General features: G+C 38.2%; 2 protein-coding genes across 2 annotated transcripts in view; one reads left to right on the top strand and one right to left on the bottom strand.

Annotated features, from left to right (window-relative positions):
* Window positions 1-12126, top strand: part of SAR1B (secretion associated Ras related GTPase 1B) — an 18315-nt gene extending 6189 nt beyond the window's left edge. Inside the window, exons 2-7 of the mRNA XM_053462602.1 lie at window positions 2762-2837; window positions 3209-3328; window positions 3922-3987; window positions 6541-6644; window positions 10110-10241; window positions 11876-12126. Coding sequence (XP_053318577.1) covers window positions 2780-2837; window positions 3209-3328; window positions 3922-3987; window positions 6541-6644; window positions 10110-10241; window positions 11876-11992 — 597 coding nt within the window. The 5' untranslated portion in view covers window positions 2762-2779 and the 3' untranslated portion in view covers window positions 11993-12126. The remainder of the gene's footprint in view (window positions 1-2761; window positions 2838-3208; window positions 3329-3921; window positions 3988-6540; window positions 6645-10109; window positions 10242-11875) is intronic.
* An 18682-nt stretch (window positions 12127-30808) lies between these two features.
* On the bottom strand, window positions 30809-139397 carry JADE2 (jade family PHD finger 2). The gene is made up of 12 exons (XM_053461831.1): window positions 139036-139397; window positions 124796-124853; window positions 123963-124048; window positions 117998-118155; window positions 75119-75288; window positions 69902-70113; window positions 63196-63363; window positions 60465-60581; window positions 48891-49364; window positions 40294-40411; window positions 35467-35595; window positions 30809-31700 (listed from the first exon to the last, which is right to left on the bottom strand). The coding sequence occupies exons 2-12, from the start codon at window positions 124851-124853 to the stop codon at window positions 30826-30828; spliced, it is 2565 nt and encodes an 854-aa protein (XP_053317806.1). The 5' UTR covers window positions 139036-139397; the 3' UTR covers window positions 30809-30825.
* Between the last annotated feature and the right edge of the window lie 4782 nt (window positions 139398-144179).

Raw genomic sequence — 144179 nt, 5'->3', positions numbered from 1 at the left:
ATAAAAATGGTGAAAAATTTAAAGAAAATCTTTAAAAAATCTGCTAAATAGGTTCTAATATTTGTTCTGTGTTTAGAAATACTAATTTTTATGTTTTTTTGCAAGTTATATGGTATATTGCTGTTTCATAACCATTTTTTTCTAATCTATACCGTGTGTAGGAAAAATACACACAAAAAAATACTACTGCAAAGGCTGGTGGTAAAATCTGTGCATGGAAAGAGTTAAAATACTAGCATTTGAAATACCCTGGGATGTCTAGTATTCAAAAATATATGGTTTGATGGAATAAATCACATTGGCCGGCTTCAAAGATGTTCCAAGTAGCACATGTGGGCAGAAGTACCAGAAATGGTTTTGAAATAGCAAAACGCTACTTGTAATTATTGCCCCATAACGTGCAAAAAATATATAACAACTTTGGGCATTTCTAAACTCAGGACAAATCTATTTTGCAGTGTTTTTCATTAGCTTTTATAGATGAGTAAAATATTTTTCAACTAAAAGTCAGAAAAAGTCCCTTTTTTCATATTTTATACTTTTTTTTTTATAAATGATATGATACAATCAAAATAATGACAACTAAAGAATGCTGATAGAAAGGTGTCAGAACACACAGTGCATCACAGTTTGCTACGAATGGGGTTGCATAGCTGCAGACCAGTCAGGTTGCCCACGCTGACCCCTGTACATTGTTGTAAGCGCCTACAATGGGCATAAGAACTGAATCACGGAGCAATGGAAGAAGGTGGCCTGGTCTGATGAATCACGTTTTCTTTTACATCGTGTGGATGGCAAGAAGACGACAAACTGTCTGAGGCAGTGTGATGCTTTGAGTAATGTTCTGCTGGGAAACCTTGGGTCCTGACATTCATGTGGATGTTACTTTGACATGTACCACCTACCTAAGCATTGTTACAGACCATGTACACCCTTTCATGGACATAATATTCCTTAATGGCATTGTCCTCTTTTAGCAGCATAACGTTCCCTCTCACAAAGCAAAATGGTTCATGATTGGTTTGAGGAACACAACAAGTTCAAGGTGTTCTTGGCCTCCAAATTCCCCAAATCTAAATCCAATTGAGCATCTGTGGGATGTGCTGTACAAACAAGCCCAATCCGTGGAGGTCCTACCTTGCAACTTACAGGACTTAAAGAATCTACTGCTAACGTCTTGGTGCCAGATACTGCAGCACACCTTCAGAGGTCTAGTGCCTCGACGGTTCAGGGTTGTTTTGGCTGCAAAAGGGGGACCTATACAATATTAGGCAGGTGGTCATAATGTTATGGCTGATCTGTGTGTACTTTTTATTGCTTTTCTGTTTGAATGACATGATAAGAATAAAGATTCCCCAAGCTTACACATTCTCAAGAATCCATCTACCTTATTCCCATCTATATATAATTGGAAGATAGGCCGAGAAGAAGACCTAGCAACGATGGGGAAAATGCTTTCATTCTAAAGTGAAGAGAAAGAAAAGGTGCTGCTTTCCCAGGTCTCTGGGGCGCTTCCCTCTTTCTGCGAGCTTGTTCACTCCATGCTACTATTAGGCTTGGTTTCCATTTGGGTTTTTTTTGCTAAAAACGCCTATAAAAACGCCAATAGCGCCACCTGGCGTTTTTTTGTGAAAAACGGCTGCAGCCGGATGTTAGCTGTAATTCAATAGGAAATCGCAAAATGCCATTTCCACTTGGCGTTTTTCTGTTTGGCGTTTTTTCAGTCCTCTTTGGCGTTTTTCTGCTTTTTTGGGCTCTGTGGCAGTTTTTCAAAACTGCAGCATGTTGACACTCTGGCGTTTTTTGCAAGAAATCTTGGCTTTTTTTCTCCAATAGAAGTCTATGGGAGAGAAAAAACGCCATGAAAAAGCCATGTGGGTTTATTGCCTTGGCGTTTTTTATGGCTTTTTTTCCACAGTTACAATGCAGAGGATGGACCCAGTATCTGTGTGTCCTACGAGAAATAGGCTGAAAACAAACAGTTTCACACAAAACAAAGTCCTGGACTGGTTCATATTGAATTTTACACCATTTGGAACAAACATGCCATTACAAACAAACATACGCGACCGGATCCTGTGTGCCAAAAGCAACAGCAAACAATTTGCACCATCATTTGGGGCCAATCTTCCCAGAGGAGCAGACATTCGAAATAAAGCATGCCTTACAAACCACAGAAAAGAGACAAAAGGGTCTACCAAGTAAATGACATCAGGAGAGGGCACATACTTGCCATTTATCCTAATCCCTTTTAGCTGGGTGAAACTTCTAACTTGTAAAGGCTGGAAAAACTGCCTAAGGTCAAAAAAAGCAATTTCCACAGAAAGGCTAAAACGCCAGAAAAAACTGCAGAAAAAACGCCAAAACGCAGGTAAATGCAGCGGCAGTTTTCTTGGCAGTTTTCCTGGCGTTTTTCATCAAGAAAAAAACGCCGGACAAAAACCCAAGTGGAAACCTAGCCTAAGACAATTTAAGGCTGTCCGGGACTAGCCATCTAGCTATGCTCCTGTACATTTAGCTCCACGTGCTCATGAAGCCAGGAAGCCTACCCTGGGAAGTTCTGTGTCATGCTAATTGCTTTGTGATAGGTTGTTGCCATAGAAATTGAAAAAGGTTTTTTTTTAAAAGATCCAGGGTTTTTAAGCAAATAAGCCTTTAGAGTAAAGAGGAAAATTACATATCTGCTAACATGCTAGATAGCCAATTTAATATTTTGTCTATGTGAAACAGCACCTTCAACTAGATTTTGTTTTTATTTTAGGTTTCCTAAGACCTGGAAATGTCTTTCTTATTTAGTTGGATCTATGATGGTCTCAGCAGTGTGCTTAGATTTTTAGGTAAGGCTACACTAAAGAATGTGCCAAATTATGTTTTTTTTACATTTTTTTCAAGAACAGTCCACAAAACTTTGGAATGTAAATATATTATAATGTGTATGTTTCATTTAACTCTTTAGAGGCTGAAGTTTGAGCAGTGCATGATTGCTGATTTGGGGAATAATTGCTTATTTAGGGAGAAATGGAAGAGGTTTGTGAATAGGATGGGTTATAGGTGACGCTTGGGTAATGTTAATTAACTAACAGCTTGGAATGAACTCCTTAGGATTTTATTATTATTAGTAGTAAATATTCATGTCAGTGCCTTGTTATCTTCCTCAAATACAACACATGACATGATTAGGAACAGACTCCTATTTTATTTCTTTTAGGTTTATCCAATAAAACAGGAAAATTAGTATTTTTAGGATTGGACAATGCTGGAAAGACAACATTGCTGCAAATGCTTAAAGGTGGTCGAATGGGGCAGTATGTCCCTACAATGCATGCAAGTAAGTATGACCTCTTATATCTGTCCAGAGTGCATATGATTTTTATAACTCACTGATTGAAATTTACTTTAGGTAGCGTTTATATACATTGACATAGACATTAATGGCTGTGTGTTTGATTTATTTCGGGGGGACAGTACATTTACACTGTTATACAGGCTGTACACTCACTACTTTACATTGTAGCAGAGTGTCATTTCTTCAGTGTTGTCACATGAAAAGATATAATAAAATATTTACAAAAATGTGAGAGGTGTACTCGCTTCTGTGTAATACTGTGTGTGTATATATATATATGTATGTGTGAGGGAGAGTTTCAGTATGCATTGATATATGTATATATGAAGTAGCAGATATAACAAGACTGTTATTATTTTGGGATCTCCCTGAACATTCCCTCTTTACTCAATTCCAGAATCCTCCCAACTCTTCTCCGGCACCCCTTTTCCCTTTATTTCTTTTCTATGTCAGACAGTTTTATTGATATAGATACATTTTTTTATGTCTCCTGCAAAAAAATAAATATATATATGTCTGGACAATGACAAATTGTGACTACTTAATTTCATGTTATATATTTCTTACCAATATAGCTTCAGAAGAATTAACTATTGCCGGGATGACTTTTACTACATTTGATCTAGGTGGTCATTCTCAAGGTGAGCGTCAAAACCCCATGGCAATAAAGGGAAAATGTTACATTTAGTTAAGCTAAACTTTTAAACATATCTGTTGAAACTACTTCGATTTTAGTTTGCCACTAAGTATAATTGTTTTTGGAGTTCTGTGGTTTAAAAAATAAAGGAATGCTTTACCTCTTAGAAACTGATGTTTCATACAAAGAATACAAGCACAATTTACAAAAGGAAAGGAGAACGTTAAGGGGGAGGAATAAACATGTAATTTCTCATTTATATTGTTTATGTAATCTGTAAAGAACAATGCATAATTTATTTAGTGTACTAAAGTACCAAAAGTTAGGATTTTGTGGCATCTATTAGATGTATGGTACAATAATGTATAATATAACTATTTATCCAGTGCATATTTTGATAATGTTGTTGATCCAGAATTCCTAGTAAAATGCTCATATTAGATGATGCTCATATTCCTGGAACACATCATTTGTATATGAAGTTATTGTTGTTCTCTACATTCTTTTTATATAACCCAAAAAGGGTAGTTTTCCTGCTGTTTTCCCATCTTACAAGCAGTTATTTGGTAATATCACATTCTCATGTGGGTTTATGTTGAAATTAATAGAGCTACCGGTATCTATTCCCAATGTAAGCAATATGCATTATCACTTCTAATATTTAAAAAACAAAGTAAAGTAGGAACAAGAAGGGGAGTTTATTTTATTTGGAATCTCAAAATCAGGCACATGGAACGCAGTGTTTTTGTGAAGGCGTAGATACTACACAATATGTCAGGGTCAATGGTTTTGGCTTTCTGATTAAAAAAATGTTATTGAAAAATGTTTCACTGAAGCTCTACAATAGCACTCTCATTTTTGTATAGCTATTGGGAAACAAACCACCTAATTAAAGTATGTTTTATTACACTGCTCAGTTACACCATGAATATTGTATGGAAGAATAAGTTACATTCCATGCATCCCAACATTTCTAGTGTCCAAATGGAATGAATTTTAGGAGATGTGGCTGGAGGCATGACAAGGGTGTCGGGCTTTACCAGGACTTTTTAGGAGACTTTAAGATGTTCTAGCTATTAAGTATATTAGATAAAGTAATCTGTTTATACAAATCAATTTATATATGAATTCATTTGGGTTATATAGTTACTCTCATATCCAGTACAGCAAATGTTATAAACTGGAGATTAAGGGAGATTAAAGTAGATAAGAGAAACATACATTTTGGGGACACTTAGGAGTGATGTTTAACTACATGAAATTCCAAATATTATGGATGCCATTATTATTTTAGTGAAAGCTGTTCAACATATTTGACATTAATGCATTTCAACCAAAGCGTACAGCCTTAAAAGATCACTAGTTTGTAAAATCCCTTCGCAATTGAAGTTTTTTTCATGCAAAACCCAGACATTGGATATATTGACCTAACCATTTTGTGGCGTTCACATAAGTATATTGTTTAATTATACCTCTCAACCTCTGGCTAAAAGTAGATAGAGTTGTAATTGAACAAAAGGTAGGTGAAAGCATTTAACTCTGCCTGAGGCTAGATTTCCATTTGGTTTTTTTTTTGCTAAAAACGCCTATAAAAACGCCAATAGCGCCACCTGGCGTTTTTTTTGTGAAAAACGCAGCAGCCAGATGTTAGCTGTAATTCAATAGGAAATCGCAAAATGCCATTTCCACTTGGCGTTTTTCTGTTTGGCGTTTTTTCAGTCCTCTTTGGCGTTTTTCTGCTTTTTTGGGCTCTGTGGCAGTTTTTCAAAATCGCAGCATGTTCACACTCTGGCGTTTTTTGCAAGAAATCTTGGCGTTTTTCCTCCAATAGAAGTCTATGGGAGAGAAAAAACGCCATGAAAAAGCCATGTGGGTTTATTGCCTTGGCGTTTTTTATGGCGTGTTTTCCACAGTTACAATGCAGAGGATGGACCCAGTATCTGTGTGTCCTACGAGAAATAGGCGGAAAACAAACAGTTTCACACAAAACAAAGTCCTGGACTGGTTCATATTGAATTTTACACCATTTGGAACAAACATGCCATTACAAACAAACATACGCGACCGGATCCTGCGTGCCAAAAGCAACAGCAAACAATTTGCACCATCATTTGGGGCCAATCTTCCCAGAGGAGCAGACATTCGGAATAAAGCATGCCTTACAAACCACAGAAAATAGACAAAAGGGTCTACCAAGTAAATGACATCAGGAGAGGGCAGATACTTGCCATTTATCCTAATCCCTTTTAGCTGGGTGAAACTTCTAACTTGTAAAGGCTGGAAAAACTGCCTAAGGTCAAAAAAAGCAATTTCCACAGAAAGGCTAAAACGCCAGAAAAAACTGCAGAAAAAACGCCAAAACGCAGGTAAATGCAGCAGCAGTTTTCTTGGCAGTTTTCCTGGCGTTTTTCATCAAGAAAAAAACGCCGGACAAAAACCCAAGTGGAAACCTAGCCTTATAGAACACTACTTCTAGACCTTTCTATTTAGAGAAAATACTATATTTCCTAGTTGGCATTAATTTCATGAAGATAATTATTTTATGTGTTCACTACAGCTCGTAGAGTGTGGAAAAACTACTACCCTGTTGTTAATGGTATAGTGTTTCTCATTGACTGTACGGACCAAGAGAGACTTTATGAGTCAAAATCCGAACTTGACGTAAGTAAATAGATGGAAATTTTGAGACTAGTCACTGAACTGCTAAAATTGGATATACTTTGTGAATGTCGTGTAACTAAAAGTAAACCATTCTAGGATCACACATCTGTGAATGTAAATATTTTAACTTGATTGTAACCCAGATTTAGTGACTAAAGTGGTTTGTTTTCAGTTTACCTTCTAAATTCATTGTGGATGACATCACGGCATAAAAAGATACCCTTGTATACGCTGATATTTTTGACATGATGTAACTATGATCAGTAATAGTTTCACCCAAACAAAAGATAAATGTAAGGTATGTTTTATGAGGATGAGCTGCTAGAGCTAAAGATTGTTTATAACAAATATCAAACTGGTGTCTCACCCTTAAAAACATCATACAGCAGCAAAACGGCAGCTGTTACATATAGAAAATAATGAAGGTACTTTTATTGTAATACTTCAAAAACATCTTTCGGTTATTCTGCATTTTACAGTTCTATGATGGGTTTGAAAACTAAAAAGGATATATACATATGTAAAACATACCCTATGGGTATACTACTGAAAACTCCCTATTTTTAGGATTTGCACAATTAATTTTCCGTGTTAAGATAATGCTCCCTTTACTGTATGTTGATTGGCTCATTGATGTTTATTGGTTCTTGTTGTCACATTTTGTTTTCATTTAGTGTCCCTGAATTAAAATAGTGCCTTACTTAGTATCGTATTGGCTCGAATATAGGCCGCACCCTAAAAGTTAGGTGCTTTTTTAAAGAAAAAAATTTCTGCCCCCCCAAGATATGCTGCCACTCTGCCCCAAGATGTGCCCCCCCCGAGATATGCTGCCACTCTATCCCCCCCGAGATATGCTGCCACTCTACCCCCCCGAGATATGCTGCCACTCTACTCCCAAGATGTGCCCCCCCTGAGATATGCTGCCACTCAACACCCCCCCCCCTGAGATATGCTGCCATTCTGTCTACAAGATGCCCCCTGCCAGACTTACCGGTGCAGACTCCACGGGGTCTTGCGGGTCCGGCGGGGGACATCTACGCATAAAGCGTATTCAACTTCCGGTGCCGGCACTTCCACCGTGGGAAGTATTAACAGGTATTAAGTATTGAACAAGCAGCTTTTCTCAGTTAAATGCCACTTGGATTTCATTGAAAGGATCAATAATCCCTGAACAATAAAAATGTTTGGGCAATCGAGAGCTTATCATATCACAGTTAGGAAAATAAGTGACATAAAAATAAAGGCTGAAAAGAAAGTTTGTGAACCTTGTGGACCATCGCATCTATTTGCATGTGACAATTCTAAAACAAGATCTCTAAACATCAGACAGCAAATTAACCTACAGCAAATTTACATAGTAAAAATAACCACAATTCCTTGTTTTAAGTTAGCGTACCAGACATCCGAATTAGATAATGGATGCCAGAATCTTTCCTTGCAACCCAGATAGCTTAAAGGAGATTAAAGGATGTCTAGTTTGATTTAACATAAATTATGTTCTTCCTTTAAAATAAATTATGTTCCTATAGGCTTATTGTGCCTTGTAAAGTGTTTCTATGTAAAGCACTCTGTGGAACCACTTGGCTCTGCCTATTTCATGTTGATGGAACCAGGAGCGCATGCACCCGGCCCGGATCTTGTTTGAGACACCCCCCACACTTTAAAATGGAAAGACACCCACATGTTGGCAACAATATTTATTTCAAAAATGTGTAAACTATGTCAACTGGAAAAAAACGAGGAATCTGAAAAAATAGATAATTAACGTATGAACACGTTAAATACGTTTAAGTGAATAACATTTACTGAACAGATCTGGCACAGCATAAACCCCATCACTGTATACTAAGCCAGGCATTGACGTGGTAGGCCTCTGCACCTGAAACAGTCTGTGCCACTGCTGCCCCTGAAACAGGCAGTCTGCCTTTGCCACCTCTGCCCCTTAAGCCTGCCTGTGCCACACATAATCATCAAAACCTAAGAGGGTGGTAGATAAGTGGAACAGTCTGCTAGCAGAAGTCGTAGAGGCTAAGACTCAGATCTAAGAGTAGTCCAAGGACCGATTAAGGTCTGAGTCTATAAAACAGAAGTAGTATCCCATTACCAGTAAAAGTGTTCATTTATAAATATACAGCTGAATAGCTGATCCAATCAGTTACGTATGATGTTAAGAACAATATGTACAGAGAAGCTTATCCCTGGAGGAAGAGGACTTCTTCAGCTGATTGTTTATATTTCATAAGAGAAGCTTATTTACTTCCCATTAACATAGTGTACTTTCCATTTAACCTTTTTTTGGTGATAGAATGCTCAATGCTGGCTGTAAGGAGCAGTTAATTTTTTTGCTCACAAAAATGCTCTCCAGTTGAAAACTTTGCATATGTGGGACCGCAGTGGATTTCGTGGATACAGTGTTTCTTTAACGTTTGCTTGTTCTATAATTGTCCTACGCAGCTATCTGTCTCATGTGTGGAGCTTTCACACACATTTATTGCCTTATTTAAATATGAGTTAGGGTCAAGACTTTATCATGTATTATTGTGCATTCATACACCACTCCAAATGGAAATGATAGATAGAAAGTATATTCTGATGTTAAATAGTGATTGTGATTATAGCAATGTACAGATGACAAGTGTACTGTGTACGAGGATCTCCTTTCCCTTCTATTATCTTTATTGTATAACACCAGAATCCCTTTAAATATAAGGAAAATCCAAAGATACTTATATTCTGAAGGGTCTCCTGTCATCAATTGGACTACTAGCCTTGCATAGCAGCAGCACAATGGTTTACTGTTAAATAGCACCATCTGTTGACAATTTAATAGTAACACTGGGGACTGTTTATAAAGAGCAATTCAATCAATGGTCAGGGGAGAAACCAATTAAATGCTCTTTAAAACTAACCCTCAAAATATATAAAAGAGTTCAGAGATGTCCGTAAAGTCAACCTATTTGAAACCTTTTTTTGTGCCTGGTCTGCCAATAGTGGACAAGACACTACCAAAGTTATCTACTTTTAACTACTCAGATAGTAAGTATGTGTATGTACCTTTATTTGTATATGGAGTACTTTGCTGAGCCAATATTTAGTACTTAAGTATGTCCTTGAATTAAACAAACAAATAGAATCGTGCTGCCACGTAGCTATATTGATAATATTTTCTTAACCCCTTAATGACAAAGCCCGTACATGTATGGGCTCAAAATGGATTGTTTTCAATGGGTTTAGGGACCGCCCATTGTCCTTAAGGGGTTGATGGCCAGACCTGTACGAATTAGAAAAGCGATGTAGTTAGTAATAATGGTGAATTATGTTAAAATACGTGCAGACTGGTACTTTCTATCATTATAAAAATAAGTCATTTCCACTGGTTCATTGACAATAGCTTTGATGTAGTGTCTCTAGAATGTTTTGTAAATGTTCGCAAACATGTATTCATTCTTATTGTTACATTTTCAGGCATTGTTGACTGATGAAAGCATCGCCAGTCTTCCGATTCTGCTTCTAGGTAACAAGATTGACAGACCTGAAGCAATCAGCGAAGATAAGCTTCTGCACACCTTTGGAATCTATGGGCTAACAACAGGGAAGGTACAAAAACAAATGTTTGATTCTTTTAGACTTAAAAAAAAATAAGAATCATCACTTTTACAGACACACAACAGGGCTTCCCTTTTTTATTTTTAAACACACTTAAAATATTACTATTAAAGTAAACCTGTCTTTTACACTAATATGCAAAGCATAAAAAGTTGCCTGTATGTTATTAAAAGTTATTTGTCATAAAAGATTTCCTGGGTAAAACGATGCTCTCAACATGCATGTGGCCACCCCTGTCTGATGCAGGAGACGAGAAATACTGAAAATTATCACAGTATGATTGAGGGTGGCTGAAATCTTATAAATCTCTAAAAAGATACTAATAGATATTTAAGTTCTGTTGATGTCAAGTTTACTTTTGATGACAGGTCATCCCATTTTTACAGCATCTGTTCCCAGTTTGTAAGGGCAAGGAGGGATTGTTTGGGTGGTGATATTGTGACAAAGTAAATGTTAAACATGCAACAATGTAATCATTTCCCATGTTTTATGCATATTTTATAGCAAACAGAAATAAGCAATTTAAATGTTCATAATGAAATACCGGTAATGATTTGCTCATATCCCTTTTCAAGCAAAAATGTTAAGATTACTATTTACTACAGTATATCTGTATGATACTCAGGTGGTTGATAAAGAACAATCATGCCTGATCGTTGTTTTAGTACAGTTTGAAGAACCTTTCGTCTAATAAAATCTTTTTTTTTTTTAATGAGAATTCTTTTATGAATCCTTTATTGTTCATACTCCCCAAGTGTCCCTTTCCTGGGACCCAAATTCCCCGAGCCATGTTTCTTCTTTGAAGTTCCATTTTTGGTACCTGTTTGGTGGCTATGAGTATATCATGGTGCTCTTCAGCCCTAAATGTCACCAAAAGAAGAAACATCAGAAATGTTTACATAGACAACGTCCTGCATATTAATAATACATTGTTTTTCTAAATGCCTCATTGCATTAAATAGTTTTCAACAGGATATAAACACTTAACCATTAGGCGTTACTCACAGCCTCCAAAAGAAAGATGTCTCTGTTTGCCCACATAAAATGTTAAGAGGACGGTTGGTGAGTGCCAAAGTATGCAAAAGTATTGTGGCCTTCTGCCTAATGCCAGAAGAGAGCTACTGAATTTGGCATTAGAGGTTTACAATGAAGCACTGCTTGGATTGAAGGGGGGGGCGAATTAAACAAATGTCTGCCCTTGCTTTTTTCCTGTGAAAAAAATCTTATTTTTATCCCTCACTGTCTGTGCGATCTTACACGTAACCACTCATGTTTAACCCCTTTAGGACAATGGGTGGTCCCTAAACCCATTGAAAATAATGCATTTTGAGCCCATACGGGCTTTGTCATTAAGGGGTTAAGTCCATTAATTTGTCTGAAATTACACATTATCACGTACCCATCTGATGGATGATTTGGCCACTCATTATACTTCGACGTGTAGTAAAGGGGGCTGATGTGAATCTATAGTATGCAACGTCCAGCGAGCAACTACATGTCTGTGATTTTAACAGATGCTAGCCTTAATGTGCTATAGCAGATTTTTATTCCTAGTTCTGTCCTGACCATTTTTTCTATACATGTGCTTTGTAAAATCAAACTGTAAACTTTTTTTTTCTTTATAGGGGAAAGTGCCTTTAAAACAGCTCAACTCCAGACCCCTTGAAGTATTCATGTGCAGTATATTGAAGAGACAAGGCTACGGGGAAGGTTTCCGTTGGTTATCCCAGTATATTAATTAGTGCTGCTTTGTCCTGTGACATGTGTATTTTTAATTTCATCTCTTTTTTCCCTATTTCCATTTTATAACTTAAAGTTTTGTATGATCAAAATGACAATCCAATTTTTAATGATAAAGTAAATGCTTTACACAGCACATTTTCTTGTCTGTCATACCTACCCTGAGTTGCTACATCTTGTTCTTTTTAAAAAAAACCCACACATTTGAGGGCAATTTAAAGCATAACTCCCACCATATTTTTAAAATCCTTTTGTTAGTGTTTATTTACGTGTTTCACATAAAGTACTCACCTACCTAGGGCTACCTTCAGAAAACTTGTGGCCCAGTACAGATTTAAAGCCTGGGCCCTCATGCCTCTCCCATCAACCCAACCATTGCCTCTCCTATGTTCTACCCATTGCCTCTCCCATGTTCCACTCATAACCCCACCTTATGATCTTCCCATATGTACACTTGATGAGAGCAAGGGCAAGCTTAGGGTTAGTGGCCCCTTCGTGCTGTATTTATGTCCCCCTCATAACTAACAAGCATACATACTAACACACAGATTTACTCTAACACCATACACACACATTCTGTCTCCTTCTTTCTATCTCCCAGGCCTTACTAACCCTAGACTTACCCCTGACACTATGCCATATGCTGACACATTCACTCATGATAATAACACATGCAGATATCCACACACACATGTTAACACCAAACACTAACACACACACTAAAACCATACACTTACACACTCTAACACCATGCAATGACACACAAATGCTAACATCATATGCTCACAAACACTAACACCTTACATGCCAACAACATGAACTAATACACACACACTATACTCACATGCACACTCATAGTAATGTTATAGAATAACATACACATGCCTCCCAACATTTCAAAATTTGAAAGAGAGGTTTTAAATCTCGCGGAACTCACCAAGCAATTGTCGTGCTTGCATCGTCACTTAAAACACACTTCGTTTTTGTCAACAGTCATTAAAAATAACCAATACATTGAATTGAATTCCCATGAGGCTCAGCCAGACATATTACTTCCATGATGCTGGCTGAGCATCATGGGAAGTGCAGCAAAAGTAAAGTTGCAGATGCTAGCTGTGAACTAAAATTCCCATAATTCTCAGCCAGCTAGGTATTCACCATAATGCTGGCTGAGCATCATAGGAAGAGTAGTCCACAACAGTAGAGATTTATTTAAATTAAAAAAGGCTAATGTTAGCCTCCCTCTGAGGACCCTTACACACTGCCTTTACACACACCTGCTCATAAACACACATATACACAAACACTGCCCTTACACACACCTGTCCATAAACACACACATACACATACACTGCCATTACACAAACATATATACATGTACACTGCCCTTACACACACACATATACACTGCCCTTACACACACACACACACACACACACACACACACACACACACACACACACACACACACACACATACATATATACACTGCCCTTATGCGCACACATATGCACGTACACTGGCCTTAGACACACATATACAAGTACACTGCCCTTACACTCTTTCTCCCCATCTGTTACCTCTTCCTCCAGCCTCCTTCCTGTATCCTGCATCCTGTGGTGGGAGTGCGAGGTCTGTCACTTCAGACCTCGCTTTACTGCACCCTCATCACTACACGCCGGCTATTGCTGCAGAGCGCAGGGATGGCGCATAGTGATGAGGGAGCAGTAAAGTGACAGACCTCGCACTCCCTAATGTTGAGTCGACTAGAGGGAGATTGTGTTCTCCCAACTAGTTTGCAGGCTGCAGCTGCTGATCGGGTAGCTGTGTGCCCCCCCTGCAGCTGCACCTGAGGTGAGAACAGCTCTCGCCTTACCCTACCTCTGCGGGACAGAGACCCAAAATTGGGACTGTCCTGCCTAAATCGGACTGTTGGGGGGCATGTAATCATGATGTCCCATGCTGTCATAATAGGTTTTCAGGTATGTGTTTTCATGATGACATGGAACGTCATCAAGGTTTTAAAGGGGTTAAGTGTGCATTTGAGAGTGTCTGAGATGGTCAGGGTGGCTGAAGCTGATTTGTGTGATGGGAGCATTTACTGATAAATTGGCTGCTGAGTCATTTTTAATTTAGTTTAGATTGGGCTGTCTTGTCATGCTAATGAGAATCGGGCCCCTGCTAGACCACTGGTGCAGGCCAGGCTGTGAGGGGTCACTTAAAAATTACTTTACTGATAAATTGGCTGCTGAGTCATTTTTAAAGTAATTGTTAAGTGACCCCTCACAGCCTGGCCTGCACCTGTGGTCTAGCAGGGGCCCGATCCTCATTAGCATGACAAGACAGCCCAATCTAAACTAATTTATAGACCCAAATAGAGGGCATCAGGGGTGGTAGAGAAACCACTAAACTCTTGTTGAAGGTGGAATACACATTTAAGCTGTCCTTCTTTGTGATGTGATTATTGCAAACAAAAGGTCTCCAAAAGTTACTTTCAATTAAGCCAAACAAGTTTGACCCTCAAATGCATCCTGAAAATTGATTACTTTATCTTTTATGGTAAAAATAAAATTTATATTTGCCTGATAAGAAATAGCTAGGGTTAGATTTAATGTTGATGCATTAGCTTAGCAAAGGCATGTGCCTATACTAAGACAGTTGAGCATGTGAAAAGGCATGTCAAATTAATTTATGTTTGGGGTGGTCATTCGGTGAACTAGCAATGTTAATTTAGCATCTATACCTAAGCTATATAATTCAAACACATGCAATAAAAGAAGATTTTGAGGCTTTGTGGATTCAGCAAACGTACCACCAAAGAGGATTTTTATGTCACCATATTGATTTTATTATTGAATTCATTATATTTTTATATAGCAAGTTCTGACAGTAACAGCAATGAATACATTTTAAATCTCAAAAAGCTAAGAAAAATATATTATTAAATTGAAGGTATGCAGTGGATGCAGTGTATACCTTACCCCTCTGCTTAACTGCTGTCACACATAAATCCATAAAAGATAATTAGTATCACGCAATTGATTGTGTGCTCTCACAGTATCATTTTATTATAGTATAGCATCAACCACATTCACAAACATTTTGGGGCTATAACCTCCTTCTCGATATTATGGAAAAAAGAGGGCAAAGGGACCCTCAAATCAAGCTAAGTACAAAATATATTCACCAGGACAGTTAGAGGAACCACTACTTTCACATTCTGTTATGTTACAGATCACAAACAAAAAGACATGCAACAAGTCACTGGGATTCAGTTAAATGACTTAAATGCAATAAAATAAAAATTTGTGGAAAGACTGAACTCGGACTTTCTTCACCTTCACTATTTTAAGTCAATGTTTAAAATGGGCATAAATGCAAGTTTCCCTTGATTTGAGCTTCTGTGTAATTTAAAGGAAAGAGGGGGGGGGATGAGACAATGCATGGAAGTTGGAAGCTGCAAGAAATGCAAGTTTAAGCAAGGATTCAATATCCAGAAAAATAAGCGTCCATTCAAGAAAATATGCATAATAAACCATTTTCGATCATGGCCTCTCTTTGCTTCCTTTCCTTTATTTCTGGGAACCTTTAGGGATGACCCTATATACACCAATTCACAGAACTGATCAAATATTAATCATTTTTTAAGATTTCATGACAGTGTTAATTTCTGGGGCACAGAAGAGATTGGAAGGCAAATGCTTAATCTGTGAGTGCTCATTAACTGAGAATGAAATTAAGGTTCAAAGTACACGTTCACTCACACATTATCATATATGAACATATGTATAAGTTCAGCTGTGTGTGTATATTTATGCAATGCAATGAATAGTCTATAAAGATGTAATAATTTGTGGTTGATTCATTTGCATATTTCATTTGCATACTGCATACATTTACTTAGTAGATTGCGGAAAGAATTCCAGTGCGTGCAACAGGTGCTTTCATGTGGAAACAGCTGTTGTACCAAGGAATTAACCTGTAATTGTTGAATGATTAAGTACCATGATGTGGTAAACTACCTTGTTCAATGCATGTTTTGTGAAACACAATTTTAACATGGGATTGCCCAAAGTTTTAGAATTTTTTTAAATTGCTCAATTTCATATGTATGCAATACATATTGAATATTTAATATGAAATTATTCATCAAAAAAAGATATACAGCATTTCCTTCATTAATTCTTGAGAATATGTATCATTGCCCTTTCAATGTACAATTTCCTGTTTTCCGAAAATAGCAATAGCAACTACCTTCTACATATATTATCATATCGTTTTTTTTAGACAAAAAAGAGAAAAACTTTTCGTCCTGATTGTTCCTCTAAAACAGTATTGCATGTAAGAATGGTATTATTTATCACTGACTGATTTAACTAACTGATGAAAGAAAATGGAGGATGGAAAATAGTCATCTGAAAAAAGAATATTATGTTTATTGCTTGAAGCACATCGTACTATAAAACAGAGTGTGCAAGCAACAGATTCAATATACTCACTTAACCACCTATTGCAAACTGTAATTGCACTGTGAATACTGAACTACACTCATAAGAGCACAAAGGCATGAATTTGAATACTGATATACTACAGGTGTAGGGTTGACTTTCTAGCATAATCTATTTTTATGTTGTGGGAGCACAAAATCAAATTCAAGTGAATGAGTACTTGCGAATGAATGTGTAAATAAGTGATTATGTGTGAATGAGTATCTGTGAACGAATGCATGAGTATCTGTGAATGAGGGAATGAATGAGTATGTATGTGATAGCATGGATGTATAAGTGGGGAGCAAAGATGGCATAGTCAGGCTGTTTGGGGCAACGATCACACAGGGAGGCTGTTTGGGGCGACAGTGGCACAGGGAGACCATTTGGGGGCAACAATGGCACAGGGAGGCTGTTTGGGGACAAAGATGGCAAGTCCCATGCACCCAATCTGTCCTGTGGATGCAATCTGGGTCCTGGCACAAGTCCTATGTATGCAATCTGGGTTCCAGGGCTGGCCTTTGAGGTATGCAACCCGGTGATCTACACTCACTGGCCAATTTATTAGGTACACCTTGCTAGTACTGGGTTGGACCCCCTTTTGCCTTCAGAACTGCCTTTGTTCTTCTACAAGGTGCTGGAAACATCCCTCAGAGATTTTGGTTCATATGGACATGATGGCATCAGGTAGTTGCTGCAGATTTGTCGGCTGTGCATCCATGATGTGAATCTCCCGTTCTACCACATCCCAAAGCTGCTCTATTGGATTCAGATCTGTGACTTTGGAGGCCGTTGGAGTACAGTGAACTCATTGTCATGTATAAGAAACCAGTTTGAGATGATTTGGGCTTTTTGACATGGTGCATTATCCTGCTGGAAGTAGCCATCAGAAGATGGGTACACTGTGGTTATAAAGGGATGGACATGGTCAGTAAAAATACTCAGGTAGGCTGCCGTGTTTAAACGATGCCCAATTGGTACTAAGGGGCCCAAAGTGCCAAGAAAATGTCCCGCACACCATTACACCACCAGCCCGAACTGTTGATACAAGGCAGGAAGGATCCATGCTTTCATGCTGTTTATGCCAAAGTCTGACCCTGCCATCTGAATGATGCAGCTGGAATGGAGACTCATCAGACCAGGCAATGTTCTTCCACTCTTCCATTGTCCAATTTTGGTGAGCCTGTGTGAATTGTAGCCTCAGTTTCCTGTTCTTAGCAGACAGGAGTGGCACCCGGTGTGGTCTTCTGCTGCTGTAGCCCGTCTGCTTCAAGGTTCGACGTGTTGTGCATTCAAAGATAGTATTCTGCATACCTTGGTTGTAACAAGTGGTTATTTGAGTTATCTACCATTCTGCCATCTCGAAGCAGCCTGCCCATTCTCCTCTGACCTCTGACATCAACAAGGCATTTTCGTCCACACAACTGCCGCTCACTGGATAACCTAGAGATGGTTGTGCGTGAAAATCCCAGTAGATCAGCAGTTTTTGAAACACTCAGGTGTGTGTGTGAAATGTGACACTTGCATAAATTATAACAACATGCGTACCCGCAGATCCTCCTTAGTACTCCTCACAGTACTATTAAAACAAGAGTAATGGATACAGGTACAGCGCAGGGTAAAACGATGTGAAAATATCGTATCCAGGACAATCTAAAATGCAGTCCTTTCCAATGATCTGTGTAAAAGAAATAATACCATGGCACTGTATAGTGAGTAAAATGGATGAAGATAAAGAGGCTGATTTTATTTTCATATCATCACTTACCAGTGGATTCCTCGTGGATTGCCTTTGCTTTTATGCTGTTGCAGCTCACTTTGTGAGCCATCACTTCTTGTAAGTTGCTCCAATAAATAGGGGCCACACTTTTTTACTCGCTATACTGTGCCATGGTATTATTTCTTTTACACAGATCATTGGAAAGGACTGCATTTTAGATTGTCCTCGATATGATATTTTCACATCGTTTTACTCTGCGCTTCCCTACCTGTATCCATTACTTATGAAATGCTCAGACCAGCCCGCCTTGCATCAATAACCATGCCACGTCACTTAAATCCCATTTCTTTCCCATTCTGATGCTGTTTAAACTTCAGCAAGTTGTCTTAACCACGTCTACATGCCTAAATGCATTGAGTTGCTGCCATGTGATTGGCTGGTTAGCTATTTGTGTTTACAAGCAATTGAACAGGTGTACCTAATAAAGTAGCCAGAGAGTGTATATCAGCAATTGAGGGTTTCCATGCATTGTTTATTTGATCTATACCTTCATTGCCGAGTTTTCACTTGACCCATATCTGCAAGGCTGGGTTTGTGTGTTATTTGTTAATACCTGCATATACAGGGTTTATATGTCTTATTCAGTTGACCTATACCTGCAATGCTGTGTTTCCATGTGTTTATTTGATCTATACCTGAACTGCATGAGGGAGGAAAAGAGAGGTGTGGTATTGTGAAAGAGGGGACAAAGGGACTGTGGGTGTGATCCCTGCCAGAGGGCTTCCAACCATGCTCCTGCCGTGTGCCCTGCCAGAGGGCTTCCAGCTGTGCTCCTGCCAGTGCGATTCCAGTTCCCGCCAACCCGGCCACTGAGAGCTTATTCCAAGAATGATGGACATGATGTGACATTTCAACCCTCTCCCTCATGGAGGCTGGGCCATCCAGACATACTCCGAAGTGACCCATTTAGCAGGGGTGAACTGGGAGCCCAGTTCCCCAATAACACTAGGTCTGATCTTCCCAGTGTGTCACCCTAGGCCTAGTTGGTATAGGCTAGAATATATTATACTCTTCAGGTTCCTGGGTCAACAGCATTCCCTGCCTTGTCTATTGTAAGTGGTTGTGTCATATTCTACAGTGTACAAGTTGTTCAATTCACCTAGGCAAGTAAGGCCAGTGACATACAGAGGACAATGCAAGTATTGGTGAATGTTTCTCATTATCCCATTAAACGTAACAATATTGCTGCCACTCAGTGCAGACTATTATGTCCGGAGAGCATACTTGGGAGACACCATGAAATGTTGTTTTCATTTTATAAGACCATAACAATTTTTGAGGAAGATATTAAAAATATGCTTCAATTATTTTTATTGGTTCATGTTTTTTTTATGTAGAGCACTGTCATCTCATGCTCTTTTAAAAATATCACCCTTCTGCTAGATTTCATGGCAGAGCCAAGTTAAATGGAATCAATTTCATACCAGACGCCAAAGTTACTGCAGCCAACACTGATTGTGATGTTATTAATGATAAACTCTGCATTTCCAAATCATTGTCACATTAGTGCGAGACACATTAAACTCATGGAGCCATGGACAGTGGAGCCAATTTAAGCTGCAATCAACCTCGCTACATGAGAAAGTGTATATTTATACACAAAGAGAAAACCATACATTTCCTTTGGCAAGAACTAACTGCCAAGTTTGTTAGAATACGTACATGAAGCAGAAACTGCTCCCATTATTTTATGCTGACTATATTTTTCTTTTTCAAGAGAAAACACCTTTTCCTGTTGTGTGGAACACTTGAAATAGAACAATGATCATTTCATCACATACAAAGCCGTACATGCTACCTTGTCCACATTCTATCTTCAGACATGAAAGCCCTTAGCTTGGTGTCAGCTAGTTTACCTGATCAGCCTAACATTATATTGTGTAGTGTGAGTTACTGCAGAACACTGACTGTACTGTTTTATAAAAATACACCATTAACATTAATTGCAAATAATTTTGTCTTTGTAGTATTACAGTTTTTGTAATTAACTGCAAATGTTCAATTAAAAATGTTAATCTTAGGATCTGAAATGTTGAAGATCCAAGTTGCTAGTCTTTCTGATTTAGTACAAAACATTTCCTTCAACGTTCTTTGTCTGCAAAAATACTGCTGCTGATTTCCTTGGGGGATTTGAAAGTCTCTGTAATTTCCTGTCTTCCATGAATAATATTTCAGATGTAAAATTATTACTTTGCTTTTCCACTGATTTTATAAAATAACATTTTGTTATGGGGAAATGATATCCAAAACAGAAGTCCAATAGAGATTTATAGATGGAAGTAGAATATGTAGTGTCTCAGTTTATTAAGTAATGATTTAAACTATTGAATGCCAGATGGGTGAACACAATTATCTATTACTCCCTTGGCTTACAATACACTGAAACTCAGCTCTTACTGTCCTGTAGGTGATTTCAGCTTCTCCTCAGTGCCAAAGTTTCCATGTGAGCAGCGAAAATGATGAATGCCTCGCCTGCCAGCGAAAGTGATGTTTAGAGGCTCGTATATAGGTATACTGATCAAAAGTATGTGGGCACCTGACTGTCACACCTATATGAGCTTTTCGGGCATGCTTTTCCAAAACATGGGCATTAATATGGAGTTGCCCCCCGGCCCTTTGAGGCTATAACAGCCTCCACTCCTCCACAGAAGCGTGTCTGTGGAAATTTGTGCCCATTTAGCCAAAAGAGCATTTGTAAGGTCACTGGCTGATTGGCCTGGCTCGCATTCAGTCTTCCAATTCATTCCAAATGTGTTTGTATGCTGTAGCACCGACATTACTTGAACTAAGGGAACTTACTAAATCTGAAAAACAACCCCAGACCTTAATCCTTTCTCCACCAAATTGTACGGTAGACAATCTGCATTCCGGTAGGGAGTGTTCTCTTGACACCCACCATAGACCAGCCACACTTAAAAGTAGCGCGGGAGAGGGACTAGGAAAGATGAGCTAAAGGAATATGGGAGGGTGTTAATGTGCTATGTTGTACGGAGAAAGGCGGATAGGCCGGGGGAGAGCATTCCAGAGTATAGGGGCAGCCCTTGAGAAATCTTGTAAGCATGCATGAGCACTGGAGATCAAAGGAGAGGATAGAAGGAGATCCTTGGAAGAGAGGAGAGACCAGTTAGGAGTGTATTTAGAGATGAGTGAGGAGATGTAGGAAGTAGAACTGCTGTGAAGGGCTTTGAAAATAAGAGTAAGGATTTTGAAATGAATCCTGAAGCGCACAGGTAGCCAGTGAAGAGACTGACAGAGGGGAGAGGTATTAGTGAAGCGATGGGAGAGGACGATAAGTCTGGCAGCAGCATTCATGGTGGATTGCAGAGGGGTGAGGCGGTTAAGAGGGAGACCAGCTAAGACAGAGTTACAATAATCAAGGCGGGCGATAATAAGGGCATGGACGAGAGCCTTAGTGGCATCCTGTGTTAGGAAGGGACGGATGCGGGCAATGTTTTTAAGATGGAGATGGCAGACTGAATGTGGGGGGTGAACGACAGGTTGGAATCGAGGGTCACACCAAGACAACGGGCATGAGGAGACGGGGAGATGATAGCACCATTAACATTGAGGGAAACTGATGGGGGAATCTTTGCGTTGGAGGGAAGATGAGTAGTTCGGTTTTGGAGAGATTGGGTTTCAGGAAACATGCAGACATCCAGGTAGAGACAGAGGCGAGACAGTTAGTTACATGATCTAAGAAGGAGAGACATCAGGAGAGGATAGATAGATCTGGGTGTCATCAGCATACAGGTGGTAGTGAAAGCCAAAGGATGCGATCAGTTTGCCAAGTGAGGATGTTTAGAGAGAGAATAGAAGGGGCCCTGGAACTGAACCTTGAGGTACCCCCACTGAGAGGGGGAGGAAAAATGTTACTGGAGACAGAGACGCTGAAGGTATGATCAGAGAGGTAGGATGTGAACCAGGAGAGAGCAGTGTCACAGAGACCAAGAGCATGTAGAGTTTGAAGGAGAAGAGGGTGGTCCACAATGTCAAAAGCAGCAGAGAGGCCCAGTAGGATTAGCATGGAGTAGTGGCACTTGGATTTGGCAGTTAGAAGGTCATTAGTAACTTTACTATGGGCGGTCTCAGTAGAGTGTCGAGGGCAAAAAACAGATTGAAGAGGGTCAAGTTGGGAGTTGGAGTCAAGAAACGTAGTTAATTGCGTATAAACAATTCTTTCAAGAAGCTTAGAGGCGAGAGGAAGTAGAGAGATGGGACGGTAATTGGACAGACCAGTCGGGTGAAGGGAGGGCTCAAGGGAGTATGTGGTTGGACAAGAGGAAAGAAGAAGAGAACGTACCTCCTCTTCAGTGACAGCAGAGAATTGATGTAATGTAGTGAAGGGAGCAGAGGTCAGTTTGTAGGAGGGCGTGTAGTCAGAGGCAGGGTGAGGGCACGGCGGTGACTGTACAGATATGTCATATCTGATAGTATAGATTTTAGTATTGAAGTATGTGGCAAAGTCAGAGGAATTAAGGTTAGTGGAAGGGGTAGTAGGGACAGGTCGAAGGAGGGAATTGAAAGTGCTAAAGAGTTGTTTAGGGGTATGAGATAGGGAGATGAAGGATGTGAAGTAGGTTTCTTTAGCAAGGTTGAGAGCAGAGTAATACATAAATTTGTAGTGCAGAAAGTCAGCCATGGAATGAGACTTTCGCCAACTACGCTCAGCAGTGCGGGAACGTTGTAAGTGCCGGGTTACAGTAATGTGCCGGGGTTGGAAATGTGAGCGTCGTGAAGAGCGAGTAGTAACTAGGGCTACATCCTCAAGAGCAGAGGTGAAAGTGGATTTATAGGGAGAGGTAGCGTTGTTAGGGCATAGCATGTTAGAGATAGGAGAGAGGAGAGGGAGTAAATTGGCTGCGAACTTCTGAAGGTTCATAGAGCTGAGATCTCTGGTTAGGCGAGGCTAGGGTGCAGAGGGGGGAAAGGAGAATTAGAGAAGTTGTTGAGAGAGCACATGCTAGAAATAATAAGGTCCAAGGTGTGAGCATGATCATGAGTAAGGGAGTTAATATGTTGTGTGAGATCAAATTAGGAGGTAATAGAAAGCCATGGGACTTAATGGGGAGTCAACTGGGATGTTGAAGTCCCCAAGGATAACAGAGGGAATATCAGAAGATGTTAGCCGGGCCAGGGGGACAGTAATGCGTAAGGATATGGGATTAAATAGTCGGATAGCATGGACTTCAAAAGAGGAGAAAGAGAGTGATGGAGCAGAGGGAATAGGTTGAAAAGTACAAGTTGGGGAGAGTAGGAAGCCTACCTCTGACTCCACCCCCCTCCCATCTACTAAAGGAAAAAGGAGGGGTACCAAGTAAAGGGGAGGGACTATTACTAACCACCCCTATATAAACCCAGCAACTTCACACAGGGCTTACTTGTTAAACTGTACACCTGTTTGTTACCTGCTGCCTTGTTTTGGAGATTACTTGGATTGTGACCCCAATACTGCCTGTTTGCTGCCTGTCTCAACCCCTGGACTGTGACCCCGATATTGAATGTGTGCCACCTGCCTCGATCCTTGGACCGTGACAATGACTATTCTCTCTCTGGATTTGCCCCTTGTGTACTGTTGCTGGACTTTCTTCCCGTTTCCTGCGCTACACTCCACATCCTGACCTGACAATACTATAGAATTTAACCTACTGCTTCTGTTGGCAGCCATATCATCAATAAACACTAGTGACCAAGTTCCATTGTCATCCATACATGCACATGCCATAGCACTGTCTCCACCAGGTTACTTTGTGGAGGTAAATACAGGTAAATACCACGAGGTACAAACCACTGGTAAGCCTCAAGAACACTCTTAACCATACTCATCTCCGCCCATCATTCTGGCATAAACTGATCTTAGTTTCATATGTCCAAAGAACCTGTCCCTCTTATTATTGACCAGTCATTTGTACCTTGTGGTAAACCCCTTTGTATTTACCTTCATGAAGTATTTGGTTAATTGCAGACCTTGAGAATGATACACCTACCACTGGCCGAGAGTCATGGGAGCTGGAGTATTAACTAACCATAGCTGCAATACGTTTGAAAAAAAATTACCTTGTGTCTCTTGCACTTCCTATGGACACCCACAGCTAAATACCATTGTATGTACTTTTCTTAAAGAGCTAACAAAACTTTTTTTTTAAAATAACTTTTACCATACTTTGTCTGCCTGAATAATAAAAGTACTAAAATGGGTAAAACTAGAAGTTCTACAGAAAAGGTTAGAAAGAGTTAAAAATATATATATATATTGAGGTGGTTGGGAGAAGTGGCTTAAAAAATAAGAAAGTTAGAGATTTGCTCAGTGAGTAGAAAAAGATACAATTTTAATACCGGTATTAAAATTGTCACCTGAGAGATACGTATTGACATTTTTGTTTGCCTAATTTTGAGAAACCTGGATTGGTCCAAACCCAAACTATATATAGTCAAATATAACATTTCCGGAATTCTTCTGATCGTACTCATTATGAGACCTGTGTGCTAATTATGAGCCCTGACATTTTCAATTCACAATGACTTTTGAGACCTTCATCCTGCACTTAACTAAAGGATATCCTTTTCATGTGGCACTTCACATAGGGGCTGCTCGCCCATTCCTGCCCTAAAGTAATTTTTTAAAAAATGTTTGCGTTGCATAGGTTAGAACAGTTAACAAAAAAGGCAAAGCAAACATGAAACATATGTGTGATCAGACTGTATATAGATATAATCAATTCAGCTACAAAGTGGTTACTCAAGCATCATACAGGTCAGTCCTGTGGAGAATCCATCCTGTGTGTTCTGAATACATACAATCATATGAATAGAATTCTTCATTTGTGGGCAAATTACAGAAGACTTTAATGGAAAAAAAAGATCCAGTGAAGAGATAAAAGAAAATTAATATTATGTTCAGATGTAATTAAGTTATGCTTCCCCACAACAAGCTTTTAGTTTTCATGCTAAGTTCACTTGAAGCTAATATATGTATATGATTTTTGACTGCTCAGACAATGAAGAAAATATTTTCCATGTGCTATAAAACATATATTTTCTGATAGAATTTATGAGACCTAAGATCCACAGTACATTTTTGATTCTACCAGTTGAAGTCGATTGTCTGTTAACATCGAATAAGATACCATCCTTCTCATAAAGCTTCACAGTGCATCTTTTTCTTTGATGGCCCAATAAAAAGGATCATCGTCAATTAGAGACTACATGTTCTCTTGGGTCAATATGACAATATCTGTCTTCTCATGATCTTAACCGTGATAAATAATAAAGCATAACTATGAATAATAGCATAAACCAAGACAATAAATTTTACAGGTATGAGCTTGAGTTTGGTTTTAACGTCCAGTAATTATTTGCATTTTTTTTTAAATACAGACTACAGAATACAGGTGTACACATAAAACACTGCTTTATTAACTGTATTTGCAATCACTTTGAGAAACGTAAATATTTGCTTCATAAGCAATGGGCTGTGGTCCCATGTGTCTCAAAGCAAACAATGAACTCTAAACGAGATGAAAACAACAGCAGACAGAACTATCCAAGCAACAAAAAATGCATGCATATACAATAACACTGAAACAATTTCTTTCTCTATATATATATTATATTGCTGTAAGGATCGCCTAACATGGAAAATGTACAAAAAGGAGAAATAGGTCTTTGCATTAATGAAAAATACATTTTTTTAGTCTACAAAGGAATTTCTAATACAAGAAAATAAATATTGCAACATAAGCCAAAAATAATTTATAATTGCTCTTTCAATATATATTTCAATATTTCTCTTTATATTAACAAATGGCACATCACTTTTTTTTTTCTTAAAAAACAAAGGCAGGAGTGTTTCCTCCTGCGACATTCATATTGATTTCTGCATCTGATGTGAATTTTTTCTTTCTTGCTGAATGGAGAAAAGTAGGTGGAATTTCAATTAAAGAACAACCAGAGACCATATACTGTGGAAATACAAACGCCTACAACTATGTAAGAGCCCCCTAGAGATTCGGTAATAATTGTGATTTATGATGAGGTCACAAACCTAACATGTAGAGTGGATAGAAATCCAGATCACAGTATAGCTATCATCCCATACTATTTAGTTGAAGTGGTTTCAGGAAACAAACGATCTTTCCTGGAACAACATAGACCTTCGATTTCTTGCTGATGCCATCTAGCCGGCCTAAGCTGAATCAGGAGCAGGTAATTATTGTATCAGACAAAACTAAATTCAACTAGTGTCTGGTGGACTTCTATTTTGATCAACTGTGGTGAAACTGTTTAAGGAGACGTATCATGTAAAGTAGGGTTTCTTCTCATTGGCGAAAGACAAATTATATGTAATAAAACTATACGGACTCGGATTACAACAAAGTATAATACAAGTATAATACAAAGTATAATACATTCTGGGTGGAACCAAATGTTTACTTACATATTTTTGAAACGTGATCTTACAGAGATCTACAAAAGGGGACGGAAGATCCCTCTGTCAAGTGATCAGGCAGCTGAATTGGCCAGTTACAATGGAGATATTTATTAGACCTTCTCAACTGGCCTGTTTATACTATGACAAAAACTGTGCAGAGTTGGCACAGACTCCATAGCATGCCTCATGAGTAGAGCGCTGGGATATGATGCCATGTCCTAGCACTCAGTAGTATGGACGGTGGATGCTGAGGTAGGTGTGTGGGGGGGGGGTGCTGCCCTGGGACAGGCCTAGTGCAGAGATGCAAATAAATACACCAATACCATTTAACACACATAGGATTTCTATAAAATGTATATCCCCAGCAACAGATAAATCAGCAATTGGAGAAAAATGTAAACAAGCAGACGCAAAAAACGTCAACTTTTGTACCATAAAACTAGAGTAAAATTCTAGCTACAAAATCCGCTAGCATACTACAGTATTAAAACTATGTTAACGGGAGATTTCCCCAGCAACCAAACCATCAGAATTACATTAATACTTAATTACTACATTATTCCCAATGTCTAGTATACTCCCTACTAAACAAGTAGGGAGATGTTTCTATGTAATACCTACAGTTTAGATCCTGGTTGTTCTTTAACAAACTCTTTGTTTCCTGTGTTGATTAAGCAATTGACAGTAAAGCAGGCAATGAAGCTGTGGATTGTGGGTAATCTGTATTATTATTTCAACTGAAGCACACAGAAAGCAAGAACAATAAAAATGCAGCATATTATTGATATGGAACCTATTACTAGTAATCGTATCTAACCTCTACCAAGCGTGTTAAGTTGAACTAGTCCTATTAACTGTATTTAACACCTTTGAACATCAGCAGATTCTGCAAGCTAACACCAACCAACTGAATTGTTTGGTTCAATTGCTTTCTTGAAATGAAGTCAGTCTTTAAATGACTGAATATCACACCTGTTTTATTCCCTTCTTACTTAAAAATGTAGTAGAAAATCTACAATGTCATAACAGGCATAAAACCAGTTTTGCTTGAGCATCAGTTTCTTGTTTTTGTTTTTTGTATTGTTTAATAAGATGTAACTGTAAGAATGAAATATTATACACATGTACAATTGTGACCTCTCCAAAATGGCTGGTAATGACTGTTCCCAAACTTATTTAAGAAAGCCTCCACTGGTTCATTGAAATAAAAACAGCAGGGGGCACAGTCACTACAGACATTTCCACTGAAATAATGGGATTCTCATTGCTGGGTTCTGTGAGCTCACTTGGTTTTAGATATCTATTATGTGTGTGATCTTCAAATTTATGCTACTGTCCAGTTTATTGTTTTTACTTCTTAAGTTGTAAAAGTATTCTTTGGCATCCATTTAAATGTGTTTTGTCTGTCTGATATATTTGCGGCATGTGTGTGTGTTTTTTTTGTGGAAAGGTAGTGTGGAATGCAGAAGGGTCCAGTATTTGAAGAAAAAAATATATATATTTTTTTGTTGTTTGAGTATATCTTACCTTTGGTTTCCCTGAGCTCACATTGAGGTCATGCTATTTGATAAAAACATTCAATATAACAGTGACCTTTTTAAAGAGAGGATGAAAGATACAATTGCAAACACCATACTTACTTCATTAATTGGTTGTCTGCACAAAAACAACTGTTTAAGGCTTGAAAGGGACTTTTAAACTGTGATGTTGTAGCCATTATTTGCCTATTGTCCTCGTCGTTTCACATTTTTGCAATGTCCATGTGAAAACAAAATTCCTGGTGACCATATTGAAACTAATTGCTGCTGAGCCACATCTAAATGGACCTTTACAGCAGCACGTAGTTCATGCGTCTACATCCCTCCAGAGAAAAGCACATACTGTACTGGCCAGAATATACACTCTCCATATATAAGTCATGCATTTAAATCTGAATACACAGTAAGTACGGTAAAGTTCGCATTATAAACCACGTGCTACCTTTACTGTATATAAATCTGGGAAAAGGTGAGACTTATATGCAGGCCAATATAGCATTTTTCTTTCAAACTTTAAGTCAAACATTAAAAACAATTATACAATAGATAACAGTAGGGGGTCATCTTAACACTTTAGAACACAGGTTGGCTACACAAAACTTTTGACTTAAGTCTTTTACAGATCTTTGAAAAATGTAAGTGCAAACGAGATAAAGACCTGAGACATATACATCTATACATTTGAAGCGAATACAGATATATCAAGGAACAATGTTTGAAGCTGGTAGTTGGTATGAGCCCTATGAAATGAGTAAGGGGTATCTCACTTTTAATGACAAAAGGCTAAAATTGTTAGATACAATTTAAATGGTTCATAAAGTTGGAAGCGCTGCAGTAGCTTAATTTGTTTTTATACAAAGTTAACATTGTACTTTAGCACAATGGGGTCCATTATTTCAAAATTACCAGAGTTTGATAACAAGCAGCTACATTAATATTGTGTAACAAATACAGAGTGAACAACACTTAACATCTATACTGTGAGAGAGAGCAGCTGTCAATTGCTCTGTCATCCCAACAAATGAGGGGTTAACTGTCTCTGCATCAGGGGAGTCCCCCGGTTCCTTGGAGTGAATAGGAAGCGCTAGAACAAGTAACATTTTATGGAATTAGTTAACAATGCCACAGGTTCTGTACAGTGCAGGCCTACTCAGCATCAGGCCCTATGTGGAGAGTTTATGCCCAAACTCACCGTCTGAAAATGTGAGAGGAACCCAAGCTGCCATATTGTAATCAGCAGATTAATTGCAAGATCCTTGCATAACTTACATAAGAGTACCCAATGCACTACCGCAATGATGCTATTATTGTTATTATTATGAACAAACCCTGGGTCCACACTCTCTTTGGAACTGGAAATTCTGTACTTCTATAGGTCTATCGTTCCAAAACTGTTTTTTGAAACCTTGACAATGTGTATCCTATTCCTACACAGAGTGCATTAACAATCGTTTCCTGATTTAGGGAACCCATAGATAACACTGGGTGAGATTATACAGGACTGGTTGTGGTCTCTTACCCTAATGTTTATTGTTTGTGTTATCAATAAAGGATAAATACACATTTACCGTACAATATGGTGTCTACCAACAGTACAGAATCTCACCCTACGTTTCTCTGACAATGCATGGGTGGCTTAAAATGTTTTAGTAGAAAAAAGTCCTATAATTTCCCATCTCAGCCTAGTTTGTCCACCTGAGCAAATAATTCCAACTATTCCAGCTATTAGTGGGTTAAGCTTGGATGAATATCCCAATGGCCATATTCATGAAAAGGAGAGCCTTATCTGGCTAATATAGTGCTGCTACCTATACCTCTATGTATGAGCAATATTCAGCCCTGGACGGAAGATGAAAAGATGACAAAATCAGGTGCACGTTCCTTCACCTATAAGTGCTTTCTTCAAATAAGCTTTTTGTGCTTTATACATTTTTTTTCTTTTGTTTGCTTATTCTACTACTAAAAGTTGTCTTCCTTCCTCTTCTGTAGGTGTCTTTAAACACTACAATTGACTTGTGTCCCTGTTTCCATAATATAATGCCCATTAAACTGAAGAGAATATCCTCAAAGGCTAAAACCCTCATCATATGTGACACCCTGCTATGGAACAGTAAGTCCCTTAATGCACAAGTTTGCATTTGTTGGAAAATGCATGTCAACTACAAAGGGGCAACCAGAGTACAATCAACTAGGTTTGTGGGGTATGTGTATACATACACACACACACACACACACACACTAACAACCACCCCTACATCTCTAAATATATATATGTATGTATGTATGTATGTATGTACCTTGGCCAGGCACATTCTTATGATATTTAGGTGCCAGGGAGGCATAAGCTCAATAAGTACAGTTTTAGATGCCATAACTACCTGATTTGTGTGAATTATCCAGCCCTGATGTGTACTAATTTATAATTTATGAATGTATATATACAAAAACACACACACACACATATATACATACATGTCAGTGTGTGTGTGTAAATGTATATACTGTATATCCTACACAGCTTACAAATAAAAACAGATTAAAGCTGGAAATGGCATATCATCTTAGGCCTCAAAATATCATCATAATTTCTTTTTCTGGAGAATTAGGATGCCAAAATGCTCATTCTGACAATGTCGTCATTTGATGAATCAAACTTGTTAAGATGCACTCTTCTTTGAGTCGAATCCTCTTCTGAGTCGGTCATCTCTGCATCTGAATAATAGCCATCGGTCTCATTGTCCAAATGTGATTTTAACTTAGGTGCTTCACTGACTTGAGGCTCGTTGGCCATCTCTTTATTTTCACAGTGGACATCCTTGCTCTTAACCCCAGCTTTAGATAACCTCAATCTCATAGTTGTTGTTGCACAACCAAGTGAATCAGGCACTTTAACAGGAGAATTACACTCAGGCTGAGAATATTTTAGTGTCTTTTTTTCACTACCTGCTGGATTCCGCTCTGCTAACCTATGGGATCCATCTGCTTTCTCTGTACGTGTATGTAAAGTCTTTTTTGAGGTTTTCTTTTCACCTTGTACTTTTCGGCAAACTGGTACCTTTGACAATCCTTTACCTATTTTATTAGCTTTGGAGTTCTGGTTGAGAGGCTTTTCACTTTCATCTGAGAAATATTTAAGGTTTTCCCAGTGAACCAGCTCTTCATGGTCCCCCTTTAGTACAGAGCATTGACTATTTTTTGGGAGCTTTTTTTTACCATTCATCTTTGTTTTGCTTCTAACTTTCTTCACAGTCTCATTCTGTTTAAAAGGAGATTTCAGGGAGTTATCGACCATTAAGCTTAATAAGGCTTTTTCATCTTGTAGGAGCTCTTCAGAAAGAAGGCCTGGAGTGTCATCTTCATGGTGACCGTTGTTTAAGGACCACTGACTCATTGCCATGTTCTCAGTAGTTATTTGAACTGATTGAGCCAACCAGCTGCTAAAAAATGTTCCATCTATGGGGAAAGATGTTGATAAACCTGCAAAGACAAAGATACAACATGTAGTTGAATAAAGATGACATAAAACTCATTATTAACAAATTGTAACAAAGAAAAGAGAATTTCATTGTCATTCAAACTGTATATACATCATACATTTTCCATTACTGATGAGCTTGCACAAATCATACACTATTTTGTTCAGGAGAAGGAGGGCCTTCTTTTAAAGTCATAGAAATACATAACACATAATAATTATTCGTGATAATAGATTAAACAACCCTACAAAAGTTTTTTGCAATTTTGCTTACATTTTCTTCTTTATTATAAGTGCAATAGTTGAATGCTGAGCCAATTTATGTTCAGCAATATATCTCCTGATTGTAGTCATACCCTACATACATATTTTATATGTTCCAGGGGGCCATATCTATGCTTTATATATGTGATCAGCAGGCAGAGTTCCATAGTCCTGCATTGTAGATTGCAATGATTGCGATCAGCCAGCAGGAGGAGCAATGGACAAGCTCAGGCCTAAAGTAAATGTCTGGTGGGTGTCAGCAGTGACACCTACCAGAAGGTAATGCCTGATCACATGATGGGCATTCCTTGAATAAGGGAGTACCAACGCTGGCTGGATGCTGGCTTCTGCTGACAAGAAAGCGTCCAGACTGTCGACAATGTCAGGAAGTAACTGTACTTACTAATAGGCTTCTTGCCATAGCTAAGAATAAAATTACACCAGATCAAAAAACACCTTCTTTCCCTTGCAAATTACATTACTACTAAAATATACAGGTATCAGGCAGACATTGTTTTATAACATACAAAATATTGAGGAACAGGCTTCCTTTGTGAGTTTAATTCAACAAAATACACCATTTGTAAATAATCAATCCGGGGATTAACAGATTGGATTTGGCTTTATGCCTTACTCCTTTAAAGGATTGCAATATTATGTGCGCAGTGTACCATGTTTACCTTTCAAAAATTATTATTCATTTGGTATCAGTGGTGACTTAACAGAGGGTAATATCCAACTTTCACATTGTGCTAGGCAAGTTGCATTTTTTTTAGTAAGCAGGCACTAGGTAGTCCTTACCTACAATGACCAACTGTGTTCAGAGAATGTGTAAGAACTGAGTAAGAGTGTAATATGTACAAATGTGTGTGGATTGCTTCTGTATAAAATATAACTTCATATATTGCATTGTAGTGGCAGACATGTGCTCTGTGCACTAGGTGACCTATAAAGAGAATTGTAGTGAACATGTTGAAATAAATAAATAACTGTAGAGGATCTTGTCATTCACATGTATGTGCATGATCAGACCATGTCAACCTTCTCAGAACAGCCTGATTATTTCTGAAGATTTAATCTGTATAGAGATGACCTTTCTACAGTACTTGGCATTGGCTTTAAACATTCATTTTCAAGTCTTATCTGTGTTTTTCTTTACACATAAATATGGTGATAGCAAAACGTAGGTTATGAAAAACAATTACTGCCGTTAGCTATGGGTGCTAATGGAGCTATTGTTATTCTTTCTAGAATTCATAAACAAGCAGTGTACAGATGTCTGACAGCTTGACATTTTCTTGAAATCAAATGGGATAAGTACATTTGACAATAGTTAAACCATGAAAAGAATGCTTGTCTTATATTTAACGCAAATATCTAGAGAGGCGTCTGAAGAGTCACATATTTTCTAAAAGATAAGTACAAGTGAAATGGGCTATCCTAGAATAAAACTAAAGAAGAAAATTAGACCAATTTAGCAGCCAATAAGGATAAAATATAATTAATAATTAAGCATTTTTTTTCTAAAGGTTTCATCATATTTTATACTTTTTAATGGTAAATGATATCATACAATCAAAACAATGACATCTAAAGAAAGCCCTTCTTGTTCTAAAAAAACCCAATATATAACTTGTGGGTTCATTAAACGAGAAAGAAGAAAATTACTGCTAAACATGAGCACCACAGAAATGTTAAAACAGCCTTTGTCACGAAGGGTACAAAAACTAAAATTAGCCATTGTCACGAAGGGGTTAATATTGTGTAGGTTCCCCTTTTGCCGCCAAATCAGCCCTGACCCATTGAGGCATGGACTCCACTAATATATCCCACCCACTGAAACCCCCATGATAACAAGATTACGAGTGTTATTCACTTCACCTGTCAATGGTCATAATGTTATGGCTAATCGGTGTATATATGAATGTCCCTAATGTTTATATGAGTGTGTCAGTGTTTTTATAAACTTCTAACAATAGAAGGACAAAAAAAGTAGTGTAGTAGAAAAGTAGATTTGTGAAGGAGACTGACAACAACAAAATGGATAACATAAAACAATGAAAAGTAAATCATGTGCAATTTTTGTCTCAGTGGTATATTTACCTTTAGGGCCATCCTAGGCCCAACCTAGGGCAGTGCCCCAAGTCCCCTCCACCTGCGTGGTCGCCATCTCCGGTACAATGAAAGGCACTATGTGCCTTTAATAAACGGAGTGCTGGGATATGACGTCATATCCTGTTGTACTTTATCATAAAGGCATGCAGTTCCTTTTAATAAAGTCTATGGAGGCCGTGCCGGCTCAGCACATGGCCATAGGGTAAATAGGCTGTTGGAGAGATGAAAGATCTTTCTTGTAACTGTCCCACTGCGTGGCAGGACACCAGGGGGCTTGGTAACCCTTCACTGCCAAGCTTGAAAGGTGTCTAGAAAAATATTGTTTTATATTTATCACAACAATAACATGATTTAAAAATAACATAACAACAATGAAAGCTTTGTGTCAGGGAGCTATGTAATGCATATATTATGCTGTGGATTTGCAGAGTTCAAAACCCCACAACTTCACTATGTGTTATGAAGGATCAGCCCTGGTGAGTTTCTCCTGCAGGAAGTTCAGAACTTATCCTGGACAAGTCCACTCTCCTGAGTTCAGTGCTTGCGCTTTGGTTTTCTTTTCAAGAGGTAATAATCTAAAAGTAGATGGTCTGAGGCTTAGATGTAATGTATGGAAGGTTTACTTTCCAGAGAGGGTAGGTAACTTTAATAACCTCCCAGCAGAAGTGGTAGAGGTTAACAGCAAATTCATTTTTAACATGCATGGGAAATGCATATGGTTAAGCGCTTAAACTCCCTAACATAACTATGCATTATTAAGGGCCAAACGGAGTGGGTGTTCCTTGACAAGAGGAGCTAAACATACATTATCGATGTAACTTACTTTAATCTACTCATTTACTATGCGTTATGCAGGGCCAGTGGAGCTCTTCTTGGAGAAGCCATTCACTGGGCATGACCTCTTATAATGCATAAGGAAGTCTGGGAGTTAAACTGCTGCACTCTTCTGCAATTTGTATGTGTAATGTAAGGCCAACTTACCAGGATTGACCTTTCTTAATGAATAAAATAGGGGAAGAGGTGAAACCTTCTCCATCTATGCCTCATAAACTCCTTATAGTTTTGCTAAGACACGATTCACTAATTGTGGATGGTTGCCAGGGATAAACATGCTTCTTACAGTAGAGATACATAAATGGATTGTCTAGAAAATATTGCTATTAAAATAGTTGACAGCACAATTCATTAAAACAATAAATGTGTTTTGTTATGGCTTACAATATATTCATCCTACACAATATTTCTGAAAGGGCCAAGGGGTGCTTAAAAGGTTACTACATCATTTTTGTAAATTGGTGGCTTTCGGAATTTGAAACATGTATGCCATTGTACTCCATTTCTATGTCGGTGGCATTGACTATTGCATGTTGACCCTGCAGTTTGTCTTACCTAATTGTCCCAGAACAGAACCATTCCCTGTTTTCATTTCGTCCTTCTTCTCAGGGCTGCTCTTTCTGCTATCTCTACCTTTTCTTTTAGGGTCAGTCTTTTTACCCTTTGTCTTCTTCTTGGATTTTTCTGTTGGAAAAAAAAAACATAAAATAATAAAAGAAGGCTTATAGATATGGGTAGTCCATAATTTTACAACATTTTTATAACAGCACATTTACCGAACTGCAAGAACATACACTTATACTGTTACATATAATGGTACGTTGATTGATGTTAAAATTATTTAACAAAAATGTATTGGACAATGTCAAATCCCTGTCAAAATGGTTGAGTTACAGTGTGAGAAGCTGTCCAATGCTTCTTCAAATATACCTAATTTCAGTACTAGTAACTATTGGTATAATGCAGAAGATAATGAAAAGAACACGCAACATGCAAGCATTGAAGCCAAGCAGTTGACTTTTCTTGGAATCAGTTTATTTTTCTGGGTAAGTCATTGGCCCGCATTAAGTATACTGCAGATATGACTTCTTCTTGCCAATGAAACGACAAATTTGACTTTGCATTAATGTGAATGTTAAGAAAATGATGCTTCAGCTTCAACTGAAAAGTTGATGACATACTTGCAATAGTATCTTTTATCTGGGACAATTTATTATTGATCAGTTTAGCTAATTAAAACAAAACAAGCAATGATATACAGTACATATATATATATATATATATATATATATATATATATATATAATAAAGAAATACTACTTTTTCACATCACACATTATCCAAACACTAGTTTTTCCATTTAAACATCTCTATATTAAAAGGTCATGAGTCTCAACACTAGAACACATTAATAAATAACAAAGATAAATCTTGCTTTAAAAACATTGCAAGGACAATTTGTGACAGCTGGCACACATATATCCACACTTCTCATTTTTTGTTTTTATTCTTCAACCTTAGTCACACTTCAAGCTCAATAAACTAGTAGGAGAGTCATTCATCTTGGCTAAATGTACTGTAAATAATTAGCCATTTCAAAAATTAGCTTTAAAAAAATGCATACAGAATTCCCAACCAAGATTTACGAAAACAAAATATTAAATGTTGAAGCATATAATGTAGCATATAAATTCACAATTTCTTTCCATGGGGAATGGTGGCTGAAATAACTTTACATTCCAAGGATCCTTATAATAGCCCATTGTATTTATCAAGTAGCGTGGTCAATATATATATATTTTTTTTCATGGTATTTTTGAATACACAATCACTTGATAAGTTAATTAGCAATGGAAAAATCAAAATAATTTAAAAAATATTTCAAACCCTTTTACAAATAACACAAATTACTGCCTGTACTACTCTATGAATTACAGGTATCCAGCTGCTTTGTGTCACTCAATTTCTGTTGTTCTTAGATTAACATTATTTCCAGTCCTTATGTATTCAGTATCAGCCACCATATTTGGCACTTGGTCCATATTACATTTATTATGATTACCAAACAGTAGAATGTAAGGTTTGGGAAGTGGCAGATCCTTGTAATCCTTAGTAGCAACCTACATCTTGTTTTTCCTTTTCATCTACATTACATGTTAGTGCAACAATGGGTCTATTTCTGAGAAAGAAAGGAAAAAATGCTTCCAAGTTGCAGGTCTTCCAGCAAAAAAACCAAGGATAGTAAACAGAGATTTTGACAGATGGGATAACTCAAAGTAATATTTTGTCTGGTCTCTCTAAACCAGACTGTCTGCTGAGGAAACCAAAACATGTGACCATCTAGGAATCTCTTCCAAACCCACAAACACTACTGCCCGGACATACAACAAGCCAGTGAGATGTGCCTTTGGAAAAACTGAATTTCTAGTTCAAATGCTGCCATCAACAAGGGGAAGGAGAGAAATTTATGAAATGTGAAACCCTTTTCACCTGAAAGAAGGGATTTTATCATCTTAGGTGGGGCCTAAGTGACAAGGAGCTCTCTCTCAGTAAATTGAAACAACAGGTTAACTTTCTTGATACTGGCATAAGCAGCACAGATAGACAACTGCTAGATGTTTGCTAGTGGGCCAGATGCAGCTTTCAGAACATAGAAATATAAACTTGGCATCGGATATCTATAATTACCAGCTAAAGAAGAGGAGAAGATGTAAGAATGCAGAAATGAGGTCTAAGAAATAGCATGCAACCACAGAATATATTATTGGTTATAAAGTATCAGGGTGGTAGATGTGGGATCAGACACAAGTGTTCGGTTCTCCAGTTCTCAGAGTAACGGTGCTCCTCCAGGAAGAACCATATCACCAGCCATGACACAACACACTGAGTCAGGATGCTCACACATTCAACAATGCAGAATACACAACAGAGGGGAAGGGATTAAGGAAGCAACATTTAAACATAGACTAGAAGGTTCTTCCACCTGAATACACACAGAAATGGAAACAAGAGGGTGAAGATAGCAAATATTACAATTTAACCCCTGCAGTAATCCTCTTAAAATGGGGATCCAACATATGTTACAGATATTAACTGAAATCATACAAATGAGATTTGCTAATTCCGATCTTCAGAATTTAGAACATTCAACAGGGCTGCCTGCATATCATGCAGAACATGATAGCGTTTTAAGGGACACATTTGTATATATTTATGAAAGTTCCCAGTGTATTGTATGTTTTTTTTTTTTTTTTTTTATTTGTTTGGGAAGAATGTACCAGTACATTTCTCAGTTTCATTGTATGATGTATGTAAATCAAACAAAGCATGTTTGCCTACTTCACTTACAGTATATGAACAAAAGTACTGGGACACCTGACCATTAGACCAACAGGTAATTTTATGACATTGGATTCTAAATACATAGACATTACTATGTAGTTGGCCTCTTCTTCGCAGCTATAACAGCTTCCACTCTTCTGGGAAAGCTTTCCAAAGATATTTGGAGTGTTTCTGTTGGAATTTTTGCCCATTCATCCTGTACAGCATTTGTGAGGTCGGGCACTGATGTTGGATGAGACAGCCTGGCTCACAATCTCCGTTCCAGTTTATCCCAAAGGTGTTCACTGGGGTTGAGGTCAGGGCTCTGTACGGGCCAGTCAGGTTTTTGTACACCAAACCCATGCAACCATGTCTTTATGGACTTTGCTTTGTGCACTGGGGCACAGTCATGGTGGGATAGAAAATGGCCTTCCTCAAACTCTTGCCACAATGTTGGAAGCATAGCATTGTCCAAATGTCTTGGTATGTTGAAGGATTAAGATTTCCCTTCACTGTAAGTAAGTGGCCTAGCCCAACCCCTGAAAAACAGCCCAATACCATTATCCCTGCTCCACCAAACTTTAGAGTTAAAACAATATAATCTGGCAGGTAACATTCTCCTGGCATCCTCCAAACACAAACTCGCTCATTAGACTGCCAAAAAGTGTTTCCACTGGCGTCCAGAGTTCAGTGGCATCGTGCTTTACACCACTTGATCCAATGCTTGCCATTGTACTTGGTGATGTAAAGATTGCATGCAGCTGCTGGGCCATGGAAACCCATTCCACGAAGCTCACGCAACATAGTTTTTATGTTGATATTAACGCCAATGGAAGTTTGGAACTCGTCAGGTATGGAATCAGTTGCTACTGTTCCTAAACGCTTCCACTTTCCAATAATAGCACTTACAGTTGCCTGTGGAATATCTAGTAGGACAAACAAACTGACTTATTGCAAAGGTGGCATCCTATCACAGTACCACAGTCGAATTCACTAGCTCTTCAGAATGACCCTTTTTTTTTTTTTTTTTTTACAGACTGCATGGCTAGGTGCTTGATTTTATCTGGCAATGGGTCTGATTTAAACACCTAAATTCAATTATTAAGAGGTACGTCCCAATACTTTCCATATAGTGTATTTTGGAATAATTTCTGAAACAAAATTCTAAATGATTCTATTCATTCTTTTGGTATGGAAACCTGGGGGTATTTTGTAAACAAAAATACCTTTAGGAAAGGATACTATTAAATTAACTATACAACTGACATTTTTTAAACTGACTGGGGGACATTCAAAGATCTTGGCGGAGTTTATTTTTATTGTCAGTAGTGTATTCTGGTCAGGCTCACTGTATTACCATTATTTAAGACTGATTAAAGAAAGGAGATCACTTGTCTTCCCCAAGCGGCCCACTACAACTAACAGCCCTGGGTTAGTCCAAGGGCAGCGCCATAGCCAAAGAGAGTCATAAACGGAGACATGAGCCATACTTTTTTTTTTTTGGTGAAAAAGGTGCAGACACATAGCAGGCTAGCATAGAGTGTCATGTACTAGCATAGAGTGTCATTTTTATGGGTATTTATTGTGTTTTTATTATTTTTATTTATTTAGTGGTATAATACGATTACACGCATACATTACCTTTATCATACAATGAAAAACTAGTTAAAAAGTGTAAAGAATTTAATTGATATAAAATATTCTCACTCCTTAGTTTATCATTACAAGTAAAGAAGGAAACTCTGAGGTCTTGAAGCTTATATAACTCTTTAAATGCTCTGTGAATGCAGGTATCACACACACCTTAACTCTTCTCTCAATGTGATTCAGGAACCAACATTTTTGTGTTCATATTCTTTGGTGAATCATTTACACAAAACTTTAATATATGTTACTGGCCAAAGGAAATAAATAAACCAAATAACAGGAAAAAATTGATTTCTTCTTGCTTATGGCAGTAATACAACATTCAATCAACAGTAGGCCTTTTAATAAGTTTGGTAAGTTAAAACAAACAAAAATGTTCTGCATTATTAAATAGTATTGGCTCGAGTTCCTTACCGTTATGAAGATCCTTCTCAATGAGCTTCATTTGTAGATGAAATATTTGCTCCTCAAGTTTGCAAATGGAGTGTTTCATTTTTTCCCGCTTGGTCACCATATAACACAGGTTTCTTACCTGTTAATGCAATTATCAACATAATTGTTTAGGAAAATTTACCAAAGATAAGCATTTTTGAACATCCCAGGTTTATAAATCAATAAATGTGTTTACAGAAAAAAAACCCGATATATTATAGCTATATATAATATAACAGAAACAAAAAAATACATCCATAATATGATACTCGCAGCTAGGGCTCTGATTATTCAGTATTTCTATTGATTCAAGGCTGCACTACTTTTGAAAGTGGTAATCTATTATTATTATTAGTGGAGAAAAGTATAAAAAAATAAACTAAATACATGACAGAAAAAATTGCATAAAGAAGAGATGTCAGGCGAGTTCAACAACCTGGTATCACTATCCATTATCAAGTGCAAAGTGAGCATCTCCAGCAAGAAAGAGTTGAGTAATGTACAGGTAACATGTGCAATCTCTTCACCTCCACTTGATTTAACTAGGCCTAATGTAATTACATTACAAGGAAGCACAGGATAAAAAAGCCAAAACCAAAAAAGCAAGGCTCTGCATTTTACTAGAAATTTCAGAACATGACAAATTTAAACTCCTAGGTTAATGAAATAAAGCCCCAATATATTTGATCTCTTTCACCCTGATTTCCCCTTCAACATTTCTGGGAGGCAGGCCCGGCCCAAAACTTAATGCCACCTGGGGCGAAATTTAAAATGCCGCCCCCCCGGCCGACGCTGGGGGGGCGTCATTTTAAACTTCGCCGGCGCCATTGTCTACCCTCCCTATTATCTACCCTATCCCCCCCCCTTTGTACTTACCTTTAAACAGTCCTGCGGCGAGTCTCCCTGCTCTGCCACGGTGCCGGCTTGTAATGCTGAGTGCCAGAAACTGACGTCACTTCCGGCGCTCAGCATTACAAGCCGGCACCGAGACCGAGCTAGAGGGCTCGCAGAGGAGAGAGAGGGGCGCCGAGCGGGTAAGCGAAAACCACTCGGTGCCCCTCTCTCTCCTCCACTTTAAACAAAAAAGCGAGATGAAAAGTACTTTTAATGGAGGAAGTGGTTATTTCACAGAGGAAGTTGTAGGTTGATTGAGCAAATATGATAAACATAAGGTACTGTGATTCAGTTGCTAGTGTAATTAAGGCATACATGTGATTGACAATGGATGCAATATGTTTGGGGTAATATGACAGAGGGAAATGTGAAGAGGATAATGTAATGGAAGATAGTATAAGACCAAAATATACAAAAAATGGGGTAAGGTACTTATAGCACCAAAGGGAGCAGGTGAAGGGTAGTGTGTGCTTGTAGTGTGCAGATATCCAAGTGAGAAAAAAAGGACACAGTGCTCAGGTAATACAGTAGAAAACTACTTTGCCCTCTTAAGGACTGAGGACGTAGGGATGTACGTCAGCAAAATACTGGTCCTTAAGGACCAAGAACGTATCCCTACGTCATGGGGTTTTGACACCGGCAGGGTTAAATCCTTGCTGGTAACCAGAGATCTGGCAGCCCCCTGACAGTTGGGGCCAAAATGTGTGGCCTCGAGCTTTCAGATCGAATGTAATGGCGCTCTAATAGGGTACCGTTACATTCGAAAAGGATTTAAATGCCTGAACCTCCGTTTGAGCACTTCCTTGCTGCAACATAATCGCCGGGGAAACCTTGTGATGCGGCAGGGAATCTATATATAGAGACCTTGATCGGTCCCCTGCCACTGTAAGTCAGTATGCATGCAGGTATGTTGAGCTGTCACAGTGCTGCACACAGCGATCAGAGGGCTCTCCATAGGATTTCCCAGACTGGTGTAGAGGGGAACAACACAGGGGAACCCTGTTAGAATATTCTTTGTCTTGAATATCTAAACTTCTCCAGCGATCAAACAGCAACCAAGACCACAGCTTCTATGTCTTATTAATCAGATTTATTCGATAACAAATTATCAATTCATACAGTACCGATGCTGGAACAAATGGTGATAAAAGGTACTGTAGGCTCAATATTCTTGGTGAGATGAAGGTGAGAGCGTAGAAAGAGCGTAGAAAGAGAGCTTGCCCTTGTAATCATGCCTATTTATACTCTTTTACATTTGGTTAGGGTATACGTTAAGGAATCCTATTGGAACAGTCATATGATACACCGGCATTCCACAGAAGACCCTCTAAGCTACGTCACTTAATTGATACCATATGTTCCTAGCACTCAAGTTGCATTGAGGCCTAAAATGTGCAGAACAAAATAAAAGTATAAAAATGATTTCTTACAAACCCTAAAGGTAAACCCGACCGATTGCTGTGCTGGGAACCATAACAAGTAGAGTGACGAAAAAATGATTTGATCCCCTGCTGATTTTGTACATTTGCCCACTGATAAAGGCATGATCAGTCTATAATTTTAATGATAGGTTTATTTGAAAAGTGAGAGACAGAATAACAACAAAAATCCACAATGACGCATTTCAAATAAGTTATAAATTAATTTGCATTTTACAAAACCAGCAGGGGATCAAATAATTTCTTCCTTTACTGTATTGTCAGCAGTGATATCACAGGAAATCCCCTGTGCTCATAGAGATCCGTGGAGTCATAAAGACTCCAAAGTGGATCTAAAAAACATTGATCAATAGAGATAGAGAACAAATAAAATGCAATAAAAACAGTAAAAAATTAAAAATATGAAAATAAATTGTTTACATAAATCAATTAAAAAATAGAAATATAAAAAAATCACTGATGGCTGTTTTAAGGAAAAAAAGAACATGGTGTAATTTGAATTGGAGCAGCTAAACTAATTTGGGAGAGATTATTGAAAATAGTGGGTTTTTTTCTGAAGTCAATTATTTTCTGGGCAAGAATTGTGGTATTTTCACACTTTCCATGCACTAATAATACCACTAGCCTTTCTCAAAGTTTGTGGTAGTATTTTTGCATAATAAATTATTACCACTAGTAGTAGAATAAGTGCATGGAAAGTCTTAAGATATCGCCATTAGAAATACCCTTGGGTGTTTAGTTTTTGAAAATATATGGTTTGATCTGGTAAATTGAATTGGCTGGCTTTAAAGATGTCCCAAAAAGGAAATGTGGGCAGGATGACTAGATGTCAAAATTCCAAGTTGAAATACTAGATTGTGCATGTCCCAAATGTGGCCTTTAAGCCCCCAAACAGCCCAACAAATACATGCATTGGTGGTATCACTGCACAACATTGGGGTGTTGTTTTGAAATTACATATACCAGGAACTGTAAATTTATACCTGAAGTACAATTTGTGTAAAAACCTCTCCCCACAAAAAAACTAAAATAAATCCCTACTGGAAATTTTTACAAAGGGTTGTGGTAAAATGAGTGCATGGAAAGAGTTAAAATACCAGCATTTGAATTATTCTGGGGTGTCTAGTTTTTAGAAATATATGAGGGTAAATTAAATTGGTTGCCTTCAAAGATGTCCCAAATAGGACACATGGGCAGAATGAGCAGATTTGAAAAAAAAATCAAATACCAAACCGCAACTTGTATAAATTGCAGAAAAAAATGAAGTCATAAAAACATTGGATGTTCCTAAAATCAGGACAACTGTAGAATCTACTTAGTAGGTTTTTTTCATTAGTGTTTATAGATGAGTAAAAGTTTTCAAATAAAAGTAAGAAAAAAGTGTTTTTTTCACCATATTTTATTATTTCTCTTACAGTAAATTTTATATGATCAAAACAATGCCATCTAAAGAAAGCCCTTCTTGCCCCCCAACAATTTATAATTTATGTGGGTACACTAAAAGAGAGAGAAAATTACAGCTAAACACGAGCCCCACAAAAATGTTAAAACAGCCTCGGTCACAAAGAGTACAAAGAAATAAATCAGCCTGGTCCTTAAGAGGTTAATACATATATTGACAGCGCTCCCAAAAAACACTTTAATTTCAGAGCAAGCATCCAACCAGGGGCTGTATACTTTGAGCTTGGTTGCTCCAAAACATTATTTTTTTAAGGGTCTGCTGTCAAGATAGGCATTAAAGTTGTTTTTCCACTGCAATACCTTTGCACTTTGTCTTTTTTATGACATGGAAGATAGGGTAATAGGGTGAAGGTATAGGAATCATTATTGAGTGCACTCTAGGTATTTCTGTTACACCACTGATTAAATGTGACTGTCCCCATCTTGCTAATTTTGCCATAATTGCTGTTCCTTAATCTGTCCTATTAATGAGTATTTACTTTTCCTGAAAGACGCTGGTGCAGGAGCTCCAGAGCAAAACTGCTGTCAGCAAATGTGGAAATAAAACACTGCTCAAAGCTCCATTAGAGGCAACGCTGCTGGGAGGAAATCTTAAATAACATATATTGGCATAACAATAAATAAGGAGATTATCAGGTTTAATTTGTATTTTGTCATCTGATAAAGAACTTGCAACATTATCTAACAGTCAAAAGCACTTGGCATCATTTTTCCCCTTCTTCAGTTTTACAACTTAGCAAGTGCTTAAGCTACAAGTCTTCTCGAGACATTGCATCTAGTGACCCCTTGTATACCGTATTTTCTAATGTTTTCTACTGAAACCATAGGGTCCCCTCATGCTTTTAGTTCCAACTGAAATTTGTGTAGGATGAAGATTTTCCCAGGGGTCCTTTAAGAAAATAAATGCTTATGGATTTCCACATGAACACTATTCAGTTTTGAATGTGAATAGTAAATTATACCCTAAAAAATATAAAAATGAGAAAGCCTTATAGCTGCCAAGCTGTAATTGAAGAGACTGAATGTTCGGCCCAGATAATTATTGTTCATTCAGATGTGGGGAATAAAAACTAGTAATCCCCAGGATCTGTTAACAATGAATCATTTTTACACAACTGATAAAGTAAAAGCATTTACAGGGCTATTTGTGCATAGTTACAAGAGGCTTATGACTAATTCAGTACACATCAGGGAGGCAGCTCACACACACACACACACATATATGTATGCGCATGTGTATACGGTATATCATATTCTTTGTAAAAAGGTGTGACAATCAAAGTTCAATACTTTTTATTTGTCAACCAACACTTGGGTTTGGATAAATCACTTAACTCACATCAACTCAACTATTGCAAAGTTTAAAAAAAAAAACTTAGAACAAAAAAACACAAGCAACTTGATTTATTACCAAGTTGAAGGAGGCAATGCGACCTTTGAGAACCCTCACTCTTGCCTAGTTTACTTACATAAGAATGGTGTTTAAAATATTTTAAAAAAATGCATCCTTACCTCCATTTGGTGCCCAGTGGGATGAAGGGGTTAAATTAAAATAAACCCTTGGAGTCAATTCAGTAATGTTAATCCCCATACCCTGCATAAATTAATGTCTACCACCAAAGTGTGTGTATATATCTCTCGCTATTGGATTGAGATCTGGTGACTGTGGAGGCCATTGGAGTATAGTGAACTGTACAGTGAACCAGTTGGAGATGATGTGAGCTTTGCAGGAAGTAGCCATCAGAAGATGGGTACATTGTGGTCATAAAGGGATGGACATGGTCAGCAACAATACACTTAAGACTGTCATGTTTAAACGATGCTCAACTGGTACTAAGGGGCCCAAAGTGTGCCAAGAAAATCACCCCCACACCATTACACCACCACCACCAGCCTGGACCATTGATACATGGCAGGATTGTTCCATGTTTTAACGTTGTTTACACCAAAGTCTGACCTTGCCATCTGAATATCGCAGCTGGAATCTAGAGTCATCGGACCAGGCCTCAGTTTCCTGTTCTTAGCTGACAGGAGTGGCACCCGGTGTGGTCTGCTGCAACCCAGCTGCTTCAAGGTCCGACGTGTTGTGCCTTCAGAGATGGTATTCTGCATACCTTCGTTGTAACAAGTGGTTATTTGAGTTACTGTTGCCTTTCTGTCATCTCGAACTAGTAGGCCCATTCTCCTCTGACCTCTGACATCAACAAGGCATTTTCGTCCACACAACTGCCGTTGACTGGATATTCTCTCTTTTTCGGACAATTCTCTGTAAACCCTAGAGAGGGTTGTGCGTGAAAATCCTAGTAGATCAGCAGTTTCTGAAATACTCAGACCAGGCCGTCTGGCACCAACAACCATGCCCTGCTCAAAGTCACTTAAATCTCCTTTCTTCCCAATTATGATAAACGGTTTCAACTTCAGCAAGTTGTCTTGAACACGTCTACATGCATTGTAGTTGCTGCCATTTGATTGGCTGATTAGCTACTTGTGTTAACAAACAATTGAACAGGTGTACCTACTAAAGTGGCCAGTGAGTGTATATATATCTATATATATATGTGTGTATATCTATATATATCTATATATATATCTATCTACACACACACACTCACTGGTCACTGTATTAAGTACACCTTGTTAGTTCTTCCATTCTTCGTGGCATATTTTCTACAAGGTGCTAGAAACATTCAACTGGTACTAAGGGGCCCAAAGTGTGCCAAGAATGACCCCCACACCATTACACCAACACCACCAGCCTGAGCCGTTGATACAAGGCAGGATGGATCCACTATTTTGTTGTTGTTTACACCAAAGTCTGACCCTGCCTTCTGAATGTCGCAGCTGGAATCGAGACTCATTAGATTAGGCAACGTTCTTCCACTCTTTAATTGGCCAATTTTGGTGAGCCTGTACGAATTGTAGCCTGTTTCATGTTTTTAGGTAACAGGAGTAGCACCCGGTGTGGTCTTCTGCTGTTGTAGACGGTATTCTGCATACCTTGGTTGTAACAAGTGGTTATTTGAGTTACTGTTGCCATTCTGTCATCGTGAACCAGTGTGCCCATTCTCCTCAACAAGGCTTTTTGGTCCACACAACTGCCGCTGACTGGATATTTTCTCTTTTTCAGACCATTCTCTGTAAAACCTAGTGATGGTTGTGATGAAAATCCGAGTAGATCAGCAGTTTCTGAAATACTCAGACCAGCCCATCTGGCACCAACAAGCATTCAAAGTCACTGAAATCCCCTTTCTTCCCCATTATGATGCTTGGTTTGAACTTCAGCAAGTTGTCTTGACTATGTCTGCATGCCAAAATGCATTGAATCGCTGCCATGTGATTGGCTGATTGGCTATTTGTGTTAACAAGCAATTGAACAGGTGTACCTATATATATATATATGCTTAAAACCTACTATTTGTGTGCTATCTTGTGTTGCCATCTGAGTGTTACTTACCTTTAACTTTAAAGACAACACCACCAAGCTGTTAAACCAAACTAATTTTGCTTGTAAACACAATTTGACTGGGTGTATGGACACTTTAAAAGTTCTAGCTCTGCAGTACAACTTGTGTGTGTGGACTGGCTCGCTGTATTGTAGTCCCTCATTATATCTATGTAATGGAACTAGGCAGTTTTTTTGGGGTGTTGAAGAGTATGTTGGTCTACTTGAATTCATCTGTGTGGTTAATTTTCTTTATAAACAGCTATCATTGGTAAAACATTATCACTACGTCAAATGTGCCTCTCGTGATACATCATTATTTTCTTTTACTTAACATGATATGATATAAACGCATCTCAAATAAAAAAGCAGTAAACTTGTATGACAACACGCAGAGTAAAGACAAAAAGGCTTACTAGTCTGCATCCTTTCCTCTCTGCTGTTAAACAATAGCCTTTTATTATACTTATTCACAACAATATGACTGATACTAAACAACTCATGTTAATTATTTTGTCTGGATAGCTTAGTTTTCTGTATCTGTAGGCTATTCAACACTCAACTTTTTCTAGGATATGTTTTATTATATCCTAAGTACTTTCAGTACAGATTTCTATTAACTTTATAGTTCCACACAAGAAGTCTTATAGTTATGGTTCTAGATGTAAAGTTTGTAAACTTCTGTTGCTATTTACTTCTTTGAAATCAAATAACACTCTCTTAGAAAAAAAACAACAAGAACCAATAATGGGCATTTTTCACCCTTTTTTACTCAACAGCCATATATGTGTTATATGTAGTTGCCTGTTCTGTATTGCTTCTTGCCAGGGTCGCCATCAGAAATTTTGAGGCCCCTTACAGAACAAATGGTCTGCCACCCCACCCCAAATGACCCCATCTGTGCTTTCTATGTTTTATATTGCTATGTAATATAAAACATATGAAAAGAAAACATTGCAATGTATCATATGTCTGCCCCTTAAACAGTGGTTACCAACCCAGTCATCTAGCCACAATAATAGGGCAGGATTTAGTAATTACCACATTCTGTTCCAGTACAGAGATTTATAAAACCTGAAGAGACTTGAGACAACCATGGAAATAAACTGCTGAGTAAGTTTAAGTGACCTTAGAGTGGAAATACAGTTTTCACAGTTACAGGTAAGGAAGTTGTGTTACAGAAATGTGTTGGGAAAACTGGATTAGTAAACAGAATATAAAACGTTTTTAATTGGTCTTCTGTGACTAAACCACAGTACCTATGTCTATATGTGTATGTGTATGTGTATATGTATACGATCATGGAGGTCACATACAATACAACAAATGTTTAATCCACTTACTCTTTCCAAATCCTGCCTGAGGTGTGTGAAGAGCTTTAATCTTCTGTAAAGCACATCTTGCTCTTGTTGTGCCAAGTTGTCCACTTCATCTGTTTTAGGAGTTAGAAGAGGCTTGTTGAAGTTCGCCTTTCTTTTTAACTTCCAGTATTGGAAAACAAAGTCAACCAAATTCTGGTTCACATAAAGATTTTCTGCCACATCTTCTGGCTTCACTAGTTCATAAAAGTTTTCTTCTAACTGCATAAGTTTGTGCTTCCTCAAGGTGACCTTTTCCAGATCCAGCTTCGTTTGGTCAGCTTCTTTGTCAGACAAGGATGGTCGTTGGCTTTCTGTCTTTGTGCTGCTACTGCTATGCTCCAAACAAAAGGACTTAAACTTCACTTCATCATTCTCTGCTAAAGTCGTGTGCATTTCCAGGTGGCGGTCAAATGCGCAGGTAACGTGAAAAGCGGTAATGCAGGATGGCTTGGAACACTAAAAATTACAAACAAGCAAAACGGTTGGAATCACTTCAACAAAATACATATAACTAGGGACACTTAGACATATATAATTTTAAAAAAATACTGTAAAGTACTGGTAGCAAGTCTTTATGGGATGACAGGTTCAGGAGAATATGTAACTGTTGCATATTACTTGACTGAATTTTGTATTATTAGTATAGTTATGTATTATTTTTCCTCAAAAATATATGACTAAATGCACTAAATGCAGGGCAATTGTGACCTCTGACCCTCAGTACCTCCACATGTCTCTGTGTTAGGGCGTTCCACACTTCATCTTAATGTTGTCCACCCAATGTAAGTATGTAAAAAAACAAATACTGTATATACACATATCATCTTAGGGTACATAAGATGTATAGCTTATTTTAATAATAAATGAAAGGAACAGCTGCTACTCTTAAAGCAAACGCTCATGGTTTGCTTTATCTCATGTGCACCTCAACGTGATTCTACAATAAATTTACAAAAGGTACATGATTGTCCTTTGACAAGTAGCTATTGTTATAATAAATGTATAATGCAAGGAGATAAAAAAAAGTCTGAGTAGCACTTCACTCAGAAATGCTGCCTTTTCACCTACCTGGGATTGAAAAAAATCATCAACCCACAGGGAAGTTGAGAGGAGACTTCATTTTTTTCTAGGGGCCCGTGAAGCAACGCATGTTTACGTTACTCAGACTACTGCTATTTCATTGGAGCTTTATTGGGAAACGGTGCTTGGTTTTCCACTGCCAGAACGCCAAGGTAGTGTGCATTCTTGAAGATGATTTGGAGATTAAATGCGGCAGTACTCGGTCCACGCTAACATGGACCCCTTTTAGACTGGCTGGAGAGCTAGTGTTAGCAAAGGGAGGTCAGTCTAGACTCCATGTGTTGAACATATGGACGGTAGGAGATTTTAAATTATCAGTTAAACACAGCATTAAAAGTTGGGACATTACATTTGTAAATATATCAGTGCCTTATTCCCTGAAAATAATATGTCTAGTGTCTGTTTCATCAAACAGTCTGCAATGAAAATAAAGCTGATTAATTACTTGTTAAATTATTATGTAAAACCAATAAATACATGAACAAATGTGGAAAGAATTTTGTTATTCCATTCGCAACCAAGTCCACACAGCAATTTTATGTTATAGGACATGGTGTATGCCTGACTCTCTTGATTCCTGGAATTTAATTAGAAACTAGGAAGATTCAATGTGTTTCACATAATCGGACTATGATTAATCAGTCTCACAAGTCAGATAGGTACGATTCTAATGGAGATGTGAACTTGCCTTTAATTTCGTGGGGGGGGGGGGGTCAGGTCAGCCAAAGGTCTCACACAATACAGATGTAACACATATTAGATTGCTTGCATACCATGCCAGGCTGTCTAGAAGGGATTCAAATAACACTTTATACACCATTGTGTAGCAGCACCTGAAAATTATAATGCACCTTACAAGTATACTTATTAACATTCCTCGGCATTGCTCCCAGCTCGTGCACAAATAACTTTAATTCAACTCCATCTATATAATTTAAGTATATATAAAGTGTTATGACTACAATGGGGCAAGAGAGTCACATAATTTGTGATCAAAAAATTACAGAAGAAGAAGTGAGCATCCAGCATACACCTTTTAGAAGTCAGAATTTCATAACATAAGCGGTATTTAGGGAACATACAGAACAGCAGGAGTATATAAAAGAACATTAGGGAGCCACGTGAACTCTAAAGGCTCCATCTGGCACAGCTGTTGCACTGAAGAACATTTACCTGTATTATTCCACTTGCAAAGTTTATTTCTTAACAAACCCATTTCCATTGCAAACAATCTGAAACCTTGTCAAGTGTCATGATACTTAATATCATATAAAGGACAAACAAATACAAGTACTCTCCAATCATCATATGTACTTTAATAAATATTCTAGCTATGTGTTACCTTTCTTTTATATCCAAATACGTAAAGGAGCTGTTCATCAAAATCATGTGTCATTTGGCTTTTTTTTAATTTATTTTTTATTTTTTACTTGCCTTGCAGTAGATGCAGTCCTTTGAATGCATTTTCTGCTCAGCACTGAACATATGGCAGGCACTGACCCTGAGCCAGCTTCAGCCTTACAACATTATCAGGGATCTAACAAGACACGCTGTGTGCATGTGTAGATAGCCTATGTATTTAAGGGCAAGTCTATGTGTGTGTATGGGCAGGCATGTATAAAGGCAAGTGTATATGTGTGTGTAGCTTGACAATCCGTCTATGATTCATTCTAACACATTTTTAATCTGTGGGAATTATTTTGTTTTGTTTTTAAAAGATAATGTACTTCACCGAGTCCACTGTAAAAATGTCTGCCAGGAATCATGTCAGTGCCCATCCCTGAAGAGCTACACAAAGGCCAGTGGTGCCATCTCATTAAATATATGGTGAAGAAATGAGGGAAAGTTAGTTAAAACTGTGGAATCAACAACTCTCCTGCCAACTCTCCCTTTTCTGATAAATTTACATCCCATTCACCATTTAAGTAGTCCTTTCTCTGAACTCTCTTCAGAATATCTTCACGCACCTGGGTACTCTCCGCGTGAAGCGATGGGCCTCTGGGATCCTCTCCTTGTTCTTAGGGGCAGGGAAGTGGTGTTTAGCCACACCCACTCCACACCCAACACTCCTCCCACTCCCAAGCATTTTAATGCTACCTTGGACTAGCCCTACTCTCGGTCCATGGCTACTAGGCTAGCATGTTTTCAGCTACATTCATCACTCTTGATCACACTACCATACACTCCATGCTCAGCCAAGCATATCACACTTTCATCACAAACACCACTATCAGCCACACAGACACCAGTATAATTCACACAGAGCACACTACCACACTGGTATCTAAGCAGAGGTTACGGGACAAGTCATTATATCTAGTCTAATGTTTGTGTAGTATATTTTTTAAAAATATATATAATTAGATACTATGTTTTAATATACAAATTACTGTTTTGATACAGCGATCGATTTGATTAGAAAAATGTTGCATTTTTGATGCGTGATTCGGCCAAAAAGTGAGATTTGCAGGATCCTAGTTGAAACTTTTTGTGGAAACTGCAAAATAGCAGATCTGTTTTTTTCCAGCTGTAGCAGCACCTTTTAAGGGATCAAGTACTATGCTGTAAACACACAGTTAAAACAAAGGCTTTATACAAATGTATCATATTTGTAAACGGAAACAACAGGAACAGGCTGATTTTTTGTCAAATCGGTCCTAGCACTTTAAGGCTAGCAGCCAATAAATGATATGTGTGCTGCTGCCTGTTGTACATACATGGCTTGACACCAAACTCATCCACTTTCTTGTGGCTGCACACTAAAGGATGAGCTTGGCGATACCATCACCGCTAAGGCATTCAACTGCCCAGTGTACCCAATGGCTGAGTAAGCCAGTTAAGCATTGAGGCATGTTTACAGAAACCATCAAGGGGTTAAAGTAAGCTCTAAGAAAGATCTAAGTTTAAGAAATATTTGAAAACTTTCTAAATCCCAATTTCATGTGAAATCTCTACATTCTTTAGAGCAGTAACAAATTGTCCTGCCTGTGAGGATCTCTTCAGCGATTAGCCTAACATCTCAGCCCCTGCTTAATTAAGATTAAACGATCTTTTTGCACTGAAAGCAAATCAGTCATTACATTTACAAAGGAAGCTTAGAGACTAAACACAACTGGCGTAGTGAGCAGTTTTGCAATGTAACATAAAATTTTATAAATGAAAACGGCATATGGGATTCAATTACATGCAGCTGGAACCCTTGGTCATCATTTAAATAGTTTGTGGTAAAAATAAACTGCACAGCCTATGATAATGAATATATAAAATAAAACATCTTTCATAAAAATCAGACATTTCAAGCTGCTAAAAGGTAGGAGCAGGGTCATAATAAGTTATTTTGGGGGTGTTGCATCTTCGAGATGACATTGTACACAATTGTAAGTATTTCTGCAGATTACAAAACAATACGTTGATAATAGAGTTCAATAGACATGCGGAACATCTGGTGTTTACTGAAAATGACAACTATCACTTGACAGCCAATATTTCACAGAACGCATAATCTCTGGCACCCACATTTTTTTACCTAGAGGCAGGTCTTGAACCTAGACTTCCTGTAGGTTTTTGCCAAAAGACCCAATAACGTAACACCACAGATGTTCCAGTTTATACTTAAAACTGGAAATCAACCGCAATCATTTGGGGAATTTTATTTAAATTATTTATATTTTTTCAAAATGATGACACTTATTTTGGAGAAGAACAATCGTGTTACTATATTTTGCATTGGTTTTGTAGATCCCAGACTGCCCTAGGCACTAGTGGGCCAAACTTAATTGGAACTACATAATTTAAAAAGCACACTCTTTGTAGAGGTCTGACATCAGTAATATTGCGCTGCTATTTCACTTTCCGCTCTCTGTTTTCCTTTTTTACATAATTTCAAAGAGCCAGTAAGAAAATTGGAAGAATGAACATTTGTTGTACTTCACTTGTTAACCCTTTGATTTTCTTTTTACAAGAACACTAACAGAGGCAGCCACAGATCTCATGAACCTAAATGAATGTTAGTTCAAGAAGATACTTTGTATTGATTTTTTACAGTTTACAAATAAAAATCCATTTTACAATGTTTTCACTTTTGGGCAGAAAGTGGTCTGTCGCAAATTACGGACTAGGTTTTCTTATCTTGAGATCTCAAACCACTTTTGTTAAGGGAAAAGTCAAGCTGATTAATAAAAGTTTTTGATTAGCAGAAGACTAGAGTTGCCAACTCCGCCAAGCTTGTGGTTGTGACATGCATAAACACTGCCTAGTACTGTGTACTAGAGGACTGCACTGGGAGGCGGGTCCCGCGGGTCCCGCCAAAAAACTTGCGGGCGCGGGCGGTCTTGCTGGGGCTGCGGGCGGGAGCGGGCGGTCAGGCACTGTACCTGCGGGTCCCGGTAATCCTGCGCAGTCCCGCAAGGCTGCCTTCTTGCTGCTCCCTCACAGTGTTTCCTAGCTTGCTCCGCCCAGGAACAAAACGGAGTCACGTGATATGACGTCACTTCCTGTGACTCCGCCTTGTTCCTGGGCGGAGCAAGAGAAGAGACGCCGTGAGGGAACAACTCGAGGGCAGCCCCGCGGGACTGCGCGGGAAATCAGGTAAGGAGGCGGGCATGATTGGCCACAAATGTGGCGGGAGCGGGCGGGATTGGCCACAAATGTGGCGGGAGCAGGCGGGAGCGGAACACCCACATTGCGGGAGCGGGATTAAAATCCGCGGGAGCGGGCGGGATTAAAAAAGTAGTCCCGCGCAGGGCTCTACTGTGTACAGCCTTCAAGATTGTGTATGTAATAACAACAAATTATGGTGGCTCACACAAGATCCTAGGTGCGATTATCTGACAAATGAATGGTCGGCATGTGAAATGTCCAAACAAAAATGGCAGCCAGAAATGAGCAACCCGACAACCAACAGGATCTCAAGTCATTACTGTCTATAGAAGCCATATATTAAGAATGTTACCTCTCTTTTAGGTGCGAAAGGCAGCATTCGTGTGTACACATTACTATTACCAACTACTCGTATCACTATATGCGTAGGGACCATAAATGGATGGTGTCCATATCACTATAGCCAGGCAAGCACAATATGCGTGCTTTTGTTCTGTACCTACAGTGCCAACAAGACAGGATTCTGTGACAAGTGTTGGGACTAAAGGTAAGCAGGCGATAGAGCTTTAATAGCATAGTTCCAATATTCCTCTGTAGGAAGATGAATATTAACTTACTATGTTCCCATAGAGAGAAGAGCAGCACAACTAGAAAGAAGGGGGACCACCAGAGCCACTAGTAAGATTTTTTATTTCACAAAAATATAGTGCAGATAAAATGAGAAAATCACGGAATATTCCCACATATAGGTTGCTGTGAAAGCTAACCCTTTTGTGATATCAAGATGCTAATCTGCCATAGGTTATTGTGTGTTTCTCAAAACGATACATAATTGGAAATTGTTTGGAGGTTAAACATAACTGGGAAAGCAGGGATAAGATTGTATGCAGTAATACAAACAGCAGAGCTCATTATTTTTGAAAAGAAAATGCGTTAATGTGTCAGAGCACCTGGACAAGGGAAGGAAATTCAATGCGTTCTATGACGCAGGTAAAAACAGAGGGATAATTGGTGCACGTGTATTTTTAGCTGAAGCATTCAGCTGTTTTTTCCACTGTCCACTATTGTTGAAGTGCAGACTGGGTTTATTTTCATAGCAACATGAAGCTATTCTCTACCGATTCCGTTTTAAACACTTCCAGATGTTACAAAAGACGTATATATCACTAACTACACTGAGGCTGTGTATTTGTATTCAACAAAATTACCATACTTGGCTTTTCATCAACAAATCTCAGTTGAGAAAAACTTGTGGCTCCAATGCAGCTTATGTTATCAATACGGCAAGCGAATGTTAGTGTGACTTATGAGAAGCATGTACAGCTGGGATCCTTTTAAACTAAAGGAAAGCCAGCACAATATTGGCTGCACAACTACACTATTCTACAGGGAACCCTTTATAAGATTAAAATCCTGTCTCGTTGTTAAAATCCTGTCTCGTTGTAAATGTTTGGCCATTTACTGCATTTAGATACAGGACCTCTCACGTATACTAAAGAAGATCATATTCCATGATATCCTTTTTAATGATTTTTTTTTAATATTGGCGTATACCTAGCCTTGATGGTAGATAAAACTGGTGATTACTAACCACCATGGTTAGAAGCAGAAGTGCATTGGTATGTGTAAACTCTTAAGTGGTCCTTTCAGTGTTTTAATTATGATGTCATGGATGGTCAGTCATAGTGGACAGTATTAATGAAGAATGGTTACTACAGTGATCCGAGCCACGGTAAACAGGGAAATAATTATCTTATTAGTCGGCAGACATTATGAGAATGTGCAAGGAAATGGCATGCTCGGATGTCATCTTTACTTTATAGATTTCTAAATCTAAAATAACTTAACTGTCCTACGTCATTCTTCAAATAGTATATGTATTGAATAGTTAAATAGAGTATGTTAAATTGAGGATAATACAAAAATTTACAGTCTTCTACAATAAAAGAAATGTGCTTTGTGTGTTATTTTTCTGTATCCAAATAAAATAAAGTCTGACTCAGATGCTTGTATCTTTGTTCTTTTGTATTTTTCCATTTTTGCTTTCAGGAAATTATACATTTATTATAGTTGTAATTAAGCTGTTAAAATGTTTGTACAAGGATGTGAGTGATTTAATGTAGTGGAACAGAACATATTCAAGATTGATGGGAATGTTTCTCAGATGTATTGTATCTGCAAGCAGTTATTTAATATACTTTACATATTAAAGTGAATTATCAGATTTACCCAATCATTAATATAAATATTCAATGTGCAAGTTGCAAATGTGCAATGTATGGGATGCAATGTTTTGTATGAAGAACAACTGATTTGGTGATTACACCCCATTAGTGTTAATACTATAAATTATTCAACACATACACATATAGTGTATCCCATTTGTAAATTATGTGAATTTGTAGCAAGATTTTTGCATTTTTCCTAACCTTCAAGTGGCATTTTTAATGTAATTTCTGAAAATGTGTGTAATTTTTTACAATGTTCATCCTAAAATAGCTACAAAAACAGTAATGGTCTATTTGATTCATTCTTAACTGGAAAAGACTTTATTGTGGTCAGGTTCTAACTTCTCATTGTCTCTGCCTCCTTAGTCCAATAAATACATCATCAAGTCTAAAAAAAAAAAAAAAAAAAAGTTTTGAAAAACAATGCCCTAAAAATACTCACTGTAAATGAGTTAATATCTCAGTTCCCAGAAAATAATGGAAAAAAGAAACATGGAAAGGCTTTGACATGACTGCGCTAACTTTAAACAAATATATAGACCAAAATAATATAAAAATTAAATATGCATTTACTTCCCAGAATAAATAATAAAGGTTTCCTTATTTGCTATTTATCATGCCATTTAAAGTACAATTAATTATTGCCTGTAAATTAGTGTTACCATGAACTGATGCTCCAGTACTTTGTCCATCTAACAATTAAGTGTTTAATCTTTTAGTTTTACTTTTAAATGATCAACCAAACAGAAAACAGTTGAAGGAAAAGTAGGAGAATGAATCCTAATTTCAATATTTTCTTATTGTACCTTTGAGACAGCTACATGTCCAATGCTTTCTTTCAGATTTTAAAGAATATACAATAAATAAGTATAACATGAGTTATGATGAGGTGAGGCACAGAAAAAAGCTGTGTCTACTCAAGCAGTCAAAATGAATATGCTATTACATGCCCTGAGCAGCTGATCTACAGCCGATCCCCTGCATTACCATGCATGCGATCGCTTCCAGAGCAAGTCAATGCACGGTTAGCGTCTGATGGTAAAGCCAATGTTTGTAATTGAAGTTTTGCGTGGACATAATATTAAGTACAACCTACTTCAAAACACATCGTCTTTTGGTGGGGCTGAATGGGACACTAGCCTGTGAACATTTTTTATCTATCCTGACCTTTTATGACAATTTAGATTGTTTAATTTATTTGCTTAAACGGCTAATTTTTTTTTAATCATCAATCATTATCTTTCGTCATTCCCAATTCCTTAATTAAAAACTGGAAAGAGAAGGAAACCAAAAAGTGCAATTATTTATTTTTCAATAAATATTATGTATTTTTACATCATAACAATTGTCTACTAGGTGATACAGTACACGGGAGATCATAAGGTGATAAGACTGCATGTAGTCTCCCAGTCAGGAGTAGCCAGCATCTCTGGCCTCACATGTCATGAGGTTAAACGGGTTTAAAAAGCGAACAAACATATATATATATATATATATATATATATATATATATATATATATATATATATATATATATATAAGATATGGTACTGGCTCCCGATTTAAAAGAAGTAAAGAAGTGGTCAAAGATTGCCTCCTAAGCTCAAACCATGTTGCTGAAATGCCTTGATATCGAGGCATTTAGCAACAACGAAAACCCACCTCAGGACACACTACTGACTGCTCCGGAGGGTGGCCAAAAGCGACATAGCGATAGATTTTGCCTCTCACAAGATGGTGGCACCCACTAAAAAAATAAACGAGTAAGGGTCTGTCCAGACCTTCCTGAGTGATTAGTAAAATAAATTTAAAGAAAAAGAAGTAAAATTGACTTCAAAGAGGTACTGTCTTGTTAGAAGAGATCCCTGAAGTAAAGAAAAAATATCAATAAGGAATTTAAAAATAAAAATGTAGTGCCCTACACCTTTCACTTCTCCCACTGTTAATACAAATCAAAAACCTTCCCTAACCCCAACTCACAGTACTTACAGTGCATAGTAACTCTAAACTAGAAACTCTAGTTCTTGAAAAAACAATATATAAATTGTGTGACTACACTAAACATAAAAAAGATAGTCAGGCTTGGACGAAAATTTTGTCCCACATATAGTAAAAATGACAAATAAGCTTTGGCTACTAGGGTCGGAAATCCCCCCACCATGAAGTCAATATACGTATAATTATCAAAAGAATGAGGCTCAACTGAAGTTAAATTAGAATTTACTTACTTCCTGTATTTAAGGGAGATTGTGATGCTTGTGGTGAATTTTAATAAAGAATTTGGACTCCTGTAAAACCAATAATGAAGCGCTTCAGCAAAGTGATCTTATAGAGACTTACCATAGACTACATGATTTCAGATGGTTGTAAAACATGTATTTATCAAGGAAATCCAGATTTATGATAATTACAGTATTGGCAAAACCAACATTTTTTTTTTAAAGGATCAGGAGTATGATACAGAGCCTGTAATACATATTTGTGTTTGGCAGCAAATCTAAAATCCATACTAAACACAGCTTCCACAAAAGAACAGACCTCTGCAGAAACTCTGTGAGACCACGGTGACCAGAGTACAACCACGTGAGGGATATGAATTTGTAAACTAATGTACACAGAAATAATTATGAAATGCCTCCAATACCTGTCAATGTAGCATTAGACTTGGCACAGCTCTATAGATGAGCTTTATGCTGTAAACAATCTTTAGCACTAGAGGCTCACAAGCAGTCTGTTGAATACTTGATAAAGAACAGAAGTGCGTTGCAAATGTCTGCTTGGCTTGGAGTAGGTAGAATTTCATTGATTGATTGTTATAAAAAAAAACATCAAAAAATGCCTGGCTATGGTCTTATGGAGGCAGACATGATGTCGGATGTGGAAAACATAAAACTGAAAATCTAAAAATGTAACATAATAGAATTTTCATTCCTGGATTTGATAACAAGGTTAATATTTAACGAAATAAAAACGTATGAATTACTTCATAAGTACGTTAAAACTCTTTGTCCTAAAACTCCTTGCTACAGGACTGCAGGAAAATAGTCAAAATTTTACCTAGCAATCACAAACATTTCAAGATATTGTGGGGAAGGAGAAATAGTACTGGAAATAAAGGTAGTTTACAGTATATATATATTGGCAATTCTAGAAACTAAAAGCAGACGTAGCAGTCAATATGATTATGTAAAAAACTTCTCATGTGAACATTCTGGACTTTTGAGTTTTAATGGGATGAGCCAACGTTATGTATTTCCACCTTTGCCCCCCTCCCCTCATGTTTTTCTTATTAACATAACACTTTGTACAAAGGTTTATTCGGACGTAACAGAAAAGTTTGCACTGCCGGTCAGCTTTTCAATTTTAGCTATCTCGTAAGACACATCAACCTGTAGCTCACAACTCGCCAGCTGAATACACTTAAATGTCACCTGTCGCATACCAGGGTTTGTTTGTTTAACTACAAACCAACTACTAGATTTTGCTCAAGGACACAATAGGAAAAAGGCTACAGAGTACGTTCATTAAGACAGTTTACTTGTAATGGGGAAAAATGGCAATGTGACCTGTACTATTACAATGTGTAGCTCATGCGTGTCAAATTGGATGTTGCAGTTGAAGGATGTTTATTAGCAGATAAATTACATACCTGAATACAAGTACCAGTGCATTCCTTACACAAACTGCAGGACAAAGCCCATCTGCTTGGTGGAATATGTGAAATCTTTGTGATAGGTTCCATCTTTTCTGGGCAACCAATACTAACCTAAACAAGTAGGTAAAATAAAAAAATTAATATACAACAATGAACACATTAGTCAGAAAATGGATTCCTAAATAAATGTATATTTTCATGTAATTGAAGATTGATTTTTTTACTTTCCCAGGTTCTCCACTGTTATCAGGGCCGTCTTTAACGCATTGCAGAAGGAGTAGCTGCCCTGGGCCCAGTCATTCCAGGGAGCCCATAACAGCTGCTCCTTGCGCCCATGGCAACCATGACCGGGCTGGCCACTCTAGGCCCGCCAAGTATGAATGAGTATTTGTCAGTGAGTGAATGAACGAGTATTTGTGAATAGTATCTCTGAATGTTGTGAATGAATATTTGTAAATAATGATCTTTGAATGGAGCGAAAAAAGGAGTATATGCGTGATAGCATGCGTGTGTAATTGGGGGGCAAAGATGACGGAGGCTGTGTGTGGCAAAGTTGGCACGGACATGCTGTTTGAGGAAAAAGAAAGCATGTCATATACGTCCAATCTGGGTCCTGGTCAGGTCTGGGTGATGGGACAAGTCCTATGTACGAAATCTGGGTGTCAGGGCTGGTGTTCGGGCTGTGTGACCTGTGATCTATGTCTTGTAATGTAATTTAGTGCTTTCATGCATTATTTATCTATACCTTCAGTGCTGAGTTTTACTGGGCTGGGTTTATGTGTTATTTAATTACGCTATACCTGCAAACACAAGGTTTGTATGTCTTATTCAGTTGATCTGTACCTCCAATTCTTTGTTTCCATGTGTTTGTTTGATCTATACCTGGACTAAATGAGAGAGGAAAAGAGAGGGGGGGCAAGGGGGTAATAATGGGGGAGGGTGCACATAGGGTACCTGAACACCTAAAGTCAGCACTGATCATGACTCTCATTCCATTTCAGGTCACTCACCGGTCCCGCGACGTGCGGCTTGAGTCACATTCGGGTCAGTAGGAGGGAAGACTGCACTGACTCTGACAGTCTTCTCCTAATCTGTTTTGTGGGTTTTTTTTGGTGTTGGACTGGAGAGCATGATTGGAGGGTGGTGGTGGGGAGCCCAAGCAAATGCTTGCCCAGGGTCCAAACAAAATAATAATATATGCAGAATGGCTGATCATATATGAAATAGTTTGGTAGAATTTCAGAAAAGACACTTTTATGTCCTATTTACCAAACTGACAATGAAGTTTATTTGCAAAGCCATGATTTGTGTGTTAATGAAGAATCTTACCCGACTGCAGTAACCATGCATAATAAAGTAGCACCTACCTTTAAGAAGTAGGGAGTTAGTTATTTATAAGGTGTTAGCTACCATGCATCATACAGTCCTGAGCTGACTCCTTTGTATTCTTATATTAATGATATCTGTACACCGTAATTTGTGTTTATTCACTTGGCATATCACAATTAAAATCCATGCTTTAATACAGGTGACTTAATCGGGAATATTTTTTACTTCCTGAAAGTAAACATAGAATTTAATGCCAGATAACAATTTAGCCCAGGTCATATTTTCATGACGACCATTTTGTTGTCATAATTACCGAGTTACTGCGTGTCAACTACAACTCCTTTGAGCCCTGGAATTATCACAACTGCTGTGAATAAGAGCTGTGAAAGCACTACCAGCAGAATTTAGGTAAAAGATATATCTCACAATATGAAATCCTTAATACACGATTCAAAAGAGACAGGATGGATATTTTGAAACTGAAGTGCATTTGACACAGTAGAATTTTCTGTGCTGGATTTCTTTATTGCTTATCATATCATGATCTGTTTGGTGTGTGTGCTGTGATTAGGCAAATGCCGCAGCAGCTGTTATTCATTAGAATTAATCTATCATTAAAAATGTTAGAATCCTATTTACATTTAAATACAGCCTTAATTAGTGTTATGTAGCTTTATGTCTCTTATTATTGGCAGTGTATGGAAGCATTTTTGGCAGCTGTAGTTTTATAGTTATCAAATCTAAGTGATATACTTTACAATTGTTACCTACAACCTCCTATGCAATAGTCCAGCTAAAAGGATAACATTTTCACAGGAATCAGAAAAGTTAACATGTTCAGAGTTTTTTCACAGTGACAAGGTTTATGTAGCTACATTTAGCTAATATACCACAGAGGTTAGACTGAGGCTTTCCAAGTTCTCAAAACAGGCTTTGCGAACAGGGCACTGCTTTAATTTGTCTACAATAAAATGTATGAAGTAATTATGTGCAAGTAGTTTGGAGCATCTGTGTGATGGGCCATTACATATTATACTGAAAGGAAGACAAAAGGGTACAATAATATTTTGAAAACAATTAAAAAGCTTTGCTTTAAAGCTTGTTACTGTACAGCAATACAATAAACTTAGTAATGAATATATATAAGTTGCTATAAAAATTGAAACTCAACAGATTGTGAGAAAATATTTGCACATAGGTTTGGTTGAAAGAGAGAATTTAGAGGCTTGCTGTTAATTAAAAATCCCAGTAAACAAACCTCCTCCTTTCCTTTTTATGACAGTAACTTTGGGAACAAAAAAAGAGAACGCTTAATTAACCCAACAGGAAGAGTTGGCTCTTTATAAGCGCACGTTCGTTTTCTACCTCCATCAAAACGCATTGAATGATATCTTACTTCAGGTATCCATAAGGCACAGCTAACATGGACCCACTTCGTCCCACTTCTTGTAGGTTTTAGTGCTCCCCCTCTCTTAGGACAAAGCAAGCATTTTGCCTGAGCTCCAAGTGCACAAGATCGACAAAGCCAACTTCCAGTGGGGACCTTCAGGATACCATAGCAAGCCTGCAATTACAACAAAATAATAATTGTTGCAAGACCACACAGAATTTACCATAAGGGGAATAACCCATAAAAAATAAATGAAACGCATCAAAGTAAAAGACATCATTAAAAGACAAACTGAAAAATACATTTAAATATGGGAAAATTAGTAAAAGCTAATAACCCATCCATTCATCATCAGGATTAAAAAGCCATATAGTAATTTTGTTCCTGTATTAAAACCTTAGCAGTCAGTTAACCAAATAATTAACAATCTCTCTCAAAAACAAACAAAACAACAAATTGCATGATCACTAATTTTAAACTCCCGTTGCACAATGTGAATGACTTGTTTCAAACTGCAGGCTAAATAATAAATAATAAAAGTTATGTTTGATTGTTCTTTAAACACAAACACTGAAATCACAATGGGGAAAAAAAACATTTCTGCATCAAATTTCAATCCAGAAATGGTCTTAATAGCACAGCAAGCTATATACCACATGTTAACACAATACATGTTTATTATTAAAGTTATTTAACTCTCAGTTCTGGAAATGCTAATTTGGAGAGATGTTTATTTATTTCTATTTCTATATTGACTGTAAATTGAGATAGGAACATAGCTCTTTATTTCCCCTCTAGAATTCTATTGCCAACAAAAGAACTGAAAAAGTAATTAAAGTTATGGCACTGTATTCTAAGTTATATTGTTCAAGAACTGCTAATGTATTAATATGCACTTTTAAGAGTCAGAAGTGGACCATTCTTTTTGGATAGAGATGGCTCCTGTAAGCTTAGAGAACCTCAGACGGAACTGAGCCCCCGGACCTAGGTAAACTGGCCTTTTCCTTTTATACTCTTATAGAAAATTCTGCAAAACTTACTTGAAATCAGGAAGGTTTGTTTAATCTTCTTTTTAACACTCATTAACAAAATGACACCCATTTTAATACTTTTTTTTTTTTTTTTTTTTACAATATATATGGCTTGACAGTACTGAAAAATGATGCATATGACAACTGAATCAAATGTTCCAGTAATGTATGTTTTATATCTTTACTTCCATTATAAGAAGCTGAGCTTGGTATTAGAACTAATCCCAAGAGAAGACTTTTGCAGCCTAGTTGGGCGCCAGCATGTCTCCTGTTTGACATTCTTCCCAGCAGGTAGTCCGTAAGAGCAGCAGATGACACTGCGGGACCATCTGCCACACGTGAGTCATCTCCTGGGTACCAGCTTTTTAATGTGCCAGATTAATTAATTAAACTTAATGCACACACTTTATAAGGGATTTTCCGCCATACATAATTTAAATGATATACTTAAAGTATTTGTAGCATATATTGAATAGAATATATATTGACATTTACCAAACGCTGGTTAAAAATGATATATAAAATATCTTGGAAGACTATCATATCTTTTTTGCTTGAAAAAGTAGTACAATGAAATCTTGTTTGAGATGATATTTTGTTTTAAAACACAAACTCAAAATCAATTATTAGCGTATTAAGAAAAAAATAAATATGTTGTATTTATTTTCTGTGTTCTGGAAGCTCCCAGTTTACACAGATGAAGCAAACTGCCTTAATGAGGGGATAATTATCTCACTATTGGCTTTCATGGGATTCATTAAATCTGCTGTGCATTAAAATAAGATATACAGAAAAAAAATTCAGTGTACCACTGGTAATTTAGTAATATGACACGCTGGTCTTCATGCAGCTAAATCATTTTCAATGTAACAGTGTTCATTGAAAGTGCTATTAAACAGTGTTTCAGCAATAGCATGCTCCCATCATTAGTATATATATTTTATAGGTATATGCGGCACTTAAACATTCCAGGAATGGTTCCTCAATTGGGCCACGCACAACATATGGTATTATGGCATTATTTTTTCTAGAAAAAGTGGGAAAATAAGGTATATGCTAAAAATTAAATATACACTGACATACAAATCAAACAAAACAATCTCTATGAATAAATAAAATAAGACTTGACTATTTACTACACGTGGAACTCGTACTGTATTTTATGCACTTTGCCTTTTACTTATATAATAAAATATATAAAATATAGACCATGTTATAAATAAACGGTATTATGACTTAATCTAGTAACGTCAGTTTCATAGATGATTCCAAATTATATTAGTGAACATTTTATTAGGGTTTCCAAATGGGGACACAAATGTGTTAACCCATCCCCCCCCGTGCCAGAAAGCCCTGAAACGCATAGAAGGGTTAATTAGTTGGACGTTTTAAGGATGCCAACAAAGTATCAACAGTTTTTTTTATAATCTCAGGCGGTTGGTTTTTAGTTAATTTTAGCATGGAATTAAGCTTTTCTACTACTTAACTTAACGTTTCATAAATTGTTAAAACAAAAAGAATAAAGAATCCAAGTGGAAATAATAGGCAGTGGAGGATAATTTATGGGTGAATATAACATTGGTTTATAGGATTACACTATTAAGTCTTATGATTCCCATGGATTTGCCAAAAATATTTGGCATCATGATAAATGAAGAGAGCACCCACTGTTACTCTGCTAATCCAAGAGTATTTTGACAAGGTAAAAATGGTGATGACAAGGCTATATTTATATTCCATGTATTTCGAGGCAAATGCCATTCATACCCAGTAGTTTTGAAACTCACTCAGTGGTTATGTCTGCTAGATTCTATAATTTGAGGTTGTTAATGCATTTAAATAGAAGACAAGAAATTAACAAATTGTAAGGTTACATCACATACGGTTTTATTATCAAAACTCTATGTTTAGTAATGAGAGTATCATAGGTGGAACTAAGATGGTAGATAGTATGTCAAGATTTCAAACATCTTTCATGCCTGGATGGAGCGCCACTACTTGTCAGTGGTCTAAAGGTCCTGAATTTGCCTTGTTAGCTCATCTGCAAGTATTAAGAACAAGCCCAAAACTATTTGTTAGTTAAGGAGAGCTCCACAAGGTAAGCTAGTTTATTATGGAAAGTCAAACTTGATACAGTGCAGTATGATGTTATCTATAAAACAAATGGGATCCACATTTAAATTTAGTATTAAAAACAGAATAACTGAGTAAGGGGGTTTTGTTTACAGTAGTTAGTATTACTGATGTAAAAGAATAAGTGCCTTCATTTCCTTACTGTTTCCAGAAAGTGAGCTCAAGTCTTTATTGAACATGGCTAACTGGTACTAATTGCACTGCAGGTCCTACTACTTTTTTGATCTTATATAGGGCAGTATGGCAATATTTATTTTTGGCACTGGTTAGGCCTAACCCTTAATATATACACTCTTGGACCCCCTTTTGCCTTCAGAACTGACTTAATTCTTCGTGGCATACTTTCTACAAGGTGCTAGAAACATTCCCCAGAGATGTGCCAAGAAAATGTTCCCCACACCATGCTTTCATGTTGTTTAATCCAAAGTCTGACCCTGCTATCTGAATGTCGCAGCTGGAATTCAGACTCATAAGACCAGGCAACGTTCTTCCAGTCTTCCATTGTCCAATTTTGGTGAGCCTGTACGAATTGTAGCCTTAGTTTCCTGCTCTTAGTTGACGGGAGTGGTACCCGGTGTGGTCTTCTGCTGCTGTAGCCCATCTGCTTCAAGGTTCGATGTGTTGTGCGTTCAGAGATGGTATTCTGTATACCTTGGTTGTAATGAGTGGTTATTTGAGTTACTGTTGCCTTTCTGTCATCTTGAACCAGTCTGCCCATTCTCCGTTGTCCTCAACAAGGCATTTTCGTCCACAACTGCCACTGACTGGATATTTTCAGACCATTCTCTGTAAACCCTAGAGATGGTTGTGCGTGAAAATCCCAGTAGATCAGCAATTTATGAACTACTAAGACCAGTCCGTCTGGCATCAACAACCATGCAACGTTCAAAGTCACTGAAATCCCCTTTCTTCCCCATTCTGATGCTCGGTTTGAACTTCAGCTAGTTGTCTTAACCACATCTACATGCTTAAAAGCATTGAGTTACTACCATGTGCTTGGCTGATTAGCTATTTGTGTTGACAAGCAATTGAACAGGTGTACGTAATAAAGCAGCCAGTGAATGTGTATTATTATACATATATATGCCATATATTTTTTTACGGTATATATAGAGTTGGTGCTTGCTTTATTTGTCCCATACTCTAAGTAATCAAACAATCAAAAAGTCTGCAGCACATAAGGTTTCAAAGCCAAATCATAATGTAAATTAAGAAACAGAACGATGGACAAGAAAGACTACACGATAATAATCAATTGGACGCAATTGTGTGATTCTATTTGACCTTTGTTTTTCTGTAACTCTGCTTCAGTTTTGTATTTATTTCAAGTGTTTTGAACTACAGAGAATAATCATCCTTCCTGTGTATAGGCTAGTCATTAAATAAAGCTGCAATCACTTTCATTCCTTCTCAAACTGCCACCTTCAGTCTCAGCGCAAAACCTCTTTTCTTGGCACTTGTCTGCACTATTAAGTGCCTCATTGAAATGATAAAAATATTACAATGCTCATTTTGTCTCCTTCGTTACTATTGCTACCAACTGCATAGTGAAATACAGCATTAATCATTTTATGGTAAACAATATTTTGGTTATAGCCTATTTTATTCAACAGTGTTAAATTAGGTGTTATTGACTACAAGGTGTAACATCTCAGAACCGTTGTTATGCGATATCAACAAATTGAAAATTCACCGGCTCTAGGGTACTTCTGAGCACAAGACCATGCACATGTGGTGTGCAGGTGGCTTAAGTTGACCAGTCATCACCAGATGACAGATCTGCTATCAACAGATTAATATATACTAAGATAGCATGGTTATTTATAGAAATCAGGGACAGGACACCTTAAGGTCCGTACCCCTTTATGAACTTTGGTTACACTATGTATGATGCAAATGGTGTACACTGCAAAACTAAAAAGAATTGGGTACTACAAACAGATATTGTCCATCTGATTTCAATGAATGCAAATAATTGTATACTTTTTAGATGTACATATCCCTAGGAGAGCAGAAAATACACAGGACAGGAATGCCGTCTGCTGTGTTATTGTTATCTGGGAAGCAGAAAACAATACTTTGCAGTTGGTGAAAAGCTGATCCATTATTCCCGTAATCATCTTGAACTTGATTTAACTTTGGATTCAGCAGACTTATCATTGTTATTTACCCACACTTCAGCATTCAGCTGTGAATAATTAGCATGAAATAGTGAACAGCCTCTAATGGGGCATTGTCATCCTATCATGATTTGTATGTTATTGCAATTTGTGTGTCAAAACGTAGCACAATATAATATGAATATACGGCATGTGTTAACATTTTGACACTGGTTGAATGGCTGCGTCACAACAACCCTATTTCTGATGCAAGCTGTAACAAATGAAGCTTCTGTACTGGTATAAAAACAATTACATGATAGAAAATGTTAAATATAAGCTAGATGGGCTTTTGTCAAATAAGGTCCAATACAATGAACAAGACCGCAGGTAATTAGAAGGGCCAAACATTAAGTTGAATAAAGATAAATCATATTTTAAGTAGTCCTCGTATATTTTATTGAGCTGTATTCATTTTAAGGCAATTGGAGTGTTAATTCTACTAAAGAACTTTTATATCTTAAAAAACCCAAACTAAATAATGCAGTTATATGTGTCTGTCAAGGTTTGACATGGGTCTTTATTATTCTTCAGCAAGATCCTGCCATAAATGTTATCTGGAATCCTAACCAGACCCAACATAAAATCAGTGGGGTAGGAAGAGCATCCAAGCAGGGTATCTTCAAAGGATGCCTGCTGTCCTGTCCTGGGTACCATAAAATCTTACAGGGAGCGGGCACTGGGGTCACATATTGACACAATATGACATGTTGAAAATATCAGGAGGGAGTCTGCTGATAGATTTTACAACCCAGTTTATTAGGAGTGTCGTAAAGTATCTGGGCTACACACTCCCCTCCCCATGTGACACTAAATGGGCGGTCTTCCAGAGACAAAGGAAGAAGATTCCTATAAGAATGTGAATCTGAGAATAAGAAGAATTTACATTATTAAACATCTTTGACAAGGGACTTGAAACATCTGGAGATTCCTCTTTGACCATTTTCGTCAGATTAAACATAAATCAATCAGTTCTGTCTTTGTGCTCTAATTTTGAACTCATAGCTTTCTGAGACAGCCGGAGTTAATCACATTACCGATTTTCTACTTTGTGACTTTTTTGACTATACTGAGTTTTTGTAAACCCGTGCTAACCCTCATTATACCCTCCACATAGGCATGTTGCATGACAACAGATTTCAAATGTGTCAGATAATTAAATTTCAAATGTGTTATGATAGTAGTTTTCTTCTTTTGTATTTTTCTATCACCCTTTCCCGTTATATCCACACAACAGAACGTCCTGCAATAACTAGCTGAATCGCCTAAATCCGAACCATTCTCATTGTGCTTATTTATATAAAATTAGTTTCTATGATTTCTCAACTCTTTAACGTAAATTGTCTTGAGAGAGATAGGGTTCATTCAAAGAATACTTGGTGTATTTACCTGGTGTACACAGACGTTACACTTGTCACAAAAAACCATTTCATTTCCATCCTCCCCTTCTGGTGACCGACAAACGTCACAAACAACATCTTCATCATATTCAATACCCAAACCTTCTTCAGTTTCAATGGCAATGTTCATGTTCTCAAAGCAGACCATTTCTAATTCTTCAAGCACCTTCTCAAAAGTGAGCTCATCCAGAAGCGGCATATCTATAAGAGAAATTAACAAAAGGAAACCATTAAAAATGATAAGGTGATTTGACTTACTGGGAGATTTTTTTTCACATTTAAAAATTCTGTAATATAAGATGAGAAGTCTGTTAACAAACATATGTTCAAGAGAACTAATAGGAATGCCACACCTGAGCATCACCAGAGCTCTAGAGCTACAGAGCACCACCACCTTCTTGGTACAGTTTTTGTGCCAATTTTGGTTGCTTGAAGCATCCAACCACTGGCAGAAAATCATTCCCACTAATTTCTTTGAAAGCACTTTTTGTGCATTTGCATGGGGTGCTTCTCGTTTGACCCCCTGGAACCGTTAGTCATTATATGGTGCGTACGCACTTTCAAGCAGTAGAAGTGTTTGGCCAAAGACATCTCCTACAAGCCAAAGAGCTGACAGGAGGGTGAAGATGGAAATCGAATAGGGGTGAATCTCAATGCATTTGCAAGAGGAAAAAATGTTAATTCAAATGAGACACTGCTGTGGCATGGCATAGGCATAAAACTATCATGGCACATGGTTGCTGTTAGAATAATAATGGCCAATAAGTATACAAAAAATAAAGAATTCAGAGCATACCCCGCAAATACCATTTAAAAACACATTCTGTTTTCATATTTCTAGCACTGAAATAAATAAATAGATAAAAAGAAACAAGTTGCCTGTATTCAAATAACAAGGGTGCATGATGAGTTTATTTTACATTTGAAGTGAAAATCTTTTTAATGAAAATGATGAGAATTCAACCACAAATGGGCAGTGGTTTATGAATTCCATGTGTGAATACATTTTTATGTAAATATTACTTTGGCTTGATTAACGATCTTTAGTGATTCTTTGACAGTTGCACACAGATATTTACATATTTTATGACATTTTCTAGACTTACAGAAAATCACAAATGTACATTATGTAGTATAGTTAGCATGTTAATTGTTGAAATATGATTATTTTGTGTGATGAATTTAATTGCTGGGGCTTGGTACTATTGAGTGTGTATTTCTGAAATCTCCAGGACTACCCTGGAGGCTCTGAGTTTTCTCCTGATTTTTGATCCTCTGTGGCAATCTTCTGATCTTAATATTGGACATTTAATTCTCCATACTACCCAACTGTTCCCACCACTTTCTCTTTCCAGCTGTGGCTGGCACCATCTCTACTCGCAGCTTGGCCAATAGAAACAGGGGGTCCAAGGAGTATACCTTTAAAAGTTTCCTAAACTGCAACAATGCCATATACAATAGCCCCATACTATCTAATGGCCCCACATGTAATCTGGTATTAAGGAAAATAGTACACTTGTGTCTTATCACTAAGCCTGTATTAAATCTTCATCATGGGACACAGACAAAGCAATCATAAATAGGCGAACCATTAAAGAATATTTATACGAGACAACCATACTGATGTTGTATTTTCATAGGCCACTTATAAAATGTAATTATCTGACCAATGTCTTGTGGAAATCTGTTAAAGTTGGAGGTAACTGTTCATATTAAAGCTTCAATCAAATGAAAACATAACATTTTGTATGTTTTAGTGTTTGGATGTCAGTTTAGATAACTGGTAATAGTCAACCTCACAGCTGTACTAAATTGATGAATCCCTGGTGCCAAAAAGGTTGGCAGATGAAAAGGAAGGAAAAAGACTGAGTCATTTCATACATACAAATGTATAGAGGAAGAGGTTCTACTTCAGCTGTGTAAAGTAAAAACAAAAAAAAATCTATTGGGCCTGACAGGAATACACCTAAAGTTATTAAAATGCCCATGCACAAGAGAGGTAGTAGGGAGAAGCTGAACAAGTCTTACACCAGTAGTGGGACAATTTATGGAAACTCTATTAAAGTATAAGATTGTTCAGCATCTAAAGTCACACGAGTTTTAAGATCAAAAACAACATGAGTTTAATTCAGTGAGATAATGCCAAACAAATCTTATTATTTTGAATGGGTGACTAAAATAATACAAGCAGGTGGTGTAGCAGACACTGCTTTTTCGAGATTTCACGAGATTTCTAGTTTCAGGAGTTTGGATCCCAATATTGTTAAATGGATCAGGCAGCGGCTGAGTGACGTAATGAAGTATATTTAGAGCAAGGTCTTGTTACCAGTAGGGTACCTTATGGATCTGTACTTGGACCCATCCTCTAATATTTTTAAATAGTGATATTGCAGGTCTTGATGGTAAGGTAATGACACAAAGATTTGTAACAGGGTTGATGTTTCTGGAGGGAGAAACCAAATAACAAGTGTGGATAAGTGCAAGATATTGCAACTAGAGCATAAAAAGGTCAGAGTATAGAATATTTTATACAGTCCTAACCTCAACATCTGAGGAAAGGGATCTAGGGGTAATTATTTCTGAGGATTTAAAGGTAGGCAGACAATGCAGTAGAGCAGCAGGTAATGCTAGCAGAATGCTTGGTTGTATATCAAGAGGTATTAGCGGTAGAAAGAGGTAAGTGCTCATGCCGTCGTACAGAGCACTGGTGAGACCTCACTTGGAGTATTGTGTACAGTACTGGAGTATCTCCAGAAGGATATAGATATGTTGGAGAAAGTTCAGAGAAGGGCTACTAAAATGAAACTTACCAGGAAAGATTAAAGATGCTTAACATGTATAGCTTTTAAGAAAGACGTGACAGCGGGATATGATAAAAACATTTAAATACATAAAGGTAATCAACACGATAAAGGAGGAGACTATATTTAAAAGAAGAAAAAAATCATGGCAAGACAGTTTAAAATTAGAGCGGCAAACGTTTAAAAGTAACATCAGGAAATATCAGGGTAGTGCAGGGATCAACAAATTCAGGAGCCATTTTTTGTCTACCCCAATCATGGTTATATTTACCCCCTGGTCTGCAGTTAAGGATATTTATCATTTCTTCAGTGCTGCACCACTTTTTACGGTATTGCAGTTAACCCCTTCATAACAAGTTGCATGTTACACCATAAAGAATCAAGCTTGTATGTTTAACCATTATTCTTACACTTACACACACTAACACCTTACTGTAACACACATATACTAACATGCTACACTCATGTACACACATGCTGACACAATACACTAATACACACATTATATACTGACATATACAGTCGTGGCCAAAAGTTTTGAGAATGACACAAGTACTGGTCTTCACAAAGTTTGCTGCTTCAGTGTTCTTCGATATTTTTGTCAGATGTTACTATGGTATACTGAAGTATGATTACAAGCATTTCATAAGTGTCAAAGGCTTTTATTGGCAATTACATCAAGCTTATGCAAAGAGTCAATATTTGCAGTGTTGACCCCTCTTTTTCAAGACCTCTGCAATCCGCTGATTGCAATCCGCTGTCACTTGACTTCTGGACCACATCCTGACTGATGGCAGCCCATTCTTGCATAATCAATGATGGAGTTTGTCAGAATGTGTGGGTTTTTGTTTGTCCACCGCCTCTTGAGGATTGACCGCAAGTTCTTAATTGGATTAAGGTCTGGGGAGTTTCCCGGCCATAGACCCAAATTTTTTTCCCCGAGGCACTTAGTTATCACTTTTGCCTTACGGCAAGGTGCTCCATCATGCTGGAAAAGGCATTGTTGGTCACCAAACTATTCTTCGATGGTTGGAAGAAGTTGCTTTTCAAGGATGTGTTGGTACCCATCTTGAGACCAGGCCATCCTCCAAAAGTCTTTGCCTCACTGTGCGTGCAGATGCACTCACACCTGCCTGCTGCCATTCCTCAGCAACCTCTACACTGGTGGCGCCTGATGCCGCAGCAGAATCAGCATTAGGAGATGGTTCTGGCGCTTGCCGGACTTTCTTGGGTGCCCTGACGCATTCTTCACCACGATTGAACCTCTCTCCTTGAAGTTCTCGATTATCCAATAAATGGTTGATTTAGGTGCAATCTTACTAGCAACAATATCCTTGCCTGTGAAGCCCTTTTTATGCAAAGCAATGATGACAGCATGTGCTTCCTTGCAGGTAACCATAGTTAACAGAGGAAGAACAATGATGTCATGCACCACCATCCTTTTAAAGCTTCCAGTCTGTTATTCTAACTCTTCTAACTGTTATCAGCATAACAAAGTGATCCCCAGCCTTGTCAACGTCAACAATCTCACCTGTGTTAACAAGAGAATCACATGACATGATGTCAGCTGGTCCTTTTGGGGCAGGGCTGAAATGCAGTGGAAATGTTTTTGTGGGATTAAGTTCATTTTCATGGCAAAGAGGGACTTTGCCACGACTGTACACTCATGCTAATGCCATACTGTAACATACTGTAACATAGCATGGCACCACAATCATATACATGCACACACACTGGCTAATAATATACATATATAAAATGACATGCTAACACTATGGGTACATACATAGTGAATATAGCACTACAATACACTGGACTCCAGCACTATACATATACACACATACACACTGATACTACAGTATATACATACTCACAGCCTGACTCCAGCACTATACAAATACACACTCACTAACACTACAATATACAAACACACAGACTCCACCACTATACATTTACCCACATACACACACTGACTCCAGCACTATACATATACACATGTACAAAATGATACTACAGTATACACACTTACAGACTGACTCCAGCACTTTACACATACACACAGACTGACACTACAGTATACACATACATAGGCTACTCCACCCCCTCACCTTGTAGAGATCTGCCACGCTGCTGCATATCTTCTGCCAGTGTGAATTTGGCACCCTATGCTTTGCTTTGGGGTGCCGTGAAGGGCCCAGCAGGGTCATGTAATGCACGTTATGTGACACTGCTGGGTGCCTCATGCACCCTCATCATTGGATCCGAGCAGGAGAGTATATGGTGCTGGATTCACAATGGTAACTCTGGTGAGTTTTTACCCCCTTGTACCGCAAACCCTGTCTTTTAGTCAAATGGTTAATGAACAAGACACAAAAGATAGGTGTGACTATATCTTATTTACCCACCCATTTCTTTGAACTCCAGATTAACAAGTTCCAACCAGCAGGTATCAATCTCATCCAGGTCATATCGGCAGGTTGCCTGTGCAGTAGTGTGGAAGCCTCCTGGACATTCAGTACCAGATAATGAGCAATCTGACATCAGCAAGGGAGAATCTTCAAAGACACGAGAAAACCTGAGCAAGAAACAAATGGAATGTTTGAAAGGTTTCAAATACATGTCTTTATAGCTGCATAGGGCAGAATACAGACTTAGAATGAATTTATAACATAAGGATTACAAGTTGTAGGATTTTATGAATTAAATGAGATTCATGCGCCGTAATCGAAAACATAAACTTTCACTTAAAACAGTGATAACATATGTACTTTCTTCTTAGTTAATATGTGTCACTCCATGACACATACCAAGTATTCTGTTTTTGGGGAACTGTACTGCTTTTGCAGGCAATGGGGATCATGGAACAAATGCAAAGATTCTCTCAGCTGCCCTGACCATCACAAGGAGGTGTTCCAGCATGGACCTCTGCCACATCCCCCATGTGGCCGCTTTGCAGTCCTGTGAGGTGGCTCACTGGGTAAGATGGATGGGTCGCCACACCTCTAACACCACCCACTCATGATCTGGCCTCACCCTTTCTCACCTCTAGCCACTCCTAACAAAGGTGTCCTGATTTAGGCATCTAAAATGTTCTAGGGTATGTCATAATATATGATTTGAAATAATATGTCCTGCATTGTTTTAAGATTGCAAAGTTCACCCTATAATGTTAAAAGACAACAAGAGCCGGGTGGGCTCTGCATAATGTATAGTTAAGTAGGTGAGGAGACTCTGATTTAACTATCTGTTATACAAGGCCTATTAAGCTTTTCTTACATCACAATTGCACTGTGGTTGAATCCACAGGAGTTGACATCACAACTCTTCTGCAAACTTCCCTGCCAACTCTTCCTTTAGTGAATAGACCCAAATAACAGGGTGGAGACCTATTGTAAGAGGTTAAATTAAGAAATTATGACAAATAAATATAGGTAGAAAAAATAAATGTTCACAAGTACAACACCTTTTCTGCCCTCCTGGGGCACCCAATTTTGCAATTATTCAAGGGTGATGTGTTTGTAGACCAAAAAGGTCATTGGCCTGTTTTTTTTTTTTTTTTTTTTTAATTAAACTAATTATTTATTCTTCATTAGGCATAAATTATGGATTTTGCATGCCTAATGGAAGAGTTGTTTTTTTTCTTAGTACCTTTTGTGACCAAGGCTGTTTTAACATTTTTGCAGTGCTCATGTCTAGCTGTAATTTCCTTGTTTTTCCTTTAGTGTACCCACGTTATATATTGTTTTTTCAAGACAAGAACACCTTTCTTTAGATACCATTATGTTGATATTATCTAATTTACAAATAAGGAAATTATAAAATATGGTGAAAAGGTTTCTGACTTTTATTTGAAAAATATTTTATTCATCTATAAAGACTAATGACAATATGTGTTCAGTAATACCTCCTGAGCACAGTGATACCACCCATGCATAGGTTTGTCGGGTTGTTTGGGGGCTAAAGGGCCACATTTGGGAGGTGTCCATTTAGTGCCCCCTTTTTTTTATTTTGACATCTGGTTAGTTTACACTCATGTCCTATGCAGGACACCTTTAAACCTGGCCAATTCAGTTTAACCCCAACAACCCATACATTTTTGTAAACTAGATTCATGCCAGGATTTTTTGGAAGATAGAGTGCTCATAATTGTTTTTTTAATATATATTTTTTTACTTTTTTTGTTGTTGAAACTGGATGGTTCCCCTGATATCACTGGAGAAACCTTTTTTACATGCTTTCACATTAATATTTGATTTTTTAAATATATTTCACTAATCACATTGTGACTGAGTTGCACTATTGAATGCAGTACATGAGTCTGGAGAGACCCTCTTGGGAACTTATTTTTTAAGGGCCACCTCTCCATCTTATGAGAGGCAAAATCGCTTGCTACATCGCTTGTCACCGCTCCAGGAGCGGTCATAGTGGATCCTGGGGTGGGTTTTCAGTATCGCTGAATAATTAGGCAGAACCACATATATTGGTTGCACAGTGCAGATTGTTGAGATATACATGATACCCTTGCACTTGGTGCGGTTCAATCAGAAGATCTAGCAATAATAGATCACTACTATCTCACTGGCATCACCAGTAAACAGCTTGATGCCCCTCACAGCCTAAGAGTTATGTGTTTTAACTCTAAGCCTGGCCAGGCCCAGAGCAGTACTTTTGTTAACAGGTGATGTAAGAATTAGATTATATTCTTTACAATACCAGATACCTAATGTTTTTTTTAACCTAAAGTAATTAATTCACCATAAAATACCAACTCTAGCAATTATATATGGCTGGCAATAAATCCTTTAGCAAGCAATAGATATTTAGAACATAAGTGAAAGCACAGACAACATGACAACACTGCTGAATGTCCAGAAGGATGACATAACACAACTTTTAAAAAATTAATGAATCTGCTAATGAGAAATTTTAAATTAAGTAATGAAAATGCATCTATTTTTAATAAGCATCTCTATAAAAATTAATATAATTATTAATAATGACCTTTTTTAATTTAATTGTGCAGTTTTAAAAATAAGTTTGCTCCAGCATAAACAGGAGCTAGATCTGTCAAGAAGTCCTTGACATACGTTCACCCTAAATAAGGATAATCATTTGTAGATATTAAAATCCAAAGATACTTATTAGCTTGAGGACAAGATCTTTAATACAGTTGTGACAACTAAACACAGACTGACTCTTTCATACATGATTTATGATGACATGAGTGAGCATGCCAATCACCGTGTATTTATATTTATATAACTAAAACCTGTGTTTTGTGAAAACTTTCAGTGTAATTGGCTCTACGGATATCAAATAATAAATGTTATTATTGGTTACAAGCTTAATGTTTACCAAATTGCATAAACAACTTTCATCTAAGTGGGAGAACGACTTAATATGGGTAAAGATTTGAATTACGTGACAATTTTAATAAGGTTCCACTGTCTGGTGTTAATATGTGGTGTAACAAACAAATAATTTATAATTCTGACATGGAAACCCACTTTCAGTGATTTGTCACATTTCCAAATCATTCATTTTTAAGTTCCATAAACTTAATAAACCTTATTTAACAGTGTTTCAAAAGAAAAAAAATATTTATATGTATTAGTAACTAATCCTTTGTGCGTACCATGAAACATCCATTTTAACCTCCTGTTCTTAAAGTTGTAATAGTTAACCTTCATCCTATTAGGTTATTTTTTTCCATTCATTTCACATTTTGCTGCTTCACTGTTGGAAGCTGGCTAGGAAATCATGATAGGGATAAAGCAACAACTATTTTAAAAGTATTTTTACGGATAGAAAAAAACCATAAATTCTCGCCCTTCCATCAGGTCTTCGACCGACCAGCTCCTCATAGAGACGGAGCTCAGAGCCTTACGGGACAAAGGGGCAATTCAACGGGCTACCGACCCCGAGGGGTTTCTCAGTTCCATTTTCCTGGTACGCAAACGCACCGGGGACTTCCGTCCCGTGATCAATCTCCGGGCTCTCAACGCCTTTGTAGTTTATCGCCACTTCAAGATGGAGGGTATCCATCTCCTACGAGACCTTATGTCAGAAGGCGATTGGTTCACCAGGCTGGACCTTACGGACGCATACCTCTCCGTCCCGATACACAAAGTTCACAGGCGTTTCCTCCAGTTTCGATGGGGCAGTCAGGTATGGCAGTTCAAGGCTCTTCCCTTCGGCCTCAGTTCAGCCCCATGGTGCTTTACAAAGCTCCTGAAGCCGGTCATGGCTTTCTTTTGCTCCAGGGGTATCCGGTGTATAGTATACCTGGACGACATCCTTCTGTTTTCAGGTTGCAGGGAGACTCTGCTTACCCAGACGGACTTTGTAGTCCGTACTCTTCACGATCTCGGTTTTCTCGTCAATACCCTCAAGTCCGAACTCGTCCCGAGCCAGCGCATCCTATTCCTAGGCTTCGAGATAGATTCTCGGGCGGCTATGCTCCGACTTCCGAAAACCAAGATAGCTTCCATTCGGAAGGAAATTCGGTCTCTTCTTCGCCAAGACTCTTGCTCCCTCCGTCTCCTGGCTCGGGTAGTGGGTCTCCTCTCGTCCTCTATTCAGGCGATCTTCCCCGCTCCACTACACTATCGGGCTCTCCAACGCCTCAAGGCTCACCATTTAAGGAAGACACCTTCTTACGACCAGGTGGTCCAGCTGACTCTGGAGGTCCGTCAAGAACTTCTCTGGTGGCTACGCCACATGGAAGCTTGGAACGGTCGAGCGATCTTCGGCTCTCGACCGGATTTTATTGTCGAGTCCGACGCCAGTCTTCTAGGTTGGGGCGCAGCCTCCGCCTCGGAGGCGACCGGAGGTCGTTGGTCTCCGGAGGAACGCTCCCTCCACATCAACTTCTGGAGTTGATTGCGGGTTCCTTCGCTATCAGGAGTCTAGCCAAAGACCGTTCGGATTGTTGTCTCCTGCTGCGGATGGACAATTTCTCAGCGGTTCGATATATCAACCGCTTGGGGGGCACTCGGTCGAAGCAACTCACGGATGTTACAAAGGACATCTTCGAATTCTGCCTAGCTCGCAACATCACCCTGCAGGCGGAATACCTTCCGGGAGTCGAGAATCTGCTGGCGGACTCGTACTCCAGGCACTGGCAGGACGCGAGCGACTGGAGGCTCCACGGTCAAGTTTTCCGAGATCTCCAACGTCGGAGAGGCCCGTTTCACCTGGACTTATTTGCGCCCAGGACGAATCGCCAGACGGAGCATTTCTACAGCTGGCTTCCAGATCCGGAGGCGCTGGATGCCTTCATGCAAGAATGGCCGACCTCGGGTGCGTACGCGTTTCCCCCCTTCGCCCTCATTTCGAGGCTCATCCATCATTTGCGTCGCGGCGGAGGCTCCTTAGTCCTAGTGACGCCTCTTTGGCATGCACAACCATGGTTCCCGGCCCTGCTGCAGTTGTCTGTCCGGGATCCTCTGGCTCTTCCATCCTTCCCCTCCCTTCTGTCGGGCCCAGAGGGTCAGATCCACCCTCCTATCCAGGACGGTCATCTCCTCCTGGTGGCGTGGACGATTTCGGGCGACCCTTCCCTAGCTCGGGTCTATCGAAGGAGGCTCACTCCCTACTGCGCGACTCTTGGGCTCCAGTTACCCGAAAGTCGTACCGGGAAGCTTGGCGAAGCTGGGCTTCTTGGTGTTTGGGACGGCAGGTGGATCCCTATTCAGCCCCTCTAGAGTACGTGCTTAACTTCTTAGCTGAGTTATTTTCCTTGGGCAAATCGTACCGTACCGTTAACGTTTTCCGCTCAGCCATTTCCTGTGGTCATGTGGGGGTTTCAGGCGAGCCGGTGGGTAGGGCTCCCCTGGTCTGCCGCCTTCTTCGCGGTATTCGGTTGTCCAGGCCTCCGGCTCCTCGCTATAACTCTCTGTGGGATGTTGCTTTGGTGCTGGATTTTCTTAGATCCTGGCCGGACAACGATTCTCTTTCTCTCCGTCAATTATCGGCGAAACTCTCATTCCTCTTATGTCTTCTCTCCTTTCGTAGAGTTTCCGACGTTCAGGCTCTCGATACGCACGCCGTTTCGTTCTCCCCGGAGGGACTGGTGTTCCAGATTCACAGGAGGACTAAAACTTTTTCCTCGTCCATCTCCTATCCTTATTTCCTTGACGATCCTAAGATCTGTGTGGCCAGATGTGTTCGATCGTATTTGTCTCGTTCTTCTCTTGTGCGTCCTCCTTCGGTGTCTCAGCTCCTAATTTCTTATGTTAAGCCGTTCAAGGCTGTCTCTTCCCCTATGCTGGCTCGCTGGGTGCGCTGGCTTCTCTCTTTAGCGGGGGTAGATGCTTGTTTTGGGGCGCATTCGGTCCGGGGGGCGGCGGCGTCTTGCGCCTTTAGGTCCGAAGCTGCCTTGGCTGACATTCTCAAGGCAGCAGATTGGTCCCAGGCTTCCACTTTTAGGGAATTTTACTTTCGCCCGGTTCAGTCCGCGGCATCGGCATTACTTTCTGGCGTTAAAAATGCAAAATAGGAAGCCTCCTGTCTTGCCTTAAAATTGGAAATTATTCTAGCCTAGGTGCACGAATAATTATAATTTTAATAAAGACAGGAGGCGAGTATTTTCCCTCCTGGCCCTTCCCATGTGGGGTAAGTTTATAGATGTTATTACTATTCTCTGCTATTTTATGTGCTCCGACTATTGTTTTATGCGGGTTTACCTGTTTTCCTGTGTTTCTGCGGCATTTTACATGTCTGGTAGACTCTGGTCCTGTTATGGTTTTTCTCTTTGTTTCAGCGTGAGGCCCTCGCGGCCAGTTCGTGACTCGACTATCCGTTTGAGCTCTGTTGGCTGATTTCGGCACGACTCTACTGGTTCCTGGTGTATTCTGGTTCCGGTTCCAGTTTTCCGTTTGGAGTTTTATCCGGTTGTTCGCTGTCGTTTGGTTGGAGGACGTTTCTTCAGTCCGGTTCACAGCGACGAAAGAGGAAGAGGAGGATGGTTTAGGGGTTTATATACCTCTGTTGTACTGTGTTTCTATTGGTTATTTCCACTTATCTTGTTAACTCTTTCTTTGCTGCTACTGTGAGAGTAAAGGAAGATATGCAAAATACTCGCCTCCTGTCTTTATTAAAATTATAATTATTCGTGCACCTAGGCTAGAATAATTTCCAATTGTTGCTCAAAAACAAAGAAATTGCAAGAGCTGAAGACTAAACATAAAAGCTTGGTAGTTGCTGATGCAGCTACTTTGGTTAAAGCTGTCTGTACTAGAGACATGACATGACCCTCCCTTAGCACGACCCTCCCTTTTTTCATTCTTCTACATTTTTTTAGAAGGAAAGACAGAGACTCCAACCTATTCAATCTAACAATGTTATAACTCAGTGTAGTGGGCGTAGCTTGCATTATCCATTCTTAGTTATTCACATCACAGACGTTATTTCATAAATACATATTAATGATATGAAGCATCTCCCTTTAGATAACCCACTCCCCTAATTGTGGCATACATTATTACAGGGCTTGACAAATTTGTTGTGAATCTAGGCGCCAGGTAAAAAAGTTAGGAGCCAGGATTTTTTTTAAAACTAACAGTTGGTCAGGAGTGATCTGATCATCATCAGCCCACTTACTAAACTCACAGCGTTTGACCTGGAAGCACCCTGGGCTTTCAGGTCAGTGCTGTTTTTTTTTTGTTTGTTTGTTTTTTTAACTCTTTCGATGCTGATGTTCCATTGGAGCACAGCATTGACTGATATTTAGTCCCCACAAGCTTGTGGGGACAAATGTTAACCCCTGCAATGCCACAAATGTGTCATACACAATTGTGGCATTGAAGGGGTTAATGCTGCACTGTCGCTCTCATGGAGCGATCAGGCAGCAGGGGGGTGTTGTGTCAGGTCCCCACACTCATGTGGAGACCAAAGAACCCTCTCCCCTGTCTCTGAAGCTGCCTCTGGCAGCTGGGACTCAATTGCTGGTCTATAGACCAGCCATTGCAGGGGGAAGTCTCTGATGACTGCTGTAGGCTTCCATGCCTACAGAAGCCATCAAAGGGCTTGTGGGGGCTCGTTTTTGCTGTTGCTGGTCTGCCTGGGCTTCCAGGCAGACCACCAGCAGCAGAGCCCAGTACAAAACGGGAATTAACCCCTAAATGCCGCGGCATTGAAGGGGTTAACGCTGCACTGTCGCTCTCATGGAGTGATCAGGCAGCTGGGGGGTGTTGGGTCAGGTCCCCACACTTGTGTGGGGACCCAATCAACACACAACCCCCTTCCCTGAAGCTGCCTGTGGCAGCTGAAAACACGATTGCTGGTTTTGCAGCAACCGCGTTTTCAGCCTACAGGCTCACTCCGTGAGAGTGATCTCAGGCTCGGGGGCGGGCTCTGAATGGCTGTGCTGTCTGCCCAGACTCCTGGGCAGACAGCAGCAGCAGCGCCCCCGTGTGGTGAGTCAGCCTCTTACATCCACATTTTTTTCTGGATGTAAGAGGCTGACAAAATCTAGGCGCCAGGACAAAATTCTCTGTCGCCATGGCGCCTGGGATTTGTCGAGCCCTGCATTATTATACCCATTATTTCTATATAGCACCTCTACCACCAAGTACAGTAAAGTGATGATGTGTACATCCGTTGTTTATCTAAGGCATGGCTGCGTTCATAAAAAGCCATGTGCGCTACAGCAGAAAATATTTGATACCCGGATCTCTAGGGGAAAGAGGACGGGACATGCTAGGAGGAGAAGGAAGCAGCAAGGCAGAGGCTACGGGAGCTGTGAACGTTTTCCCAAAGAAAAGTATGAAACAGGAAGCTGTTCTTCCATCTTGGGCTAGTTAACTACATTATTGCAACTCCCAACTAGCTCCCTATTAGTCTCTCCCTAGCCAGCGTTTCACCGCTCCAATCCGTCCTCAACACTGCAGCTAGACTAATCTTTCTCTGTCACTCATCTGTTGCTCCACTGTACCAGTTTGTCAGGAACCACTTTTTTGTTGCCTGAACCATGGCTTTTTCATACCTGTGGTATATAAATCTGCTACCACTAGTGGCCACCCTCCACCCTCTGGAGCACTCAGAACTCAATTACTAGGATCAGGTGTGCCTTGTTACATGGGTTGAGCCCTAGTCAATACATCCAGCTGGGCCTTGTTACCTGCATTACCCTGCCTTTATGTGAACCTGCCCTGCCCTTTAGTCAGGGCATTTGTATTGAAGTCTGTGGACCTTTCTGCACCTGCACCTGCACCTGCACCGTTCCTGGATTCCCTGCTTTGTGTCCTGATCAAGTGGATTCCCTGCTTTGTGTCCTGTCCAAGTGGGCTGTGTGCCTTTCGTGCCCTTCCAAAGGGGCTGTGTGCCTTTCGTGCCCTTCCAAGGCGGGCTGTGTGCCTTTCGTGCCCTTCCAAAGGGGCTGTGTGCCTTTCGTGCCCTTCCAAGGCGGGCTGTGTGCCTTTCGTGCCCTTCTAAGCAGGCTCCGTGCCTTTCGTGCCCTTCCAAGCGGGCTCCGTGCCTTTCGAAGCGGGCTCCGTGCCTTTCGTGCCCTTCCAAGCGGGCTCCGTGCCTTTCGTGCCCTTCCAAGCGGGCTCCGTGCCTTTCCAAGCGGGCTCTCTGCCTTTCATGCCCTTCCAAGTGGGCTCCCTGCCCAAAGACTTATTACTGGTATTTGGTTTGCCATACTTCTGGTTTCTTGCTTAGAATGTATTACCCTTATTTGCTTGACCTGTTATATACATACAATACATTGCATTACCTAGATTTCTGCTTGTGGTGTCTTTGTATAATTATGCACCATCGGTTACAGACCGAACCCCAAGTATCCCCTGCACATGGGCTCCTACCCGACCTGATCACCCGAGTCCTGACACAATTGCTCTATTGGCTCCCCATACCCTACAGAACTATATTCAAATTTCCTACCCTGACCTACAGAGCCTTTAACAACTTCTACCGTCATTACCTCTCATATTCAGGATTTCACATGTGCTGTACTCTTTCCCAGGAATTCCACACCTTGTTCTCTCAGAACACAAATTATAGATACAGGCTTCTAAACGTTTTTTCTCTTGTATATGTACAGAACTTGAAAAATTGTCCTGCAGGACAGAACGTGCAATAAGGGCAGACATTTATTGCCACATACACCAAAGGATGATTTCACTGTTTTACAGTGATTAAAAACAAAATACAGCAGCAGGTAATTAAGATTTTATAACAACTATTGATGGGTGTTAATTGGATGACACAGGAAACAGTTTAACAGATTTTCTGTACATAAACATTGAACCAGTGCATGCAAATGAGGATTGAAGCGCCAATGAGACTGGTAAAAAACAGCATGCTAATAAAGGCTAAGTTAAACTACCTGCACATAAAAGAATACTACCATGTAAATAAAAGGTTTTGCTGTTCAACATAAGAATTTCTATTTTACATACATGTACGGAGATTAGGTCTATGGATCCTAATTTACCCAACAGTCAGAATCAAATTGAATGGCTTTACTCAAGACTCAAGAAAACCAGAAATGTATGGGGCGCAGGTACATATATAGGGAAAAGAACAAAAAACAACACAATATAGTGTAGATGGTATGTTCAATAATAGTTGCTAAGTGATATGTTGCACTCACAAGTGAAAGAGGCAAATCCAACCCATCAATATGGACTGTAAAAAACTTTAATGTTCTTCAAGGTAAATCTAAAAAACAAACTAAAATAGTGCAGTATCTTCAGGTAAAACAGTATATACCAATGGTAATGCACTCACAGTTTTTTCATGCACAAAGTGCATATGCAGGCATTTGGTTAAAATCTCATCAAAAATGAAGTCCAATTGAGTCTTTCTACGCGTTTCGCCCTTTGGGCTTCTTCAGGAAATCAATTGGTGCAGATGTCTGTAGGTATCAGCAAATTCAGCAAAATCAGCAAAATCAGCAAAAGTCAGAAATCTGTGTGTACTTCCGTCCCTTGAGTCTGTTCTTTTATAGTCTTGATTGATTAGTTCACTTGATCTATATTACAGCATGCACATACAATTCTTTTCACACATCATACACGAATAAGTCACACACAATCCGTTTACTGATTATTTCATCATTTATTATTACATTATTCCTTTCACAGTAATACTTTATTCATATACGATTGTTTTACACATGAGTATAGTTTCAGTCCACTGATACTAGCAACTAATATAAAGTATAATCAACATATTGACGGATATGCATTGTTGGAGTTACTTACGGCTCCATATAAACATGTTAGGGTTCTCTATCTATACACCTCTCCGGAAATTATAAATATATAAATAATACCGTCCGACATGATTAGCCACATTATCCATCTTGTGTTTATTAAATAGGGTTCTTTCCGTGCTCTCTCTCAAATTCTTCATTCGATCTCGTTCTAGTCTCTACACGGGACACACACACTGCGATTATTTATTATTAATTTCCTCGGCTCTTGGTCTTTTAAGTTCTTTTTTCGATCTTGCCTCGGTCTTCACGAGACACACACACCGCGATTGTTTCTCCGGCTCTTGGTCTTCGTGTTTAGTTTTATTCTCTTCTTCCTAATCTATTTCTCTCACGCCCCTTCCGTCTGAGATGTACACGTCGCGATCATCTGTCTGAGGTTGATGAACGAACTAATATCCTCTTCTCTGTCTCCCGAGTGACGTATGCTGAACATCCTCGTATATAGAGGTGACGCGGTCCTTGCCCCTTGCAGTCTTTTTTTCTGCCGGCAAACTTTTTTGACAAACGGGAAAACAATCAAATAACAGACAAGACGTGATGACAACAAAGGTGAAAAACGCGATGACATACACGGAAATACACACATAAAAGACTATAAAAGAACAGACTCAAGGGACGGAAGTACACACAGATTTCTGACTTTTGCTGATTTTGCTGAATTTGCTGATACCTACAGACATCTGCACCAATTGATTTCCTGAAGAAGCCCAAAGAGCGAAACGCGTAGAAAGACTCAATTGGACTTCATTTTTGATGAGATTTTAACCAAATGCCTGCATATGCACTTTGTGCATGAAAAAACTGTGAGTGCATTACCATTGGTATATACTGTTTTACCTGAAGATACTGCACTATTTTAGTTTGTTTTTTAGATTTACCTTGAAGAACATTAAAGTTTTTTACAGTCCATATTGATGGGTTGGATTTGCCTCTTTCACTTGTGAGTGCAACATATCACTTAGCAACTATTATTGAACATACCATCTACACTATATTGTGTTGTTTTTTGTTCTTTTCCCTATATATGTACCTGCGCCCCATACATTTCTGGTTTTCTTGTATTTTCTACACTTTGAGGAAGAGTGTCGCTTGGGCAGCTGCGGTCCATACTAGGGAAGTACTTACACATTTATTTATCATTTATCACATTTCACCTAAGTAGCACGTATTTTTGGATTTTTTTGTTGTTATTCATATATTTACTCAAGACTCAAAATATATAAATACAACGAGTCAGGAAAACATCAAAAAGGAACAACTATATTGTGGCTGCAATTTAGTTACCTAAAGGGACAGTTTAATGTCCCACGAAGAACCACAAACACAGCTAATACAGCATTTTTAAAATTATGTTTTCGCTTAGCACTTAAGTAATTATAATGACTTTCTTCATTTAATATGTGACTAGTGGGTTTTATTTATTTTTTATTTCATGCCTTGCGTGCATTGCTGCAAGGCCGTTGGCAGCTCCCTCCTACGTGTTTTGGCTCCTGAAGTCAAATGCCCTCACAGCAGCTAAAGCTGCCAGCTTCAATCTCTTCACATTGCTCCCTGCCACACTGGATTTTTTTTTTTCAGAGCTTAGACAGAAATTACCTACAATGGACTTGTGCCTCAACTGCAAGAAATTCTTGTAAAGAAATGGTATTTTTTACATAGCCGTAGAAGCCATTTTCCCCCTAAAAGTAAGGCAGTAGTGCCTCAGCTAAGAGATCACAAGCCAAGAAGTGATGGTTATCAGAATTAAAGTTGAGGGATATAAGGAGAAAGACAAAATGCAGGAAAAGCCTCAAAATTCTCAGGGTTGAAATCTGGAGACTAGGTGATCTGGTGAAAGTGGCATTCAGCTTTTTATATCTGACAAGGGGCTGACAACTATACTCAGACTGTTATACACCACAGTGCACAACCAATATGGGTATGCAGAAATATGCATTCATTAGTGGGTAAGAAGAACATTAATTTTGCTTAACAACTTCAAGGCTTCCATTAGAATATTAATCTGTGAGTACATGGCTGTAATATTTTGTAATTTAGATGCAGGGCTATGGTGATTCTTAAATTGATATTTAGAGAAACTATTATTTGGCTTTAAGCACTTAAGTGGTCGCCAGGGCGACGTTACAAAAACATATGTCTTTCTGAAGTCGCCAAGTAAAATGCATTTTACCTCTGCATTTTCATGGTTCCTAACCCCAAATCAACCCTTACTCCTTTTTTAGAGTTTGAATGACATCCTTTTAAAAGATAACTTGTAATTATCTATGCAAGGTGCACCTGTTTCAATAGGTGCTTAGTCAAAGTGTTAAAAACATTGTAAAGTGACTTGAATTTGTAAAATGAATATGACAATTACATGAGTAATATGTTGTGTAAAACTTACTCCATGCCACTTCTCATGTATTAAAAATTTATTTAGCAATTCAATATTTTGCAAGGATGGGGATGCAATTTAAATTAAACCAGATGCATTTGCAGTACAGAGGATGATTAATCTTTTAAATATTAAAAGAACATATGCCGTTGTTACTTACGATTCAAGTTATTTATTCACTGCACCTGAAAGTTATATATATTTGAGTAAATCAAATCTACAAATTATATTACTAATGTGTATTTAAAAGAAACCAGTGCAGCATTTGGCAAAACAAAATCAGTCTTTCAATGGGTTCATATGAAATCATGAAATATAAATAGATCTGCCACTGTGATGCGTGCATCTGATAAAGCAAAGAGCCATTTCAATGACAAACCATATATAAGATAAACATTTAGATATTCCATCAAAAGATTAAAATTTATACAGTTGTTTGAAAAAAAATAATTCTATGAATTCAATGGTTTTACATATCAGGACATAATAACAATCATATGTTCTCTAACAGGCCTAAAAATTAGTTAAATACAACCTCAGATGAACATGTCATATTACACGTGTCATGATTTAACAAAATGAAGTCAAAATGGAGAAGCCATGTATGAAAAACTAAGTACACCTTATAATACAATAGCTTGTAGAACCCCCATTAGCAACAATAACTTGAAGTAATCATTTTCTGTATTACATCTTTGTGGAACGATTTTGGCCCACTCCTCATTACAATGTTGCTTCAGTTCATTGAGGTTTGTGGGCATTTGTTAATGCACAGCTCTCTTAAGGTTGTTACCTTGCCGGCGGTTCCAGGGCTTCCTCGAGCAGGGGAGCCGAGACGCAGCCTGCGCGTTCAGCCCCTTGCTCGTTGCGAGGATCGAGGGATCTATACGGGACGCGCATCTCAACGTCATGAGCGAACGGCTATCTCATGAATATTCACGCCGCGTCTTAAAGGGGTATTTATCTTTTTTCCTCCTCCCCCTAATGTAGGGGGTAGGAGGATCCTGGAGCAAGGTTTACAGGTTTCCCTAGATCCCCGTCAGCTGGAAATGCCTATGGGGCAGGGCTTGCCAGGTGCCGGATTCCAGCCTGCAGATTACCTATACTGTTTTCTGGATCTGTCTGTGCATCGCCTACTACACTTTGTACCGAACTTTACCTGCCTACACCTCTTCACTGTTGGGATCATCTAAGTACCTGTCCGCTTATAGGTGTCTAAGGGCTGAAGAACTTCTGCAGTGAGTGCTCAATTGGTAAAAGTGGACGTGACAAGGTGTCCTTGTACTTCACCATTTAGTGGTCGCTGGCCTCAAAGTCCCAGCGATGCTTAGTTCCTCACTATTTCTCTAATTGAACACAAGACTTCTATTTCTCTCTTAAGATAATAGATTCAAATTTATAAGATAATAGATTCAAAACTTCAAATTACTGTATGCAGTGATACCTTCAACTCTAGTTACCTGTTGCTTCCTTTTAACATAAAGTACCATTCATTGAAATCAACAAGTAAAATCAAAAGAATTAGCAGTAAATACAGACTCTACACCTCACACACTTGACCTGTACTTAAGTGGAAAGTTGTTAATGAGCAAACACCATGAAAATTATTATTTTTATTCAAACATTTCAACTGCCAAAGTACTCTGCAGCACAGTACAGTAGGCCAGAAATAACAAAGAATTAGTGACATTACACGTTTAATATACACATGAGCAAACAGAGGGTTACTTTTTTTTACCTAGAAAATCATATAATATAGCACTAGATATGCACTGGTAACTCCATCCAAAAACTGTACCAAAAACATTAAGCTGGCTTTAACCTGCATTTTTTTTAACAAAAAAGTCTTCTCTGACAACACTATCTCTCTCCTTCCTTTTCCCTCTAAGTTGCTTTAGTGGCTTGTGTAAAATGATCTAACTAGATTCATCTCCATCCTTTTACCACTCTGGTTTTACACCCCTTTATTCTTCTGAAACAGCAACAAAATTATATAAACACAATTATCCAATGACTTGCTTTCTGCCAAAAGTAACATCTCCCTGCTAATAAGCCTGTATCTATCTGCTGAACAGCTGAATTAATTAGCCATATAACAGGTAACAATGGACCCACTATTAGCAAATAACGGATGCCAGCCTTTAGTGAGGACAGAATATACGGTGTTTTAGCAACTTCACTAATTACCGCTGTGTGACTGATGTAAGACACTTCAGGAATTCCTCTTGCCAAATTGGAGGCTCAAGGCTTTATTAACAAAGGTTATGAATGTTGGTTATGGGGTAGCCAGCTTATAACAGGTGATGCCTTGAACATGATCCAGTTGGCAGGGCCTTCAATAGTGCGCTCTGGCGTTTAAAATAAACAAAGACATCTCAGTACAAAAGATGTACTGGAAAGGTAGCAATGTGCGTGAGTTAAGACCTTCTTTTAATCAAGTCCAGGGGGCTACTGCTATAGAGTAAAGTTAGCTCCACGTTATGAGGCAAAAACAATAAAATAATTTACAAAGGGAAAGACAGATGCTCAAAAGGTTGCAGATATGCTAGAAAGGTAGCTTAATTATAGCATCATGATCTGAAAATGGTACTATGTAAAACAAATAAGAAGAAGTGGGAGATTTATTTGAAGTTGAAACCACCTTGCACTTGTATCTATGTGCTAAGGACTAGTGAAAGAATGTTTTTTTCATTCTTGTTGCAGGTAGCTCTGTGTCCAGCATCCATCCCAAAATGTGCCAGACATGTGAAACAGTAGAGAATATAACCTCAAAACCCTGTGCTTGTTAGATTTACAGTTGCAGTGGGCCACAAAAAAGTGGGGTGTCTTTGTAATCTTTAACCCCTTCACATCCAATTGACGTGCCTGGCTTGTTCTCAGAATATTTGAGGTTGCTGTAGGCGACCTACAAAAGGTAAGTCGGGTGTTTTTGACATTTTTGAAGGCCTGTACTTTCAAACAATATATGGTTTGTGGAGGTTACTGTGATGTTGAGGGATAGTTATCCCCTGCAAATCACAAGGTGGGCATTTTTGCTTCAATCATGAAAACTTCTTAGCTTTAAACAACTTTGCACAAGCATGAAATGCTATATTGTGTTATCTAGGAGACTTTGGAGCGTCATATATAAATATATAATTTTCTTCATTCAGCTAACATTTGAGATTTTTTTTAAATTATGTTTTTGGATGTTTTTTGTACTTAAGACTTACTATATTAGCCCACTTTGCACAATTCACATCAATTCAGCTACCAATGAAGTTCATTCTGCTGAAAAAAGCAATATGTAGTTTTAATGGGTAAAGTGAAAAAGTTTCCCAGGAATCGCAGTTTTCCGAAAGGATGCAGACATTTTGGAACATGCCCTGGCCTCTTAGGTGGAACAGTTTGGCCAGACCTCAGGGTTAAAAAAGGAATGACCTCAATGGCTTGCTCTGTTATGTTGTCATTGGTAATTAAAGAATGGTTGAGGAAGTGTTGATGGAATGACCTGTTGGCCAAAAACAAAGTGCAAAGAGAAATGTGCTTATTTATTTGCTGCTTAAGGATACACTCTACAAACATTGCTGGTAGTCAAATCTATTATACTATTAAAAAGGACATTTTCCAGTTTATCTATACTGTTATAGAAATAAAAGTGGAAGAGAGAGAAGGGTAGAAACTAGGAAGGGGCGAGGTACAGGAGGGGAAAAGCAGCACTTACTCTTGCTGTTCCTGGACTCAAAAACCTGTCAAACCTGACCAAGAAAGTGATTTTATTGCTATAGATTTTTGTACTACTCTGTTCTTTTGAAATTATGTATAACAAACATCTCAACAAAACACTACAATATTATCTGTTGTGAGCAAACTTCTCCAGGGCAAATAAGCCAATTCAGACATAACTATGGGTTGGTGGCAAACAGAGAAACACTTGCTCCAACTGTTTCATGTGGAGATTAATTATGTCCTAGTGAATTGTTAACATATTCTCTCCACAATATAATTGTATGGCTCAAGACCTCCTCAGAGAGCTAAATGTATCAATTTAAATGAAGCAATGCCCAAAGTTAACGTATCTTGGTGGGGGCATTGCTAAGTCTAGATTTGCCCCCAAATACAGAGTGATTCTGTATCCAAGTAAAACATCTCACTGTTATTATCATGTCTATGTTGGCTCATGTTAAGAAAGGAAATAATTAAAGAAAAATAAGTAATCTGTGCAAAACCCTTCCATGCCATCAATATTTTGACAAAAACATGTATAAGCCTTATTTAACAAAATATTCACCTATTTCTCCATTTAATAATACAAGTCTATAGAAAAAAAATATATTACTGCTTTATGCTTGTGTTAGGGATTGCTCTCTTAGCTGATCAAGATTGCTTTTTCTCAGTATCCATGGTACTTATTTGAATGCAATTCATCATCTGGCCAAAGTTGTTTATTAGTTATGGAGTCGAGACCATTATCCAAACAACATGGTCTGTTTCTATGGGGGAAATGGCTGCGGGGTTCTCAGGTAATCTCAGTTAACTATAGGCCTACAAAGTGCTGGAACCTAGGTTGCATTATTGTATATTTTTTGATTCCCATATTTAATTTGAGATCAAATTTACATAGTCTGTTTGACATGACAATATGTTGTTTGCGTGTGTAAGAATTAACACTTGGTATAACATAGACACTAATGTGACACGTTCTCCTGTGGCCTTGTATTTATAGCACCTGTCACTGAACTAGGGCTGCACAGGACTGTTTATCTTGTATTGGAGTTTTCACCTACCACCTTTTCCACAGGGGTAATCACAGCCTTGTGTTAACAGTCCTGTTGGATCACCGTTTCCCTTGCCTTGTGCCTGACCGGGTCTTAGCCGTAATGCTCTGGAACTGTTTAGAGGCTGGGATCTGTAGGACTTTAATCCTAAATATCTCGGACGCCCATGGCCCCACCATTGCTCTTTTGTATATCTGCTAAACGGTACCAGTGAAGGGTAATTGGGAGAGGGAGCTCACTAGCAAACCCCGTTTTCTATGCCCTCCGTTAGGCCAGGATTCAGCAACCACGACTACAGAGCCTCCGCCCGGTTGCACTGTGGACTGTCCCGGGGGAACTTTCAAACTGATACCCCAGGATCGCAGCCACTCCCTTAGGATCACCCTGAAAACTTATGCGGGTAATGCGGGCATTATAATGATTGGGTGGTAAAATTGTGGCGCCAGGCTGTCTGGACAAGGTATTGTTTGGTGGATGTGATTATGCTCCTTATCTGATAAAGCGGCATTTCTTCAATAAAGTGTTCTTGTTATCGCATCACAGCATCCTTTTATAAGTTAGAGCACTTAGGACAATGTAAATAAATAATTATAATAATAAAGAAAAACAAGAAGAAAAGGAAGAAGCAAGAATAGGAATGAAGAAAAGGGTTCTAATGAAAACATTTGTCCCGCTGCTTTTATATAATAAGAATTTCCGCCCACTTGTTTTGCTGTAAGTCTATGATCCATCTTGACACAAATTACTTTTACAAGAACAGGGGATTTATTTCCTGGAAATGTTTCAATCTCTATTTGTCACCCTTAAATAGGACCAGGGAGATAAACGCACATTGATTTATAGGCATTTAAAAAATGGCTTGATCTTTCAATCCGCCTTGCTTCTAAAGGGACTACTGTCAGGCTTTTAAATGTTCAGTCTCTCTTGGTTTCATATTAAATTGAAGGTGTTACTCAAACACTTTAACCATTATTTAATTGCTGATGGTAAAGTATTGTAAAGTATAAAATAATATATTCAAATGGAAAATAAAAATAGTTTACAGCAGTGATGGCAATCGTTTTTGTGTATTACTATACACAACATAGTGCATCAAATTGCCCATATAAATTATGTTTGTTTTTTTAAGCGTAGGAACACAGAATGTGTTATATAATTATTTGGCCTATCTATCTGCCCAAGCAGAAAAACATAAAAATATGGTCTATTCGTGAAAAAGATTATATTAAATAACATGAGCACTGAAATGATATCAGTGTATACCAAAAATAAATGGAGCCTAACAATTCACCGTACTTGTCCTGCATAGTCTGCTAAATCTATTTATCTAGCCAAAGATATCAACACTTAATGACAAGTTTTAGACGTTTAAAGATAAACTAACCTATTCAAGATAATTAAAAGTAAAAAAATTTGATTTTGACTTCATTCAAGAATATCCTTAAAGAGGCAGTAATAAAAAAATCTTTCAGGGTTCAGAAGCTAATATGTTGTTGATCCAGTGTCATTGAAGCAATGGTTCAGTGCTGCCTCTTGACATCAGTTCTTCCTCTTGTTGAAAGTGGTACAACTAAGAACTTAGCAGTGTCGTGTCTGTGCAATCGACACACTTCATGGAACAAATTATGGTCCAAGTGCATGGGGCATAGGGTTTAAGGTAACTGAGTACCCCTGTGCCACAATGTTTGGATTTACTTTTATAATTGAGTTTTATGTGTCAGAAACGTATTACATTTCTCCAGAAGCAAAATTAGCTTAAAAAATGCCAGCTAGAAATTATAAAGATCTGCCTGCCAAAACCACAATGTGATCCGGCTAGTGTGAGTAAGCAATCACTTATCTTCCATATGTCTCTACTGCAAAACAGTAAAAACAGTTATTTGGATGGTTTTTTTTTTCCTAGTTTACAATAGTTGCCAAAACTTCTCTTTATTTCGTCGTTAAGGTTTTTTAGCTCCTTTTTAAACAATAAGGATAACAGATATCACCTAAATAGCCCTGATCAAAAGTTTACATACCCTTGAACGTTTGGCCTTATTATAGACACACATTGTGACTCACATAGGTTAAAATGCCAAGTAAAGGTTATTTAACAATAACACATGATTATAACAATTAACAAAGAATGTCAATGTATCGAAACAATATTTGCAAGATGTATTAAAAGGATCAGAATAGCAGGTAGGGCTAAAGCATTATGAAGGCGCAACCCAGACAAGTTTAATTTGCAAATAGCTGAGCTACCCCTAAATATAATGCTTCGTTCAATGAGTTGCCATTCAAGAAATATCAGTTATGTACAGGGCCGGCCCAACAATGGAGCCGAGAGGGGCAACCGCTCCAGGCGGCACTTTTGAAGAGGCGGCACATTGCCCCAAGCTCTTTTTTTTTTTTTTTTTTTTTTTTTTTAAGCCGAGAAGAGAGAGAGGGCGCCGAGTGGTTTTATCTTACCAAGTTGTCAGTACCCGCTCGGCGCCCCTCACTCTCTCCTCTGCGAGCCCTCTAGCTCGCTCTTGGTGCTGGCTTGTAATGTTGAGCGCCGGCACCGAGACCGAGCAGGGAGACTCACCGCAGGACTGCTGAAAGGTAAGTACGGGGGGGTAGGAAGAGTAGGAAGGGACACCCCTTAACTAATGGCTCAGAAAAACATTGTTAGCTTGCAAAAAGCAATACAGATTGATGCAAACTATTTTAAGTTGCTTGGTGTTCCAAATATGACAGATTTTCAAAATGTTTATATATTTATACTAATTAAATATAACACAGAAGGCTGCAGACTTGTGTTAATCAAGTTTGGTTATACTTTGCTCTATAATTAAGACAAATTATGTAATAGATGCACACATGCTTACAGTCACAATAAATGTTATGTTAACTCCTTAAGACTAGGAGTATTTTTTCACACGTAAAGGTACAGTCTAATGTCCGTGGCACCCTTACCACAGAAGAATGCATATTAAACAACTCAGTTGACCGACAAAGAATCTGAACTGACAAAGAATTTGCAGCCAAAAATCTGATCTTTCACGATCTGATATTTCGTGCCACTGATTAGCTACATGAAGCTGCCAATCAGTGTCAGGGAAGTGTTTCCGTTGAAATCAATGGAAGCACTGTACCTGATGAGCAGCCAGTCAGTGGCAGGAAAGGGAAATCAATGTGAAGGCTTTAGACATGTGCACTGGGGTCTAAATGGACACCTGCATAGACTATTCACCAAAGCCAGTGCTGGAACTGACTGGAGACGAGTGCATCACGTTGGTCGAATGCATCTTCTGAAGGATATTTAGCTGGGGGCTGGAGATAGGGGTACATGCATAGGGTTAAAAACAAAAAGCAGCTTCTACACAAAGAGTGCACATCACTCTTTAATATAATGATCAAGCAGTTGAAAATGTATTATAGTAATAAAAGTTATGGTCACATGTCTCAATTAAGAAATATCAATTTTAATAACTTTAAGTGACCTGGTAGAAAAAAAATATACAAATCTATTTATAATACATGAGAGGACACCATTATGCTATAAACACGATGCTATAGACACAACCAGACAAGAGGCTACATGTAATTACACAAAAAAAGGTACTATCTCCACTTATAGCAGATATCATGCTATTATATACTATATTACACTATTATACTGTACTTTTATATATATATATATATATATATATATATATATATATATATATATATATATATATATATATATATATATATATATATACGCTGTGTTGGTTACATATGAATTTAAGTGTTTTTCTAAGGGACATCAATAAACATATGTAGTGGGGGTACACCCCACGCCTCCTACCCTGTTGTTATTGAAGACGAAGCTATTGCACCTGATGCAGATGGACTAGCTGGAGGCTAGCCTTAATAAGAAGGCACGTACCCAATGATTTTTTCAGATATAATGCTTTCAAAATTAAAATACAAACATTTCGGTATTCATCTTGGTACTGCTCTACATCAATTACACGAGGCCCGTCCATTATACACAGCCTTTTCTGCATCTTCAATGTTTGGAGGTTCTAGTTCTACCTGATCCCGGGTTCTCAGTTGGAAGGCGGACTGCATTTTTGGTTTTGGTTTCATGAGCCTTTCATTACTTCTATTGTTGCTTCAGGAACTTCTCTGTAACCTGCTTTAATTCATATGCAGTAATTATTTTTCTGTTGCTGTTTTTCTATTTGTTACGTACAGATAAAAATGTAAGAGAGAAGTAATACTTCAATAACGTTTGAGCGAGAATGCCAAGAATATTCCCTCAGTGTACACAATGTTGTTAAAGTTTTATGTCTGTTTACTCATGGTGGACTTTGACGTCTGCGTTTTGTGCTCTATCCCTGTTCACTTATGTCTGGAAGATCCACGGCACATCTATTTATATATTGTGATCTGTCTCTCTTCAATAAAACATGTTAAGGCTGCACTATGGCACACCCGTTAAAGTGCCCTTTGGGCAGTCTTACACAACATTAAAACACTGCATTTTCTAGGAAATGGGCAGTGTTGAGGGAAAAAGCTGACACAACTTAGTGATTTTTTTTTTCATGCTCCTCCTATCAGCTTATCATGCTAGAATTCTCTCCCAATATGCCAAAACACATTAGGTCATCTTATCGGCAAATAGTATTCAACCATACACCAGCATTTGCAAGCTTTTTCAGCCCCTTACTTCTACTTTAATCATCCTACCAACTCCTTTCAATGTATCCTTTATACAACGTCATTAAAGAAGTACCGAAGTGGCCTGGTGTTCCCAAAGTTTGTTGGAAAGGCTGCCCAGGACCCGGGACTTAAAGTTTCATTGCAGGATTGTCCCAGGCAACCCAGGACATTTGGTAACCCTACCTCTCCCCTAGTGTGTATGCCCCACATCCCACGGTCGCTTGGTAAGGTGACCACATCGGCCATGGTTTCCAGGACACATACAATTTTTACATATAGCTGACCAGCCCAGATAAAATACTGCCGTGCAGTATGGAGGATGTTTAACTGACTAATTGGTTCCTTTCCATAAGTCTATACATCCCACATGCTGCAGGGCAGTATTTTATCAGGCTTGGGCAGCAATACGTAAAAAATATATGCGTCCTAGAAAACATGGCCAATGTGGTCATCCTATCGCCTGGCTGCTCATCGCAACTAAGGCCTACAATCAGCCTACTCCAGGCTGGAAGAAAAAAATCTAACTTTTCTAGCCCTGAAAAAGCAAGTTCTTTTAAATACTTCATAAATGATATAGCAACAAAAATAGATGAAATTTAGTTTAGATAATTTAAATTTGATATATTACCAAAAATATAAGCTGTAATGCTTTTAAACTAATTGAAAAAAAAAAAAAATATTTGGTTTTCAATTAAATTGATATATATGGAATAACTGTGAATTTTGGTTAAATATTGCCATCATGCAGTTATACGATAGTCCATAAAACATGCACAAACTTACACTGATCACCCATCACCACATGGACACACACTGCTGCTAATCACTCTCGGCTAGATATTATTGAATGCACTACTTGTTATGTCCTTTTTACCCATTGTATATCATTGTAGAATATGATGGTTTTATTTAAATTCATAAATAATAATAATGTGCCACCTCTATATATTACTATAATAATATATTACATTTCAGTTTTTTATAGCCAACTTTTTACTTTAACCTTTCTAAAAGTGCATGTTATGACAAAAAGGTCATTTCGGTCATAAAAACCCTTATGAATAGATGACTAATAAAAAAAACCTATGATATGAAAAAGGAATGGAAATATCATTATACTAAATAAAATTCTTAGGTTATTGAGTTATAAAGGAAGAGTAATCATGCAATGTAATTTTGTTTCTCTCTGTATAACAAGGCTAAAGTGTATTGCTAGAACTGAATTTCTAGAAACTTCTGCCACAAACACGTATTCCCAGACTATTCAACGTGTATTATGTTATTACACAATACATATTTTGAAATATGAAAAGTTACGTAGACCATAAAAGCAGCGACGTATCCTAGCCTATGCCGGCGGGTCCAGGGGGCAGCAGTCCCCCTGCTACAAAACTGGGGGGCAACACTCAATAGACTGGTTACAAGGGAAATCTTTGACTTCCCCAACCGGCCTATTTACGCAGTCTCCATTAAAAGGCAATGTGTGGCTTTTTTTTTTCGATTGAAAAGTTTTTTATTGGCATCCAGGCACAGCACATGACAGAATATGCAATAAAAAAACATACAGGTCAGAGTAAAGCGGCGCCCAGACCCCATTTTTTGTTTTTGTGTTTGATTATGATGTGCAAGCAGCAGAAACATCGTCAGTCACTAACAAATGTAACATGGAACAAGTGCATACAAAAAGTAATAGCAACATCACCAATGTTGCGGAAAGTCACAGGCCTCACCGAGCTAAGGTGGTAAGGAGGAGACCAACAGGAGAAAAAAGGCCCAGAGACAGCAACATCCAGGACCATGCCCGGTAAACAAGAGCACGGTAATATGTAGTGTGAATATTCAGGGGAAGGGAAACCCCAACAGGGAATGGGCCAATCCGTAGGCAGAGACCCCAGGCGGACACTCCGTAAGCCACCAGGCAGCAAAAAAGGGAGGTGGAGCAGCCCTGTGGGGCAGAGGTCCCAGTACAGGAACCAGGGGAAAAAGGGGGAATCACAAGGGGAGGGGAGAAGAGGTAAACCAGGGGGGAAAGGAGAGGGGGGAAAAAAAAGGGGTGAAGGGGAAGAGAGAGACCACACAACACACCAGAATGATACCTCACAGAGCTGCTATCCGTCCTGTGGAGCCGTCAGCGTAAGCGGAAGACATCCAGGGGGTCCACACCTTCAGAAAGCGGTCAGTAGTATTGTGTATGTAAGCAGTGAGTTTTTCCATGTGCATAATATGCCAAATTTTAGATAAAATTTGTGGTCGGGAAGGGATGCACGTGTTCCAATTTCTAGCGATAGAGAGTCGCGCAGCCGCGCATAGCCTGTGAATGAGCCGCTGAGTGCACCTGGGGAACTGGGGGTCAGGATGATCCTTATTGAGCAAAGCCGTTAAAGGGCACCTATCTACCAGGGTACCCACAAGTTCACTGAGAAGATCAAAGACCCAGGTCCACATGTCCACGGCCAGAGGGCACGTCCACCACATATGAAAGCACGAGCCCCTCTCTCCACAACCTCTCGTGCAGCCATCACCGGAGCCCGGGAAGATCCGGGCAACCCGGGAAGGATGAAGATACCACCTGCCAACCACCTTGAACGCGCCCTCTTTAATGAGAGTATTAGCGGTAAGCGAGAACGTGTTAGTGTATATTTCCGTCCAGTCCGACTGAGTTAAAGGTAAATGTGTGCCTTTTAAGATACAGGTCAACTGGATATGACATCTTATCCAGATGTTCTTTCTTAAAGGTGCACACCGCCTTTTATTGCACTAAAAACGCCAACCACAGAGGTTATAGCCTGAAACTTTGATGCAATTCATGAAAAAAGTCTTGGAAGCTATTTAATTTCTTTTTAAAAGGTCCTGTATGACATAAAGGAAATCAGTAGAGTACAAAGTATGCCACACCCTGCAGTCATCTACTGGATAGCATTACTGTCAGACTAAATGAGTCATTATTATATGTGGTTAACTCCTACATTGCACTTCATATGGAAAGAACACATCGTTTCTACCTACTAGGATGCTAGAAGTAATCAAATGGACAAACATGCATCTGATGCACCTGTGAACTGTGAGATTATACTAAACATAGTTGTATAATGACTTGTTTCACCGCATCTTAGGAATCCCTAAGGGCAATGCTAAAGCTGGTTTAGAATGACTTTGGCCTCAGTCCCATCTAAATTTCTTTATATAGGACAATGAAGTAAGCCTTTTATTCTAATTTCCTAGATGCTGTACTGTCTGTGTGGAGTGCTTACAGACAGAGAAATACACGTTATAACAAACATCAAAAAAAGCCTAAAATGAAGGAGTCTCAGATGCTACCAAGTTGTAGTTAAATGTAACTAAATGTAATAGTAAATGTAATAGTTTCACGAGTGGATGCATAATAGTGCTGTGTTAAAAGGACACTCAAGCCATCATATGCACTTTAATGCATATGGTAGCTGTGTGGCCCCTTTAAATTTTCATTGCGTCTCCCTTGCAAATGCCTTAGGGAATTCTACACAATTGCACTATATGAACGTGCCTCTTGCTATATTCCGTGAAAGTGGTCAAGCAGAACATATCTCCTTTGCATGTGATATACTTACTGTCAGCAAGCACAAGCACTCACTCGGCAAGCGATTCAGACTGTACATACTTTAATATGCACTGCCAGGGACCATTCCCTTTGAATGGTGAGGATTGGCATCTTGTAAATTCAGAAAATCTATGCACAAAATATTTTCTCTCTGATCTTTTTTGTGGATGCGGTAGAAAAAACATATAACCAATCACAATGATGTCATTCATCATTTAATATTTTGTAATTTCATCATTTCAGATTGTCATTTAAAAACATCATAGTTTTGTAGTATTAAGGAAGGTGGAAATTTAGACTTGTGCATTTGTTTTCATTTGAACGTTACTTTTATGGAAAATTAACAACAATGCCCTTGGCAATGATCGCTGCCATTACACGCTGTTTTGGTGCTCGTTGGTGAGGTAAAGTAGGAGGGACTGTGTGTAGGAGGGTAAATGTCAATTACTGATAGGTAAAAGTGGTAAATAAAAATTGGGGTGGTCTTTTTGGTGATTATGGCTGTCAGTCCAACAACCTGTGGGAATTTTTGTGTGGCATACAGTGATATATGTTATATAATGTGGACCAATAACTGCACACAGTGACCACATATATCAAAACCCCCAATAAAAAAATATGTTGATTAAAAGTCAAGGGCTAAAAAAAAATCCTTCCCAAAAATCCTGGTATGGAAAGAGTTAAAATACTAGCATCTGAAATAATTGCTGCATTCAGTAAGTTTTACTGAACACTTATTGGACTGTTTTATTTAAATAGTGCATTAAAATAGTTTAAATACTAGCATTTGAAATTCCCTTGGGTGTCTAGTATATGGTTTGATGGGAGTAAACTGAACCGACCAGCTTCGAAGATGTCCCTAATAGGACATGGGGGCAGAATGACCAGATTTAGAAAAAATGGTTTTGAAATAGCTACTTGTACTCATTGCCCTATAATTTGAAAAAGAAAAAAAAAGCCTAAACACACTGGGCATTTCTAAACTCAGGACAAATACTATTTTCTATTTGACAGGATTTTTCATTAGATATTGTAGACGAGTAAATTATTTTTCAAATAAAAGTCAGAAAAAATGCTTTTTTCTATTTTATATAATTTAGTACATATTTAATATTTTTATAGTAAATTAGATATGATCAAAATAATATTTTAAGAAAGCCCTTGTCGTGAAAAAACAGTATATGATTTCTGTAGGCACACTAAATGAGAAATAAGAAAATTACAGCTAAACACAAACACTGCAGAAGCATTAAAACATTGTCATGAAAGGTACAAAAAATAAAAAACCAGCTCTGTCCTTAAAGGGTTAAATCCCAATGTTCATTTAATTAAAATTACTACCCCAAGTTATATTCAGCTATTTCTCCATTTTATCAAAAAAAAAAATATGCTCATGGAAAATGTAAGCTGGAAATTATAACATTAACCATAAAAAAGTGACCATATGAATGAGGAAAATAAGGAATGCATAAACGAAATAAATTGATTTAGTAATTGATTGAAGTTATTTAGTAACTGTGTGGTCCTTCTTAAAAACTGCCATCAATGCACATTCCAGTGCAATCACTTATTCCCAGATCATCTCTGCAACCTAGAAGTGTTTCCACCATTTGCTCACAAGCTATGCATGTACCCACTACCACTTTCACACAATTTCTAAAACTTTATCCCATACCTAAAGCATTTGGAGTGGATATGTCGCTTGAATCCCTTCCTGCCTTTATACTTCATTAGGGACTTATCTAAGGATTTCTAACAGTTTTTACAATACACACTTATAAGAAATAAAACACACAAAAAAATACTTTGGGAACGGACCCAAAACAGAAGGTACAGTATGTCTCATGAAGATTGTTCCTGACAAGTATTCACGGTAGAGTTGTTAATACATTTTGTGGTAAGAATCTTTCAATGGGAGATGATTATGGGTGTGGCTGTCACTCCTATTGTACAGCTGATAGCAACTACACTTTGTCATTGGATTGTTATTTTTAATAAATATGTACCTTATAACATAATATTTTACTAGCAACACATAGAAAAGCCAAGAATTTTGTCAATAATGTACAACTTTACAATAATTTATCTAAAACTATATTCTGCATAACTACAAAATAATGTTTTGTATACAGCTAGAAGTTGCACATAAAAGCAATTCTGCTTGAGTACAGGTGTGTACAAACCAAACTTGTCTAAACAAAAAAGCAGCTACAAAAATACATCAAGCAAAAGATCTTTATACACACAGATTTTCTTGAATTCCATCTGACTGACTAAGAATGTTACACTTTGGTGTGCCTACACCCAATATTAAACCCACAAGGATTAGAGTAGGGGATTATTGCATTATTTAGGCATCTCCAGAAAGAATGGACATTCACAAGTTTCAACCTTTTTCCTTTTTTATGGTCCCAGCTCCAAAATTATTTGACTGATAAAAAAATGGTATAATTATACTGAATATTGGAAATCTGCCAATCACAAGATGTTACCTACACACTGCTATAAAGGAAAGAAACAATTTAACATACAACTAATGACACTACAAAGAGCAGAGAACTCAAGGTATTTTTATTGCATATAACAGCTAACAGTTTACAGTAAATTTATATCAATGCAATTGCTAACAAAGTTTCTGACCCAATGTATAAATGCAACCGAAGCGTCTTTAACCTCATAAGGGCCGGGCTGTTTTTGTCTTTTTGTACCCTTCGTGAACAGGGCTGTTTTAACACTTTTGGAATGCTTGTGTTTAGCTTTAATTTTCTTCTCTCTCATTTAGTGTACCCACACAAGTTGTATATTGTTTTTTCAGATACTATTTCTGATCATATCATCTAATTTACTTGTTTACTCATCTACAAAAGCTAATTAAAAAAAACCTGCTAAATAGATTCTATTATTTCTCCTGAGTTAAGAATTATCCAATGGTTTTTTTGTGTGCAAGTTATAGTGCAATATGTACAAGTAGCATTTAGCTATTTACATCCCCCCCAGTCCATTAATTCTAACCCATGTGCTATTTGTGACATCTTTGAAGCGGGCTAATTCAATTTACTCCCATCAAACCATATATGTTTGAAAACTAGACACCCCAAGGTATTTCAATTGCTGGTATTTTAAATCTTTACATGCACTAATTGTACTACCAGCCTTTGTCACAGTTAGTGGTAGTCATTTTTTGTGTTTTTTGTTTTTGTAACATTGTCAAACACCCCGATACGTGTTTAGCAAAATCCCCTGAGCCACCCCAAAATTCCACCCATGCATAGGTTTGTCAGGTTGTTTGGAGGGCTAAAATGTCACATTTTGGAGGTGTTTTTTATTGTTATTATTTTGACATCTGGTCAGTCTGCGACTATGCCCTATTTAGGACATCTTTAAACCTGGCTAATTCAATTAACCCCATAAAACCATGGGTATTTGAAATGCTGGTATTTTAATTTTTTTGGGGAAGATACATCGCTAATTTTAGCATTTGCTCCGAAAAATAAACTTTCATAGTTTTGGGCTTTTTTTTACATTTTGTTGGAACTGGATGGTTCTGCTGCTTACATTTTACATTACATTGTGATTAGAAAGATGGGCTCCATTGACTTTGCATGGTTGAATGCAGTACGTGTATTCTTCCTGCAGTGAAAGCCTTGAGTTCTCAGGAGGATCTGGAGAGACCCTCTTAGAAACTTGTTTATTTTTTAAAGACCATGTGACCATCTAGTTCCTGGATAAAAACACCTAAAACACTTCACACTTACTATTGAGTCAAAGTGTTTCTCCACTCCTTAGCTGGAGTCTTAACCATATCAATGATCTGGGTAATTAGTAGACTATTCTTACTTTATAGTTTGAGTTAGGATCTAACTAATTAATATCCAATATAGCCAATATTATTAAGTAATTTTTACATCTACCGCAATCAGCAACAAGCAAGCACAGATGCGGAATCTATATCATGCCACTTCCTGGTCCAGGACCCCCAAATAAATGGTCATCTAACCACCCAGGGCCAGCTTCCGGAAGTCAGAGTCTGAAATCAGAGCCAGCAGGACTACAAACTACTTCTCCCGCAATCCCAGCAATCCTTATTTTTTTTTTTTTTTTTATTTAAATATTTATTTATTTGTTTTTTCAGTGAGAGAAAAATTAAAAAGGATACAGAAAGGAAAAAGGGGTAGGGGTATTGCATAATCAAAATGTAAATTCACATGAATTTCCACATTTTATAATTTCATTAGCTGCAATCAATACCGAAAGAAAAAAAAAAAAAAAAAAAAAAAAAAAAAAAATAAAGAGAAAACGAGAGCCTAGAGCCGACGGTAGGTTATTTATGATAGATTGAAAGTACGGTTTATTTTTGTAATCCAGTCCTCATATATTTGTTTTCTTCTATAATGGGCAGGGCCAAGCCAGCCTAATCCTTTTTCCATTTGAAATTGAAATAATAGTTGGTTTTTATATTGTATCATAGAAAATGTTTGATCATTCTTCCAATTTCTGGCTATTAACACTTTAGCTGCTACCATAGCATGGATTAACAGAGTTTTTGTTTCTCTAGATAATGACATTGGAAATATGTGGAAGAGAGCGTATTCAGGGGTTTTAATCATTCTATTTCCAGTTATCTTTGTGAGTAAGTCAAAAATCGCATCCCAAAACTGAGAAACTATGGGGCATGACCACCATATATGAATGTAATTACCTCTTTCTTTTACGCATCGCCAACAGGTGTCTAAAACCTCAGGAAACATTGATTTTAGTCTGACCGGTGTCAGATACCAATAGTTTATAAATTTAAAGAAGTTCTCCCTGATTAAAACTGAGTGAATATGATTATGTGTGGCGGATATAGCATTTTGCCACATTTTTTTGGAAATCGTGATTTGCATATCTCTCGACCATCTGCTAATGATCTTACTTGTATCCACATCATCTAGCATTTTTAGTACTCCAAAGATTTTTGACATTAATTTCTTACATTCTTTCCCATTAAATAATTGGCTTAATTTTTGATGTAGTTCTAAATTTGTGTTATAAAGCGAGGATTTTACAAAATTTTTTATTCTTAAATATGAGAAAATCTCAGTGGATGGTATCTGAAACTGTTGCTTAATTTCATTAAAGTTTTTAATCGTATTATTAAGCAAAATATCTTTTATATTATTAATGCCTGCATCTTTCCATTTTACTAATAATATATCTTGCAGATTCCGTTCGATGACTTCCAAACTTACTGTATCTAAAATTTTATCTTTTAAGCCGAGATTTCTCTTTATCTTAATCCACTCATATATAATCTCGTTACAAATAGTGCTATTTCTTAACTCTTTTTTTTTCTTTATATTAGCTTGAGAGTCCCACATCATTATATGTATTTTTTCATTTCTTAATAAATATTGTTCAATCTTATACCACGTTTGTGTCTTATTAATTTCTAATTGCATATTATGAATGTGAATTACCATACATGCCTCGTATGCGCGTTTTATCAAAGGATAGCCCAATCCCCCTTTATCGGGCTTTTGAGCAAGCAGTTTCATTCCCAATCTAGGTCTTTTATTTTTATTAATGAATTTATTAAATGACGTCTGAATCATATGGAGCCATGGAGTTGGCATTTTTAAAGGTAAGTGTCTAAAGAGGAATAGCCATTTAGGGAGGATATATGAATTAATTATATTTATCCTACCCACCCATGAGTACATTGTATTTTTCCAGCTCTTTAATAGGTGATTTGTCTCCTTTATACAAGCGAGAAAATTCCTTTCCATTATATTTTGTACCTTGGGAGTCAGTTTTAATCCTAAATAATTCATTTCTTGTGCCACCTCTTTAAATTTATATTCTCCATAGATTGTTTGCTTAATATATGGTGCAGTATTTAAGTAAAGGATTTCCGTTTTTTCTATATTTATTTTATAGTTCGAAAATACTGCATACTCATCTATAATTTTCATTAATTCTTTTATAGAAGTAGTTGGGTTTTCTAATGTTAATAAAATATCGTCTGCGTAGAGGCAGATTTTAAATTCCTCTTGTGTCAGAGCTGTACCCTTTATTGTTTCGTTGTTCCTTATTATAGTAGCCAATATCTCAATTGTTAGGATATAAAGCATTGGGGACAAGGGGCAACCTTGTCGGGTACCGTTCTTGATATGAAACCATTCAGATTTGATATCTTGACTTACTATTCTAGCTGAAGGATTGGAATATAAAGCTTTAAGTGCCGATAGGAAACTGCCCTCCAAACCAAAAGTTTGTAATGAATAAAACATAAAATTCCAATTAATACGGTCAAACGCTTTCTCTGCGTCTAACGCTATTATACCTATCTGTCTTTGTTCCTTGTTAGCTAACTCTATGATGTCAATAATACGTCTGGCGTTATTATAAATCATTCTATTGGGTACAAATCCAATCTGATCTTGATGAATTAAATATGTTATGACCTGTTTTAATCTTTCTGCGAGTATTGCTGCAAATAATTTCATATCTTCATTAATTAATGAGATTGGTCTGTAATTAGTAACCTCTTCCGGTTTTTTATTTTGTTTATGTATCGGAATAATATTTGCCCTCAATAATTCTTCAGGCATGTTTTCATTTATAGTTAATTCGTTAAAAAGTGCAGTTAAATAAGTCCCTATTTCTTCATTAAATTTTTTATAAAAGAAACCACTAAATCCGTCCGGACCTGGACTCTTATTGTTCTTAATCTTAGATATTACGTTTTTAACTTCCAACTCTGTTATTGACTTATTTAATTGGGCCACTTGTTCATTTGTCAATTTTGGAGTTGTTATAGTTGATAAATATTTTTTAATTTGATCTAGTGTTGAATTGTTATTTAGATTGTATAAGGTTGAATAGTATTTATTGAAGGCTTGTCCAATCAATTTCGGAGAGGTATATGTATTATTGCCTTCAATAATTTTATAGATACGATTTTTAGATTGTTTTCTCTTAAGTCTGTTTGTTAATGCTTTGTCTACTCTATTATCATTAATATACCATCGTTGTTTTAGTTTTTCAAGATTTTTCGCCATTTTGTCGTATTCAATATCTCTTATTCTTCCTTTCAATTGTAAAATCCTACCCGATCTAATTTTTGTAGGGGATATTTCATTTAATTTATTAAGGTCATGAAGATTAATATATAGGGTGGTTAAGTCCGGGCCTCTTTTTTTTTCTTCTAATTTTGAAATTTTAATAAGATACCCTCGTATGACGCTTTTAAATGCGCACCATAGAGTAGTACGGGATATTAATCCATCATCATTTTCCAAAAAATATAATTTTATTAATTCCTGCAATGATTGTTTATGTTGAGGTTGGTCCAATATGGAATTATTTATTCGCCAATCTTTTAAGATTCTCTCTGAGTGTTTAAGATTAATTTCCCAGCTAACAGCATTGTGGTCTGACCAAATAATGTCCTTAATAAATATTTTTTTTAAATTATAGATTAGAGGGCAGTTTCCTATCAACAAGTCTATACGCGCATACGAGGCATGGGGTGCAGAGAAGTGAGTATATTCTTTTAAAGTTGGGTTTAACACCCTCCAGACATCATAGAGATTATTTTTCTTAAGGAAATTGGTTAGTCTATTTGCTGATTTTTCTAACCTCCTATCTCGTGACGCATCTTTTCTTATTATTTTATCCATCTCAATATTTGGGATGACATTAAAGTCTCCAGCCATTATGAGGGGTCCTTTTATATATTTTTCCGCTTTACTGAATAAATCTTCTATAAACTTGATAGTTCCTGTATTTGGTGCGTATAGGTTGATTAACGTATATACTTGATCTTCTATTTTACACACGACAATTATATATCTTGCTTCCGGGTCAATGTCTTGATATAAGATTTCAAATTTTATGCTGGAGGATATTATTATGGCAACCCCTCTCTTTTTTTTATGTAGGAGTGAAGAAACTATAATTTTAGCTATCTGTTTATTTTTAAGAAAGGTCTCTGGGGTTTTAAGCCAGTGCGTTTCTTGTACAAAGCATAAATCTATTTTTTCTTTTTTTAACATTTTTAGTAATAGGGTTCTTTTTTGAGGACTGTTCAACCCTTGTGTGTTTAAAGAGATAAACCGTACCATTTTTTGAGATATTTGCTATTATACCGTCGGCTCTTAGACAGAATCCAAGTAATAAAAAAGTAGAAAAAGAAAAGTAAAGTAAAAAATAGAAAAATTTTAAAAGGGGAATAAGAAACATAACTCTTATTTCCATTGACCACCACTTCCACTAATTGGAAGGGGTGGAGTGGTCCATCCCCTCTGCCTGGACCAACTTGACTAGACCTCATTTGTGATTAATCACTTTATGAGATATGTCGTTCAGGGAAGTCCCTATCTAGAGTTCGGGATTATGTATATAAATTAATTACTTGCCTTGTCATATTTAGATTAAATTTAGAGGGAGAGAAGAGTCTAGAATTAGTAAGTATGGGGTGGGGAGAATAAAAAAAAAAAAAAAAAAAAAAAAAAAAAAGAAGTTATGTAATATAAAAAAAAAAATATATATATAATTTGGCATTCATCCTCCTATTATAATACATAATATGAACTAGTAATACAGACCAAATTATTATAAATTAAACATAAGATTAATTCGTCAAAGTGCAGGCATGCATTGCATTCAATAAATTACCCAATTTAGTCATAGTACCATCTCCTATATAGAAAAAAAAAAAAAAAAAAAAAAAAAAAAAAATTATAATACAAATATAATTTATATATATAACTCGGAGTTCAACCTCCTATTGTAATACAGACCAGATTTTTATACTCTTATCAAAGTCACCTTCTTTAAATTTGTTATCTATAGATTTCATCTTCTTTAGTTTATATTACAATTCATCCCAATTCCATAAAACATCCATAAGAGAAGTACAATAATATAAATTAGACTTAAAATTGACTGGTCAAAGTGCAAGAGTGCATTACGTTCAAAAAAAAAAAAAAAAAAAAAAAAAAAAAAAAAAACATCAAATACATATAGTACGTAATATAAACTTGATGATATCAGCAGAGAGCATTGCTCCTATCAAGAGGTCGTATTCTCTAAGTTTATTATCTGCGTTTTTCATCAGAACTATTTTACATTTGCTTTAACTTAATTCTATATAACCATCCTAAAGTGCATCAGTATATTTTAATCAAGAAAGTGACTAAACATAATTGTGTATCCCCAGCTCAAATTCTGTGTTTATAATCCATATGTCATTACTTCTATATTGATTTCTTACACCTCAGTCTAAAGTGTCTTATATAAATCTTTACACCCTATGTCCTATCAAGGCAAATTTATATATGTTACAATACGTGTCTTTATATTTAATTATATTATTTTACCTATTATTAGCATTTTATTAAGTGCTCTAAAATATTAAACTAATCTTTATCTATAATCATTCATACTATATCTGTTGAGTTTAATCATATTTTAATAACCCATTTTCCTCAATTAATAAAATATTACTTAAAGTGCCAACGTGCATTACTTTCAATAAATTACTCAATTTAATCATGATTCCGTACTAAGAAAATTCTCTATATAAGGAAAAAAAAAAAAAATAAAAAAAAAAAAAAAAAAAAAAAAAAAAAAAAAAAAAAAATAATTCATTATAGCAAATTTTTGGTCAAATCTCATCCCAAACAATTGTAAAGTGCTTTTTAGTGAAATAAATATTAATTAATTAATAATAAATATATAAATATCATAGTAAATTTTAAATAAATATATCTCATTACTAGATCTTAACAGAGTTCCACCATTTTTGGGCTTCTATTGAAGATTTAAAAGTCATTGCTTGATTTTGATGAAATATTACTAAATTTGACACTTGATCCCATTTATATCGTATGTGTTTCTCTCGTAAGATTTGTGTTATAGATTTGTATTGGAAACGAGATTGTCGTGTACGATGTGATAAATCTTGCAGAAAAATGACTTTTTTGAAGCCCAAATCCTCTGTATTGTATGCTCTTGCCTCTTGAAAAATTTTTTGTCTTGCTTGTACTGTTGAAAATCTCACAATTATATCTCGTGGGGAATCTACTGCAATTTGTGGAGGTTTTGTAACTCTGTACGCTCTTTTTATTAAAGAAATTTCATGAAGATTGTCAATCCCCATGTCTTGGAATAATAACTTTAATTGGGGCATTGGATCTGTTGAAGTCGGTTGATCTATCAGTCCTCGGATTCGGATATTTTTACGTCTATATGTATCTTCCATGACGGTAATATATGGTTCTAATTTTTGAATTTTTTCTTCCGATTTTCTCAGCTTTCCATTTGTCTCATTTATGACAACGTCCATATTTACAAGCTTCTTTTCTACTAGGCTGATACGATCTCCTATTGAAGATATCTTTTTTGAAATGTCTTCATAAAATGATTGTAATTCTTTCTTAATCATAGTTAATTGTTGGTCAGCACATGATTGTATGCATTGTTGCATTTTCAATTGAGAGAACACTTCTTCATTTTTTTTTAAACTTTTAATTGATTTTTCATGGGGTAGTATGTCTAGGTTATCCTCAGAGTCTTCTAATAAAGATGTAAGTGTGGGTGAGATTGAGTCATCTGCATTTGTGTTTTGCTGTGTTTTTTTGCTTGAATTGGGTGAAAATATTGGTGCCGTTTTTTTATCTTTTTTTGTGTCTCCAATTCTCTCCCTCCTCCTCTCCTCTGCAGTTCTTTTTTGTGACATTATATTCTCTTTACTTCTCTCTCCTCTTGTTCTCTATTCCAGTCTGTCGTGTCTATATCATAAGAGTATGTTAAAGTGCCGGGTTGTGATAGTTTTGCTTAAGCCGTCTCACATTCTTTTAAATATATTATTTATGCATATAACCACCGTATAAAGTTGTAATTCAAACAGAGAGCATAAGCTTATCTACTGCGTGGGACTCACTGCGCCTGGGACCTCAGATCGATCTCTCCGCTCCAGCTCAGTCTCGCTACAGCTGTTTCCGCTTAGATGTTTTGTCCTCCTCGAGGCTGTCATTCAGGTAATCTGTTGGCTTGTAGTTTAGCTTGTAATTTAGCTCACTCCATTTTGTATATTAGTGGTACAGGCGGCATTCAAAAGAACTAGAGAACAGCCTTAACGGCAGTATTATCAATCTTGTATTAGCAGCATCAGCCGCAGCAGCTTCAAGTTCCGCTTAAACGGCCGAAAAAGTTTCGTCCCGGCACGGATTTGAAAGTGTTTTCCAGACACGAATCATGGAGCCTTAGCAAGTCATTCCACTGCTGTTTGCCCGCGAACTCCGGACGCCGCCCCTCTGGCGTCTTACGTCATTACGCCCCCCCCGCCTGCGTTTTGTTGCAATCCTTATTTTTGTTGAATAATCATGATATGGTAAAATATGTCATGTGTTGTTAATCTGATGTTGTATTTAGCTAATTTTTAGACAGGGTAAGGAACAGATGATTGTTGTTATGTCCTGATATGTAAAACCATACAATTCAAAGAGGGTGTAATTTATTTTTCAAACAACTGTAGGTGAACCATTGTTGCAAAGTGGGGGAAAACTTGTATGGCAATTCTGGCAAAAGAGCTAAAATGTAATTTTATGTATTTTACTAATATAAATAGTAAACTAATAACAAAATGACAGCTGGGTATTAAAGTAGTAAACCATAACCCTTTTCATGCGTTATTTGTGAATCACGTCAAAGTGAGACAGAATCCCAAATTTCAATTAAAGTGGATATTGTAACGGTTCCCCAAGAGCTATAGCTACTCTTGGCCATTGATTCATTAGTTCTTTCTTCAGTTCCCCAATAATCACGATAGAATAGATAATTATTAGTATACAAGGACACAAACAATCCTTTCTTCCGGGGGCGCGGACTTATCGACCAATGAAAATAGTCCCGCTCTCTATAGGGTAATCCGAGTGACCAACCCCGGATGTGTCTACCTTGCTCGATCTAAGAGCGTACTCCAGCTGCCGGGCTTAACCTTTATTGTATGCGGCAGCTGGGGATACATTCCTGGGCAAGGGACCTAGTGATTTTAGCCTCTTTCTCCGGGTAACATAAGTAGTAATTTTTAAGTGGTAACTTTAAGTAGTCAGGGAAAAATAAGGGTTCTTGGCTCTTAGTCACGGACCTTCCGTGACAGATATTGCAATGATAACTGTTACAAACAGTCTGTAGCTAATTCTGGTGGTTAGATGTATTAGCATATATTTGTATAAATGCTCACAACATTTACATTTATTAGTTTTGCAAAATGACAAAGATGATTTGTATTCCAGTAATAATTTTATCAGAGTGATAATACATACTGTACCCCGAAGCTTTAAGGCTGTTTTTTTTTTTATTTTTTTTTTATTCCTCTGTTTACAGATGAGTCATCCAGGCACTGTGAACAGAGGGACTTTTTCCACCCACACCCAAGACTAAGATCAAGCTCCTATCCAATTTTCTTTGTTCTCACTCTTCAGATATCAAACACAAAAAATTCAAATAGTTTGGTATTGTCATAATTTTTACACTGCAGTATTGTCAAAGCCTACACTGGCTCTTTAATCTCCAAAGCAGTCAGATGGATTTGTCCTCAGGCTGAGCTGATGAAAATCAGATATTAATTATAATTCTGTAGCATTTAGTCTCCTGTTTATCGACTTACACATTTTTCTATTTGATATTTCCACTACAGTCTGTGGTCTTTTAATTTAGTGAGATATATTACTAATAAGGAAAACAGGGAAATAATATTATTACAAACAATACAACAATTTCTCTAACATAATTTTTGTTTTTTATTTTTATTATTTTGCATTGTTACTTCTAAACATCTACTAGGGCAGCATACAGACTAGAAAATTCATGTAACTAGTAAAGTTTTGGCTCAGTTTATCAGATATGACCGTGACAGATCAAAAGTATTTTTTGTGTTTTAAAATCCACAAACTCAAAGAGGCCTGTAAGTCAAAATAGTTCATGCTTATATAAGTCACTGTGCATTATATACACTCACTGGTCACTTTATTAGGTACACCTTGCTAGTACCGGGTTGGCCTTTTGCCTTCAGAACTGCCTTTATTCTTCTTGGCATACATAAGTTGCTGGAAACATTCCTCGGAGATTTTGGTCCATATGGACACGATGGCATCACACAGTTGCTGCAGATTTGTCGGCTCCACATCCATGATGCAAATCGGCTTCCACCACATCCCAAAGGTGCTCTATTGGATTGAGATCTGGTGAATGCGGAGGCCATTTGAATACAGTGAACTCATTGTCATGTTCAAGAAACCAGTTTGAGATGATGTGAGCTTTGTGACATGGTACATTATCCTACTGGAAGTAGCCATCAGAAGATGGGTACACTGTGGTCATAAAGGTATGGACATGGTCAGCAACAATACTCAGGTAGGCTGTTGCGTTTAAACGATGCTCAATTGGTACTAAGGGGCTCAAAGTGTGCCAAGAAATTGTCCCACACACCACTACACCATCAACACCAGCCTGAATCTGAATGATACAAGGCAGGATGGATCCATTCTTTCATGTTGTTTATGCCAAAGTCTGACCCTGCCACCTGAATGTCGCAGCTGGAATCGAGACTCATCAGACCAGGCAATGTTCTCTTCCATTGTCCAATTTTGGTGAGCTTGTGCGAACTGTAGCCTCAGTTTCCTGTTCTTAGCTGACAGGAGTGGCACCCGGTGTGGTCGTCTGCTGCTGTAGCCCATCTGCTTCAAGGTCCGACATGTTGTGCGTTCAGAGATTGTATTCTGCATACCTTGTTTGTAACAAGTGGTTATTTGAGTTACCATTGCCTTTCTGTCATCTCGAACCAGTCTGCCCATTCTCTTCTGACCTCTGACATCAACAAGGCGTTTTCGTCCACACAACTGCCGCTCACTGGATATTTTCGCTTTTTCGGACCATTCTCTGTAAACCCTAGAGATAGTTGTGCGTGGAAATCCCAGTAGATCCGCAGGTTCTGAAATACTTTCAGACTCGTCTAGCACCGACAACCTTCAAAGTCAAGTTCAAAATCACTTAAATCCCCTTTCTTCCACATTCTGATGCAAGTTGTCTTGACCACGTCTACATGCCTAAATGCATTGAGTTGCCGCCATGTGATTTGCTGATCAGCTATTAATTCATTAGTATTGGTTTATTACATACTAGCACTCACAATTATTATTTTTGCATGTGTCTATGGTTCCAAATGAGAAAAATAAAAAGTTTTCAGGAAAACAGTATGGACATGGAAAAGGGGAATCTTGATTAAGCCATTTCAGGGTTTTTATTTAGGGTGATATTTACTTTAAGTGTTGATAGTGCTTTCTATGTTTTTCTTTTATTGATATAGATCAGATTTTTACTGATACATACGTTTAATCCTATATTACATATACTCTTGTATCTCATTTTTTTTCAATATATTGATGGTGTTCTTAAGAATGATGAACGTTCTAGAAAAATATTGGTTGTTTTGGATTTTTCCATCACTTGTTCAAGGCAACATTACTCAAAATATTATTCTAGAACTTAGAATTTTGTCTATGTTTTTAAAGCTAGGCCTGACAGTAACTGAACGCTTACAGCAGACATTCCTAATTCTGGTGAATAAGTGGTTATTTATCAAAATAATAATTGTATTGTTATATTAGAGCAACTATTGCACTAGTTCCTTTCCTACTGATAATTTCCTTTAGGTTTTAACGGATATAAACTATTTGGGCATAATATAATTAGTATTGACTCTAAGCATAGGTGTTGCTACATGGGGGCAATTGCGCCCCTAGAGTATCCCTTGACCCGCTTTGCCTCCCAGCTGCAGGACCAAATGGCACAGTGCTATCTAAATGTATGGGCACACCGGTCAGTTGTCCAAGGGCCAGCGATCTGGGGGCCCCGTATTGAATCACATTGTTGCGGAGGGCCGATTATCAGACCTTGGCTGACATGTGTTTGTAAGCTAGTGTGTTTATAAATGTGTGTAAAGGCAGGGGTGTGTAAGGGCAGTGTATATGTATATGTGTGTTTATAGGCAGGCTTGTGTAAGGACAGTAGATGTGTGTGTGTGTGTGTGTGTGTGTGTATATATGTACAGGCTTGTGTAAGGGCAGTGTATGTATATATGTGTGTTTATGGGGAGGTGTTTGTAAAGGCAGTGTGTATGGGAAGCTGTTTGTAAAGGCAGTGTATGTGTTTATGGGCAGGTGTGTGTAAAGGTAGTGCATTTATGGGGGCAGGTGTGTGTAAGGGCAGTGTGTACAGGCAGGCGTGTGAAAGGGCAGTGTATGTGTATGTTTATGGGCAGATGTTTATGGGCAGTCGGGTGTAAGGGCAGTGTATGTGTATATGCGTGTTTATGGGCAGGTATGTGTAAAGGCAGTGTATATGGGTAGTCATGTGTAAGTGCAGTATATGTGTATACGTGTGTTTATGGGCGTGTGTAAGGGCACTCATTGAAATAACCTAAAAATAGCTGAGGGGGCACAATTTTCCATTCTTGGGCACAAAAGGAGCCTTGCTCACAACAACCAGGCAGCGCAAGAGCCTGATGCTCTGTCTCTGCACTTATTTGTAAACTATAAAAAGAAGCTTTTGAGAGTTTTCCTCTCTATAAAAAAGAGGAGAGTAGGAAGAATTGGCAGACAATCATGTAACTTTTGGAATATCCACCTAATTTTGTTTGTTATGGTGCATTTGGCCAAATGCCAGTGAAAATAACTTTTTAAATGACAATTAAAAATTCCTAATTAATCCTTTACCTGATCTTTCTGCTATTTTACTATCATCTTACAATGTGTGCTGCGATTACCTTCCACAACAAGAATGGAGTCAGACTGGACGCAAGGCAGTTAATGATCAGGAAGCTGTAATACCATATCAGAGTGGTATTGTTTCACCTCACCTCATCATAGTCTGTGATGAGTTGGCTGGGATTGCAGGAGAAGTAGTTTGTTGACCTGCTTGCTCTGAGTTCCCATCTCCTCTGATTTCCATAAACCGTCCTGGGGATTAGATGACTATTTGTTTGGGGATTTTGGACCAGGCAGCAGCATGCTATAGATCCTACATCTTTGCTTGCTGCTGATTGCATTAGAGGGATAAAATTACTTAATAATATTGGCCATATTGTAGAATGTTTAGTTAGATGCTAATACTAGTCCACAATTCAATATAGATCATTTTGTTCTCTTCTCCAAATAAACTAAAACATAATTAAATAAAATAAATATTTAGATTAATTCCCATTTTCAGTGCCCAGGGTGTATATTGTTATTGTTTGTTATAGCACCGTATTTGCATTCATCTGACTTTTCATTTCAGCATTATTGATCGTTAACTTTTCTAGCTAACCTTCTATGCTGATGGGTAAATTGATTGTTTCTTTTATCTTCATCACATAGTGATTTAATCATTTCCTTAAAATTCATATTTTCATTGTCTTTTGATAGACAACAAACTAAACCCACTCAACGAGACAAAAGGTTTTTGGTGGAGGCTTAGTTAACATAATTGCAATGTATAGCTCTGTAAATTCGTCAGCTGACGTTTTCTGCACATTGTGCTACTGATTTCAATCCTTATGTAAATCAGCTAGAAGTGAGCATTTAATTACAGTTAAAAGAATGTAATAAAACAGATTGGTTTTATGACATATCAGAATGTTCTTACCTAACCTCCGGCTGTGGTGCTGCTTCTAAGCTAGCAGGCACCTGCACACCTTTCTCCCATTCTTGCCTCCAAGGGTCTGCTAGAATGTAGAAATCATCTGGGCCAAACTGATACGAGTCTGGAATTTTCATGGCTGTTATCAAATCAGTGCGAAAAACCTGGCGGATATACAATCAAAAATACATTAAAATGAATAAACTTGCAATATCTTGTATACAATCACTGGGTTTAAACGTCATAATGTACAGAGGCCTAGGTGAGTACAAAACATCCATCAGTACTGTGACAAATAATGTGACATAAAATTGGCCAAGCCAATGCTTTTTGGTAAAGGTTACATTGGACTAAATATTGAAGCTCTAGTCTGTATCCTACAGAATATTTGCATTAAAAAAAAAAAAAACTCAGGAGATCTGTTCCTGCCACTGGATAACTGGTGAAGAGCTGCAGTTGAAAAATTGTCCGGCAAAAGTCATTTACTACTAGAGGTCTTTCAAATCAAGTTCAAGGAAAATAAAAATATCCAAACTTTTTAATTTCTTTTCAAGACATAGGAAACTGAGAAAGCTGCATGTTGTCACTTTGACACTAAATATTGTCAATTTAAAAGGACTAGCTCCTCGGCTTGATTTTCATATCACGAGCATCTCTTCACAAAATTTTTTGTGACAGAAAACTGTGGCCATTACTACATAACAAAGCTCTGCAGCAGATTTTTTTCTTCACAATAATTAGTCATTGAGAGAGAAGGAGGAGATGTAGGGAGGGAGAGAATAGGGGAAGAGAGGGATGAGAGGGAAAGAACAGAGAAAAGGTGTATGGAAATGTAGCCGGTTTTAGGCTGGAGGCTGGCATAGCTGCAAAGGGGGGGGTGTGGGACTCCATCTTAATGCCTATGGTTTTGGAACAGTATGATTCATGGTATGATTAATGCACCTATAAATCGAGCAAATACGGTATATAAATATGTCTTTAAGATGCCACATATGTTCAGTATACACATTATTATTGTTTGTGCAATGGATAATTCTATAATCATTTCACTAGATACATCATTTGTAAGAAGGTTCTTTGTAATAATATGGTTTTATATAAAATGAAAATGTGCTTGCACCAGAGAGAAAAGAAATGACCTTGCTGCCTTTTTGGCTCCTGAAATGGGTTAACACTCGCAAAAAATGAAACTGAAAGATGAAGTATAAGCTGCTTTTCAGATGAAATAAGAACAAATTATTTGACTCATATGGAAACAAAATGATTAATAATAGTTGTCAAACCTTAAGTTTTACAGGAGGGATTTCCCCTCCTTTAATCATTGTCCAGAAAACAAGTTAGAGCATGTATGAAGCACGTGTAATATGCTCATGAAATAAGGGAACAAAAACAATGTAATAAACATTAAAACTAAAATGAACATGCAACTCCTGGGGATTGGTAAAAAAAATGGCTTTACAAGGTTGCCAACAAAATTCAGATGGCTGTATAACATGAAGTTGAACAAACTTTAAGCACACTTCTCTTATCAACAAATCTCAGGAGGTGTTTAAAAAGTTTTCTGCAACCATGGGCGTAGGAACCGAGGGGATAGATCCCCCCAGTAACTCATGCGGGGGGGACCGATCATGAAGAACCCCCCCCAGGGCCGTAGGAACCCCCCAATAGAAACGCCACAGGAGGAGAAAGAGGGGGGTGCCGAGCGGTCGTTTCGGCAACCGCTCGGCGTCCTTCTGTGTCCTCTGCTCCCTGCCGCCACGTGTCTCAACGCTGCCCCGACTGCAATGGTGGGAGCATGAGGCTTTTGTCTCGGTGCCGGTGCTCAGCAGAGAAGCCGCACATATCGCGACAGAGCAGAGAGACAGAGGCCTCGCGCTTCCACTACAGGACTGCACGGTAAGTGAGGGGGTTAGGGAGAGGGAAGCTAGTGAGAAAGTGGGTTAGGGAGGGGGTAGATAGTGTGAGAAGGGGTTAGGGAGGGGCTAGATAGCGTGAGAAGGGGGTAGGGAGGGGGCTAGATAGTGTGAGGAGAAAGAGGGGGGTGCCGAGCAGTCGTTTCAGCAACCGCTCGGCGTCCTTCTGTGTCCTCTGCTCCCTGCCACCACGTGTCTCAACGCTGCCCCGACTGCAATGGTGGGAGCGTGAGGCTTTTGTCTCGGTGCCGGCGCTCAGCAGAGAAGCCGCACATATCGCGACAGAGCAGAGAGACAGAGGGGGTTAGGGAGAGGGAAGCTAGTGAGAAACGGGGTTAGGGAGGGGGTAGATAGTGTGAGAAGGGGGGTTAGGGAGGTGGTAGATAGTGTGAGAAGGGGGTAGGAAGGGGGTAGATAGTGTGAGAAGGGGGTAGGAAGGGGGTAGATAGTGTGAGAAAGGGGGGTAAAAGTAACAAAAGGGGGGTAGTAAGCATATTGAAATAAAGAGTGAGAATGAATGAATTAAATGTGGATGAATTGTGTGAATGAGTAAGAGAATGAATTAATCCACGTGTGGATGAATTGTGTAAATGAGTGAAATAATGAATTGATGTGTGGATGAATTGCTTTAATTTTTTGTGAGCTGGGCTGTTTGGGGAGAAAGTTGGCTCACACTGGGCTGTTTGGGGAGAAAGTTGGCTCACACTGGGCTGGCCTTTGGGGTGTTCAACCGGTAATCTATGCCTGTAATATAGGGGGTTTCTATCTTTAATGCTGACTTTTTATGTGAATTCCAGTTGATCTATACCTGAAAAGCTGGGTTTGTGTGTTATTCTGTTGATCCATATCTGTTATGCTATGTTTCCATACATTATTTATATATATACCTGCAAATATAGGGTTTGTATGTCTTATTCAGTTACTCTATACATGCATGTGCTGTTTCCATGTGTTGTTTATTTGATCTATACCTGAACTACAGGGAGTAAGTAAAAGAGAGGTGTGGCTTAGTGAATGAGGGACAAAGGGACTCAGGGGATGATTACGGGGGGGGGGACCTCTCAATGTCACAGAGTATACACAGAAACAAAGGTTGGAATGCAGCACTCAGTTGGGAGATGGTACACCAGCCAGGGTACCACCAAGTCCTTCAATAAATCCAAAATAGAGAAGCAGAGGCTCAGCACTCATATGGTAAGGTGAGTTTATTTCACAAGGGCAACGTGAAAGACCTGTGTGTCGAAACATTGCCTGTGCTAAATAAACTCACCTTACCATTTCAGCGATGAGCCTCTGCTTGTCTATTTTGGATTTAATGTCACGGAGTAGTCAGAAGGAGGGAATACTGCACTGACTCTACGGTCAGTGCGGCACATATATTTTTTTGGTGTGGGAGTGGAGGGAGTGATTGCATGCTAGGGAGCGTGGAGCGCGGCCAATGGAAATGTTTGCAAAAAAAGAGATCTGGGAGAAAGTGGGATCTGATGGGGAAAAATGCTGTCTCCCCAGATTTTTAGGGGTTCTTACGCCCATGTCTGTAACCAAATTGATAATAACCTGTCACTAGCAATTATCATGATCGTTTTAGCTCGCATTTATTTAGACCAAAGATGGTGTATGTTTAACTTGGTAGAAACTCTTGTTTGAAAAATGAGTAACTAGTAGCTGCAATTAAAAACACTTGCAAAGTATGAAAATGAGAACTGATCTTGATCACTACTTTGATGTAAAACATAGATAGAAGTTGGCCTGAGTGTTTTAAACGCTATAAACATTATTATACCTGAACCATCAGCATTCTTGTGAGCACATGAAAAAAGCCCACTTCGCCAGGGGTTGAGAAGTATTTGTTAAGGTTAAGTTAGTTAAGCTAAAACCTGTGTATAGATCTTTATGTTCTACTGGATTACATTGCATTGTATTGTATATTTTAAGTAATATCCAAGGCAGAGAGAAGGCAAGGCCTGCCACTGAGTAAGAGCTTTAGCTTGAGTGGCAAGTAGAAATGCAAGATTGATAATATACAGAAAATAAAAAAATTTCAATGCAACATTGTTTCCGTATAATCCCATTTGGTGCCCTAGACCATTAAAGAAGAAATAATTTCAATGTGAAGTGTGGTGCACAGGGTACAGTAACAAATGAATTCCTGAATTCTGATAGAGAAGCATTTTAGTTCTTATCCTGAAAGCCCACTCAAAGGTTCACATATCTTATATCGGAAAATGCTTTTGGGCTGCATCTAAATAATCATATCATAGATCTGGTAAACCTCCATAACCCCATCCACTCAAACTCTAATCGGAATGTCTTTCACATCTGAATTGCCTTCAATTACAGTAAGGAAAAAAAAGGACCCAGTTATTCCACTCAAAAGCTACTAAATTATTTCTGAAAGCTGAATGTTAAATTGGACACCGATGAACAAGGCAGTTAGCAGAATAGAATCAATTCTGTAAACAAGAATAAAATTCACCATTTTATTTATGTTTACTAAACTGTTTACTATTTCTTGGTTACTGCAGAAATGTACACATTATCTATAAAAAGGCTGCTGCTTAGCAACACAGCTTTTTATGGTTTTGCATGGATGATGTTAATTGCTGTTACAAACAATATGAGCAACTGTTTAAGACGCTTTAAAGCAAATAGAATAACCAACTGAAGCAGAAGAAAATGACAACAGGAAGATGGAGATTAGTGTATTAGCAAAGAAATTAAAAGATCATGTGGTAAAATGATTGCAACTAAAGAAAAGGGTAGACAAGATGCTTTCAAGGTCCTTATGTTTAAAAAAAGACATGGGAAAACGAGACAAAGGTAACCACATCAGCATCTTAAACATATATGGGATGTAAAAATGAAGAACTAGGTATGGTAAAATAGTTACTATGTGTGCACTGTTTTAGCAGACTACAAGTGCAACTCTATGCACAGGGATTGTCTTTTCATTCTTGTAGTTCCTCTGTTGGCACTTCTACTCAACCTTTAAATTTTGATGTCCCCGGACATATTGTGGTGTGGAGACCTTTCTAAACTAAAATAAAACTTTTGTAAGGATGACATTATTGATAATTAATATCTTCCATTCCACATTACGCCACTTATAATTTAGTTTACACTCTGGTTTCACAACAGGAGCTGTTCCATTTCAGTTACTAAATGGCTCACAGCAAAGAAAATTACATATGATGGAGATAAGTGTATTACCAAAGAAATTATTTGATCATGTGGTAAACACAAGATTAACTTCCAGAGACCTGTTCAAATACATTTACCTATCTTATTTTAAAAGAACTGCCTCTGTATGATCACACTACGAGTTCCCTACAGCAGGTGTGAGGAAAGCTTCTGTTACATATAGGGACTTAACAGACAACCAGATGCATTTTGGGGCATTTCAAGTCATTTGGTTGAATGATTAAGAAGGAGAAAGGAAGATAATATAGTATTTCACTAAAGGAGATATTTACTACAATTTTGTGTAAAAACAATTTAAAAAACTGGTAAACTCTAAAGAACAAAACAATAAAACCTTCCCAAAACTTGGGAAGGAGACAGCTTATACTTTAGAGCCAGCTAAAGACTTACAGAAATCTCTGTTAACATCTCTGTTGACGAGTCAATCACACATAAATGAATGAACAATAAAAGCATTAATGGGAGGACATGCAGAACTAGTTTTGCTTTATCTTCCCTCTGTGATTTACATGATTCAAAAAGCTTGCAGTCGATTAACTCTTTAAATAATTCTATGCCTTAATGAGTCACTACAATATAAGAAATGTATTCTTCAGACTGACTGCCTGCCACTACATTTGCTTTGACTTCAGTAGATGCTGTCAGGAATTTGGGAAATTATATGAACAAAAATCTTTACTTTGTTTGTAGCTGTGCTGAAATCTAAATTACAAATGATCTGACAATCACAACCAAAGCAGTTGAGAACGGTGTTCCAAGCAGATGTGACTGTAGAGCTTTCTCATGACCACATACTTCTAGATTTATCATTAAAATATCCCTTTGTCATTATATTTTAAATGCATAACAAATCAAACCTCTGATGGTTTCTTCTCTGTCTGTCTTGGCCATGTGATTTTATTTGCTGGGACTTTGGAGCATCTTGACCACGATGTTGCATGACCTGAAGCAAGCAAGACAATAAGAAATTCTATAATACACGTGTTTTTAAAAATCCCCCAAAAACATACTACCAAATATGCCCAGAAGTGCCAATATTTATGAACATGTCACTCATGTTCTTTGATCTACTACCAGATGACACAACATTAAGCCAGTTTGTTAAAAAAAGTTTTTCTTTTCCAAAATGTACCGCTCACTCCATGTTTATGATATATATGTGCATGTTTAAACAAAAAAGTATAATCTCAAATCTGTCAAAAAAACAAAGTTGAACCTAATGATCCTTAGGGGGAAAAGTTTTACCAAAGCTAGGCAATAATTGCTTCCAGAGATAATATATATAAATTTAGTTTGTCTGACAATAGTTGCTAAATAAAATAGATTTATGAGGGATATGGATTTGAAAGCAGACAACACTGTTCCACAAAATGTAAAATTTTGCACAGAAATGTTTCTTTATAATGCCCACAACAATCGAATGTTTACATTTACAGATTAGCAGTGTTCTGAAGTTATTCTTTCACGTTTAAAACACTGTACAAAAGAGAGACAAAGCATGTACATTTGTGCCAGATCTAAACATGGTGTTGGACAAAAACTAAAAGTGAAGGTAACCAAACTAAAAATTTTATAATTTGTTGTCCAATTAGATACTTATTGGATTCAACAAGTAGATCACTAATTAAAAGCATGGGGGTAACATCTAGAACACTGCTTATATTTCATGTATTCAGAAAATTAATCTTACTATCAGTGGTATCCGAGTCATCACTGCTAAATGAGAATTTCCTCCTCTTCTCTTCCATCTGTAAAAAATAAAAAAATAAAATAACGTTACCATCATATCTACAAAATTCATGACGGTACCACAATCCATTCTGCTAGGCAGATTTGTCACCCTTTCGCCTCCCTTACGAAGTACTACCTGTGTGCACCCCTGGAGTTTGTCCCTGGTCTTGGAAAATCATCACAAAGTCCCGCGGCCGTTCAAACTTAAAAGGCTCAACCCGAGGGGCAACATCGGAGGGGGAAGAACTCTTCTGGGGCAGAGGGGCTTCCACCAATGGGGACAAACTGCCCCACCCTGCACCAGTGTCTCCTCTATTACACTATGAGTGACAAAACCTAATTTACTTTATGCCTTACTGTTGAGATGCTGGCATTGGAAATATTAAAATATGGTGTAAGCACTCACAGGTCAGGGGAGAGTGTTAATGTTAATAGATAATGTTAATTGGAAGCTCTTTTTTACCAATATGCACCAAGACTGTCTGATATCAAAAGGACATTAAAAGAAGCATGTGGTTAATATGTTAAAATTATACCCCCTATCAATTTATGATCCCTGCATACTAGCCCACTAGTTATGCAATAAACACTTTCTCACTCTAGCGGTCAACCATATTAGGGGACATCTGCACCAGACACCAATGCCAGTCAAAGTTCAGAGAACATGCTGATTGGTCAGTGACAGTTATTGCCCAACAACTGAAGCTCCCACTTTAAGTGAAAACATAAGGCTTCCATATTTTCAGGAAGCAATAGGAATAGTCATTGAAGGGCTAGACCTTCTTTTGGCTTTCTGTGGTACTCTTAAGAAATGACACCGCTCAATGCCATCAAACAAATTCATGTGGAGGGCACACACCGCTTAAAATACTAGATGGGGTGTCTGTCTAACAAAAGGGATGGGTAAAGTGTAATAAGTAAGGTGAAATAGTGAAAAGGGTGACTGCAGATTAGATCTTCCAGCAACATATATCAGGAACTAACTGTGCATGGCCACCATTGAAGTAGACTGTGTTTGTCTATTTTTGACTTGCTTGAAGATCAGATCAAATTTAATGACCATCATATGCAGAAATCCAGATAATTCCAAAAGGGTTAACATACTTTTTCCTGCAGTCACAGAGCAATACAATGTAGTAGAACAACTTTCAAAAATCGTTTCGTTCAGTTTATAGTATGTCAGTGGCATATTCCAGCCTAGGATGGCAATTCTTTGGGAGGTATCAGTCACTGTGCTGCGTTACTAGGGCAAATTTTCCTTTGTGGGCATGGATGTTCCTTGAAATGTGCTTTAATGTGACCCTTTCAAATTAAATACAGACTTATTAAATGTTTTGTTCATGGCACTTTTAAAGTTATATAAAATGAAATGATTACACCAAGAAGCAACTGCAGGTGACTTGTGTCTACATAGGATTCTTAAAAAAATAAGTTTAAAATACTTAAAAATGTTTAAAAATGAAAACAAAATATTTGTCAGATATTTTTTCTAGTCTCGCAAGAATTTTAATAAGAGTATTCTCCGGAGTACTAATTACTTGGATGAACAAGGTTTTGCTCACTATGCCCCAAAGCTACAGAAATTCCTAGAAGGAGGAATTGATTTAACCGTATAAATGAGACAGTGTGCTTAGCCAAGTTCTTTTTCAAGTTCAATTATAGTGTATAGCTGTAAACAACATACAAGAAAGATTAAGCTTTGATTTAACACTTCATATCTTCATATAAGTATAAAGCAGATTAGAAAACACCTAGGCTAAACCCCCTTTAACATGTGGGCATTATAATCTAATCTCTGTAGACAGCAATTATTTAAACATTTTTACATTACTTTTTCATTTGTTCAGTACTTTCTAATAAGCTTATATACTATACTTAAGTATTTGCTCTCATCTTAGCGGAGATTTTTTCAACATTTAAACTTCCTGGTGCCTCACCGTATCATTAAACCAAAAAAAAAAAACATTCTTCAATCCATTTTCTTTATACACCTACTGAACAACCCAAGTTCCTGATCAAGGATTTATGTCTACTTTTATTCAGTAGATCTGTCACCTCTTCATACCATCTAAATTGCAGAATAGAAAAATGGTTTAGATGACAACCTTACTACTGAAATACCTTTTTGATTAGCAATCTTTATTATAATCAGCATTTACAAAATTACAGTTTAATAACAAAATTATAGTTAGCCATGTTTACAACTCTGAATAAACTTTAGTAACCTCTACATAATGGATGTACATGACGTACTGTCTGTTTTATAACATGTTCCCTTTTGTTGATCTGACACGCTTACTCATTCTCTGTTTATTTCTGTACAGTTCACATCTACCCAGCTTCTGCATACTTCTCGGAGTTCAAATTACACAAAAACAGACAGAAAAACAGCAAGGCATTAAGTCACATATTGCTTTCTTAGACCCATAATGTCATAACATGACATAAAAAGTTCTACAAACATAAATTCTACATCATAAAATACCATTAAGCATTTTAAGTATGACTGCTATATTAAACAAACTAAGCAGATATTTGCAGTAGTGCTTGGATACAATATATATATAGTACTAAAACGTGCTATTAAAGAGACAATTTACAGCCCCACTACAGAAGAATGCATATCATAGTACTCAAGTAATTACCTGTTGTAGAAAGTGCCCACTTGCCTTCCTTCACTGTGGTTTAATAATTCTTACTACTGATTGGCTGCTTAAAAGCCACCAATCAGTGGCAGGAATGATTTCCCAAAGAAATCAACAGAAGTGCTTCCTCACATGTGCACAGGAACTACCAACTGCAGCATTAGCAGAGTCAGTGTTGGGGCAGTGAGTACATCAAAGTACATGTAGATGGGTTTAGGGAACAAGCTGGGAGAGAAAGGAAAATGCAAATGCAGAATCCCCTATGTATTTGCTAGGAGTACACCTTGAAAGTATAAAAGTACCTGCTCCAAAAATATGATATCTGTGTCCCGTTGTGCTTCTTGCAAGCACATGGAGGTATTATGCAGAATCCACCCATATGCATTTGTATCCTTCCCTACCCTCAGCTCCTAAGTTTGTAGGAAATACGTTTGGTCTAATACATGTATTGCTGACTGTGTTGTGTACAGTCGGCTCCATCGCTGGTTCATTGATGGTGAATGGTCATTGAAGCAGCAACAACATGGACACAGCTGCAGCTGTACTCACAAAGTTATTTAATATTTAATTGTGAAGCTGCATGGTGCATTGTACTGCCCCTTTAACGATTATGTAGGAAACTTTTGGGGGCTTTATTTAAAACCCAGTATTTTAGTTCTTCAAGCCACGTATTAAGTGGTGCAAACTACAATTATCACATAAACCATGACTGAAATGTATCCAAAAATGAATATGTAACTTGGCAAAGCCCTCACTGTATCTTAATATGGTGATAATATTAACTTTGCCGCAAATCTTTTAAGAGAAGTCAACATGGGTGTAACCAGTTCAATAGGAAATACTTTGAATAATTTCTGTAGGTAAAAATCACTTCGCTACAATAAAGACTACTTATACAACCAGTGGTCAGCTCTCTGAAAAGTCTGCCCATTTAGTAATGTTTGACCAGCATCCTAGTTTCCAAGAAGTAGTAAAAAAAAGGAGTTACATAAAATGTTTGTCAGTAAATACACAGATTTGCTCAAATGCAGTGCCACAGTCTGATGTGTATAGGCCATTTAACAACTTATCTTCTCAGTTTGCTATTATGCTGATTAACCATTAGAATATGTACATAAGAAAAGTGCAACATGTAGGCTCAAGACATGTCTGCTTTAACCAACAGCAGCAAGAGGAAGATAAGGTTACAGAAATAATCAGATTATTAAATTCAACCACAAGCATTTAAGGCATTTTTCAGTTTCATACATGCATCAGGGGTGTAATGCATACATTGTAATTGAGAAGGATCAGAGAGATCAGAAAAGGTCTCCAAACCTTAACCTTAAAATATAATAAAATAAGAAAGGAACAAAAAGCAGGCACATTTGCCCCAACCTTAGAATGCCAACAAAAGCCTATCTCTTGGTTCACAAAACGTGTTGTATAGTTTGATTTGGTAAATTAAATTGGCCAAGTTCAAAGATGTCCCAAATTGGACACGGTGCAGATTGAACAGATGTCATAATTCCAGTTTGAAGAAACTGAATAGCTCATGTCCCAAATGTAGCCTTTTAGCCCCCAAACAACCTGACAAACATGAATGGGTGGTATCACTGTATTCAGAAGTTGTTGGATAATACATATTGGGGTTTTATTTCGTAGTAACATATACTAAGAGCTGTAAAGTCATACCTCATTATCTTTTGTAGATGAGCAAGAGAGTTTTCAAATAAATCATAAAAAAGTGAAAGTTTTTTTTTCCAGATTACCACCATTTTTTCTAGTAAACCTAATATGATAAAAACATAATGGTATGTAAAGAAAGCCCTTCTTGTCCCGAAAAATAAAAACTATTTAAATTTGTGTGCGTGCAAGAAATGAGAGAAGGGTACAAAAAGAAGAAAACAAAACAGTCTGCTCCTTAAGGAGTTAAATACCTGTCAAAAGGATAACAAAAAGCTTTGAGGCTACCCTTTGATACATGTAAAGCAAATTACTCTTTGCATGGCCATTCAAAGCATCTTGCTTTTGGGATGCAAAAGTAGCCCAAGTTTAAGGAAGCACATTTTCCTAGCAATCATTTCTTTAAAAAGGTTTTGTGCAAGAAATTAAAATCTCTAGGCTATATAAATCTAGATCTCTTTTTGTTTAGGTCTCTACCAAATGATTCTGGTAAATTATGTTTGCACCAGTTAGCTGATATAAATATATTTAATACAAATTATATTAACACTTTAATGCAGGGCTCGACAAATCCCAGGCGTCAGGTCGCCATGGCGACAGAGAATTTTGTCCTGGCGCCTAGGTTTTGTCAGCCTCTTACATCCAGAAAAAATTGTGGATGTAAGAGGCTGAGTCACCACATGGGGGCGCTGTTGCTGTCTGCCCAGAAGTCTGGGCAGACAGCACAGCCACTCCGAGCCCGCCCCCGAGCCTGAGATCACTCCCACGGAGTGAGCCTGAGATCACTCCCACGGAGTGAGCCTGTAGGCTGAAAACGCGGTTGCTGGAAAAGCAGCACTCGTGTTTTCAGCTGCCACAGGCAGCCTCAGGGAAGGGGGTTGTGTGTTGATTGGGTCCCCACACAAGTCTGGGGACCTCACCCAACACCCCCCAGCTGTCTGATCGCTCCATGGGAGCGACAGCGCAGCGTTAACCCCTTCAATGCCGCGATCGCGGCATTTAGGGGTTAATTCCCGTTTTGGGGGCTTTGCTGCTGGTGGTCTGCCTGGAAGCCCAGGCAGGCCAGCAACAGCAAAAACGAGCCCCCACAAGCCCTTTGATGACTCCTGTAGGTATGGAAGCCTACAGCAGTCATCAAAGAGACTCCCTCTGCAATGGCTGGTCCATAGACCAGCAATTGAGTCCCAGCTGCCAGAGGCAGCTTCAGGGACAGGGGAGAGGGTTCTTCGGTCTCCACATGAGTGTGGAGACCAGCCCCAACACCCCCCCCCCGCTGTCTGATCGCTCCCTGAGAGCGACAGTGCAGTGTTAACCCCTTCAATGCCGCAATCGCGGCGTTTTAGGGGTTAACTCCCGTTTTGTAAGGGGCTCTGCTGCCGGTGGTCTGCCTGGAAGCCCAGGCAGACCAGCAACAGCAAAAAAAACGAGCCCCCACAAGCCCTTTGATGATTCCTGTAGGCATAGAAGCCTACAGCAGTCATCATAGACTCCCCCCTGCAGTGGCTGGTCTATAGACCAGCAATTGCTTCCCAGCTGCCAGAGGCAGCTTCAGGGACAGGGTGAGAGGGTTCTTTGGTCTCCACATGAGTGTGGAGACCAGCCCCAACACCCCCCTGCTGCCTGATCACTCCATGAGAGCGACGGTGCAGCGTTAACCCCTTCAATGCCACAATTGTGTATGACACATTCGTGGCATTGCAGGGGTTAACATTTGTCCCCACAAGCTTGTGGGGACTAAATATCTGTCAATGCTGTGCTCCAATGGAACATCAGCATCGAAAGAGTTAAAAAAAATGAAAAAAATGTATTTACAAAAAAACAAACAGCACTGACCTGAAAGTCCAGGGTGCTTCCAGGTCAAACGCTGTGAGTTTAGTAAGTGGGCTGATGATGATCAGATCACTCCTGACCAACTGTTAGTTTAAAAAAATCCTGGCTCCTAACTTTTTTACCTGGCGCCTAGATTCACAACAAATTTGTCAAGCCCTGCTTTAATGTGTTATAAACAGGATGTCCACTTTAGTTTTAGCCTAGAGTGAAATCGGCTGCTTGTGGCAACTACTGCTGGGTCATGTGCCATAAGTTCTAACATAAGTTCTTCCATTTAAACAGTATTAGGAGTTATCATAGTTACATTGCCCAGTGTGGTATACCACAATATCAAAGTCATCTGCAGCTTGAATGCATGGGTTTACCACCTCATTAGCTTCTGTCTCATATAATGAATCACTCATAATGTTAAAGTAAAATATCATGTAGGAAACTGCTAAAAATATTTGACTGTTCACATCATTTAAAACAGGAGTAGTCAAAAGCAACAGGCGGTCATGTGCATAAAGTGCATTTGTTGGCTAGAGTAGAAATAAAAACAAGAAATGCATTTTTCTCAATCATAGTTTCATTAAATATGATAAAATAGTTTACATGTGATTTAATACTTGCTAGAAAAACTCATTTTTCTATGCGGTAGTCTTATATTCAGGCTTTTTCTTTTCTAAATTAATATTCAAATTTGGGGGGGTCGTCTTATAATCGAGCAAATATGGAAAACATTTTAGTTGTAACCATCATTCCTCAAAAATGTAACGTGTTTATTTTGAGATGGAGAGCAACAGTTCCCAACAATAGCAGCATTGTCAAAGAAAACAGGTCAAAAAGGAAACATTCCAGCTGTTCATACAATCCCATGTCAAACCAGCTATGTTTACTGGATATTACAGACATTGGTTTCTTGATAATTTTTACAAGCATCAACTGTAATGCATAGCTTTTATTGATGAATCACATGAATCAATGAATCACTCTGTATAGAGTGAGCATGTGCATGCAAAAATGTGGTGGGAGGGGTCTGCCTAATGCCAGTAACTGATGTCACTTGCAGTAATAGCTAAAGAAAAAAAAAAAGCACATATAAATATAGTAAAAAAAATAATCAGGTTTATGGGAACACATAGGCAGACTATACTGTACAAAAGGCTTCCATTATCGGAATATTTGCATTCATTTTCAACTTGGATGATTGGAGGATTACAATTTTGTGCAGAGACAATGTGTAGAGACAAACTCAGGGGGCTTAAAGTGTGAATTATACCTATATTTATTATACATATGTACTTATGAAGGGGTCAACAAAAAATAAAATTAAAAAAAAAGTCAGTATTTTTTTTCTTTAATGAAACTAATGAACACGCAAATACACACAGTAAGATTATATGAACTCCTTAATTATGTAACATGGACACACACAAACTAACACTAAACTGTTGGGTTCAACAGCGCTGGTGGGGTACAATTTGACAGCAAGGTGCTCCCCAAAACCTTAGGTGCCAAGAAGAGATCTCTGGTAGTGTAAGTGGTTTTAATGCCGATGAATGTCTTTGATTAAACGGTGTTGCTGTAATGCCTCGACGTTGAGGCATTCTGCAACACCAAAATTGATTGCAGGGGCCCCATGTGGCCCCTCCCTGGGGCATTGTCTGTCATATAGTGTATTGCAGTGGATACCTGATTTAAAAGAGCTTAGGAGGCAGCCAAGAGCTGTATATTCATTCCTAAAGTACGTGTGTGGAAAAAAAACACAAGAAATGACTACTACAAGCTTTGACAAAGGCTGATGGTAGAATTATTGCATGGAAAGAGTTGAAATATCAACATTTAAAATACCTTGGGTGTCTAGTTTTCAAACTATACATGCTATAGTCATAGTGACCCAAAACATGTGTTCAAAGCTTCCATCTACTTGTCTTATTCGTACCAGGTTGTATGCTCCTGAAAAACCTAGTTTGGTGGACACTGTAGAGCTTTTTTAACCTGTTGAAGAATTCTGGAATGGTATTATTGACCGTGCTGCATTTTAGGCCCCTGTAGTTAACATAGGGACATAAAGTTCCCTCTTTCTTGGTGAGAAGGAAAAAAAACTGCACCTGTTGGGAACCAAGATAGTTTGGTGAAGTCCTTCCCTACGTTTTCTTCAATATACTGATCCATGCCATCAGTTTCAGGAATAGACAGAGGATAAACACTAATGAGAGTTCTTTGGGATATTTTCTCAATCTCGAGATCAGGGAGGCCATCTGTTCCTTTACTAGTAAAACATCCACTAGCAGAATGTAAAGGCCTACCTTCAATGGCATCTGCAGCAGTGTACTTGGTACTTGGGGGGGGCAGGGGGTCCGTTCCACCCAAGGTGCCTCTCATCAAGGGTGGCACACAAGGCCTGTCCAATATTATTCAGGGCCAGTCTGATCTTTGTGAACAATTTTGGAACAGAGGCTGGAACGCGGAAGGTCACATTAACATGAGGTTAAACACAGAAGCGAGCAGCAAAAAATCCTAAGGGAGTATGCATGTATGACTGTATGTACGTTAGCATGAGAGTGTTTGTGCGTGGCCATGTATGTACAGTAGTTTGAAAAAGAAAGTATACCCTCTATGAGGAGTGGGCCAAAATTCCTTCACAACGATGTGAGAGACTGATAAAGTCATACAAAAAATGATTACTTCAAGTTATTGCTGCTAAAGGTGGTTCTATAAGCTATTGAATCATAAGGTGTATCTGTTTTTCAGACATAGGTTCTCCATTTGGCTTTATTTTTTAATAAATCATGACAGCGTAATATGACATGTGTTCATCTGAGGTAGCATTTACCTAATTTTTAGACCTGCTGAGGAACAGATGATTGTCATTAGGTCGTGATATGTAAAGCCATAGAATTCAAAGAGGGTTACTTTCTTTTTCACACGACTGTATGTGCATGTGTAAGCAGACGGTGCAGGTTTTTTTTGTTTAGAATTATACTTTACAAGCATGTGTGTGCACAGGGGTTCTCATTTGGAAATCTCATGCAAGCCAGAGCTGAAGTCGGCTGGGACATAGACACACTACAAATACACAAAAGGAGAATTTAAGGAAATTATGAAATTTTGACATCTGGTCATCCTGCGCCCATTTCCTATTTGGGACATCTTTGGAGCTGGCCAATTCAATTTACTCCATCAAGCCATCTATTTTTTAAAATCTAGACAGGGTATTTCAAATGCTGGTATTTTAACTCTTTACATGCACACATTTTACCACCAGCCACCGTCAATTGTTTTTTTTGCATGTTTTTTCCCCCACGCATTCTACATGAGGTATGAATTTTGCAGCTTCTGGTATATGTCACTGCCAAAAAACACCCCAATATGTGTTCAGCAACATCTCCTGAGTACAGTGACACCACCCATGCATAGGCTTATCAGGTTGTTTGGGGTTAAAAGGCCACATTTGGGACATGAACAAGTACGTTTTTTAAATTGCAATTTTGACATGTGGTCATTCTGCCCCCATGTCCAATTTGGGACATCTCTGAACCCAGCTTAATCAATATACCCCATCAAATCATGTAGGTTTGAAAACTAGATATCCTAAGGTATTTCAAATTCTAGTGTTTTAACCCTTTCCATGCACTCGTTTTACCACCAGCCTTTGTCAAAGTTTCTGGTATTTTTTTTTTTCACACACATTGCAATTCAGGTATGAATTTACAGCCCCTGGTATATGCCACATGCAAACAACACTCCAATATGTATTCAGCAACATCTTCTGAGTACCACCCATGTATCTTGTCAGCCCGTGCTCAGGTCCTATTTAGGATATCTTTGAACCCAGCCAATTCGATTTACCCCATACAATCTTACATTTTTGGAAAACTAGACACCCAATGGGTATTTCAAATGCCAGTATTTCGACTCTTTCCATGGCAGGATTTTTGTGAAGATACTGAGGTGGGTTTTTGGCGTTTCTTAATGCCTCAATAATGAAGCATTTCAGCATCCAGTGTTACAAACTGCCATGTGCAAGCCAAAATAACTTTATAATCAACACAAATTTTGCATAAACTTATGCATCTCAGCACACAACTTACTTTAACTTTCTGATTATAAAAAGGGACAATAAAATGTCGCTGACACACCTACTATAGAAGAAACCTTTTTACTGTGAGCTGTGACTCTGTGCATTTTTCCAAAATGGGAAAAAAACAGACACAGAAGGCACTGCCCTTCTCCTTCGTGGTCTATTCTTGTCACCATTTTACAGTGACCTGTATTCAAGTTGAAGTAACTCTGTCGTGTAGGTCTTCCTTGCCGATAGTAAGCTAGGCAGCCAAGTGATTATAACTCCAAGTCACCCAGCCACTTGCCAAGACACAGTGTACAGTGAAAATAGAACCACATTTATTGAACAGGACACTCATGTGTATACACATAATTAAACACATAACGAAATCAAAACATTTAAGTACAATAGTTACACTCCTCTTTCCCACCAAGTCCCTCCTGCCTCCCAATGGATTCAGTGATCCCAACCCTGCAGGGAGATGTGCTTGGCCAGGGATATTTTGCTAGGATGGTGTGGGGAAAGGAGCAAATGCACATAGGGGCAACAAAACAAAACTGACAACATGAAAAGTTAAAAGAAACACACAACTACCATTAAAGTGCATATGATGGCTGGAGTGTCCTGTTAAACAGATATAGCTTTGTAATAGTAAATATGAGATTTCACGAGTGCCCAAAGTGCTCATAGGAACAGAAAAAGTAAACATGTGTGTTTAAAAAGCATTAACAAGAATGATGTCCCTATTTCATAAGCTAAATATAGAAAAAGAGGATACTGGGTGGCATATGCATACCATTCATTAAAAAGTTCTACTACATTTCCAGATAAAAAGATTTGTTAGCCATATATTGAATTGACCCACACTTAGTTGGGACTTAATCTAATAATTATAAAGTTGGGAAACTACTTGCCACTAAATTAAGTCCAATTCAAAGCCCAGGAACCAGAGTCTTTACCCTTCAAGATAAAGGGTTTAGGTGAGGGGTATCCATACATTTTCAGAATTAATATACAATTAGCCATTCAACACAGACTCTGGAAACTACTTAGATGACTGTAAAACCATATAAGTGTGGAACGAACCGAATGACTCAATAATCTAGAAGCCAACACACAGTACCACAAAGTACTCACCACATCCTGAACATTCCAACCCAAAATACAAAAGGTGTGTAATGCATAGTAAAGTGACCAGCTTGAAATCATTGTAATGTCAGAAATATTGCACTTAGCTGGGGCTACATCTTTCTCTTTCTTTCTCTTTTCTTTTAAGTCAGCACTCTATTGATATATGTGTTCCAAAACATAAATAACCAAAGCCTGAGATGACACGGTTATGTTTAACTTGTAAAAGTATCATTTAATGTCCACATATGACATAAAATTATGAAGTTATGGAAAATGCATGTAATTCTATAAATCTAAAATACCCGATTTCAGTATTTGTAAACCTGTTAAACGGTGCTGTCAAGAGGGCAAGGGTTCATCAAAAGTATGTTTTTCATGTTAAGTAATATTTATACAACCAAGTGAATAAAATGTATATCATGCGCTATAGTACAGCACAGAAACATTGAATTTTAATGTTGAGTCAGAACAAAAGATGCAAATGCAGAATGACACATTCTAGGACCAAAAAAAAACCAACAAAAAACTCTTCCCAACGGTTTGTCAGAAGAATACACAAGAACATCTGTTTGCAGCACCTGCATCCACAGTTGGTCCAGAGACGCTGCCTCTTGCAGCTGATCGGGTTTAAGCGTATCTACACCCTACACATTATGTGATAATGTGAAAATACATATTTGGCAAATAAAAATGAGTTGTTCTAAAAGCTCCTAAGTAATCGAATCAACAAAACTGTGAGGACAGTAACTGACAAAACAAACGTGTCTGTTGTATGCATCCAAACCGTGAATAAAGTGCCAGCTGAAATCTAAGTTACTCTGAGTGCTACAGTGATGTTGAAAAACAATGTGAGAGACACTTGCCTACTGCACCCTGCCCCATACACATCTTCCTACGCACAGCCAATTGCCAGGGTGCATGCTAATGACACTTCAGCTCTTAGCATGTCACTGTATATGCTAGTAGCTGTGATAGAGACAGGTACCTGCGGCACATCTCCATAATATTTGCCACACAGCGCAGGAGAGGAACCATAAGTATCTGAAAAGGGAGTGGTGTCATATGGTACACATTAGGTATTGTACAACAAACTGAAGCCAGTTGGAAATACATTATGGTAACATATGTAGACCAATATTGTCTGGACAAAAGTACTGAAGAAAAAGTAAACATGTGCGGAGAGATTGGCATGCCACAATATACAGGAACATTGGATGCAGCGGCATGAAATGAACTGCAACACACATAAATAGCATAATACGAACAAACTTCACATACAACATTTACATTACGGGCAAACCAAAACAAGTGGTGTGGCGCAAAGGCAAGTATTCTAGAAGTGCACTTTTGATGACATTGCATACACAAAATTAAGATGTCACTGGCAGTATCCGAGTCCTGTTAGATCTAAATTGCCCATCAGTGTTTTGAGCAGACTCTGTACATGTCAGTCGCTCTCTGCATGTTACTGCATGCTGCATTTTGTCTTGCTGTGTGTCTTCACGTGAGCTAAGTAAGCTGTTGACTCTAGAAAGAAAGTCCCTCTCGCAATGGGTGTGCATATATATATATATATATATATACATATACATATATACATACACACACACACACACACACATACATATGATTATGTGCATAGTTTAACATCATTTTGTCATTGGCTCCTCCTGCTTATCTTATACATGTGGGACTATCATGATGCTCTGAACACCTTCCATGTGAGCAAAAGTACATGACGTAGCTATTAAATGTTGCAAGTAGATCGAGCACTAGCAAACTGTAATTTATTCTTAAACATCATCTCCTTTAGAGCTCTATATTCTTAACCGATTGCTACGTTCCCGTGTAAAATTGAAGATGATCTCAGAGAGCATGCGAGAGGGGAGGACTTGCAATGACTGTGCATGTGCAAGAGAGCGATGCAAAGGGAGGGGGTGACTGCATTTTATTCCGTGTGTGCCAGGGGAGCGAGAGAGAAATGTTTATACAGAAACTGCTGCCGACGAAGATCTTGAGAAGCAGAGACGCCCCCAGAGGCATCGGAGGGGATTCGTGTGCGTTTCGGAAGGTAAACAACAGCCACGCCCCCTACAGCCCTCTCCCTCAACGTGCAGCACAGACCCAGCAGCAGTACATTTCCATTGCAATCATCACAGAGATGACAGCAGCCGTCCATCCTAGAATTTGTGCAAGCTGCTGCTTTAATAATGCATTTGTGTTCTAATGCCAGCCCCCCTCTCGCCAGAAGCCATCATAACCCAAGCTGAAGATCAGCCATGTCACAGAATCTATTGCAAATGCTGTGGCTTAAAATGACATAAGTGTTTTCTGGCGGATGTAAACGCAGCTCGCTATACACGTGAAATGCGAAGTAATCCATCCGTATGGCAGACGCAAGGATATTTTATATGGATGATCCACGACTCATAAATATGCGAGCAGCATGTAAACATGAAACTGCACTTTCCCCTCTCGTCCTGATCGCACTGGCATCCTGCCTCCAACTGGCGGCTATATCACTGGAAACCTGCCCAACACGATGCCAATAAACCTGGCATATGCCGGAGCGGGGTGCCCAGGCACAAGATGCTGCAGTCATTAATAAAGACGATTTTGTAAATACGCGATGCGTGCTTGGAAAACTTGTCGCTTATGCATTCCCCTCCCTCTTACTCTTTAAACATGCCTGTCCAACATGCGCAATGTCTTATGCTGGCACCCACCCACCTCTCGCCAGCTTCCACCTCTACAGGGCTCAGTACGAATTCGTTCGAATCCATCCTGCTCTTATATCTGCATTAAGTGCCCTGCACGAGCATAACGAATAAAAGCCGAAATGCACCATACAGTAAAAGGACATGGGCTTAAGCGGTTTACCTTGCTGTGTGTGTGGGGTGTCCTCACTGTTGAAATTAGCTCAGGTTAAAATAGGGGAGGATCCTACTGAAAAAACAGATAAGACCATTCCACAGAAAGTCCAGCGAATCATCGCACTCAGTATAGCAAAAGATGATATCCTTCCTTCTCTTTCCTCTCTCTCTCCCTTCTAGGAGTGGATAGAAAGTAACTCCATGTATGTCATCCAAAAATCAGCGTTCAAACGTGATGGCTGCTCTTCGCGATCGGTGCTGATCTCCTTCTAATGAAGATTTCCTTGAGATACACACATATATGTACATATGAGCGCGTGTATGGAGATATGAATGGTTGCGGGCTGTTCTGCTAGGAAAGGGGGTGGGTGCTGTGAGGCTTACTTTGCACTCAATCCTATGTCAGTCGCATGCAGGAGGGATATGGGGAGTTTTTTTTTTATGAGACTTGGCGATCCAGGTAGGGGGGTGTAACTCGTATCCCTCGGTCTCATGGTGTCCTCCTTTCCATCTGATAGAATCTCATATGTCTGTCTAGTACAGGATACATAGAGATATATACACAAATAAACAAGCTAAATGAGCGGGTGGCACTACAAGTCAAGTACTGTTTCTCCATGTTTCCCCCCTCTCTAGCAAAACTCCATTTTTCTTCCTTCACTCTTCTCTCAAGCTCCCCTCCTTTTTATTCCTTGCCCCCTCTCCTTTCCCTCCTATCTTGTATTCACTCCCCTTCGTGCCCTTTCCGCTCCCTCCTGTCATCTTTTTGCCACTTTCTTCCTCTCCTTTATTCCCTCAAATTATTTTGCTCTCTTTTGCAACCCGGGGGGGCTCTTGGATGGGGGAGGATTGGACTCCAAGGGATTTGTCTTCTTGTAACTATCCATTATTACCCTCTCTTGTTTGCCACACTAATGGGTACAAATACAACGGAATGCTACCTTAGAGTAAATAAAGCTCAGGGGCTTAACCAGCTTTTGGCGCCATGTTAATGACGTACTTGAAATATGCAATTTCTCCTGCGTCAAGGGGGGGGGAAGACTACAAATAAATGTGTTTGTAAAAAAAAAAAAAAAACGAAGTTGAATGTTTGTTGAGGAAATGGGAAGGGGTGTGTGGGGTGACGGGTGTTAGAGGAGGGACTAAGGGGTCCAGACACCATACGCCCATTGCAAGTGCAACGAGCCTAGGAGTTGGCATATGTTTACTAGTCATGGTACAATAGATGGGTATCCTTATCGATTTGTAATTACTAACACGGACAGTGACGTGAAGCAACATGTGCCTCATACATAAAGGGCTTAATGTAAAGCCCTACGCTAGTGAGACGGCGGGTACAGTAGGGTGCTGATGCTGAAACAAGAAGTCGCCAGACGACACTAAAACTTTGATAACATGCGAGTCAACGGGCTTTAAGAGGTTTATTGCCCAAAAATAAACATTAATTAAAATGAACTTCCACCTGATGTACCCTGTACACATCCAGACGAGGGAAACGATTGACTCTTATGTACGTATACATTAATTTATAAATATATAAAGTCAGGATTTTCAGAGTACGATGTCCTTTGATTGCTCGATATAGCTGCAGCTCAGTGTTCCGCGCCCAACATGTTCGGAGTTACATAAAACCTGCAGGTGTTTCCTCTATGCCCTCACGGGACATATAGAGTAAAAACGGTAGAAGGCCGCGGAGCCCAAGCTGTAATAGCGCTGAAAACATCAGAACGGATAGCCTTCGACTGGAGAAGGTTATGGTCGGCAGATAGGTTGGTTCATCGGGCGGATTAATGTGTACCTTCGGTCGCTCTCCTCAACAGCGCGAGCCCTGTGTGCGTACGTACGTTTAATGTGTTAAGAGCTGGCTCGGTAGTCACACCCACCATTTCCCGCTTCAGTGTCTGTTATCACGCCCCCTCCTGTAGTTTGCAGCCTGCCCACTGCCCAGTCACCGTGCGCTGCGTTCAGCCTGAGCAGGCTTGAGTGCATACGGCCCTCCTGCAATGATCTAGCCTCACACAGGATGGCAGAGTGTTATAGTACAAGCTGCATTACAGTTACACCTATAGAGATCTTTGTTTACAAACAGCGAGCTGTAGAATGTTTTATTTTTGTATAATATACAAGCAGGAATTAGCAGTCTCTGGAAGCTGAGGCAATGAGCAGCTGATATACTTGAGCTTGTGTGTCCTCGCAAGCCAGGGACTTTCACAGATCTAATTATGTAGCATGGTTGTAGTGTTAAAATTTTGTTTTTTTAAAACAGTAGCATTAGTTTAGTACATACATGTATACCTCAAATGATCGAAGGCCTCAAATAGCAGCTTAGCAGTTATAAAACAACCAAACACTATTTGTTGTAATCAATCCTTCCATAATAGCAGAATTTAGTTTAATGTACAAGTTGTAAGTCATGCTATAAAGCAGTAGGAATGACCCACATTGCACTTTTGTAGTTCAGGAAACAAATACCAAATATGCTAGATCATACATCTAATAGGTGCTTTGAAGTTAGTATTTGTCTAAAAAGAAACCTTCGGTAAAGTTGTTTTGGCTGAAAGCCTTTTGATTTTAGATTTTCGCGCGGGTAAACTGGAAAATAGTATAATTTGTTACCATGAGTGGCCTTTGATTTCATTCATTTTAGCGAACGGAGGCTGCTCTTATTTGGAGTATAAGCAAAAACATAGAAACAGAATTTGATGGCAGATAAGAACCATTCGGCATATCTAGTCTGCCCATTTCTTCCGATGTAAGAAGTTTAACCCCTTCGTGACAAAGGCTGATTTTACTTTTTGTACCCTTTGGGACAATGGCCGTTTTAACATTTCTGCGCTGCTCATGTTTAGCTGTAATTTTCTTCTTTCCCGTTTACTGAACCCACACAAGTTATATATTGTTTTTTTCAGGACAAGACGGGCTTTCTTTATATGGCATTGTTTTGATTGTATCATATTATTTACTATTAAAAAAGTATAAAATATGATGAAAAATTTAGAAAAAAATTACTTTTTCTAACTTTTAGTTGAAAAATCTTTTACTCATCTATAAAAGGTAATGAAAAAAACCTGCTAAATAGATTCTACTATTTGTCCTGAGTTTAGAAATACCCAATGTTTTTTTGCTTTTTCCTACACGTTATGGGGCAATAAGTACAGGTAGTGTTTTGCTATTTCAAAGCCATTTTTTCCAAATCTGGTAATTCTTCCCCCCATGTGCCATTTCGGGTATCTTTGAAGCTGGCCAATGCAATTTACCCCATCAAATCATATATTTTTGAAAACTAGACACCCCAGGGTATTTCAAATGCTAGTATTTTAACTCTTTCCATGCACCATATCTACCACCAGTCTTTGTCAAACTTTGTGGTAGTCATTTTTTGCATTTGTTTTGTCACACACATTTTACTTCAGGTATGAATTAAAAGGTTCTGGTATATGTCACTATCAAAAAACACCCCAATATGTGTTCAGCAACATCTCCTGAGTACAGCGATACCTCACATGAATGATTTTGCCTGGCTGGGGGCAAAAGGGCCACATTTGGGGCATGCGCATTTTTCAATGTTGAACTTTGGCATTTGGGGATCCACTGCCCATGCCCTATTTGGTACATCCTTGAGCTGGGCCATTTCAGTGTGCCCAATAAAACCATATATTTTTGAAAACTAGACAACCCAGGATATTTTAAATGCTGGTATTTTAACTCTTTGCATGCACGCATTTTACCACCAGCATTTTTTAAAAGTTTGCAGTAGTATTTGTTTGTGTGTATTTTTCCCCCACACACCTACTTTATGTATGAATTTACAGCTCCTGGTATATGCCGCTGTCACACGACAACCCAATATGTGTTCAGCAACATCTCCTGAGTACAGTGATACTCCACATGCATGGGTTTGTCATTTTTTGGGGGAACTAAAAGGCCACATTTGATACGTGTGCATTTTTCTAATTGGAAATTAGATGTGTGGCCTTCCGTGTTAATTGGGACATTGTTGAACTCGGCCAATTTAATTTACACCATCAAATAAAAGTAGACACCCCATGGGCATTTAATATGCCAGTATTTTAACTCTTTCCATGCGAGAATTGTTTTAAGCTAATGTGCTAATTTTAGGACTTGCTCACAAAAATATATTTTTTATATATATATTTTTTTTTTTTGCCTTTTTAAAAAAAAAATTTTTAAATTTTTTTTAACTTAAAGGTTCCCCTGATAGTGAAATCAGTAGGAAATTATTTTTACATTTCACAGTTTTTTTAACTATTTTTTTCTAATAATTATTAATTTTATTTTATTTTTTAATTTATTTTTACTAATCACACAGTGATTAGAAAGCTGGACTCCATTGACTTGCATGGTTGAATGCAGTACCTGTATTCAACCTGCAAGTGGAGCCAGAGTTCTCTAGAGGGTCTGGAGACCATCTAGCGAACTTTTGCATCTTTATTATTTTTTTTCCCGGGCCGCCGCCATCTTGCGGATGGTGAAGATTGCGTGCTAAGGGGAATCTAAATCCTGGGGGCAGTGAAGATTAACCCAGTACTTATTTATAAAAGTATGGTGTCAGTGTGATGCGAAAGGGCCTATGACTCTATGAGGGGACTGTGAGATATCTGGGGGGTATAAGGCATATCTGGGGTAGAAGGCATATAGGGTATATAAGGCATATGTGGGGAGTGCAGTGTGGCATGTCTGGGGAGGACGGAGTGGTGTATCAGGGTGTATAAGGCATATCTGGGTCCACAGTGGCATATCTGGGGATAGAATGGAGTGGCATATCTGGGGGTAGAATGGAGTGGCATATCTGGGGGTAGAATGGAGTGGCATATGTGGGGAGGGCAGAGTGGAATGTCTGTGAGGCAGTGTGGCATGTCTGGGGAGGATGGAGTGGTGTATCAGGGGGTATAAGGCATATCAGGGGCCACAGTGGCATATGTGGCGGTAGAGTGGAGTGACATATGTGGGGGTAGAGTGGAGTGACATATGTGGGGGTAGACTGGAGTGACATATGTGGGAGGCAGCGTGGAGTGGCATGTCTGGGAGGCAGCGTGGAGTGGCAAGTCTGGGAGGCAGCGTGGTATTTAACATCATTTGTTTATTAAATTATTTTAAATAAATGAAAATTTTACATTCATTTTTTTTATC

This window comes from Spea bombifrons, chromosome 4 (genome assembly GCF_027358695.1).
Source record: "Spea bombifrons isolate aSpeBom1 chromosome 4, aSpeBom1.2.pri, whole genome shotgun sequence".
Lineage (NCBI taxonomy): Eukaryota > Metazoa > Chordata > Amphibia > Anura > Pelobatidae > Spea > Spea bombifrons.
The sequence above is the reverse complement of the archived record's forward strand: the minus strand, read 5'-3'. Positions and strand labels throughout refer to the sequence as shown.

Excerpts from the sequence above, each read along its gene's own strand:
- JADE2 (XM_053461831.1), bottom strand. The coding sequence starts at position 124,853 with ATGGAAGAGAAGAGGAGGAAATTCTCATTTAGCAGTGATGACTCGGAT. Across the intron at positions 40,412-48,890 it reads TCAGGCAGGATTTGGAAAGA|GTAAGAAACCTGTGTTATAT; the intron begins GTAAGTGGATTA and ends TTGCATTAACAG. Across the intron at positions 35,596-40,293 it reads TGAGAAGGATCTTCATAACG|AAAAATCCAAGAAGAAGACA; the intron begins GTAAGGAACTCG and ends TTTTTCCAACAG.